This window comes from Lissotriton vulgaris, chromosome 12, assembly GCF_964263255.1.
Source record: "Lissotriton vulgaris chromosome 12, aLisVul1.2, whole genome shotgun sequence".
NCBI lineage: Eukaryota > Metazoa > Chordata > Amphibia > Caudata > Salamandridae > Lissotriton > Lissotriton vulgaris.
This window is the reverse complement of record NC_141700.1, coordinates 251,628,358-251,772,536: the sequence shown is the minus strand read 5'-3', so window position 1 is coordinate 251,772,536 and position 144,179 is coordinate 251,628,358. Positions and strand designations below refer to the sequence as shown.

Here is a 144,179-nt window from a genome sequence, read left to right as displayed (position 1 = left end):
CTAGAGAGAAACGTGGAACTGGGTGTTCCCTAAATACCAAAAGAACAAAGTTCTAATCGCACATTCAGCTAACCCACACAACCACAAGGAAGATTTATTTATTCAAAGAAATTTTTAATTTTAATTTTTTATATATACATTGTTTTCATAGAAAAATAGTTTCATTAAGACAGTGAAATAGTATCTGAAAAACTTTTCATAATCATATACAGAAATACAATATAAAAACTAGGACACGCAAAGATAATTCAAAAAAGGCACAAAGTACATTCACTCATACACTCAAACACACCTTTTGTACAATCAAATTCATACACAAGCATTCACATACATATCACCACACACAAAAGTGCCGACGCGCGTTTCGGACAAGTGCCAATACAGGCTTCCTTCATCAGGGCGCACTTGGAATAGAAAACAGGCAGACACAGTAAATGACGTCTGACACAAGGTCCTGAGGAGCGGTCCTAGTAGCAGCAAAGTCTGAGGGTGGGTATTCTAGGGGCCCTCAATAACGGGACCACTGAGATGTTTCAGAGGAATAGCAGGTAATTGGCAATAACAAGTATAAAAGGAATCCAGTAGGTGCATGCGCTCGCTAGACGGTCGAAATTCGGAGCATCACAGTTTCAGGGGCCTGTAGAGAGTCCAGGCGAGGTTCAGGGAGGGAGCTGAGGTACCAAGCGCACTGCTGCCCTGAGGCGTCGTGGCGCTGTAGACCGCTGGGGAACACGTCCTGGCTATCCCTGTGAGATGGTCCCTACTGGGTATCTCCAGGGTGAAACCAGGCATCCCCGGTGTCTGTGGGGGGCCGTTGTGGAGATGAGGTAAGTTTAATGCCCAGAGTTGCTGAGTGTGTTCCCTGGTTAGAGTAGGCACTGAGGCGAGAATTATCGAGTCCGTTGACAGTGGTCCAAGACCCTGCCGCGTCGGGAATTGAACCCTGGTCCCGGGCCGTTCTCTGCTTACAGGTCTGCCGCCTCTAACCAGTGAGCCACACAGCCATACAGATTTCAAACCCAGCACTGAAAGGGATCGGACCAAGGAAACGTGGTCTTCCTGTCAAGATATCCCCCAGAACAAAGCCCTAGTAGTAAGACAGCAAGGGGAAAGGGATGCGAGAGGGTGAACTCCGGGATATCAATTCCCGCTGCTGTTAACGAATGACAGCGACCAGACTCCTTTACTTATGAGGAATAGACTACTAGGGGCGTAATCAGGAAAGCCGCGGCCAGGAGAAGAGACACACCCACCTTTCGTATTTTTTCACAGTGAGGCCAGGAGGTGGAGAGGGGAGGAGCTGAGCGCCACCACTGAAAGAGAGGCGAGACCAGGAAGAGTCGTCGTTGACCAGTGGAAGAGAAGAGCAGTACGAGGAGCAGAGTGTAGGATGGGAGCGAGACGCCGAGCAGAGTGTGAGACGAGAGGATGGTGACCGGAGTTGCGTTGAAGAGGAGGAGGCAGACGACCACGGGACCGAAGAGTGGTGGCGTCAACCGGAGGAGGCTGAAGATCGACCGCAACTCAGGAAAATTGCGGCGGAACCGGTGAGTGACACTGGTTCTGGGGAAGGCGGGTTGAAATAGATGAGGGAGGTGGGAGGAAGGTTGATAACGGGCACGGGTCGGGAGAATAGCACTCTGGTTAGAGAATCTGGCACGGCAGGGGAGAACAAACCCTGCTCATATTTTGGGCACGATACAAAGCGTCATGATATTCGTTTACCTTCCCTCTTTTTCCCTTCCCCATCATGACTTCTATCAGAGTGTGCATGAACCGTGGACAACTCCTAGGTATCACCGGGTGTAGGTGACGGGTTTTTCCTATTTGCACCCTTCATTGCAACAGTTTCACTGACGGTATCCATTTTCTTTCCTCTTTGCGAGCCTCCGGGTGAAAGCCAGTACAATGAATGAGCCAGGGCACAGCCCACTGAACACCAGCGCTGCAGAGGAAGAAGCAGATCAAGCATTTCCATATCCCCAACCCTGGAGAGAGAAGACTAAACAGGAAGAAGACCACCCCACCCCTGTAGTAAAACCTAAGACTGTGACCCCTGATAATAAAGCACAAACTGTTAGACAGTATATTCAGCCTCCGCATCTGTATATCCAACCCGCCCTCCCACAACCATCCTTTTACTTTCATAGTACTTCTAATCATATATCTCTGCTACTGCCTAATGGTTGTTTCGGCTCATCTATTTTACACTATAATAACAAATGTTCAATACATTCTTATTGACAAACGATCCAGTATGTTTATTCTGTGTATCTCTGAGACCATCTAAGTGAGCACGAGTGACTGAGCGAAAGGTAGTATATTGTTTCCACGATTCTGAGGGATCAGGGTTGTCATGTTCTGAGGTTGCCAGAATCTATTTTCTCCTTGATATTTGGAGATTATAGTCGCACTGTGAGCTAACTGATACAGACAGGCTAACATATGGACGGAATCAGTCTGTCACAAATCCCACAGTTTATGTTATTCAAATGCTCAGATCCTGTATAGGTTATATAGGAACTACACAACATGGCGCCCAACGTTGGTTGGGTACCTATTTAACAGTAGAATCTGAGTAGTTCAGTTGTGCTAGTCTCAGAGTCCCCTACTCACAAAACCCGAGACATCTGGAGTGGGTGGGCACAAACTCCACCAGAGCTGAGTAAGGCAAAAAATCCTATTCATTGGCTGTTGGTTAATCAAGCTTGAAGGACACAGTGTTCCTAAAATTGTGCATAAAAACCTTATCTTAGTTCCCTTGGACAAACATCTTTCTTACAAAAATGACTGAGACCAGAGATGACGCAATAGTAAACTAAACCTCTCAGCCAGAGAAGAAGAATGCAGACGCAATGCAAATTGCAGAAAAATTCAGAAATACAGTCACCCTGAAATTGCTAGACCATGGTTTAGGCTGGCATACAGCTTTCGTGATTGAGGCACACAAATCATACAGAACAGAGGTATTTTATTTGTGGGTTACATTCCCAGCAGCAAATGCAAGAACACAATATTTCACTACAACACAGAAGGAGATGCACCAGCGGAATACTGTCTGTTTGAGGACATTGAGGTTCCACCCACATACCAGTAATACTTATACTGGTTTAAAGGCACCCTACCCATCATAAGAAGAAGAGTAAGACTCAGCCCACTTGGAAAAGGAGGGGCAACATGGCCAATATTAGCAGCCTACACACCACATCCTGACATTGAAACAATGCCAGTAGGAGACTTACACAACACAAAGATGTGATAAAAATATAAAGAAACTTGACACAAAAGTTGCAGCAAATGGAACTCAAGCTCAGGGTACAGCAACTAAAATCACACCACAAAGATTACCCGCAGGTAGCTTAGAAAACAACACAACTAGAGGCAGTATTCCTGAATACTACTCTGTATTAAAAACACAGAATGCTAACAATATGCTTGCCCATGGGGATAACACCACAAGTAGAGGATTGTACCGCTCGGGGTACAGTCTTTGTTGGCATTTATACCAGAGCTTCTGGTATTCCGTAATTAGCAGTGATACCAGATGTATTAAGACGAATACAAAAAGAGTATGGAGCAGAACCTGCTCTGAACTTAGGGATGAAGTTACTATGTAACTATGCCCAGGTATCGGCCATAATTGTAGCTAATATTAAAGGGGAAGCAGCATCTGTGGCTATTCGCCAGTGCCTAAGGGAGTTCAGTCCTATAGAACAGGAACACGGACTACCAAAAATAATTGAAATGGTATATGCAGAATTAGGCAGAGACAGTTTGGGTGGGAAAGCTTTAAAACCACAACTGATTGGCAGTCCTGAAAAAGACACTTCCAAGCAGACACCTGCTTCAACTAAGAAGAAGTGGGACAATAAAAAACACAAAAACATTAAAGGAAACAGATCTCAATCCAGAGGTAGCTCTCCTCCACAGGAGCCCTCCGAAAAAAGGTATAACCTCAGGAATAGGGATAATATTAGGAAACCTGATCGGTATCAGGATACAGATACATGTTCCTCTCGTTCCTTTGAGGGTTGATCGAAAAACTCAGAGAGGGAAGGACGGTCAGAGAGACAAGAAGAGCGTACAAAGTCCAGAGATAAGCAGCACATTCAGGATTACAATTCTAAAAAAGAAGAGAAGCCAAAGCAAAAGCCACAGTTCAAAAAAGAAGAAGGCTGCAGGTCTAAAGATCAGACATGCCCAGAATTCTTAGGACTCGACTACTGAACGGTGAATGAGCTCTGACAATTCTAGACTGTGCAGGAGAGGTAACAATAGCTCACCAGAACCTGATGGAATTTCTGGTGATAGCAGACTTGAATGATTATATCACAGTAGAAACATCCAATACTATGGTAAGTGTCCCACATAAAGTAAGTAAAGTATAAAGTATATGGAATAACGTTCCAGATGGGGGGACACATGTAGAACAGTGAAAGGTCTCTTTTGAGATAACCTGATGTTTGGCTATGAAATTTTGTTAGCTGAACGAGATTCGCCGCCAGCATTAATTTGGCCTAAAGGAGAAACCTTTTCTGAATCGTTTTTGGCCACTATAGGTGTGGCAGGGTATACTCAGACATGAGTCCCTTGCTCACTGCACCATCAGGATTCAAGCAAGCCGGGCCGACGATGGCTGAAATGCCAGAAACCGGTCCCCGGAAGCTTGTCTCCTTTCTGGTGAAGAATTGGCTTGGTAGTTTGGTCTTCCCTGTTCCCATGATGCACTGGGCCAGGGACAGACTAATTTGCATATAGCCAGGTTCTGAGCTGGGATGGTGCAGTGAGCTAAATAACGGTGATGGATCAAGCCCTGATCTTTGGACTGGGTAAGAGTGGTCTGCTTAATTCAGACACTCTGTTCATCACCACCCCCTTTTCTGAATCATTTTTGGCCACTATAGGTGTGGCAGGGTATACTCAGACATGAGTCCCTTGCACACTGTACCATCAGGATTCAAGCAAGCCGGGCCGACGACGGCTGAAATGCCAGAAACCGGTCCCCGGAAGCTTGTCTCCTTTCTGGTGAAGAATTGGCTTGGTAGTTTGGTCTGCCCTGTTCCCATGATGCACTGGGCCAGGGACAGACTAATTTGCATATAGCTAGGTTCTGAGCTGGGATGGTGCAGTGAGCCAAATAACGGTGATGGATCAAGCCCTGATCTTTGGACTGGGTAAGAGTGGTCTGCTTAATTCAGACACTCTGTTCATCACCACCCCCTTTTCTGAATCGTTTTTGGCCACTATAGGTGTGGCAGGGTATACTCAGACATGAGTCCCTTGCTCACTGCACCATCAGGATTCAAGCAAGCCGGGCCGACGATGGCTGAAATGCCAGAAACCGGTCCCCGGAAGCTTGTCTCCTTTCTGGTGAAGAATTGGCTTGGTAGTTTGGTCTTCCCTGTTCCCATGATGCACTGGGCCAGGGACAGACTAATTTGCATATAGCCAGGTTCTGAGCTGGGATGGTGCAGTGAGCTAAATAACGGTGATGGATCAAGCCCTGATCTTTGGACTGGGTAAGAGTGGTCTGCTTAATTCAGACACTCTGTTCATCACCACCCCCTTTTCTGAATCATTTTTGGCCACTATAGGTGTGGCAGGGTATACTCAGACATGAGTCCCTTGCACACTGTACCATCAGGATTCAAGCAAGCCGGGCCGACGACGGCTGAAATGCCAGAAACCGGTCGCCGGAAGCTTGTCTCCTTTCTGGTGAAGAATTGGCTTGGTAGTTTGGTCTGCCCTGTTCCCATGATGCACTGGGCCAGGGACAGACTAATTTGCATATAGCCAGGTTCTGAGCTGGGATGGTGCAGTGAGCTAAATAACGGTGATGGATCAAGCCCTGATCTTTGGACTGGGTAAGAGTGGTCTGCTTAATTCAGACACTCTGTTCATCACCACCCCCTTTTCTGAATCCTAAAGGAGAAACGGTAATTCTACTGACATTCTCAGATCATATTCCCAAGCATTGTATGTATGATATCAGGTGGTGTTTTTCTAACAAATAATTTGTGTTTATTGATTTTGTATATATTTATAGTTTATTTTGTTATAACTGTTTACATGTATTATGAAAAAAATATTTTCTCCCAAAAAAATGCACTTTTAATGAAATACTTTTTCCAAATAAGAAACTATATGAAATGAAAAGAAAATAAAGTCATTTTTGAATAAAGACTGTTTAGAATTTCTTTGTCACCAAGTTTTAAATAGTAGGATTTATACCGATTTTGAAATGTATGGCCATTGAAGGAACAATCCCTTTACAGTGATGTGTTTTCGTTCCCCTCTGTTCCTTGGCCACAACTTATCCTTCTGAGGGGGTCCCATTTTACATGCTGCATATTCCCAAGCAATTGCAACACACATATGCGCAGGAGTGGGCGGTAGCTCAGGCTCCAGCACTATACAAAAACCATTTTGGATGGCATGAGGATTCAACCCACCACATCATTACTTTAAAAAATAATTCAACTGCACAGAGGCTGTATCCAATAAAGTAAGAAGCTAAAAAACAGGTCAGGGAGATCTTAGATCAATTTGAATACCATGGGGTGATCGAAAATTGCACCTCATCAATGAATAATCCTTTGTTTCCGGTCATGAAACCTGACAATTCATATCGTTCAGTTTTAGATTACAGACATTTAACCCTTTCCTTGCGCCCGTCGGCCAACGGCCGTCGCGAGCCCTACCTCCGTAGTGCAGCGCACGTCCGTTGGCCGAGGCGGCCCCGCCCACTCAATGGAACGCCCCCAGTTGGAATTTTCGCCGCGGTTATGGCGTTAAACACTTGCACTAAGACATTTGCAGTCCAAAATGCAGACATTGCCGCATTAATGAATAACATTGTGCGAAAAAAATACGAAACAACACTTGATATCTCAAATGGATTTTCTTGCCAAAATATAGAGCCTCGAAGCGGGTATCTAAGAGCATTCTCAGTGCTAGTGTCCCAGCCGCAATTTTGTCGACTCCCCCAAGGGTATAAGAACATTCCCGGGTTGTGGATGATATTTATCTGATGGACGATGACCTAGAGGAGCACTTGAACAGGGTAAATACCATCATTTTGGGATTTGCATCTGAGGGCTACACATTCAACTTAAAAAAATCTAAAATTGCCCACCTCAGTGTCCTGTTTCTAGGATATGAGCTTTCAAGTGAAGGAAAAAGCCTGGCAGCCAATTTTTTAGAACAATGCGTGCTGCTTCAACCTCCAAAATCATTATAAAATGTACAATCAATCCTGAGATTCCTACATTTTGGTAGAACATGCATTTTAGATTGCGCAGAAAGAGTAAAACCTTTCTACGATTTAATAAGACCTGATTTTCAGTAAAACAATGGACACAGGAACACACAGATACACTTTGTTCCTTACAAGCTGCCATGATAGCTTCCAAACACTTACAGACATGCGTAAACGTATGCAACCTGGTGATCTGTATAATTGCGGGTCAATCTGGGTACACCTATCTGACATATTATGAAGGTGAAACAGTAGCAATTGCATACAAATCACATTGATACACAAATGCTGAAATGCGCTTCGCATCTACAGAAAAGATTCTGACAGCAATACAGACTGCTGTAGTAAGAGAAAGAGCACTGGCTAAGGGCAAACGAATGATAGTAGTGACCAGAGTTCCAGCCTTAGAGGCTGCACCAAAGGCAAGCGTTCCAAACGCTATAGCCTTACATCCTAGATGGATACAATGGGTTAATTCTCTCACTGCAACAGATGTAGAATACAGGTACACCCCAAATTTAAAGACACAAGCATTTCTGCAAAACGAATAAGAATATCCTCTACCGCACAAAATAATGCCTCTAGATCAGTATGAATATATAATTTACACTGACGGATCTGCTCAACCTGCAATAGGAAGTAAGCAACAATATAGCGCAGCATGGGCAATCGCTAAAAGGCGCATGCGGGATGGAAAGTTCCTTCCATGTTGCACAAAAACGCAATCTCTAGGAGACTGCACGGCACAGTTGGCAGAGTTAAAAAGCCTTGATACTGGCACTGGTAAATACAGCTCGAGAATTCCCCACACTAATTGTGTGTGATTCCTTTTACTGTGTGCAGTCATATATTAAATACTTGCAATACTGGGCTCAAAACGGGTTCAAAGATGCAAAAGGTGGCACAATTAAGCATAAAATGCTATGGGAACATATAGTGGAGTTGAAAACTGAACTACAGAGGGCTCATGTGATACATACACTGAGTCATCAGCGTGATGGTGTTCACGCTGAAGGGAATTTATTGTCTGATGAAGCCGCAAAGGGGGCTGTATGCACGGCTTCCGTAGCTGCAATCACTAGTTCTAAAATGAGAATAGACAGTGACATTATGGTGGCTGTCCTTGCTTCACGCAAAAACAGCAGTGCAGTAACAAAAAGATTTTCACTCAAGTACTCCTACAAGTTAGATGCCAATAACATTCCATTTGCTCAGATTCCTGTGGTGGGGGATAGAATAATACCAAATATGGATCGTAGGTTAAGTTTAGTACTAGCAGCACACGAAGGGATAGGTTATGCACATGCACATGCAGGAGTAACGGCAACGGTTTCTTTATTGAAACAACACTATTGGTGGCCTGGGTTAACAAAGCAGACTAAAGATTATGTCTTGATATGCGACATCCGCCAGCAGATGAAAGGTTCCACTGTAACACGTCCAGCGCAGACACCATTATTAATATCTGACAAACTACTTGAGTGTGTTTACTGGGACCACTGCGGCCCCTTAAAAAGAGATGGGGCTTACTGGTATATCATGGTTGCAGTGGATTCCTGCTCGAGATTCCTATGGTCGCTTGAACTGTTATAAAAGATTTGTGAGTCTTCATAGGGACATACGCAATTGGCACATTACATTCTGACCAGGGCCCTGCGTTTAGCTCTCTGGCTTACAAGGAGGCCCTACGAGGATAGGGTGTAGCATTGCGGTACTCCTCTCCATACCATCCCTAGGGAAATCTGGTTGTGGAGATGAAAAACCGAGACTTAAAGCAGTCTTTTACAGCTAGAGTATTAGGCACGGGTGAGAACTGGGTAAAACATCTGTATGGAGTGCAGTGAGCGCTCAACAATATGCCAAGAAGTTCTCTGGGGGGGTCACTCCATATGAGGTCCTATTTGGGACAAGAATGTGGGTACCTGATCTCGATTGTGAAGGCGCAGTGGCGTATGAAAAACCTTTTGACATCCATGATCGTTTGACTGTTTTACAGGATTTCAATTAATCCAGAACATAACAAAGTAATGTCCACCTGAAACAGACCCCCACTGGGGAAGTCAAATCAGTCACAGCAATACCTGTCGGGACCACAAAATTCAGGGATCTGGTCCGAGAAAAAATAGCGGACAAGAAAGAATTTGGGGGTATCCTACAGAAAGCCTGTACAGGTCCTAGCAGTTGAAGAAACAAGAACTGTGCTTCAACCACCTCTTGCCGGAAAAAAGGAGAAAAGATTTGTCTCAATTGACCTAATCAAACCACACTATGGCCGATACTGAGTAGTAGGGCACGTGGACTCCAAAGTAGCAGACGCCCTCCTCTCGCTACAATTCAAGAGGTTCAAACGGAAAGACTCATCACGTCCGAAGAGTCCCCTGCTTGGAATGAAGGACTAGGCAATAATGCTATGGAACTCGTTCCCCTTGAACCTGAAGTTCAAATTCAGAATCAAAATGATAGACAAATTTCTATTCGACCAAATACAGATGTCTACATCAACATGCCTCAACAAGAGCAAACTACGATTTTTACAAATCCTGATGCAATACCAACAATTGATCGAACTGCTTCTGGCTACTTCATAAACTTTGATACGTTTTCTTTGGATCCAAGTGAACCTGAAACTATGCCAGACCAAAGTTCACGCAAGCAGCAAGTTTAAGACTTTCTGAACTTTCTTATAAAGACTTACCTGGTATCACCTTGGGTAGAACTATGGGTAATAACGGGGATACTTTTCTTTCTTTTTTGGGTAGGTTTAGTAATAGTTTTTAGCATGCTTGTTAATGGCAAATTCCTTCGACAAAGCTCTGCAACCTAAAAGGTGAGTTTAATTTTTAAACCACATCAATCATCTCATCGAGAACAAAGAGACTTGTCATCACTGAACATTACAGCAGTTCCTATACCGGATGGTATAGTTTGGGACAAGGTTGATTTCGATATATTTGGCCCGACAGAATTTTTAAAATTCCTAATTTATTTAAAATATCATTGAGTGATATCATTACCTCAAGTACATTTCCCGATGATTGGGACTTTGAAAATGTAAATAACATGTTGTCTGATTTAGAAAAATCTGCGCATTTTCTAATAGTGAAACATTGGAAAGCACATCAGATAGCGAAACAATGTAGGCGTAGTGACATCCTACAGTGTTGGGAAGTTGTGCCTTGAAAGGCTAAAAACCTCAACACTCACACAGGTGAAACCACACTTATCCTTACTGTCAGAGGATGTGGCTCTTAGGGATTTTTTACTAGGTCCCAGTAAGCCACGTCAGAAACGTTTCATATATGCTGGCATTTATGCTGCCTACTATGAAAAATGGAAAATATCCCAACAAGAGGCCGCAGAGAGACTACGGGAGATAGACCGTAAAAAATCTAGAAAAATCTCTAGCAGTGGTAGACAATGGGTTAGCAACATTGACCTCCGGGATATATTCCTTAAGCAACATTGTATCTTCTGTGATAGACATGCTAGAACAAGATTTGGCCATATTACAACACAGGCAGTCTCAGTTACGTTCTATGATGTTATTAAGCTGGACGCTGCAATCTTTGTGTGCAGGCTTTGTGCTTTGGCATTTTATCAACAGCATGTCTCTGTTTTCTGAATACAATCTAACAGATAAACAGATAGAAATGGCACAAAGGGGAGCAAAATATACAATGCGCGTATCGAAAAACTGGATAGATTACCATTCACTTTGGCAGAATCACCATCCACGGAAGGCTAATCCATGGCCACATAACTCTACCAGTCACTACTTTTCAGTTTCAGTATTGCCTTGAGCAAAAGCAGGCAGGCAGATATGAAAAAATGGGTAAGGAATACATTAAGGAATCATGTGAATTACCATACAGATTTCGATGCCAGAGTGGGGATCGAGAAGTGTTTCTAAGCGGTACAAACTGTGAGAACGCTTTAAGTGGATAACTCCTATGTCAGGATATAATGCTGCATGGGGCTTGTAATGGTTCTGTAGCAAACTTGTCCTGTCATCTGAGGGGTGCCCCAGCTGCAGTGATTACTCCAGCATTCAGGCTACTTTTGAAAGGAAGTTACTTGATGCTGAACAATCAAGGCTGCTGCGGAATGGCTCCAGGGCATCGCATATCTGGTAACCATGAGCACTTGGGTTACTTGTTGTATGCAAGTATTGTTTCCACTGACACATACAGTCAGGGAGGTGCCGTTATGGCCTTCACTGTTTCTTTAATATGGTTTGATACTCTAAGCATAATGAAAGCCATGCTTTTACAGTAGTCTGTGCCCTTAACCTCTGCTCAAGAGACTTTTGACCCCAGATCGCAAGGTCTTCAGCAGAGACACAGGTGCTTATCCATACAAACTGCCCTTTCCATTTCATAGAAATGGTAAATCGTATCTTTAACATGTCTGGTACGACAGACAAAGTCCAACTTTTTAAAACATAGGTTCTGGAATTCTAGGCACCTTTCACACTGTACTTGGAGTTATACCAAACTTCATACACTCAGTATTCGGAAGCATCTTTGGAGAACTTCCGCTAATCCTGTTTCTAATAGCAGGTATCCTGATTATCTGCTATCTGCTACGCACTGGATGCCCCAGTCACCAAGGAGATGGAAAAAGCACTCCTGGAGCGTAAATACTGTGACTGCATGATACAACATCTAGGCATGACTCGCCTAAGAGAACTAAGTGCATCTTGGTTCTTGTCATTTCGACCAGTCTGGATGGACTACATCTTACCTGTCCTCCGATGCCTGTTTTGTGGAGAAGAATGCGTGTTAGACCTTTGTTTGACACTCCCATCATGTGTGCAACTGGACGTGAATGCTCTACTGGACCTGATAATGGCCCATGTTCCTAAGTGTCCCCAGCGTATTCCAATGTTGATGGCGACATTTCTTGAGCCACCACAGGTAGTAACTGCACCTGTTGGTATGGACACCGGCTCCTCCACTGACACCCAGGCTATGGATGGCGCACAGGCTGCCCCAGCACCAGCTGCGGACAGCGTGGAACATCATCTGTGCTCAATTGACGTCCTCTGAGTGGTGCTACAAAGGCCAGTCTACTGCAGAAGCAAGCAACAAAAATGTTGCGTCTAACAGCCAGGACACATAAATATTTGACTCATTTGGCTCGTCGTGTGCTGGAAGAAATTCACCCTCTTTTAAACAAGTTCAGATTTGGAACTCAAAAACAAAATTGACATTCCTTTAATTTTTTGGGCATACATGGCTTTCTAATGCTTATAGTGGTTTGTACTATAACTACGGACACTTTTAGAGCTATAGCTTGCAAACATTTTTCTTTTTACATTTTTAAGTTTTAGATTTTAGATTAACTTCTGGAGCTTGTTCGTAAGGGAACAATTTCTACGTAAAGAAGACTACATGAGGGGGCACAATACTGGAAGAGAAACTGTTGGCTAGGGAATATCACAACAAAATAGTGCACAATTCTCTCAAGTGAGCATGTTTTTTCCCCCAGAGAGTAACTACTCATTACTAGAAATAAACCGCCCCTCAAAACAATGAGTTGTGTCACAACTTTTGGGATACATACGAACAAACTCCAGAAGTTAATTTTAAAAAACTGGCACATTATCCAAAATATATATCCCTCTTTTGAATTACCTATGTTCGCATTTAAACGGGGTAAGAATATAAAGGATCACCTGGTTCATTCCTCCACTCAAAAGTACCCTAGGCAACATTCTAGAACATTAGAATCAGTGTGGGAGCTGCCTGAAATCAAAGGACATTGCACATGTGGAAATTGTGTGGCATGTGCCTTGACATTTAATACAGATACCTTTGAACATGGGCAAGTGAAACATTATCTCAACTTTTTTTCAAACTGCAATACAAGGAATGTGGTATATTGTATATGGTGCCCTTGTCAACTATCATACGTTGGACAAACCTCCCAACCTATAAAAGCTTGAATAAGCCAACAACGAAGCAGAATAAAGGTGTTACATTTTAAATGCGCCTTTGGTGGCTCATTTTTTGTCGAAAAGAAACACACAGCAGATGAACTCAAGTGACAAGTGGTTGAAAAAGCCGTCATCCCTGAAAGAGTTGGCGACCTGACACATATATTACAGAGATTAGAGTGCCTGGATAAATCGTATCAACTCCATTGAGCAAGGACTAAACACGGCTGAAGAATGGGATGGTTTTGTCTCCACCCTGATAAATTGAACTCTTAATGAACGTTTGAGACACACTGCAAACTATAAACGCAGGCATGAAGGGTTCTCACCCAGCTATACTGTACTTCTAATGTATTGGTTATGACTTGTACCTAAAATATGTATTTGACTTTCATATGTGACCATTGTTGTTTCCAGGACAGATGGATATATTTTACATACTCACAGCTGATTGCATGATGAATATCTCCATATTGCACAATCGTCATAGAAATAGAAAAATTCTCTTTAGGAACAATGTAGTAAATGTATGCTTAATTTCAGTTTAGCCTGTTTTAATTCCAGTTCCTCTCCTATTGTTTTTAGTGGTAATTCTCTTCCATTCAGGCCTTTTTTCCACCCAATTTATCACGTTTTATCTTAAGGACACGGGGTTGTCCCTTCATTGTTATTAGTTTAGTCTGCTCACATAATCTTGGCCACTAGAGTGCGCCGTATGCACATAAAACAAGACAAATTCCTTGCGTTCGGTCTGGTCATTGTACCAGGAGAGACAGACAGGTGCAGTTCTCTCCTCGAGGCGAGAATGATTCATCTCCTCAGCTGAACCTGGAGGCCCAGCATATTCCATTCTATTGCAGGACAGGAGGCTCCGATTATGTTAGTCTCATTTCTTTATTTAGAAATGCCCAGCAGCCATGTAAAAACTACAATACCCAGAAACACTTGGGTCATAACCATAGAGTCTGTACTATAAATAGCCATGAAGACAATCCCACTTCCTCTTTCTTTGCTGCTCCGCAGCCAGATAAGTGCTTTTCTTCTTATTGTCATTACTATTTGATTGTATTCGAGTTATTTGCTTAACGCTGTGTTCGCGCTTGCTGCCGCGTTCGTTTGCGCTTAGTTTGCGCTTGTGTCTCGCTGCGGCACGTTCAATCTTTCATTGCCGCTTTGTTTCCGATTTGCGATTTAGAAAAGGGGGTGGTGATGAACAGAGTGTCTGAGTTAAACAGACCACTCTTACCCAGTCCAAAGATCAGGGCTTGATCCATCACCGTTATTTATCTCACTGCCCCATCCCAGCTCAGAACCTGGCTATATGCAAATCAGTCTGTCCCTGGCCCAGTGCATCATGGGAACAGGGCAGACTAAACTACCAAGCCAATTCTTCACCAGAAAGGAGACAAGCTACCGGGGACCGGTTTCTGGCATTTCAGCCTTCTTCGGCCCGGCTTGCTTGAATCCTGATGGAGCAGTGAGAAAGGGACTCATGTCTGAGTATACCCTGCCACACCTATAGTGGCTAAAAACGATTTAGAAAAGGGGGTGGTGATGAACAGAGTGTCTGAGTTAAACAGACCACTCTTACCCAGTCCAAAGATCAGGGCTTGATCCATCACCGTTATTTATCTCACTGCCCCATCCCAGCTCAGAACCTGGCTATATGCAAATCAGTCTGTCCCTGGCCCAGTGCATCATGGGAACAGGGCAGACTAAACTACCAAGCCAATTCTTCACCAGAAAGGAGACAAGCTACCGGGGACCGGTTTCTGGCATTTCAGCCTTCTTCGGCCCGGCTTGCTTGAATCCTGATGGAGCAGTGAGAAAGGGACTCATGTCTGAGTATACCCTGCCACACCTATAGTGGCCAAAAACGATTTAGAAAAGGGGGTGGTGATGAACAGAGTGTCTGAGTTAAACAGACCACTCTTACCCAGTCCAAAGATCAGGGCTTGATCCATCACCGTTATTTATCTCACTGCCCCATCCCAGCTCAGAACCTGGCTATATGCAAATCAGTCTGTCCCTGGCCCAGTGCATCATGGGAACAGGGCAGACTAAACTACCAAGCCAATTCTTCACCAGAAAGGAGACAAGCTACCGGGGACCGGTTTCTGGCATTTCAGCCTTCTTCGGCCCGGCTTGCTTGAATCCTGATGGAGCAGTGAGAAAGGGACTCATGTCTGAGTATACCCTGCCACACCTATAGTGGCCAAAAACGATTTAGAAAAGGGGGTGGTGATGAACAGAGTGTCTGAGTTAAACAGGCCACTCTTACCCAGTCCAAAGATCAGGGCTTGATCCATCACCGTTATTTATCTCACTGCCCCATCCCAGCTCAGAACCTGGCTATATGCAAATCAGTCTGTCCCTGGCCCAGTGCATCATGGGAACAGGGCAGACTAAACTACCAAGCCAATTCTTCACCAGAAAGGAGACAAGCTACCGGGGACCGGTTTCTGGCATTTCAGCCTTCTTCGGCCCGGCTTGCTTGAATCCTGATGGAGCAGTGAGAAAGGGACTCATGTCTGAGTATACCCTGCCACACCTATAGTGGCCAAAAACGATTTAGAAAAGGGGGTGGTGATGAACAGAGTGTCTGAGTTAAACAGACCACTCTTACCCAGTCCAAAGATCAGGGCTTGATCCATCACCGTTATTTATCTCACTGCCCCATCCCAGCTCAGAACCTGGCTATATGCAAATCAGTCTGTCCCTGGCCCAGTGCATCATGGGAACAGGGCAGACTAAACTACCAAGCCAATTCTTCACCAGAAAGGAGACAAGCTACCGGGGACCGGTTTCTGGCATTTCAGCCTTCTTCAGCCCGGCTTGCTTGAATCCTGATGGAGCAGTGAGAAAGGGACTCATGTCTGAGTATACCCTGCCACACCTATAGTGGCCAAAAACGATTTAGAAAAGGGGGTGGTCATGAACAGAGTGTCTGAGTTAAACAGACCACTCTTACCCAGTCCAAAGATCAGGGCTTGATCCATCACCGTTATTTATCTCACAGCCCCATCCCAGCTCAGAACCTGGCTATATGCAAATCAGTCTGTCCCTGGCCCAGTGCATCATGGGAACAGGGCAGACTAAACTACCAAGCCAATTCTTCACCAGAAAGGAGACAAGCTACCGGGGACCGGTTTCTGGCATTTCAGCCTTCTTCGGCCCGGCTTGCTTGAATCCTGATGGAGCAGTGAGAAAGGGACTCATGTCTGAGTATACCCTGCCACACCTATAGTGGCCAAAAACGATTTAGAAAAGGGGGTGGTGATGAACAGAGTGTCTGAGTTAAACAGACCACTCTTACCCAGTCCAAAGATCAAGGCTTGATCCATCACCGTTATTTATCTCACTGCCCCATCCCAGCTCAGAACCTGGCTATATGCAAATCAGTCTGTCCCTGGCCCAGTGCATCATGGGAACAGGGCAGACTAAACTACCAAGCCAATTCTTCACCAGAAAGGAGACAAGCTACCGGGGACCGGTTTCTGGCATTTCAGCCTTCTTCGGCCCGGCTTTCTTGAATCCTGATGGAGCAGTGAGAAAGGGACTCATGTCTGAGTATACCCTGCCACACCTATAGTGGCCAAAAACGATTTAGAAAAGGGGGTGGTGATGAACAGAGTGTCTGAGTTAAACAGACCACTCTTACCCAGTCCAAAGATCAGGGCTTGATCCATCACCGTTATTTATCTCACTGCCCCATCCCAGCTCAGAACCTGGCTATATGCAAATCAGTCTGTCCCTGGCCCAGTGCATCATGGGAACAGGGCAGACTAAACTACCAAGCCAATTCTTCACCAGAAAGGAGACACAATACCCAGAAACACTTGGGTCATAACCATAGAGTCTGTACTATAAATAGCCATGAAGACAATCCCACTTCCTCTTTCTTTGCTGCTCCGCAGCCAGATAAGTGCTTTTCTTCTTATTGTCATTACTATTTGATTGTATTCGAGTTATTTGCTTAACGCTGTGTTCGCGCTTGCTGCCGCGTTCGCGCTTGTGTCTTGCTGCGGCACGTTCAATCTTTCATTGCCGCTTTGTTTCCGATTTGCGGCGCTCGCGGCAGGGAGCGTGTGTCACCTTCCGGGTCGGGCGCGTGTCGCCTGGGTCCCCGCTGTTTTTTGTGGAGTGGAGCTTGGGGTGGAGCAGCTTCCCGCGCGTCCAGCGCGAGCTGCTCATTGTCTGTGAGGCACTGGCTGCTGCGCATGCGCGGTGCGCATTTCGTGCATTCCTTTCATTCCTCAGGGAACGAAGCCGGCTGACAGTTCGTCTTCCTGACAACACCGCCCACGGCCCTCACAGCTGTACCCCATTGACGCCGAAGCTTGGGAAAAGGCCCCGGTTGTTATTTGTGCATAGGCTTTGCCTAGAGTGAGGTTTTTTGTTGCCAGCAAGCCCTCCCTCCACCCTCTAATATTATATTTGACGCAGTTTGACTGCATTGTTTTGCTTGCTGTGAGGTTTTTTCACTCCCCCTGACTTTGTCACTGGCATACCAGATTTTCAGTCACCTAGTGGGCATTGTAATCTACACTACCTGTGCACCATGAGTGAATCTTATTACTATGATGAGGAAGGTGACTATGAGGAGGAAGGGTCGGAATTCCTGGAGCAGGACTTTGTGGAAGCCCTAGACAAAGGGGTTCAACATTCAATGAATAAGGCACTTGTTCGCGCCATTACCCCCTTTAAGCGCCATTTAACCAAGTATGCGCAACAGCAGGGTTGGGTGCCTGTGTCTAAGAAATCTAAGAAATCTACGACCTCTCCGGGCAACCCTCATGCCTCTGATTTCCGCAGGTTAGCTCAAACTGTGTCTTCTTCCAAATCCAAACCTTTTGCGGCTGAGGCGGACAGTGATGACCAGCACTCTTCTTCATCATCGGAGGTTCTTCCTCCTCCTCCTCCAAAAAAGAGAAAATGCCAGGAACATTTTGTGGATGCTCCTACGCATCCTCCTGTACTGAACTTTGAGCCAGCTGATATTATACATCAGCATTCCACTGCGTGGCTTCCTTCCCCTGCTGTGGCGGAGTATGTGCAACAGCATATCCGTCAGCCCTTTGACAGGGAGGTTCGTGAACGTCTGCGTTCAGAGTGTCAGAGACCTGACTTGGCGTATAATCTAGCGGACACACCAGAGGTGGATCCCACCATGGTGACGTATTTGAAGAAATTTGCAAAAGACCCTAAGAAGGGTTTGGATCGGTCCTGGCGTGCTTGTCAGGACAAGGTTTTGGATCTCCTTGGGCCTCTCACCAAAATTTTAGACTTAGGCTTTGTGGCCAAGGAATCCTCTGCCATGGTAGACCCCGATGAGTTAATTGAATGGGCACAGTGGGCGATTTGTCAGTTGGGAAACACCAACTGCGCCCTCTCTAGTGAAAGGCGGAGGTCCATCCTCCTCAAACTGGACCCTAAACTTGCAGAACTTTCCGCTTCTGAGTCTGGGGCTGCAGCGCAGGGTTTGCTGTTCGGTCAGCCTTTTTTGAAGGAGCTGACGCAATTTGTGAGTACCTTTAGTGGCATTGATAAAGCTCAGGCCTCACTAAAACGGGCCATGCGCCCGGTTTTCAGCAGGGCCGGACGAAACAGGGGACGCTCGTCCGGCCGTGGTCAACAACCACCCAACCAGAAAGGGTATCAGTCCCACTGAGGGAATCAGCAGGATTCCGGCTACGCCCAACGCTCCAACTTCTATCCTTCCAGAAAGGGCCGTGGCCAATACAAGAAAGGACGTTCCGGAGGCACCTCCGGCGGATATCATGATTCCGCCACTTCAGGTGAGCTTAATTCCTGCATGCAGTGTTGTTCTGGGGGGCTGGATACGTCATTTCCTAGACAATTGGCACTTGATCTCCAGCGATGCATGGGTGCTGGAGACGGTTCAGGGGTACAAAATCGAGTTTTATCAACCCCAAAGTCAGTCCCATCCTCCTTTTTCCCTTTGTTTTTCAAAACGAAATCAATAGTTCATCACAGAGGAACTCAAGTCACTGGTCTCGAAAGGGGCGATTGTGCCGACCGTACGTCATCCGAAGGGGTTTGTCAGCACAGTCTTTCTTGTGGAAAAGAAGGGAGGAGGTGCGAGGTTAGTACTCAATTTGAAGGACTTCAACGGGGGAGTGGTCTATCGCCACTTCAAGATGGAGGAGAATCCATCTGTTGAGGGATGTTCTGCGGGAACGGGATTGGATGGTTCATCTGGATCTCAAGGACGCTTACCTGTCTGTTCCAATTTTCCGTCCTCATCGCCGGTTCCTTCAGTTTCAGTGGCTGGGGACTTGGTACCAGTATCAGGTTCTGCCCTTCGGTTTTTCGTCAGCACCTTGGTGCTTCACGAAACTGTTGAAGCCGGTTGTGGAATTGTTTCGCAGTCGGGGGGTACGCTTGATCATTTATTTGGACGACATCCTCCTTCTGGCGGATTGTCCGGTCAAACTGATGTCTCATCTGGAGTGGACCATCGAGCTTCTCCAATCCCTCGGATTTTTAGTGAATGCTCCCAAATCTGTGCTACTTACCACTCAGGTGATCGATTTCTTGGGGTTCAGGATCAACTCCCTCACATGTCAACTTCTTTTGACCAACCAGAAGATTCGGTACATCAAACTGGAATTGACTTCCGTTATCTCGAGTCAGACTGTGTCATTGAGATCGTTAGCACGAGTTGTCGGTCTCTTAGCTTCTTCTCTGCAGGCGATCTTTCCGGCTCCGCTGCATTACAGAGCGTTGCAGCGTCTGAAGATTCGTCATCTTCAAAAAGGTCTCCGTTATTCGGATCAGGCTCCTCTCTCAGAGGAAGTGAAATCGGAGATGCAGTGGTGGTTGGATCATATGGAGGCTTGGAACGGACGAGCCCTCTTCGGATCCACGTCGGAAGTAGTGATCGAATCGGATGCCAGTCGTTGGGGCTGGGGGGCCCGCTGCGGTCCGATCTCGACGGGAGGCCGCTGGTCTCCCCAGGAACTCTCGCTCCACATCAACTGTTTGGAGCTGCTGGCGGGTTCCTTCGCGATCCGGTGCCTTTCACCTCTCCAGTCCAACTGCTGCATACTTCTCCGGATGGACAATATGTCAGCAGTTCGGTACATAAACAAACTGGGGGGGGACTCGGTCGAAATTGCTGGCCGAGATTGCCAAGGAGTTTTGGCATTATTGTCTGCAACACAGGATCACGGTTATTGCGGAATATCTTCCTGGATGCCTCAATCTAGTTGCGGATTGGAACTCCAGGTATCTGAAGGACTTCAGCGACTGGAGGCTCCATCCTCGTGTGTTCCGCCAACTCATTCGGGCTTGGAGCCCTTGTCAGATCGACCTCTTTGCACCCCGCCTCAACTCTCAACTCCCGCAATTCTTCAGCTGGAGACCGGATCCGGAGGCTCTGGCCACGGATGCTTTTCTTCAGCCGTGGCCGAGGTCCCTGTGTTATGCGTTTCCTCCATTTATGATGATCCCCAGGGTTCTGGCTTACACAAAACGCTACCAGACGGAGTTGATTCTGATTGCTCCTCTGTGGAGGGCTTAGTCGTGGTTCCCAGTTCTCCTGGAAATGGCTTGTGCACTTCCATTCAGTCTTCCTCAGAAGTGGAATCTCCTGCTCGATCCGCTTCAGAATCCGCATCACCTGATTCGGTCAGGCTCTCTCCTTCTTCTGGCGTGGCGGATTTCGGGGAACGTTGGGTGGCCCCAGGCCTTTCTGCAGACGCTGCCAAATTCATCAGCAACGCCTGGGCCCCTGGTACTCACAAACGTTACAGAGGTTCTTGGAAACGTTGGAGTGATTAGTTTGTTCAACGGCAAGTAGATCCAACATCGGCTGATGTCTCTTTAATGGTCAATTTTTTGGCGTCTTTATCTTCTTCTGGTTTGGCGTATCGCACGGTGAACAATTTCCGTTCCGCTATTTCTGCGGGCCACCTTCAGGTGGACGGTAAACCGATCGGGGAGCATCCTTTAGTGGCAAAGGTTCTCAAAGGTATTTGCCTTGCAACCCCGCCCCGTCCCAAATATGTTTCATTGTGGGACGTGTCTATTGTTTTGCGGTTTTTGGAGGCTTGGCCGCTCAATTCTTTATTGTCCCGAAAGCAACTGTCGGCCAAACTTACTATGTTGCTGTGTTTGGTTTCATGCAAACGAGTGTCAGATGTCCTTGCCTTAGATCTAGCTGGGCGTAGCTTTACCCCTGAGGGCGTCACGTTTCGGCTCTCCAGGCGTACCAAGACTAATATCACGTTTATTTCTTACCCGTCTTTTCCTGCGCATCCCAAACTGTGTGTTGTTCAGTGCCTTAAGGATTATGAGGTAAGTACATCTCTTTTTCGATCTGATATGCAAGGTCAATTATTGATTGCGTTGCAAAAGCCCTTTCGCCCCATTACCCCCGCTACGTTGGCTAGATGAGTACGGTGGCTCATGGCGGAAACTGGCATTGATGTGTCTGTGTTTGGGGCTCATTCTGCACGAGGTGCCATGGCCTCTAAAGCTTTCTCCTTAGGAGTTTCATTGTTTGATATTATGAAGGCCGCTGATTGGTCATCTGATTCTGTTTTCAAGTCTTTTTACTTTAAGCCTATTGATAATGTTGCTTCTGTGGTGGTGAATAAGCTTTAAACAAGCATAATCGGAGCCTCCTGTCCTGCAATAGAATTCAAAATTTGCAAACATTCGTGACAAGAATTTTCAATTCTATTAAGGACGAGGAGGCGAGGATTATCGCACCCATTGTATGTACATTATTCTTACTGATAAATGTTCAGGAATTGATTCATGTTCAAATGTTACCATTGATTTGTTTTTCTACCCACCCTTCTTTGACATGTTCTTGTGTATACTGGACGTGTATTACGGCTCTGTGTCTCTTTTCAGGATCTGATCCCAAGTGAAGTCTCTGCAGTACGGCGTGGATGTTCCTGCCTTCTTCTTTGACGATTGTGTTTCCTGTTTTCCTTCGGCCGTTGCAGTGCTGAACTTTCCTTCTTTGCCCTGGACTGGGGTTTGCTGTTTTTTACATTGACTTTTACTGTACTGTTTCCTGGTATCTTGGATTATCTTCTCACCAAAGAAAGAGGAAGTGGGATTGTCATCATGGCTATTTATAGTACAGACTCTATGGTTATGACGCAAGTGTTTCTGGGTATTGTAGTTTTTACATGGCTGCTGGGCATTTCTAAATAAAGAAATGAGACTAGCATAATCCTCGCCTCCTCGTCCTTAATAGAATTGAAAATTCTTGTCACGAATGTTTGCAAATTTAGAATTATCATCTCCACACCAGGTAAGAGCATTTATGTGCCTGAGTGTGTGGTAGTAGACTGGAAATTGGGTGAATGCTTTTTCACTCGTTTCTCATTCTAATATTAGGTAACTATCAGATGGATTGGAGTCATGTTCTTGTGAGGCTTACTTAGAAACCAGCCCCTTTACCACGGGTAAGAGGTCTCCGAATTAGTCACCTCAGAAATTGACTTACTGTGCAATATGTGTATTTACTGGGTTTCTCAACCCTCTTTTTTCAGAAAGTCATGACAGCAACTTATTGCCCTTCTGAGCTTATTAAAGCTTTCTATCTTAAACCATCCTGACAGCCAGTACCCTCCCCACTATAGAGTAAGCTCTATTTTTAAAAGAGCTGGTGACATTGAGTATGTACCCCGAGTACCCGTATTTATTTTAAATATTCCACATTTCTCATCCCCACAGTGCCCAGCTGGGCCCTATGTGAGTACCCTCTTTTCTTTTTCACCTCCACAAGGTGCACACCACGTTATCTGACAGTCATCCCCAGGTATGATTACCGATTGACAATCTACCTTTTTGAGGCAATTCTCTAGTTTTCACCATCATACCCCATTACTGAAGCCTTGGTTATTATTATTTTTTAGGTGCCCCTTCATTGCTAAGTCCTGATGAGACCCCATTTGTCAAGTGGGTGGAAACGTCATCAACTAAGTGAAGCAAACCATTTTGTCACCTACTATTATTGTATTAGTAGGCTGCGAGCACTCATTATGTAGTGATTTAATGGTCGCTTTTTCACATTTTTGATGAAACCTTGTTTTTATGTCACAATAAGTCACAACCTTGAAATATAGGTTTCACAATCACTTGGGACATGATGCACTGGATTTAAAATAATGTGTTTACATTATATAAAGCAACAGATTTTCATACCAAATTCGTGCTATATGCCTTTTCTCTTTCCAAAACCTCCTTGCCTTCAATTATTGTGATTGTGCTAATATGTATTAAGTAACTTTGACTGATTGTCCACAGGAACCGTTGTTTTCTGTTAAACTGTAAAGTACTCTGGTTCCGTGTGAGTAGGGTGTCCCTTGTTTTTTCACAAATGACTTGTAGAGAAAAATCACAGAGCAGACGTGAGGAAGGCTTAAACAGTTTTCTAGTCTTGCTACTGCCCTGTGTGTGATCCTTACTGCAGTGCTGGAATTGGAAAAACTTTACTCCGGGAACCCATAAATTGGGGGTCAAAGTGTGACAACAAAAAGGGGGTAGGGTCATAAGAGGCAGACTCATAGAAAGCAGTCCGACAGTCAACTTGTATTTTTTTTAAATAACTCTGTCACAATGATATTGGCAGCAAAGAGAAACATGACAGTAAATCTGTTGTGGCTTAACTGGTTAAAAAGGCTGCTTTTTAAAATATCTTATGGGTTGAAGGCCCGTGCTGCAGAGATCTTCCCGTGCCCTGTAAATCTCAGGGAATAATAATAATGGTAAAATAACTATTGTGATTAATGCAGGTTAATGGAGAGGTCAGTGTTTTGCCTAGTCATAGTTTTGACTCAAAGTAGCAGATGGTTGAAGTGTCTCCTGCAAAGTGCATTGTGTAACATGCAGGTGACAGATTTTCATTTTAAGTGGATAGGTAAGTGGGTTACGGCTTTTTACACATAAGTCCAACAATTTTGTTACTTGCAGCTCATAAACTGCAATCCTTATAATCTAGCACAGAGACCTATGATGGACGAAGTGTGACACCAAAGCTTGTAACTATCATTCCGGTCCACTGGAATTAAGTGATGTAGCAGTTGCATGGTTTTATGCATAGTTATGGATTCACCGCATTTGCCCCATAATTCATCAACTGTTACCAAATATGCAGATTTCAACAAAAAAAATATTTCAAGCTCAAACAGATGAAAGGTAACTGAAAAGCACAGTGATATGTTGCCACACAAAGGCAGTCCTTTAGTCAACTTTGTGTTGCTTATTTCTTTATTAGGAGGTCAAAGTGATTGGTACTAATGAGGTCAAACATTTGCCTAGATAGTGTTAACATACGTACATATTCCAAGATAATGAGGTAACAATAGCACAAAATGCCACATATTTCGCATTTTCTTGGAGCATAATTTGCCTTTTCTTGCTGCATAATTCAGTCAACTCTGCCGAATATGCTCTGCCCTGCTGCATAAATCCAGTGGCCCCACTATCACTGTATTATGTAACACATCCTGCACATTGATTTATACACTTGTATAATAATGCTCAAAACCTTTTAGAGAACATCAGGCCAACGAATGTTGTTTTATTCGATTTTTTTGTGCTTTGACACTTTTATAACAATTTTAATGAATTGAATCAAATAAAGTAATACTATTGCCACTTATATAATATTATTGGCAATGTATAATGTGTGCATATGACCGAAGGCATTCCGACACACTACACTGGGAGGAGTTAGAAGCACTGTAAAATAAATATATTAAACAAATTGTGGCATTTAAATTGTATAATGTAAATACTTGCACAGATGGATAACGCTGACTTTCGAGTGCATTCCAATCCGAACAGCTTGCTTCCAAATCATAGTTTCTCTTAAGAACTTGTGAGGCATAACAAGCTGGGTCCCTCGTTTCCCATCTATTCATCTGGCAGCTAGGTGATAAACTCGAAAGAGCTCTCATTCAGGATGCGATTCTAAGAAAAAGGCGATAAATAGCCCTTTAAAATAAATTAAACTTTTGGTTGCTGCTTGGAATGGAAAGCAGACAACGTGCAGGCGCTGCTGAATGCGTCCCAGTGTTATATCATTCTTACCATTATGGAGCCTTGCAAACTGCGCGACCGAACTTCAATACCCAGAAGGGAGTGCGGGGTTGCTCCGGTGAATGCGGAAGTAAGAGGCGGTCTAGGAAAATGACCTGTTTACGTAAATAGCTTCCTAATTATAATCCCTAAAAGGAACTAAGGAAGGAGGAACTAAGAAAGGAGGGTTAGAGATAGACAGGGCATTGAGAGGCAGTGACCTAGAGGGGAGAGAGCCGGGGAGAGACTGACAGCGACAGGAAGGGCTGAGAGAAGAGAGGGCAAGGTGGAAGAATTAGATGAAAGACACAGGAGATGGGCGTGGAGTGCTGGGGAGGGAGGGCGAAGAGAAGGCAGACTAGAAAAGAGTGGCAGAGGTTAAAGGAGCAACACGGGCAAGCGTAATAATTGAAAAGTGATTGACAGGATAATGCGAACACTCTGAGGACTAACGGTAGAAACTTAACGGTGGAGCACTGGCGGGGGGAATACGAGCAGGCATGGCAGCGGGCCAGGAAGAGACAGGATCTGTCAAAGAGGAATAGAGACGCACCGACTCCAGTTCCTTGGACTCATCAGTGACAGCAAGAGAAACTGTGAGACTAACAGCAAGAGTGACAGTCGAGGCTCAGCAGTGCAAACATGTCAAGAATTGTAATTCGAAAGTGGCCGAAAGATATAAGGTGCGAATAATAAGAGTGCCTGTGAATTTACATCGAGAAAATAGTGACAGTGACCTAGTGTCAGTGACTAGAGAGCGAGAACGTTCCTGGCTGTGCTGAGAGAGCGAAAAGGGGGAGATACATATAGTTAGGGGTGCGAGTAAATGAAAGGAGTAGATTTGGAAGAGAGGGAGATCTGTATTGGAAGGGACACAACAGCAATAGTCTAAGATGGAGAAATGACAACTTCCCCTCAGACTTGGACAAAGAGATCGTGAGGTATTGAAAGGCAGACTGGGACGGGCAATGATGGTTCACTGGTGACTGCTGCCCCCTGGCAGGGCGCGGGGAGAGACTTGCCACAGAGCCAGAGTGGCGAAACATGGAGGCACCCGAACTACCCCTGGAGGTAAGATTTGCCTATGACCAGAGTGTGGGTAGTAACTGCATGTAAATGTAATTTTCAAAAATGTTATTACATCCTGTTAAATTTTTGTACTTTGTTAATTTCTAAGCACTACCTGATTTGTCAGGTTAGAGAACTTAGGCGTTAAGGTTATTTGGCCTGGATCCCCTTATTTAGGCAAGTGTACAAAAGGGGATTCAGTATCAGACCTGGCAATTTAACCACCAGATCACAGTTCACCTTATACAGCGATTATAACTAGGACAGCTACCTCACTCTGTCACCAAAGGCACTATTTGCACTCTTGGCCTTTCATGTGACAATCTGATGTATTCTGAGTGTTGCCTTGGTTCACATCTTTCAACGGATTAGATAACCACACCTGGTAGAAAGGATTTATAGGTTAAAATCCCTGGACTAGAGAATGTCTGTGATGAGGTGGGCAACCTAATTATAATCTGCTACAAGAGCGATTGAAAATATGGAGTCCGCCCTTTCTCCTCGGAGCCAGTGTAATGATGCCAGTGGTGTTGCGGATCATAGGATATGCGGAGGCTTTTAGGAGGGCTCAGGGCTGAATTTAGCTAGGGTGGCACCTGGTGCAAATGTCTTTGTTTGCGCCTCCCAAGGGCTTCCTTCTCAATGGATTACTTCACTACCATCTTCCACCAGTGCCCCTACTCTCTCCACAACCTTCTCTGACATGTATTTCATTAGTTTTATAGTGCTACTCATTTCAGTGTAGGGTGTCGGAGCACTTAACGTCACACAAATATACAGAGACAATGCAATCAATCATAGATGTGTAAATCAATGTACAGGAAATGTTACATTGTATTGTAATTGCATTTATATAGCGCTTACTACCCCTGACGAGGCGTCAAAGAGCTTTTTCGGCGAGTAGCACGCTACTCCGGGACCCATAGAGGATAATTGTTGAATTAGTATAGTGAAACATGCGAGTACATTTTAAGTGGTGGATAAGTTAGTCAGTTATTTGGATTTGGAATGATAGCAGAAGGATAGAGGAGGACAAAGGTTTGTATTTATATAGCGCTTGTTGACGTATGCTATTCAGGAAGCCTACAAAGGATTAGTGGATAAGACAAGATCACTACAAGGTGTAGGAGTCACATCATCCATACTGGTAGGTAGTATATTTTAAGAGTTCTTGGGTTGCAGAAACGCTAATTCAGGATTTAAAATGTAACGGCTTTACTAATAAGAATTCATTTTTACCCAAAGGAAGTCTTTTCAGCACGAAAGAGATAATGAAAGACAGGGGGAAAAGATAAGGTTCGAAATCTATGCCATGCAGCTCCTTGATGACAGGTCATAGCTTGCTGTGCTATGTTAGGATTGTAACTTAAAGACTTGCAAGTAACAAAAGAATCTCTATGACGAAAGCAGTAACACACTGAGTTATCTACATAAAATACAATTCTATGATATATATGGTAACCGTGCTTTGCAGAAGGCATATTAACCCTCTGCACTCCTTGATGATGTGTCAAAACTGCCACTAGACGAAACTGATCTTTCTCCAGCAGGTACATTAATCACCAGAGTTATCTTGAAATTTTTATTCTTGCCTGAAAATAGCTGGACACATAAGTGACTCTCCAGCAGGTGCTTTTAAACTCCTAAAACATTTCAAAACATAGTATCCCCCGAGCCCATTGCAATGGCACCGTTTGCGCCGCCCTAAAGATGGCCCTGGCTTTCAGCACCTCTTCTTTCTCTCTTCCATGGAGGGAAAGGGAACCTGACGGCACAGTGAGATAAGTATACACAGCGCTGACGGCATGAGACACTTTAGCACTATGTACGATAAGCTACCTGTAACTGTGCAATATCAGATAGTGCCAAGTTGTCAGGGTGTCCCATTTAGTTTTTCTCTCCATTCATATCCCAAGTAAATGATTTGGGGTGCAACATTTTAACCTAAGAATAATGATTGTTTACTTAGTGCCATACACACACGGGAGGATGGTATCTAGGCACTTGAAAAATGGGTTAAGTTACTAGTTAACACAATGGAATTCATTTTTATCAATCATGACAGTTTTAAAGGTTGAGCTTGCCTTGCCCAGCTATGACCTCATGGCGGGCTAATCTCTTGCCCTGCAATCAGTGCACAAACTGTTCGCCAGCACGGAGTGGTCATAAAACAATTCACCATTTAGAGCTACTAAAAGCATTGCTGATGTTACAGAAGTCTAAGTACACAGTGTAAGTTTATGTTATTACCCAAAAAAGACCATACTGTAGACTTACTAATGATATTGTATACTCTAGACCAGGAGTCTCCAACCTTTTCTGTAATAAGAGCTACTTGTGATCAATGAAAATCATCCTGCGTGACTAATATTATAAATATTGTAATAGTAGTAACATTGGACAAGATTACATTAGTGGCCAGCATTTGCAAGATTGCTGGCAGTGGTTCACCCCAGTTTATCATTCCTGGTTGCAAGCAGTAATCTACAGAATACTTTGTTAACGTGGAATGCCTCGTGGTGAGTAATACATAATAGCCATAGCTGCAAGGTCCCCGGCACGAAGAATATTAGGAATAAGTCTCCTTCGCGCCTCATGATTTATCACTGAAAATATCAGCTTGAAATCTAATTTGTCTCCAAACAGCAGCTGATGAGTTTCTGAAAATACACACATTCTCGTCTTGAATTTTGGTTCACATATGTTAATACCATCTAATTTAGTGGAGTGGGTTGCACTCACAGGACAGCTATATACAGATAGTTGGAGCGCTACCAGTAGCGTGTGAGCTACTCGATGGAGAAGCCTGCTCTAGGCACATCTTTAATAATAAATCCAGGTGCGAGCTGTGTGTGATTGTGTGTTTAAGTGAAATTGTATATTTACGATTCACAGAACTGAATAGGGTAAGGATGTCCCCTTATGTATATATATTTTTTTGTTGCAGATTTTATATAGCGCAGACTTGACCCAAAGGTATTGCAGCGCTTTACATGAGCATCAGTTACGTTACACAAGGGCACATTAATTTTTTTGGTAGGCACGGGGAGATTAAGTGATTTGCCCAGAATCACAGGATGTGGAGTCGACCCCGAGGCTTGAACCTTGGTGTCCAAGTTCCAAGGTCAGCAGTCTAACCGCGAGACCAAATCCTCTCCTCTATATAACAGAGCCAGTGACCGCGGCCGCAGTGCATGGCAAAAGGCTGTTCCCACTGGTTTGTGGTGGCGCTGCGAAGGGTGTGCGCTACTGGAATTGGGTGGGTCTGAGATTGGACACTTCCTGTGGTCATAGGCCAGTCCCTGCAACTAATGCCTTCAGCACACAGCTAAAGGGGTTGAACACATCTGAGAAGTATGAAGGGCACCTTCAACACTCCCAAACATCAAAAGAACTGAACCTATGTTTCCAATAAACACAATTACAAGATATTATGATTAAGTAACAAAACCGAAACTCATGATCTTGGACTGTTATGCTTAGCTGAGCCAGCTATACTCTGAAATTTCTGCCTTAAAAACCATGGTGGGCAACCCACCTACAGTCCCCATGAGCTCAAAATGTTTATGCCAATAAATAATAGGACACAAAAGCACATCATCATTAAAAAGAATCATCTCTCCAAATAAACATTATGCTATCCATAGTGATGTTATTAATGTTAAAGTGATATGTAAAGTCACTTGTGATGTCATCTGTCACTTCAAGGGTAAGGTCAGGAGCATGACATTAAGGGTGAGAGTTATGGTTTGCATAGCAGGGACCTTATGTTTGCTAGAAGTTTTAAAGCTCGTACTACACAGAAAAGAGGTCAAACTGAATTATTTCCCTAATTCACAGTACTGAATTCTTTGAAAGCAATTTACCTTCCCGTAAAAAAGAAAAAAACATAAACACAACATCTCATCTTTCTTTCAGTACTTGTAAAAAAAAAAATACGTGTATACTGAAAGTGCAGCTCTTACACCACTAATCAGCACACCTGACAATCTCATCCTTGACTCAAACATCTACCAATGAATCTGCCCCACTGTGTGAAAATAAACATTGTAGAAACCCTGTCAACAAAAAGTTAAACTGCTGTCCCACGTTGCCTTTTATGTTCTCTTTTCATAGATTTCTTTTTAAATCTGTTCTCTAGAGTCAATGGACTACAAAAGAAAACACATTTTTGGATACTTGTTTTTAAGTTTCTTACAATGTGCTTTGCATTTAAAGTCTGGTTTTATGAGAGTACACGTTGTTACATATAAAAACATATTAAATACTAGCACATTGTCCCCAAGAAAAACACACATTTCTTAAAACACTGACGGGCATAGCTGGTGTTTTAGGCAAGTCATAAATCCTGTATGACGTTCAAATGCTCTATATCCATCCATTGCCCTCTCCCAAGAATTATAAAAATTAATTAGTAGGATGGAACAGTTCGGTGAAACAGTCCATTCCACAATCAAAAGATTAGAAGAGCCTGACTCCAGTTGCTTAAATGACCCCGCTAGATGTAGAGAGAAGAGGAAAATTAAACTCCCCTTCGCTCTCCCCGCCGCACTGGGTGTCGCTGGTACAAAAAAGCTAGCAAAACCATCTAGCCAGGTGTTTACTGAGGTTTCCCAGGATTCTTGAATTGCTATCACATCATAGGAGGAAATGAAATTAATCCATAGCGGGTCTTCCCTCTTCGCTCTCGTGCCTGCAACGTTCCAACTAAGGATTTTGCATAATGCTTTGTCCTCCTCCTGAGTCAATGGACTACAAAAGAAAACACATTTTTGGATGCTTGTTTTTAAGTTTCTTACAATGTGCTTTGCATTTAAAGTCTGGTTTTATGAGAGTACACGTTGTTACATATAAAAACATATTAAATACTAGCACATTGTCCCCAAGAAAAACACACATTTCTTAAAACACTGACGGGCATAGCTGGTGTTTTAGGCAAGTCATAAATCCTGTATGACGTTCAAATGCTCTATATCCATCCATTGCCCTCTCCCAAGAATTATAAAAATTAATTAGTAGGATGGAACAGTTCGGTGAAACAGTCCATTCCACAATCAAAAGATTAGAAGAGCCTGACTCCAGTTGCTTAAATGACCCCGCTAGATGTAGAGAGAAGAGGAAAATTAAACTCCCCTTCGCTCTCCCCGCCGCACTGGGTGTCGCTGGTACAAAAAAGCTAGCAAAACCATCTAGCCAGGTGTTTACTGAGGTTTCCCAGGATTCTTGAATTGCTATCACATCATAGGAGGAAATGAAATTAATCCATAGCGGGTCTTCCCTCTTCGCTCTCGTGCCTGCAACGTTCCAACTAAGGATTTTGCATAATGCTTTGTCCTCCTCCTGAGTCAATGGACTACAAAAGAAAACACATTTTTGGATGCTTGTTTTTAAGTTTCTTACAATGTGCTTTGCATTTAAAGTCTGGTTTTATGAGAGTACACGTTGTTACATATAAAAACATATTAAATACTAGCACATTGTCCCCAAGAAAAACACACATTTCTTAAAACACTGACGGGCATAGCTGGTGTTTTAGGCAAGTCATAAATCCTGTATGACGTTCAAATGCTCTATATACATCCATTGCCCTCTCCCGAGAATTATAAAAATTAATTAGTAGGATGGAACAGTTCGGTGAAACAGTCCATTCCACAATCAAAAGATTAGAAGAGCCTGACTCCAGTTGCTTAAATGACCCCGCTAGATGTAGAGAGAAGAGGAAAATTAAACTCCCCTTCGCTCTCCCCGCCGCACTGGGTGTCGCTGGTACAAAAAAGCTAGCAAAACCATCTAGCCAGGTGCTTACTGAGGTTTCCCAGGATTCTTGAATTGCTATCACATCATAGGAGGAAATGAAATTAATCCATAGCGGGTCTTCTCTCTTCGCTCTCGTGCCTGCAACGTTCCAACTAAGGATTTTGCATAATGCTTTGTCCTCCTCCTGAGTCAATGGACTACAAAAGAAAACACATTTTTGGATGCTTGTTTTTAAGTTTCTTACAATGTGCTTTGCATTTAAAGTCTGGTTTTATGAGAGTACACGTTGTTACATATAAAAACATATTAAATACTAGCACATTGTCCCCAAGAAAAACACACATTTCTTAAAACACTGACGGGCATAGCTGGTGTTTTAGGCAAGTCATAAATCCTGTATGACGTTCAAATGCTCTATATATCTTCCGAAAACCCTTGTAGTTTGCAGTAAATGTCACCAGAATTCTGTGATGGAAAATATGGGGCCCACATTACACAAATATATCATCATAGTCTTTATTTCGGCACAATGGCCATAACAGCGCATATGAGAATCCAGTACATAAAAATGTATAAAATAAATCAATCATTTATGCTAATCTTTCAATTCACAATGTCTTTCATACAAATCTAGCACATTGTAAAAATCCAATGTTGGACAATTTAAAACAATAGCATACTAAAGTTGCCATTTAAAATTTTAAAATAAGAGCAGAACAAAATCCAATCCATCAGTTAAGCATCCTTTTCTGTCAAAGCTTCCACATTTGTATCAATAACGAGAGACAGCAAATCCGATACATTGCCTACTATCGCTTGTTAGTATTTTATACACGGTCCTATGATTCCTAAAGCCCAAGATATGGCAGACTGTTAAAATCCACTCCATTTAACACCTTGATATGTTGAATAGAAAAATACAACACGCTCAGCCGTTTCCCCTACTTGGGGGCTAAAAGGGTAGAACATTTCAGAATCATGGGCGCCATGTTTCCATTTAGCTGTGCAGGAGCAGGTAGGCAAAGTCCACAAGTGAAATTTGATATATAAAGACTTCGCAAGGGGGGGGTTCAATCTCATCCAGGAACGCCTCCAGATGATAATCAACTTTGAACTCCAGAAAGAAGGTAATGAGGGATCCAGGCCTAAGAGGATGTAGAGTTAAGCTGTCAATATAGCGCCAATAGGCACCTTTTAAAAAGTGGCTTTGAGACAGAGATGGTGTCTGCAGGGGAAGACCAGAGATTCTCACACCCAATTTTACCTAGTCGATCTTTGATAGTCCAAAACCAGGTGATCTTGCAGGCACCAGGCTGCCCTAGAACATCTTCTGAGACCAGAGGAATAACATGAGCTCTGGGGCTACCCATAGTCTCGGCCAATATCCCAGCTATGTCATTAATGCGTCTAAGTTCATAGTCTAAACGTAGAAGTATAAGCGGGCTACTGGCTGGTAGATTACTAAAGCTCCTCATACATTGGTTTTCTATTAACTCAATAGCTCCAATATCTTGAAATCCCCAGAGTTCTCCACATGCTGATTTGCCCCTAGGGCCTGACCTTTGTAGATTTCGAAAGCTGGAGTTATCAGGCAAAAATAAAGAGCACTCACAATATTTCTCAAATTTGACTATGTGCTTCTGAACATGGGATGACCAAAAGGTTCTGTGAGCATAAGCCCCAGATAATCAAACACCTGGACACTATCCAGAGCTACGCCGTTAAGAATTGGGTTAGAACAGGATGTTGGACAGGGATTAAAAACCATGTATTTGGTCTTGCCAAGGTTCATCTCCAGTCCCTGCTCCCTGCAGAAAGACCCAAAACAGTCCAGAAGTTTTGGGATCCGCATAGGGGATTTAGACAGCAAAAGGGAATCATCTGCAAACAGTAGGGCCAATATCTTAACCCCAGCAAGACACTCGTCTTCCCCATCACATTTCTCGAGCTGAGATACCAGATCATTAATGTAAAGAAAGAAGAGGTTTGGGGCCAACAAACACCCTTGCCTCACTCCCCGATATACTGGAATTGGATTTGCTAACTCGCCCTGGGGCCCACAACTAACCAGGGTATAATGGTTAGAATCTAATCTAATTATAACTTTTAAAAGATAACTGGGGACCCCCATGTCCGCCTGCACCTCCACAAGGATTCTCTGGGAACAAAGTTGAAGGCACACCGAAGGTCCACAAAGATCACATAAAGGGCTTTCCTTATGATGCAGTTCCGGTGTGGACCACAGGCGCACCCAGTATGTCAAAGGGTTCAGAAGTACTACATGATCGATTCTATTTAGATCAATATGTAGGAGTATAAGGGGAGTTCTTGGGGGCAAATCAAACAATGATTTAATACATTTGTTTTCAGTGTGTGTGAGAAGGGACATTTCAACACAGCCCCAGAGCTCTGCTCCATATATGGCCCCTGCCATAGCAGAGGCCCTATGGAGTTCCAGAGCTGGTGATACTGCGCTGCTGGAGGTGACCTTATATTTCCTGCCTATGGCAGACACCCTTTGGTGTAGGATAGTGCTGCTTTTTCCTACTTGAGGGTCCGGGACAGATTGTCAGCCAGTCTAACGCCCAGACAGGCAAAACATTTTACTCGTTACAGAGGCAACCCCTATAGCATCATCCTACTTCTAAAAAAAGTGTTGAGGGTTCAGCGATATGTATTTGTATTTAGAGGAGTTTACTTCTGGGCCCCTTGCTGAGCAAAAAAGTTGAAAAGCTGCCCTGCAAAGATCGACGGCCAGATGGAGTTCTAGATATGAGAAGCTTGTAGTCAGCAAACATGAGTATTGGGGAACTAATATCTAGAGAGAGAGTACCCCACTGTCACCAGGGAACAGGGTACAGTGACAAACAGTCAAAGGGAAATCTCTGGGTGCACACTTACGTATGGGCTTACTGTAGTTCCATACCTATCTATCTAAGCATTCAACAACCAACTTAGGAGACTAAATTAATATATTCTAATAATGAAAATTTAATTTCCACACTAAAACTAGAACGTTCACAGTCTTTTTAATAAAAACATAAGTATAAGAAGTTTTGCGCAATATAACAAATTAAAATTTCAAAGAAAAATCTTTGAAAAGGTACAATAAAAACAATTAATCATTACAATTCATTACATGTACAAAGAAATTTGAAATAAATCTTAAACATTAAAATCATAATGGACAAATATCACAGGCAGATATAACATTGAGTCATAACAGAAAAACATCAACAACCCCCTACACAATGTGGCTTACTGGTATCTTTGCCACTACTATTTCTTGGATCCAAGAGTCCTTAATTAATGTAGAATTGATGTCAATAGTACCACTTTTGTATACGTATCTATTGCTCACTGGACCCTACTTGGATTCTATATAGGAAAAAAAGTGCGTTGACGCGTTTCGGTGCAGAGAACATAGGATAATGTAGCACCTTCCTCAGGACTGCCGTTTCTTTGGGGTCACCGGCTTCAGAGATTATTGTTTAACACCCTTTCATGTGAGTATGTGGCAGGACACCACTGTAGGTGTAGTACTTTAGTTCGGGTCCTGGCTTCTGATATAGGTTATAATTTTTCCTTTTTACTCTTCTTACTCCATCTGAATGTTTATCTTTAAAATTTATAAAACCTTCCTTGAACGGGCATATAACGGCGTGATTTCACAAGGCGAGAGAACGAGGCAGAAACGCGATCTTCGTACACAACCGAACGTATCCTGTTCACGGACGAAATCACGCCGATATATGCCCGTTCAAGGAAGGTTTTTATAAATTTTAAAGATAAACATTCAGATGGAGTAAGAAGAGTGGAAGTACCCTCTAAAAGAAAGTGGAGAGGTCCCTCAGCTCCTTGCCCAATATTGACAAAAAGATATTTATATCTGGCTAAAGAAGAGTGAAAGTGCCACCACATATCCATAGGGAAGAGAAGAGGCCTCCAACCATACAGCCCTTCAAGAGTAAAAAGGAAAAATTATACCCTATATCAGAAGCCAGGACCCGAACTAAAGTACTACACCTACAGTGGTGTCCTGCCACATACCCACATGAAAGGGTGTTAAACAATAATCTCTGAAGCCGGTGACCCCAAAGAAACGGCAGTCCTGAGGAAGGTGCTACATTATCCTATGTTCTCTGCACCGAAACGCGTCAACTCACTTTTTTCCTATATAGAATCCAAGTAGGGTCCAGTGAGCAATAGATACGTATACAAAAGTGGTACTATTGACATCAATTCTACATTAATTAAGGACTCTTGGATCCAAGAAATAGTAGTGGCAAAGATACCAGTAAGCCACATTGTGTAGGGGGTTGTTGATGTTTTTCTGTTATGACTCAATGTTATATCTGCCTGTGATATTTGTCCATTATGATTTTAATGTTTAAGATTTATTTCAAATTTCTTTGTACATGTAATGAATTGTAATGAATTGTTATGATTAATTGTTTTTATTGTACCTTTTCAAAGATTTTTCTTTGAAATTTTAATTTGTTATATTGCGCAAAACTTTTTATACTTATGTTTTTATTAAAAAGACTGTGAATGTTCTAATTTTAGTGTGGAAATTAAATTTTCATTATTAGAATATATTAATTTAGTCTCCTAAGTTGGTTGTTGAATGCTTAGATAGATAGGTATGGAACTACAGTAAGCCCATACGTAAGTGTGCACCCAGGGATTTCCCTTTGACTATTGGGGAACTAATACCTGCAGATTTCGGGAAGTCATGTCTACACTTAGCCAACCCCTCTACCGTTCTATTAATGTACAGGCTGAACAAGGTGGGGACTAGCATGCATCCGTGCTTAACTCCATGGTTTATTGATATCCTCGATGTGAGGTACCCGCACGAGTTCCACCTGACCTGTGGATATGTGTCAGTGTGTAAGATCTTTAGAATCCTTAGGAGATCTACAGGAATACCATACAATTCAATTACCCTCCAGTGCTGCCCTCAGATCTATGAAGGTGACATAGAGATGGTCCCGCCTTATGGCAATATACTTCAGATTGTTCTGAAGCGCAAGACCTGCTCGAGGATGCTAACTTTGCTTATAAACTCAGCTTGATAATCTGAAAGGATACGGTGATTTAACATCCACAATTGGAGTCTTGCTAGGACCTGCCTGCAAAAACAATTCTGACTGTTGTCAATCAGGTTAATTGGCCTATAGTTGGATGGGATGTCCCTCCTCCCCTTCTTGTAAATAGGAACGATAGTAGCGCCTTTCCAGGAGGGAGGAATCTCCTCCCTTCTCACAGTGGCGTTTCCCAGCAAATTTACATAAGGGACTCATATTTTAAGTTGTGATAGATAAAGATCACCAGAGATGCCATCGGGTCAGGCACCTTCTCCCACCCTCATTAACTTTAAAGCCTACACCGTTCCCGCTAGCCCAAAGCCCAAAGGGGCTCCTGCACTATTTCCGGCCTTGTGTACTGTGTGAACTGCCAGAAGATGGCTGTTCACCTTAATTATGTCATTGGAGCCTCCATCGTTAATCCCGCCCTTGAGTGCTGTGTAATCTAATGCGAGGTCAACAACATCTGGGTTGCATCATTGGACCGCTCCCTATATAACTCTCCAAAATAGGCTACCCATGAGTCCTGTAGAAACACAGCTTCAAGATGGTATTCTATGGTGCAGGAGCCAGCAGCTATCCGCTTCATGAATTCCTTAATCTTCCTATCCTGTTCAGAGTCTGCAAGTTCTTCCCATTGATCTTTCTCCCAGTTCCTTTTAGCTTGGTTCAGGGTAGCCCTGTGCTCTCTTCTAGCATTGCCCTATGCTCACCTTTTTTTTTTTTTTACTACTTCTCCTACTGGGGGGAGGCAGGGCAGCGCTCCAGCTCCTGGACGCCTCCCGCCCTCCCTCACTACTTAAGGCTTGCCGCCCAAGCACATAGCAGATTACTTGTTTTCACCCCGGGGGCATCTCCTTTTCTCTTTGAATATTTAGCGGAAAGCAATACTGCGTGAGTGTGAATTTAAACCTGTATGCATGGTGATTGAATACTAGTGTACAGACGTAATTACGATTGACTCATTTAATATTTGTAAATATTTTAACCGATGCACTTTTAAATCGGGAAAAAGACCTCTTTGCCTGTCCTGACGAGATTCCTTCGTCACAGGGGTCCTGACCTTGCTCTCTCTCCCCCGGCGCAGCCGAGCACAGCGCTCTCGCCGGCTGGGAGAACGCGGAACCGCTATCTTGGGGGGAGGCAGGGTAGCGCTCCAGATCCTGGACTCCTCCCACCCTCCTCCCACCCTCAGACGGAAATGGATAAGAGCAAGGGGCCATCCCACCCGCGCAGCGGGCGCGCCGATGGCGCGGCGAAGGCGCGCCTAAGGCAAGCCCGTCTGCGCCCGTCCGCGCCGGACCCGCGCCTAGCGCCAGACCCCCTGCATCTCGACCCCAATAATCACCTGGACCAGTAATCAACTTATTCATTTAAGACAAGGCGCTTGCAGCCCTGCTACCTGCTGTAATCCCCAATGCCTGGAAACTTCTACTTATTCCTGCTCACGGTGTAAAATCTCTATTCCCGCTTTTAAAAAGCGGATTCTTCATACTTTGAATGTCATGAAATTCCAGCCCCCTGTTACCTTAAAAGCAGCCTTAATAAACTGTAGATCTCTACCTGCTCATGCCTCTGATATTTGGCTGTCGCTGGACATTCATAAATGGGACATATTATTTCTTACAGAAACTTGGCTCAAAGACTCGTCCAAACCGGACATACACCTGGCCATTCCCCCTGGCTATCGACTACTAGGCATTAATCGAGACAACTCCAAATCTGGAGGGGGCCTCGCCTTAATCGTGAAATCCCACCTGATACTGAATATTACAAAAATATCCAACCTTGGGCTTATTGAAGCCATGCACCTCACGATTATGGATTCTGCCATCACTATCTTTGCCGGCATCCTGGTCTACAACCCCCCCCACAGCCACTTCCTCTTCTCTCATCTCCTTGTTGCACTCAATCGCGGACATCTCACTCAAACACTCCTACTTTACAGTGCTGGGAGACTTCAATCTTCATATCGATAATCCCTCTTGTGCACAAGCTTCCTCTCTTCTCGAAACCTTACAAGGACTTACCCTGTCCCAATTAGTTAAAGGCCTCACTCACAAAGCAGGCCACACGCTTGATCTTATCTTTACGAATCATCCCGGTATCTCTTCCCTTCCTCCCCCTCCCCTCACCTGGTCAGACCATTTCCTTCTCCCCATTGTTATCACTATTCCTTCCCCGCCCTCTCCTTCCTCCCTCAACAGAGATAGTGGTCGCAAATGGACCAAAGTTACGTGTGAGTCCATCGATTCTTGTTTTCATTATCAATTCAATCTGTCGGAAAATCTTAATAAGGAAACAGTAAGATATAACTCTGCTCTTACTTCTGCTCTGGATACCATTGCCCCTCTAGCTCCTCTGACCTCTTCCAGATCTCGCCCCTCCGCCCCCTGGTTCTCCCCCATGCTACGTGAGTAAAAGAGTAGGTGCAAACAGCTGGAACGCAAATGGCGCCAGGCCTATGACCCCATTACCAAATTGGCCTACAAAACAGCCCTGAACAAGTTCCAAAAACTCAAACGTTCCTCGATTTAGAGCTCACTTCTCAAAACTCATTCAACAGGCGGAGAATTCCTCTAAAACTCTCTTCACAATTGCGAAGGATTTTGTGAATCCTCCTGCCTTGAAAACCCAGTGCGTTCCCACTCAAGATCTTTGCAATGGACTCTCTGATTTTTTTCAGGAAAAAATCATTAAACTATCTTCCTCCTTTGACTCCGTCTTACCTAGCCTTCAGTCAGATGTTTCACATCTCCAACATTGCTCCTTTAATTCTTTCAGTGAGCTAACGCCAGATTCAGCGCTGACACTTTTAATTAAGGTCAAGTCAGGCTCGCCATTAGACCCAGTCCCTGCCAAAGTGATGGGTAATCTTGCCCCTGTTTTAATCAACCCTCTCCTTTCCATCTGGAACTCTTCCTTGACCCGTGGTCAATTTCCTTTAGTCTGGAAACAGGCTAGGTTGCTTCCCATCCTGAAGAAACCAGATGCGGACCCCTCACAATTCAGCAACTATCGACCCATTTCGCTTTTGCCAAAACCTGCCAAAGAGCTGGAGAAAGTAGTTCAGAAACAACTGGCCCAGTATTTAGAAACAAATCAGTTGCTGCACGATTCTCAGTCCGGTTTTAGAACCGGCTACAGCACCGAGACTGTGCTGCTGGAAGTATCCGAGACTATTCGGGAATCAGTGGACAGGGGCGAGGAGGCCATGCTGGTCCTCCTCGACCTGTCCGCTGCATTCGACACTGTGTCACATGACATACTTGTAACTCGTCTACAACAGTTGGGGATTGGTGGCACAGCCCTGGCATGGATTAAATCCTTTCTTTCCGGACGGTCCCAAAGGGTACTGCTGCACCCATTTGAATCAGAGGAAAAACCCCTTATGCGCGGTGTGCCTCAGGGCTCCGCCTTAAGCCCTCTATTGTTTAACGCATATTTGGGCCCGCTTGCCAGGGTAGTTGAGTCTTGGGGGGTCAGGGTGGTCTCATATGCTGATGATACTCCGCTTGTTTTTTCATTCAGTGACCACTCTGACTCCCATTTCTCCAACTTTCGAAACTGCCTTGGCAATATCTGCGCATGAATGGCTGCCAACCATCTGGCCCTAAATACGGATAAAACTGAGGTACTTTTTTTTAGCCAGAAATCTGCTCCCCCTGCCACCTTATGGTGGCCTACCGTCCTGAATCCCCCGCCCAATCCAGTGCAGTCAGCCCGCAACCTTGGCTTCCTATTTGATAACACCTTGTCTTGTAAAGCTCAGGTCAACAAAGTTACTGCGGCCTGTTTCTATAAGCTGCGTATGATCAGGAAGATTTTTCCCTATCTCCCCCAGACATCCCGCAAAAAGGTTGTCCAGGCACTCATTACGGCACATCTTGATTACGCCAACAGCCTATATGCCGGCGCCCCCATGATCTTATAGACCGATTGCAAATCGTTCAGAACGCGGCAGCAAGGCTTATTGGAAACATCCCTACCCGCAACTCGGTCAGAGCTTATCGGGATGTGCTACACTGGCTTCCCATCGCCCGACGTATTGAGTTCAAAATCCTGATCCTTGCCTTCCGGGCTATTCATGGAATTGGCCAGGCCTATCTGAGCAAAAGACTCAAGATATCATCTTCAGTAAGACTTCTGAGATCAAACAGCCTTCGCTTACTGACGGTTCCCAGATTTAGGCTTACCGGAAGTGGCGGCAGAACGTTCACCGTTACAGCAGCCAAGTACTGGAACAGCCTACCTCTGGACCTTAGGTTCATTGAGTCTGAGCAAATCTTCCGACGCAAACGAAAAACCTGGCTGTTCACCAAACGCTGATTAGGTGTGCCTCTGCAGCCCCTGGTTTTTGGATGGTTTTGAACCAGGCAACCCTCTCTAGTGATTAACCTGTAATCTTAGCACCGGGACACCCCCGCCGGGGGTAGCCACGCGCTTTATAAGCTTCTTAAATAAATAAATAAATACTATTGGGCTCCTTTCGCCCTTCCAATTGTTACTAGGAGAGGAGGCTCGTGGTTGTCTCATAAGACAAATGTCCTTTGGCTATTACAAGCGAGTCAGATTTAAGACACTGATGAGCACCTTTAAAGTCTTTTGTAATGTTCATAGGATTTACAGGCTAGGGAGATTGCACTACTTCTCCCCTATCATCAAGAACTCTAATTTGCCTGCTATTTTTGGGAGGTCTTGTCTGCAAGACTGGTATAAAGTCGGTATTCTAAAATTGGGCGACCTAACTACTTCCGAAGGATTTAAATCATTTGCTGATCTTCAAAGCAAATATGGATTGTGAGATCAAAATGCTTTTAAGCATATCGCTATTCGCGACTTCCTGTCTGGAAAAGCTGGTGGGCCTGTCGGGTTTGCGAAAATAGATCTTATCAACAAATTAAGGGCCCCAGTTCCACCTCGGATTGGCTCTATTTATTCTGCACTGAATAGCTAAACTCCTAATGACATGCCTAGAATAGCAGACAAATGGCAATCAAAGTTGGAGGACCCGCACAGTACATTCTATAATGCTTGAAAACTTGCCCAGAGTGATCTGCTGTCGGCCAAATTACAGGCGCAATATTTTAAAAACATTTTCTTTCTATATATTAATCCTAGCAGAGTCGCCAAATGGTGAACAGGAAAGGGGATGCTGTATCCTAGGTGCTCATAGTTTTGTGTAGATGCAGTACACATGTTTGCCACCTGCCCGAAACTTACTCCACTTCTTGTTAAAATACAGGACTTCCTTGGGAGGGTTATGTCCCAGGTCATAGAACTGACCCCTACGTCTGTCTTATTAGGGACCTAAGATGAGGTCAGCAGAAAGAAGGGCGGGGCACTCATGTTTGTGGCAATGACTGTGTGGAGGATCTGCATAGCCTCAGCATGGGTAGATGCAGATCCTCCTCTATTTTCCAAATGGCTAGCTAGATTAGTTGCGACCTATCATCTTGAGAAGGCTATCTACGGCAAAAAAGGCCGTAAGGGGCAAAGGAAGGGGCTAGACATTTGGGAACCCCTAACTATCTGGCTGGATCAAACTGGTCCATAGGGCTAATTAGTCCAATTGGCAACTTAAGGGTCTCTCTCCCTAATTGGTGCATGTTAAATCATGGTAGTTTAGGATTAAGCCACATCTTTTTCCTATCTTATTTGGTTTTATGCAACTCTTTTTTTTGCCTATCCAATATATAACCTGTTTTGTTACTTTTGTATGTCCTTTATTCGTATTGTTGTATAAGGGGGGAGTTCTGGAGGCTTTTTGATATTGCCTTACCGCTGTAGTATTACTTTGGAAAAAACAAAACAAAAACAAAAGTGATTATCATTTGATCTGGGGCCTACCTCTAGGTCGATCATGAAAGACCAAAGTGTACTACCCAAAAAGATATAATCAATGTTACTTTTACACAGGTCTCTCTTGAAGGTTGATCGTGGGGGCGGCAAGTCAGAAGGGGCAGAGCCATTCACAACCTTCAACCCATGTGTTTGTAATAAATCGACAAGTTGAGCAGAAACCTTAGGCTGCCTGATTTTGGCATTAGATGAGACAGAAGACATTGATTGGGGTCGCATATTAGATCTCTCTGGTACAGGGTCGAAGGGCTAGAAGGAATTTGTGTATTAGTCTCCTGCAATTATTTTGAGGTGACTGTGCTGCAACTGCTTAATGGTGTCCAAAAGACAATCTTTGTAAGTTTTTTTTTTTCACAACAATTTTATTGATAAAGATGAGTATATGAAATAGAGTGGCCCCCCACAGTCAGGATTGTACCACCAAACATACCGATACAATCATAAAATAGGACTAAGTGTCCAGTCGAGGAACCAATGCAATCCAAGGATACAAAGAAACATTTTCCCCTTCTTTATCTTTTCAGTTACCTACCAACCCAACTCCCAGAACCCTCCCCTGGATCCCACCCTAATCCCATGCATGTGTGTACGTACAGTGTCGATGTAAATTCCTGATGTGGCAATTGCGTGTGTGGGGAAACGGGGTCGCTGGGCCATATGGGGCTAAAGGTCTTCCTCCTGTTCTGCCGGGGGGTACAGTGTCAAGCCCCTGTAGTCCGCCCACCTCTTCCATACCTTAAAGTGCTTACGGGGGCATCCCCGAGCTTCAAAGATCGGTCTCTCCAGACCCATACAGAAGTCTATGCCAGCCTTCCATGCACTCAGGGGGGGGGGGCCTCACATCCTTCCATGCTCGGGCCAGGTTTCTTTTGGCCACCACTAGCCCCAGGAGGAGCAGGTGCCTCTTGTAGATATTGCCACCAACCCCCTCTAGGATGTGCAGTAGGCCCAAACGGTGAGTATGGGGGAGGGTCCAACCCAGCACCTCCGATAGGCAGCCCCACACACCCCTCCAGAAGCCAACCAGTCTGGGGCACGACCATACTGTGTGGAGCAACGTACCCATCTCCACCCCACACCGCAGACACTCCGGGGACTCAATCAGTCCTGCCTTCCACAGACGCTCACGTGTATAGTAGGCTCTATGAAGAATTTTGAATTGTATGAGTCGAAATCGTATTGCAATAGCCGCTCCCCTCGGGGATTCCAAGGCCTCTCGCCAATCATCTTCATCTAACTGACCGATGTCGACCTCCCAGGCCGCCTTTAGCGGAAGAAGGGTGGAGGAGCAATGGGTGACCATTGTCTGGTAGATGCGTGAAACTTTTTTATCCCCAAGATCGCCCATGAAGACCTTTGCTTCGATCGGGCTAAATTCGGGGAGTGAGTCAAGGTTGGTAAGACTGGGCATCAGTGCATGCCGGAATTGTAGGTATCGAAAAAATTGAGATTGGGGCATATCGAATTCGGTACGAAGGGCCAGGAAAGATTTGAGCGTCGTGCCGGACAGCACATGGCCTAGTTGCGAGATACCGATCGCGTCCCAGCCATCGAAGCCCGATAGCTTAGACAGTTCGGGCAGCATGCCGTTACGCCACAGGGGCATTTCCGCGGTCAGTCTGCCCCACCAGCCCATGCGACGCAAGGCCTGTCGCCACACCGCAAAAACAAGTCGAGTAACCCTCGGCAGCGAGCGACGCAGTCGGGGTGAGTAGAGGATGGTGTGGAGCGAGTTATCGCCCATCAAAGCACGTTCCAGGGCATAGGCTGGATCTCCACCATCGCCATACCACCATTCATAAAGAATGAGAAGATGCGCGGCTTGATAATACGACTGCAAATCCGAAGTGGCCAGGCCCCCACAGTAGGTGGACAAAAAACATGTACGTAGCGCCACTCTGGCGGCACCTCCAGCCCAAAGAAAGCGGCCCAGCACAGAGTTGACCTGCCTAAACCATTGAGGTGGGATAGGATACGGATGGTTCTGCAGCTGGTATAATAGGCGCGGTAGCGCCACCATTTTGAAAATAGCGGATCGGCCAAAGATTGACAGGGGCATCCGAGACCAAGTTTTAACATCTGTCTGTACCCGTTCCCAGACTGGTATTAGATTACGGTCCCAAGCAGTGTCCGCAGAGTCCGAGAGAAACACTCCTAGGTATTTCAGACCGGTCGTAGCCACTCGCAACCCTGAAGCCCAGGGGTCCGTCACCGTGCCTCCTTCCAGTACCCACAGTGTGGATTTATGTAGGTTCAGATATAGGCCTGAAGCCTCCCCAAACTGTTGCATAACCTCTAGGACACGCGGGCCCGAGCGCTGCAAGTCGGTAAGGAAGAAGAGGACATCGTCCGCGTATAACGCAATTTTATCTGACAGGGTGGCAGTCCACTGAAAGCCCCGTATCAGCGCATCCTGGCGCACTCTGGCAGCTAGGGGCTCCATGGCCAGTGCAAATAAATAGGGGGAAAGAGGGCATCCTTGTCTGGTCCCGCGGCCAATGTGGAACATCTCCGACACTGCCCCGGCGACCCGCACCAAGGCCGTGATGTCTGTATAAAGGAGTTTGACGTATGACAGGAAGACCGGGCCCAGGTTGAGACAACGCAGTAATGCAAATAGGTACGACCAGCTTACAGAGTCGAAGGCCTTGTTGATGTCGGCCAGCAACAGCGCCGCCTGGTCCCCCAAGGCCCCAACAGCGTCGATCGCCGCCTGTGCGCGACGGATATTATGCCGCGTTGCTCTGTGAGGCATAAAACCTGCTTGGTCAGGATGGACCAAGTCCGTGATATGTGGAGCTAACCGGTTCGCCAGGGCCTTGGCTAAGATCTTGGCTTCAACATTAATTAATGAGATGGGTCTATACGAGTCATGGCTATCCGGGGGTCTGCCCGGCTTCAAAAAGACCACTATTTCCGCATGGCGCCAGTCTGGGGGCAATACCCCTCGTGTACGTGCCACCTCAAGCACCCGGCGATAATGAGATCCAAGCTGTACATGAAATTTCTTGAAAAATTCACACGGGTATCCATTTGGGCCAGGGGCCTTACCAGTATTTAGTTGCCCCAGTGCGTCTCCCAGCTCCTCAGCTGTGAGGGGTGCATCCAGGGCCGTCTTGGTCTCATCAGATATCGGCACAGGCGGCAACTCTGCGAGAAATCGAGCCAAGTCGCCTTCAGGCAATTGGTCGCGTGGAGCGTATTGGGCTGTATAGTACGTGGCGAAGCTCGCCGCCAATTCGTGTGGGTCGGTCAGGACCTCTCCATCGCCATTCGTGAGACCTGGCAGCAGGAGGGGTTGGAAGTTGTGTTGGCACAGTCTATGTCCCCCCATTGGTATACCCTACTTCTGGTGGCCAGCCATGCCTGTTTGGCTTCATCCATCAAGAGGGACCCGTAAGTTTGCTGTGCCTGCAGAAGCAGACGTATCCCGACTTCATCACCTCCCTCGCGGCTTTCCTGCTCCAGGGTCGCTACTCGCGCAGCTGCCTCCGTAGTCTGCTCTCGACGCTTCCGACGGGCCGCCGAGCACCATGCGATATCTACTCCCCATATGGTAGGCTTCATGGCCTCCCACACCACTCCTACATCAACACCCTCTACCAGGTTTTCTCGCCAGTAATGGTCAATGGTTTCTCGCAAGTGTTTAGTATATGCCGGTTGCAGGAGATGCCACGAGGACATCCTCCATCTAAACGGCTGCCTTCTCCGGAGGAGTTCCACTCTAACTGAGACGGGGGAGTGGTCGGACAGGCCCCTCGGCAAGATGTCAGCGCCCTGCACCCTATACAAACATTCCCTAGGCACAAACACACAATCTAGCCTCGAGAATGAGCCGTGTACAGCTGAAACATAAGTATATTCTCGGGCTGTGGGGTGCATATGTCGCCAGGTATCTACCCAGCCCAATCCCTCACTCATTGCATACAATCTTGTGGGCGAAGGGGAAGGGGGGGGGGGGGATCTCGGTCTCCTCTTGGCGCCTTCGGTGATCCACACATATATCCATCACATCGTTCCAATCTCCCCCAATCACTGCCAGCGATCCGGAGATGTCTTCCAACACTGCAAACAACCTCTCGGCCAGGGCCCATTGTAGGGGGGGGGGGCGTAAACACTGCCAAACACCACAGATTCCGTGCCCACCATGCCCTTAACAAACAGGTAGCGACCCTGGGGATCCACCCACTGCTTCTCATGGACGTACGCCACCCTGCGGTGAATCAATATGGCTACTCCCCTGGATCCCCTGGAAAATCCCTCATGGAAAACCTGCTGATAACCAAATCTCTGTAGGCCCAGAGTCTTTGTGCCCATCATGTGGGTTTCCTGAAGCAAGAGTACATCTGCAACTTCTTTTTTCCCCCAGCGTAACACAGCCCCGCGTTTAATTTTGTCCAATAAACCCCTGACATTCCACGTAATCACCCGCATAGAGTCTTCAGGGAGTCTATGAGTCGATTCAGCCATGATCCACTAGGATCCACCATACGAACCCTCCATTCCCGCGCCACCCACCACACACCACATGGAACATTATTGCGACACACACATGCATACTACTGCCTACCCCATAAAAAACCACCCCAACTCCACAGTCCCACAGCCCCAAACAGTCCCTGTCCCCAACTCAGCGGCCACAATCCCGACCGCCCACGTCACGCCTCCCCCTGCCCTATACCTCAATGAACTATGAAGTACCTGTCGCGGCATGGGTGGTCTCGAGACCAAAACACAAGGCCCGGGCCCACCCATACCAATGGATCCCAACATCCCCAAAAAGGAACAGTAAGCTTACCCCCCCTCCCTCAGTGTCCCTCTCTCTAAAGGGAGAGTGGTAGCCTCTATCACGTAGTCCCCGAACCCCCACCCCACAACCCTATCCACGATCAGGAGACAGAAGCAGTACTGTCCCAGGGCAGCAACATTGCCAGGCAACCAATGAGTCTCAGACGACCTGGTGAGCCCGACCAGAAGTCACAGCATTAACAGCAGAAGAGGGAGTCAAGGCCCCGGAGTCTTCAGTGCTCTGTTCCAGATTGTTCCGAATCCTCGGTTCTACCACTGGTCTGTGTGCCATCGACCGAGGCCGCGCGTCTGCGCGATTTGGAGCGCTTGGTACGACCCTTCTTCGTCGTCTGGTCTCTCTGTGCCCGTGGTGATCCTTCAGGAGAGCCCGGATTGAGCCCTGGTTGAGAATTCGGTCTGAGCCGCACCGTTTCATCTGTCCATTTGAAGAGGTCCTCCGGTGTATCAAAGAACAGTGTCTGTGATTGGAAGATCACCCTTAGGCGCGCCGGGTACAACAGGGAATACTGGAGCTTAAGGCCTCTCAACTTTGCTTTGGCGGCCATGAAAGAATGACGCTGCTGTTGCACAAGTTTAGTATAGTCAGGGAAAATCATGATCTTACTGTTTTCATAAAGGAGGGCTTCCTTGGTTCTAGCCTCCCTCAATATGGCGTCCCTGTCATGATAATTCAGCAGTCTAGCGATCACCGCCCTAGGCCGTTCGCCCTCAGGTGGCCTTTGCGTCAAGGCGCGGTGCGCTCTTTCAATAATGAAGCAAGCAGATAGCGTCCCTGGGGGCATCCATGACTCCAGCCACCGTGTGAGGAATTGTTCCATGTTGCCTTTTTCACAGCGCTCCGGAAAGCCAATAAAGCGGAGGTTGTTGCGGCGTGCCCGCCCTTCGGCATCCTCCACACGGAGCGCCGTGTTCCGCTGCGCAGATTCCATCGCCGCCATTTTCTTTTTAAGGGTATTCACGTCTTCTTCTACCACCGATACCCTGGATTCGGTTTCGGTGATTCGCGCCACGGCATTTCTCAGGTCCTGGCGTAATAGGGTCACATCCGCGCCAACCGCCCCTATCTTGGCGTCTAGCATGTCCCTTGACTGGGTGATGGCCGCCATAAGGGCTGCATTGTCTGGCCCCCATCCAGGTGGAGCACCCCCCGACGGTCCAGGGCCCCCACTGGGCCCCGTGAATTTATCAATAGTCACTTGCTTGGTGGGGCCGCCGCCTCCTCTGGTCATGACTGCCAAGGGTATAAGGGCCCCAAGATGAAATGAAGGTGTGGGACCCCGACCGCCCTCGTTGAAGTCTATCCAATATAATGGGAGGGGGGGAAAAACAATGTTCGGTCTCTGGCCCCCGGGCGGGTCCTGGCGGGTTCGTTCTGGTATGGCCCAATGTCACGGTCAGTGTGGGGCCGTCCTCAGTGACCGCCAACGAGCAGGGTCTCCCACGACCAGCAACCCTCCCCTGGAAAGGTGGATAGTCCAAGTGTACCCTGCGCCACAGCGCCGGCGTCTCCTCCGGTCCGGGGGGGTCAGGGGGAGGGTCACTACTCACTGTTGCCGCCAGTCGTCCCGCAGGTCATCCGTGTCTCGGGCCCTCCACCGCCGGGCGGGGGCATCAGGGCGTCCGACCCCTTCCGAGCCTGCAGGCCCCTGGCAGACGCGGGGCCGCGAAAATCGAGGTCCCGGCTGCGCCTGGGCCACCATGCCGTTCCGGCTGTCCCCGGTCGTCTGCTGCCCCTGTGTCTCCTCTTGATGCAGCTGGGCCCTGGAAGAGGAATCACGCACACTCCTTCGCGTCCTCGGCGCCCCGGATCGCTGAGCGTCGTGGCCGCCACTAGGCCAGGCGACGTACTGCACGGCTCCCCGGCCGGGGAGCACCAAAATCGAGGCCCCGGCTGCTCCTCAGCCCTCCAGGCCGCACCTCGCGCCTCGCAGCTCAGTCCGGTTTTGGAGCGCGGGACCACCGCTGAGCACACCGGAGGGTCCCTGGCACTCCTGGCAACCTTCGCCCCGCTTTGGTTGTGGGTTTTCGGGGTCAGAGACCAGGATAAATAGACGGATTAATGGCGGGCCGGCAGGAGCTCTAGCAAGCTGCGACCGCCATCTCCGCTTGCGTAGCCACGCCCCCCCCAATCTTTGTAAGTTTGGTGGAACAATAGTTAGATGTTTATAATAGCAATATGCCTGCCCCTGGAGCAGTGCCTGTTTTAATAACTGTGCTCAACAGATCTCTGCACTTGGCCGGAATTCTCTTTATTGTGGCAAAGAAGTTCACCCTCAACCAAATCACCAGCCCTCAAGACGCTCTCCCAGCAGGTGATGGTAAAGCATTATAAGTGAATGAAAAGTACCCTGATTTAAAGACCGGCCCTATCACCCACATCTCCTGTTATAGGATGATATTATGTTGGACTATGAATGTTCCCTATTCAGGATGCCAAAGCTTTGATCTGACCCATGCTACTTTCCAGGACAACAATTTTAATCTATAATTTAAACGCAAATTCGCCCCAGGTTTATGCACTAATTGGTTGGTACTCCGTCTCGTTTGTTCCTGGGGGAATTTGGATATGTTTAGGGATGTTCCTAAGTTGTCACAATGACTATGCAAGTTAATTGAGGTCTCAATCATTGGAATGCTTGGTGAAAGTGAATGTTTTGCCATTCAAAGTGTGGCAACCCCACTCTGGCTTACTATCAGTTAGTCAGTATCAGAAAGGTTGACTACGTGGGCCCCTGGAAGAGCAGCCGCTTGTGAATGGGTTGATGGATTCAGAGTCCAAGCAGTTTTTAGGGCTTAGTGAATTTGGGGTGTTTACCATATGCCTTATGTGTGAGCCTCTAGAGGTTCTGAATCTGTGCTCTAGTGCTATCAGACCTTCTACGAGCTCACGCTTTACCAGCATCAAACCAATATAGTTGAATTTTAAATGCTCATTGCTTAATCGAGTGGCCTTTAGTATATCCTCTCTGATAACTGATCTGCAACCTCTCACTTTTCTAAGCCAGTGTATGACTTTGTTTGTTAGTGAGTCATGTTATTCTCTACTGCTGTGGTACTCATAGTACGGCCCGCAGGCCTTCATTGGCGGCCCACAGACCTTGCCTTGCCATTTCTACCTTTCCAGTGAGGCTGGCAGTAAACACAGAAGATGACCGCAGAAGCATACGTAGTGAATGCGTACATATTAGATAGGTATTCACTACCTATGCTCCTGCGGAAATCTTCTGTGTTTACTGCTAGCCTCCTAGCGCTTTCACTGCTGACTTTTAACCAGCATTTTGAGAAGCTTCATGTTTGGACAGAGCCAGATAGAGGCAGAGTCAAATAGAGACAGATGGAGACAGAGACAGAAAGAGACAGACAGAAAAAACAGAGACAGGCACAGACAGGCAGAGTCAGACAGACAGAGCCAGAGAGAGCCAGATAGAGACAGAGGCATATAGAGACAGAGACAAATACAGATAGAGACAAAGACAGACAGAGGCAGATGGAGACAGATGGAGACAGATGGAGACAGACGGAGACAGATGGAGACATATAGAGACATATAGAGACATATAGAGACAGAAAGAGATAGATGGATAGAGAGCGAGAGAGAGAGAGAGAGAGAGCGAGAGAGAGAGAGAGTGAAAGAGAGATAGATATAGAGAGAGATATAGAGAGAGAGATATAGAGAAAGGGATATAGAGAGAGATATAGAGAGAGAGATATATATAGAGAGAGATAGAGAGATAGATAGAGGGATAGATAGATAGAGGGATAGATAGAGGGATAGATAGATAAAGATAGATAGTGGATAGAGCGACAGAGAGAGGTAGAGGGAGAGCTAGAGAGATAGATAGAGAGCGATAGATAGATAGAGAGACATAGATAGATGTGTGTATGCTGGGTCTGGTGGCTCAGTGGACTAATGCGTCTGTTGCAGGGGCCTGTGTTCAACCTCATGGTCACAGGTTTTTTGTTTTTTTTGCTCTAGTATGACCCCGCCCCCACCGGCGTGGCCCTCTGTCCACAAACCACACTGTAAATTTGGCCCCCTCGAGAAAGTTTGTGAGCACCCATGCTCTACTACCTCAAGGGAGTTTTGGGATGTTAATCATAAATATATTGTGTTCCTTTTTAACAGCTACTCCGGGCCGTGTTCGAATACTTATTGGATTTAAAATTTTAGCACCATGTGGCCCCTTATCCTAAAAGAAAAAAGGCACCGGGAGATGATGTTCAAGGGGCCAATATCGGCTTAGTGAGGGGTACATGAACCCCCCTCACCCACAATATATGCAGGGCCCTGGGGTATGGGGTCCCCAGGGCCAAGATCGGCCCATAGAGGCTGGGGCAACCCCTCGGAAATTCAGCAAAATATCAAGGGTTACCGGGACATTATAATTAGGTTTAGATTCTACACTCACAAAACCATAGAAATTACACAGTTATAGGGGCACATGCATCAATCCCGCATTTTGAGAATTCTAAATAGCGAATTTTACAGATTCCGTATTTAGAAATCGCAAAATGCAATGCATGAAGTATTCGCAAAAAATATGCGATTCTTAAAAATTCCTTAATTGCAAGTCGCTAATTGCGAGTCGCTATTAAGGAATGGCTTCCGTTTGATTCCTATGGGCCCTAGGCCCATAGGAATCAATGGGAATTGCATGCGCAATTTGCGAGTACCAAATAGGTACTCACAAATTGCACATGCAATTTCTAGGGTGATGGGGGTCAAAAGGGCACCCTGATGCACCACTGAAAGTGCAATTAAAAAACCTGTAGCACACACACACATGCCCCAAGGGATTGGATCCACCGGGCTTGAATTGGCCTGGGAGTGAGGCCATGTGCTCTCCTCCTGCTTTTTTAATAAGGCTGCGCCCAGTGGAGGTGGGGCCCTGGGGCCGAAGGCTGTCTGGGGGGTGACGACATGGCCCACCTCCCCATTCTCATATTCGCCCAGGGGATGGGATCCCCAAGGCCCGAAGGAGGAGGGGGCCATATATTCCCCTCCCCCCCCCTCCCAAATACCTGGCCCACCGAGGGGCCTTGAAAAAATCAAGCACAGGAGACCGCCATTCGTTTTTTTTATGTTGACACGGATCCTCTGTAAATTTGTGGCAATAATTTAAAAAAAAAACATTTTGGCCACATGCTTTGGACCCTGTGGGACCCCACCTCCAGGCTTAGGAGCTCAGGATATCCCTACCCTGCCCCATGATTTTTTTTGTTTTTTAGGACTCTGGAGCGTGTCTTAAGATGGGAGCCACCATTTCCTGGTTGAGGTCATGGCAGCCAATCCAATATAATTTCTAGATCTGATAGATCCAGGTAGGATTTGCACCCCGAGATATACATAATCTTTTTTCTTTAATGACTCAAAATCTACTGAACAGCTTCACACCAAATTATAAAAGCACTCTTACTGGACCAAGCTCTAGCTTTCTGCCAAATTTGGTGAAATTTCGTTTAGCGGTTCAGGCTACAGTTGTGTCTAAAATCCCTATGGTAAATTGCATGGGAAAAACACGGTTTTGGGATCCACCTTTTTCTCGGTCCCAGCTATATAAATCACCCCAAAACAGCAGCTGAAGTGACTAGCACACTAATGTTGTCAATTTTTTGAAGATTCGTCAAATTGCGCAAAACAAAAAAAGCTTTTCCTATTGAAACTAGGTCCTAGCTTGAAGTATCTACTGGCAACCACGACTATACGCTCAATCAGGTTAGTCCAACCGCACTTTCCCTCAAATCAGAAAAAAAGTCAGTGCGGCACCAGGTCCATGGGCTTAGTGAAATATACATACATACAGGAGGGGTTTCTGTGGGAATTCCCCACCATATCTGGGGGTTCAGGGTATTCCTACCCTTTCCCCTTAATTTCTTACTTTTTTTAGTGGGACTCTGCGGCAAGCCAAGTCCCAGATGGCTCCCAACATTTCCAGGTTGAAGTGTTAGCAGCCATCTTGGCATTCAGGTTGAAGCCAAGTCCTACAAAAAAAGTTACAAATTAAGGAAAGGTCATGAGTGATGTATATGTGAGGTCATAAGCTGTGCAGTGCAGAGAGGAGAGTTATAGTTGGCTCACTAACTATAACGACTGAATTTCACTGGTTTTGTACAAGTGAACCCTAAGCCTAACTATAACATCCCCGTAACCTTTTTTTCCCCAGTGAATATATACATTATACTAGTTTCATTGATAATGCACAGAAGATCTTTGAAAGACCAGTTTTAGAGAAACTGCTGGAATGGGTGGACTTTAACAAAATTATGTCCTCTTTTCAAGCTGGCTTCTGACCTAAAGTCAGTACCCTCAATAACAACAAAAGAGTGACTACTAGAAACGCACTAAAAGAAACACACAGATGTTTTTAGAAGGACCCTCACTTACCAACCTGGTTGGTGACATGCTTCATCATAGGGTCCCCACCGGATCAGCCGAGTGCCGTTCCGGTGTGCTACGACGCCTGCAATTGCAGCGGAGCAGGTTTTGATTATGTGTTAGTGCAAGTGATGTTGTGCAATTTTAAGAAGTAACCAAATACTCCCTGAAAGAAACTTTATTTTAGGTGATCTGGTTACTGATAAAAACAGATGACGGATCAGTGCCAGCTGAACGATGAAGCTGGGAGATCCGATGAAATGTGATAATTGGTCGACATGAACATGTTTTTGCTTGTGTATTTAAAGCACGTTCTGCTAAGCATTCATCAGGACCTTATAAATAGTGAGACCCTGGCGGTATACGCTCACTAAGGACTACCCTAACCTCTGGTCGTGTGTGATCAATAAAACTCACGGTTTTACCATGAACAATGATCTTTAGGTAGTTCTCAGACCGGTGGTAACCTGTAAGATGGGCCCCGGGATGGCCCCCGGGATATAGCTTGAAGTATTAGTTGCGCAGCTAACAAGTACTTGGGAGAGAGGGGTGGGGGAGAGTGAGCAGACCATGAAACCATTAGAGTGTGAAAAAGGCCGCTTTAATGGAACAGGTGCACATTTACAAAAACACAAAACCTCGGCAACAGCCTAACAATCTAAAACCATACCAACTTTGTTTGTATATTTTCAAATCCCCAAACCCCGCCCCCACCCCTCACCCTCCATCACACCCGCCCCCACCCGTACATACCCAAACACATAATAAACCATACCAAAACCCCAACAACATTATAACATCACATTACCCAAATCATAATTACAAACCCCAAATACAAACCAAACTTATCCAGATCCCCCAACCCATATCTCCGAACACCACCTAAACCTGTACAAAATTCCCCCAACAAACTCCAACTTCTCAACTAACGGGTCCAATCCTGGCCCAAAAACTGACAATTCCAGAATAAACCGCCACGCACCTGTCCCAAGCGACAAAATTAACACTGCAAAAAAACCCTATGTCCACCTGTTACAACCAGCCGCCAAATAAATAATAAATGAAAGAAAAAGCAGAAAGAATTAAGAGCCCAGAAAATAAGGGAGGGAGGGAGGGACAAAAACTAGCTGAGGAAACAACCGGCCACCAGGTCACCTAAGCCCAAAATGGTGCCCGGAAAAAGGAGCCCCGCCCATTTATAGGCTGTGCTCCGAATACAACCAAAAATAGCCCAAAAGAAGCCCAAATGGAAGCTGCTAGAAGAAAGACCCCACCCAGATCTCCCAAACCGCCCGGGGGAGGAGACCTCCCAGGGGTCGGCTGCCCTCCCGCAAGCCCCCCTTGGGAGAGAGGGGTGGGGGAGAATGAGCAGACCATGAAACCAATAGAGTGTGAAAAAGGCCGCTTTAATGGAACAGGTGCACATTTACAAAAACACAAAACCTCGGCAACAGCCTAACAATCTAAAACCATATCAACTTTGTTTGTATATTTCAAATCCCCAAACCCCGCCCCCACCCCTCACCCTCCATCACACCCGCCCCCACCCGTACATACCCAAACACATAATAAACCCTACCAAAACCCCAACAACATTATAACATCACATTACCCAAATCATAATTACAAACCCCAAATACAAACCAAACTTATCCAGATCCCCCAACCCATATCTCCGAACACCACCTAAACCTGTACAAAATTCCCCCAACAAACTCCAACTTCACAACTTACGGGTCCAATCCTGGCCCAAAAACTGACAATTCCAGAATAAACCGCCACCCAGAAAGCAGTGGGGAGAAAGACCGAGAGGGGAAAGATCCCCACCTTTCTGCCCCCCAACCAGAAACTGCAAAACGGGGGAAAACACAAGGGGGGGGGGGGAGGAAAACACAGCAGAAACACTAACCAACGCACTATTCACCTAAAAAATGCTGAACCGTCAAACAACGAGACAAAACCTCGCGCAACTCAAGGAGGTACAAATCCATCCCCATCCTGGACAAATGAACTCCATCCCCCTTAAAAAATTCCATCGCATCATACTTAATATTGCTGTGAACAATACGCCCAAAACCCAGGTCCCTACAAAACCTAGAAACTTCCATATTAAGTTTCCTGCGGGATTTATCGATTGCCTTTGGCTTCACAGCGTTCCTCCAGACTCTCCTGGGAACCAACTCAGTCCACAAAACATGACACCCTGACCATTGCTGGTGAAGCAAAGAAAGATCTTTCTTCATCGCCCGAAGGAGAACCACGCCCTTCACCAAACCCAAATCATTCTCACCCAAATGGAGAACAAACACATCTGGACAAACCCCACCTACCATCCAGGAATTGAGGGCAGGGATCAATTCTTTCCATAACATACCCCCTTTACCCTTCCAAACAATGTTAAATAAGCGGTCATTAAATCCTAACATTGCTCCAAAATAACTCTGGCGAGCTTGAACTTGCGCCCGTTTAATGAACGAATGGCCCACGATCCACACGGTTAGAAATTCAGCACGAGGACCAGCTACGGAACCTGAAAAAGAAAACAGTATCAGACAGGCAAAACAGAGGAAGTCGCAAGCGCTCCACTAGATTCACTTCTAACATAGCGCTGAAAGCAGTTTGAAGTCCAGCGCCCCAAACCCATGATATCTTCCCTCGACCAACCCCTGTTAAAAGCCTCAGTGGCTGCCCCAATCCTCAATGAGTGCGTACCATACAGAGTATCATCTAGGCCAAGATGACGCAGCGCTTTTCGCAGAACCATGCGCAATTGATAGTTGGAAACCAAGGAACCATTCATATGACGAAATACCGGATGTTCCAAAACCCCACCCGACAGCTCCTTCCAGCAATGAGCCCATCGCATTGGGCACGTCTCCGGATGGGAAACTGCCTCCAACCAAACCCCTTTGCCGAAGCTCCTCTGATCCGTCTTCGAATGAGAGAGCCAAACATGGACTCCCCGAACCGACAACTGAACCTCCCCCCACAAGAGACCTCGCAAAACTTTATTTCCCAACAGCTCAGACACCCGAAACGCACCAAAAACATCCACACCATCAATGTGGCAAAAAGACAAGCTTCCACTCGATCTGTACATACAACCGGCAACACAGAAATAACATTAAACAGTTTCTGCCAGGATAAAGGGGACCGAAGGGCCCGAACACAGCCCCGCTCCCGGGACCACCCTTCCAACATTCTCCTACCCAACTCCCCAGCCGACGGAGCATATCCCCATAACAACTTTCCCATGAAAGAAACACCTGCCAACTTGCCAGCAATGGTAACTCTGGTCAAACCCTTGTCCATGAGATGCAAAATGAACTGAACCACATCTTCAGACCTCTGCCAAGGAATCTGTCTCTTACAAGCTCCCGATGCCAAAAACTCATTCCAGGCCAACTCATACGCCACTTTAGTGGAAGGGGCCAGGGAACCTAATACCAATTGAACAACCCTGTGTTGCCTACCGTCCACAGATGCTCCGGCATGGGAGTCGGCTCCTCGTCTGCCTCCAAAGCAAGCCCACGGAATCTCTCCCACTGTGAACGAGACAAAGCATCCGCAATGTCATTGTCCACTCCAGGAACATGTAGGGCCCGAAAGCAAATATCAAACTTCAGACATCCCAGCACAAACACTCGAAGGAGTTTAAGGATTTGAGGGTCCCTGGCAGACTGTTTATTGATCACTTGCACCACAGCCATATTGTCAATTCGAAAAAACACCTTTTTGTGGGCCAAATCCCGACCCCACAATGTAACAGCCACCACAACAGGGAACAATTCCAAGAAGGCAATGCTCCTGCCTCCATTCTTCCAAGGCTCCGGCCATTGTTGAGCACACCATTTTCCCTGCCAGTATAAGCCAAAACCCTCACTGCCCACTGCGTCAGAAAAAATTTGCACATCCCACCACCAGTCCACCTCTCGACATAAAGGCACACCATTGAAAGAATGTAAGAAAGTGATCCACATACGCAGATCCTCCCTGACCCCCGCTGACAGGCGCACTCGATGATGTGGCAAGTAATGACCAGACAGAGCTCTACCCAACCTCCTGCAGAAGGTCCTGCCCGCCCTGACCACCCTACATGCAAAGTTAAGGTGACCCAGCAAAACTTGAATCTCCCTCACCAAAACCTTCTCTTTACACAACATTGCACCCACCAAATCCAGCATTTTCTGTTTCTTTTCAATAGGGAGACGAGCCTGCATCAACTGCGAGTCAAGTTCAATTCCTAAAAAAGACATGGTCGCGCAAGGACCCATGGTCTTTTCAGGAGCCAGTGGTACACCCAAATGATTCATCAGTGACTGAAACGTTGTCAGAGCATTTTGGCAGTCCAACGAATCCGCTGCACCCACAAAAAAGAAGTCATCCAAGTAGTGCGTGACCAACTCATGTCCACTTCGTTGAGTAAAGAACCATTGCAGAAACGTACTGAAGGTTTCAAACAATGCACATGACATAGAGTAACCCATTGGCAGTGCTTTGTCCACGTAACATTTACCAAGGAAATGGATACCCAGAAGACTCCAGTCCTCAGGATGGACTGGAAGCAGTCGAAATGCAGATTTAATATCGCATTTTGCCATTAAAGCAGCCGGGCCTGCAGTGACCACCAGTTGCATAGCCACATCAACAGAAGAGTAAGACACAGAGGCAGCGTCATTGTCAATAAAGTCATTCACCGACTCACCCTCTGGCCAGGACAAATGTTGGATGAGCCGAAACTGCCCAGGCTCCTTCTTGGGGACCACTCCAATAGGGGACACAATCAGATTCACCAAAGGCCAATCATCAAAAGGACCTGCCATCCTGCCCTCACACACTTCTTTGTCCAACTTCGCTTGCACTATAGCAGGATGCTCGCTTGCCGACTTCAAGTTCTTAGACCAACGTCTCAAACGAGGACCCTCGTAACCCAAACGAAAACCATATTGAAAACCAGATAACAGAAACGACCGCAGCTCCGCGGGCACGTAGTCCCGTAAAGCGACAGCCAAATTAATGACATTAACCGGTGTACGAGCCTTTGGGCCCAGAACCGGCTGATGATTTCCCTCCCCTGGGAGCTGGGGATGGCTGTGGCGCAACATAAGCTCCTGACCCCTGCTGTGAACCCTGTGGACCTCCGGAAGGCCTAGGACCCCAACATCTTGACAAAGGGTGATTTTTCCTGCCACATTGGGAACAATCGTGCCGGAACCTGCAGTATTCTCTATTACACACCCCTTTGTTGAAATCCCAACATGTGCCTGCACTTGACTGCGCGGTTGAACTGGCTCCTACCCCTCCCCGGGTGGGCCGCGCCTGAAAGGGGCGATAAACTAAAGGAAAACCACTAGCTGTAAAAATAGTTCTACCACTAGCAGACGAACCCATGGTATGCTGCCAAAGGTCAGTGTCCAACTCCCCCCATTTTGCCTCTGGGTCCCAAGCCATGCGCGCCCTAAACTCCTTGTCATATTGTGCCCATGCAAAATCAGTTCTGGTTATTTACGCTTTCCGAATAACATCCATATATTTGAATAAGGAAACACAGCACTCCGGGAACTTCTCACAATAGACGCTGGCATATATTAAAAAGGCCGCCGTCTAGTTTTCAATATTTAACGGAACTTTAGAGCGCTTGGCCAACTCATATTCCTCTTCCTTCGAGCCTTCTTTGGCCCGAACCTCCCTGTGCAACAATTTCAGCAGTTCCACATACTCACCATTCCATATTCGTTCCTTAGTCCTGAGCATTAGATGAGCCCCCAAGGGCTTAGTAACCCCCATATATGGCAACTTTTTAATTTTCAGCTCTTTACTGTGCAAAACATTTTTAGAAGTGCCCAAACCAACTGTGGAAGTACCACTATCCACTTTAGAGCTTGTTCCTGTATCCTCATCGTTTGTACCCACACCTTGGTCTTTTACCATACGACCTTTGTACAATTTACCGTCATTTTCACCAGAGACCAAGTCCACACCAATCCCAATAGACACCATTTTAGGTTGCACAGAATGTACCACATTCTCACCTGGGCGCAATAAAGGAGGCTGACTTGGCTTCATCCTCCATGCCGTACGGGAACCGTCATCTGCCCTCCGAGGAGCCCTCACCGAGGGGCCGAGCACTCGTGGTCTGGACGACTCTGCCTGACTCCGCACCACCGGTGCCTGTAACACACTGTGAGAAACATTAGAATGCCCCCCCCCCCCCAGACACCACTTCCCGCACTTCGCCCTCCTCAGGGCTCTCCTCGTCATAGTCCAGAATTAATGACTCCTCTAACTGGGAAGGAGCAGGTATAACCACCGTACTCTGAACCTTTTCAACCGTTTGAGAACGACCACGGGCCTTACCAGCCCTCAAACTTGACCTTGGCGGGGAGGCCGACTGTACGCGCCGGTACCCTCCTCCGCTATTACCACTTACAACCTCTTGATCACCTGGAAAAAACAATGCAGAATCACGAAGAACATGAGGCACAAGAGAAGTCGTGCATGACCTGCTCTCATGAAAGGCGCTGGAATCCCTCGATGAGGCTGGTAAGGTCGCGCTTGACCTGCTTAATCCGCCTATGTTGAATTCCCTCGTTGGGGCCATCGAGGTCGTGCTGAACCTGCGTGCGATGGCCACTGCGGGATCCCTCGCTGGTATGGGACGTGCCGCGCAAGGCTCCACCCGCACTTCCCCTTGGCGTGACTGGGCTGCCTGCCGCCCTGCCAAGTCAGCTGCTCCCGGGCGAACTCCAACCTGCAAAGAAAAAGGCCGGACTGATGTGCCGGGTCCCTTACTACATACAACACTAGGAACCGAGGACAAATCACCTACCATTCTACCAAAACCCTGACCAGTCTCCCTAAAAACCACGGAACCAACCGCACCTTTCCTTTCTAAAGCAGCGCTTAGCCTAGGGGGAGAAGGTGAAGGACCACATACTTCTTAATCAGAACTAACATCTAACAAGGCCTGAATAAACTCCGAAGAAGGGCCCTGAACCGTGGGACCCTGAACCCCCGACTCCCCCAAGGCACCCAACGCTCTATCCCTCCTACCCACGTGCAAACCTGGAAACTGTAGCTCACCGGACACAGCAGGAAAAGAACCAACATTACCACATCCTTGCCGAAAAGCGGCGTCCCCGCGCCCCTCCCCCCAAGAAGGCAAACCCTCCGAAGCTCCCAAAGAACGAAACCTCGCTACAGTGTGACCCACACCAAAAGAATCCCCCGCAAGAAACGACCCTTCCCCACGCCCGGCACCCTCCAAACCCCCCATCTGGGCCCACTCACCCTCACCCAAAGAACCACTGCAAACCGAAACTACTTCCCCCCCTATTAGAAACAGTAGGGGAAAACAATAAAGGGCTAACTTGACCCCCATCCGCCGCACCACTCACAACAAAACCAGACAAATCAGCAATGGCAGGGGCAGTCAGCAAAGACAAATGCTGTGAGATAGGAGGAGTACACACAATGTCATTTGCAACCGCCACCGGCGCTGAAAATTCAGTCTGCCGGATATCACTCTGAGGAACGACCACTTCAGACACAATATGAACCTGACCGCCCTATAACGGTCGCGGCGCCACTGCCTCGTGATCCAAAATGGCCTCCTCCGCTAGTGACGTCAGTAACCGCCACCGCGGAGGCCGAGGCAGCGCGGCGCGTGCAACCACGCTGTCTAGAAGCACGACGGCCTCGCAAAACAGGAGCAGAGGCCGCCCTGTCGCGCATAGCGACCGTTGATACCTCACCCGACACCGTCTGAAATTCACCCACCAAGCCCGCTCCACCCACAGAAAGACCCAAACCACTCGACGGGTCAGAGGACCCTGAGTCACTCCCACGGCGTGACCTCGCACCCGCTCTCCTAGTTCTAGAGCGGCCCCTTTCACTTACCCCGTCCTGCCGCCGACGTTTAGGGGAAAAACACGCTGCCACCGCAGCCGACACCCTCGCCGATGCCTCCCGCTGGGGACGTGGGGGCTCGGCCTGCTCCCGGTCGCCTATCACCAGGTCCAAACGACCCGCCTCGCTGAGAAGAATGGATAGCTTCCAGCACACGATAATCCTCACCAGCCATAATAACAAATAGAAAATCACTACAAAAAAGTAGAGACTAAGAACTACCAAGAACTCTGACAAAAACTAGCTGAGGAAACAACCGGCCACCAGGTCACCTAAGCCCAAAATGGTGCCCGGAAAAAGGAGCCCCGCCCATTTATAGGCTGGGCTCCGAATACAACCAAAAATAGCCCAAAAGAAGCCCAAATGGAAGCTGCTAGAAGAAAGACCCCACCCAGATCTCCCAAACCGCCCGGGGGAGGAGACCTCCCAGGGGTCGGCTGCCCTCCCCCAAGCCCCCATGCATCATCAGGCAGCGCACTCTGATCTGCCAGCTAAGAATAGTATGAAACAGCTAAATCCGGATAGACTTACCAGTGCCGATTTCGCATTTATGACCTTTTTTTCGCTATTGTGGAACGTTGTTTTCTTTTGAGTATTGGCCGGCGAGATAGTGTCATGCATTGCTGTGGCTATTCTTGCTTGCACTTTCTAATGAAATTGGGTCTATAGTGATTGTCCATCATCCAACGGACATAAATATCACTGTCTGTATTTTTGAGGTGTACTCAATAAAGTTTTTCCAGAATGCTTTATCAGAATAGCATTGGAAACACCATGAGTATAAAGGTTATCATTCTAGTTTTCTAATGGCAGAGTGACGCAATGTTGTGACGTTCTCAAAACGCCGTCACACGTGACTCGGAATTATGCCCTTTTCTTCCGGGTTTCTCCGGAAGAACGACAATATTCGGAGCCAGACGTGCACAGCTAGGCACTCGGTGGGACCCTGAGAATTCGGATATAAGTGCAGTCTATTTATTTTTTGGGGAGAGAGGGGTTCCTTTCTCTTGACAATCCGTAGACTATAAACTTGCAATTGTTTGTTCCACAAAACTTCCAATCGGGTCCCCTGTCTGTGTTCCATGAAGTAACTTGTGCCTTTGATCCAAGTAAGCCTTTTTCTCCAAGCTGGTGATTTTGTAAATACATTGCTCTATTGTAAACACTGGGCAACCATCTGTCTAAAATACGTTTGGTACCTGGGTTGTTTCTTTTTAAGGACTACAGCTATCAATGCTTGAGCCGCCATTGACAACACGAGGCAGTGACCTGCCGGTGTGTCTTTTTGCCTCATCACAAGAGAGGGGGTGTAGTAATAATTACCTAAAAACTAGGGGTGTAGTGATAATTACCTAAAAACTAGTGGTTGTTGGCCTTTTTAGGTCTCGCGCCTGCGATGCGTATGACGAAGCCATATGCCATCGCGCAGGCGCGATACTATAGTCACCGGCTCTGTTTCCCAGGAGACAGGAGATGTCACGCGCACGCTCTGGAAAGCGATCGGCGCCGGCCGCGCGCGCGCGTTCCCAATCTCCTGTCTCTCTGGGAAGCACACAAGCAAGCCCAGCAAGCCCCGCCAAGGCACCACGAGCCGAGAATGTGGAAGAAGGGCCTGTTACGAGGCTCGCGCTATAATCGGCCACTGCTGCCGGCTCCAATTGTCTCATTACACAGGTGATTTACCCGCACTTCCTGCCGGCTCGAGGCGGCATATTGTTTACTCAGCGCTTGTCACCGGCGCGCGTACATTTTGAAGCCTGGGTAAGGCAGCATGTCAGAGTTAATGCATATCAGTGTGGTTAGAAGCGGCCATTAATTCAGATTTGAATACGCTGGTGTGAAATTAGGCCTTCGAGTCCGTTATGTATTTGCGATAGTGACAGAAAATGATTCATACCAGGAGATTCAAATGGGGAGAACTTAACATGCCGGTTCCAAAGTGAAATAAACGGAGCGCATTTACATTTTGTATGCATATCATGTTAGACCTCTCTTACTCATCTATAAAACATAAACTGTAATACACACTGGGCATTGCATAACTCCAATATTCCTGGTCCTAAAGTCTGACATTTAACTATTAAACCATGTTTCCTACAAAATGGCATTCTCAAGCAATGAACAACGCCAGCCTTCAACATCTAGTGCAGGTTTGAAAACTCAAGGAGCGAGTCTGCTTTTTATGAGTCCAGTAGATAGTTGCTCTTATCTGCAAGTTACTTCCTTGAAATCTCTGTTTTACTGGCCAGAATATAATTCGTGTTTCCTGAGCAGTCAGTGCTCAATTTATTAGCTTCAGGGGTGGAAAGAGAGATAGCATTAACATACATAAAGACAGACAGACAGACAGACACATACATACATGCGTGCACACGACTGAGAGAACTCCTCTGCTTTCTATGTGCAGTGCTGCTCTGCTAGGTGTCCTCTGCTGATAGTAGGAAGCATGCCAGTCTTGTCTTGCTCGGAGGTCTATTTAGCGATCTCATATGTACACTCTTTCAGGCCTTTTTCACAGCCCAAGCGCAGACATGAACAACCTCTGTTATCTGTAGAGTACTACTTTTACGTTTTTTCAGAAATATATATTTCAGGAAACACTGCACGAGCTGCACCTATGCAATGAACATTCATAAATTGTACAGAATGAATACCCATCGGTATATTGCATATAAATCCACTTCAAGATCCAGTCCTTTCGATCGGCTTCCTATTTAGCGATGAGCAAGGCAAAGTCAATAGTGGCTTACCCAAGATCACACAGTGGATACGAACTTGAATGTGCCTACAGCTCAGATTAAGCAGCTCTAAATTTCATACAGGGAACGTAAAATAGTTATTTTGCTTAATACGTACCTACCAAGAGATGCAAATGTAACCAGAAAGTTATAAAGTAAGAGAAATACACAATGTAATTCACTATCTCCTGTTTTCCAGAACATTACAAAGCAAAATGCGCTCAAAGTGAAGGTTTACCCTTTCTCTCCTTCTATATGAAATGTGGGCGACCCCCATTTTTTGCCTATCTAGCCTACTGTAGCATATAAGAGGCAAAGCAATTGTAAAAAGAAAAGTTTTCTTCTTTGCATACTAAATACAAACAACGATTTGTCTTTAAAAGGTGTCCGTTTGGGGAATATGTTAAGGCTTTTTTATGTTTTAGTCAGGGCTCAAAATAAAAGCACAATACATTCCCTTTGCCGAAGAATGTTCTATACAGTGCAAAAAGAACAGTTGATGGACAGAATGCAGAGCAATGTCATACATTCAGCCCAGTACAGAGATCTGGGCCTAAATCCATCGTTTTTTTGCTCACCATGCAATTCCGGTTTGAACCCAGCCATATGCAAATCAGTCTTGACCCTGTGCCTCTTGGGAACAGTCCAGACCGAATTGCCAGGCCAGGCCCTCCCTGGACTAGAAACAAGCATCCTAGGACCGGTTTCGGGGTTTCACCCCTCATCATCCAGGACAGCTTGACTCCAGTGGCATGGAGGGCACAGGATCCACGTCTGGGCATACCCGTCCCAGTCGGGGTGACAAATGCAAAAAGTACAGTTGATGGACAGAATGCAGGTAGACAGTACAGAGATTAGCATCCTTGTGTTGCTGTTGTCCCAGTTGTGGTGGCACCTTTGGCTACCATTGTGGTCCTTATAGTTACAGCTGTGGTGCCATGGTGGAAGTTATTGTAAAGGGTGTAGTCCTTTCTGAGCATGCAAATATTGTTGCAGCTGTTGTGTGTATGATGGTATACGGCTGCAGTTACAGTTGTTGTGGCTAGTACTGTGTGTTTTTACTGATTAGCAGCAGTTTGGTGCTGCCTGTGGGACTGGCTGTTGTGGCAGCTCAGCACAGGGGGCAAATGTTGTTTCTGTTGTAGTCATACAGGGCTGGCAGTTTTGTCACTGTTGTGGTTTTTGCTGTTGTGGCAGCTATTGTTGCTCCTGTCCTTGCTTTGGTTACAACTGAGGATACAGATGTTGGTCCTGTTTACTGGAAGCTGTAGTTGCTGCTGTTTTCCATGTCGAGTTGGAACCTGTGGTAGCTTGCTGTGGTCTCTTCTACAGCTGAAGCCGTAGTTGCTGCGGTTGTATATGCCATGGTGGTAGCCATAATAACTGTGGTCAATGTTGTAGCAGCAGCTGTGGTCACTGCTCACTCCAAGGTTGTTGTTTCTGTAGCCCCTACTGTATTGGTAGATGTGGCTGTTGCTTTGGATGCACGCTGAAGTCAAGTGGAGTGTTGGAAGCAGCAATTGAACCAGGTAATTCCCTAGTATGATCACAAAGAGGGGCTACTTTCCTTTAGACCTTCTACTAATTCATAAACACACATTTAATACCAGTTCTATCTCCATTCTGAGCTGGTGTCTGAAATGCTGAGAATAAATAATGTAACAGAATGTTAGGGTGTGCTCTGGTGTGGAAGGAAGGAGACAGCAACAGTTTGAGGGAGGATATTACCCTGACAGGACCTACTTGCTGTTTCTGCAACCTAAAGGCCTACCTTGACAAAGAATTTACCTGCTTCCTGGGCAGCTCTAGACTCTTGTATGAAGACCCTTTCATCTAAAATCAGAATTTTGTCAATTAATTGTTAAGGATCTTGTGAAAATGCATTAAGAATCCGTGGGCAGTTGGAAGCCATTTCTAGCAGACGATGAGGCTTGTTGTGAGACAGAAGATGGCCCTGCGACCATGGAAGACTAGCCTGGCATCCCCACCCTCAAAACCCCCTTTTAAGTGGTGTCAACCCTTGCTGCTGAGCAGAAGGAACACAATGTGGAGGGTGGAAAAGTTTGACAAGGAGCCTGCTAAGAGGAGATACAAACTGAGGTGTGCAGGGCCAAACTGAGGAACTAAAAGCAACCCTGGCACACATGCTCAAACCCGTCCCCCTCGTATTGTCTGCTCATGTGAGCTCTCTCTTTCCATCCATCCATTCTCTTTCTCCCTCCTCTCTCTATGATCCCTTTCTCTTTACATTCGACCTCCCTCCTTCTCTTTTTGTCTCTTGAAGCCTCTCCACGGCTGCTAAAATTAACCTCTGGGAGCTGGAGAAAGTGAAAGGGGCACCAGGAGCTTTAAAACAAGCATTTGCAATGCAATAGGTCTTGCATTTGCAAAAAATTAACCTATTGGCATTGTAAATGACAATGCCTTTTATTGATCTTGTAAAAACTAACACATAAATAAAAGGCCTTGCCATTTACAATACCATTTACAATACCAATAGCTCCAAAACTCACAGTTGCGAGACCTATTGCATTGCAAATGCTTGTTTTACAATGGGCAGGAATTAGCTGACAAGACTCCCACAGTTTTTGAATAGAGCTGCGGTCCCGGATGGGACGTGCACCTTTTCTTTCTTTCTTTTTAAAGAAACACACAATGTAGATATGCCTGTAAACCGCTTTTGTGAGAAAGATGATGACATGATAGAATTATGACGAGCAATTTGTCCCCATGTTTTCTTTCTTACAGGTTACCACCAGTCTGAGAACTACCTAAAGACCATTGCTCATGGTAAAACCGTGAGTTTTATTGATCACACACGACCAGAGGTTAGGGTACGCCTTAGTGAGCGTATACCGCCATGGTCTCACTATTTATAAGGTCCTGATGAATGCTTAGCAGAACGTACTTTAAATACACAAGCAGACACATGTTCATGTCGACCAATTATCACGTTTCATCGGATCTCCCAGCTTCACCGTTCAGCTGGCACTGATCTGTCATCTGTTTTTATCAGTAACCAGATCACCTAAAATAAAGTATCTTTCAGGGAGTATTTGGTTACTTCTTAAATTGCACAACATCACTTGCACTAACTGTGGACGTGGGGGTGTGGCGGACCGGAATACCAAGCGCGGAGGCCGTATATAGTGGGCAATGTTTGATTTATTTCAAGCCACTGGAGAAACAAAGTAGGTAACAGTCTCGAATATGCAACCAAAACAACAGCTCCTCGGTTGGAAGGATGATCCGGGTTCGGGACTCGTGCAAAGATGGTTCTTCCGGAGTTCCGGTCTGAGTTGTCCTCGGAGGTACCGGGAGGGAAACAAAGAAACAAAAGAAAGGAGCCGTTAGTCCTGCCGGACTTCCTTAGTCGGAACCCTGTTACCAACACCCGGGTATCCGTGAGGGGGAAAGAAATCGAGAGTGAGGAGGGTCGGTGGGGTCGGGTAGGAACGGGACACAAGTCGGGTATCGAGATGCAGTAGGGGTGCTGAGTGGAGGGACGTGAGGGGGCGAGGGTTTTATCTACAACGTGATATAGTGCTTTACAATATCTACACAGTGCTACGGGTGACGACGTGATCCTAAGGAGAGGTCTATACAAGGGAGATATTTACACTGCACCTAATGTGCTACAAGGGTGGTTCCGATTCACTCACCCGCTCCGCCGCAACTCTCCAAGTTGAGTTGCGGCCGCTCCCCAGCAACCTCCTGTGGACTCCACCAATCTTCGGACCACTCTTCCTCCTCTTCGGTCGCCTTCTCCTTCGCTGCTCCGGTCGGGGTCTCCTGCCACAAGCTCAATCCGACGACTGACTGCTTCCTGGTTCCGGCTTTTCCAGTGTCCGGGTCTCGCGAGGGGGAGGTACTTCCGGGGTCAGGAGGGTGCGCTTCCGGGCGTCCGCCGTTCCGGATTGGGTCCTGGAACAGAGGACAGAGGGTTGGGCGTTTGGTGTGCCGAGTTGTTGCTATGGACGCTCTGGCTGTGGTTTCCGTATTGCACGAAGGGCTGAAGTGACGCGGACCAAGGACGGCCCGGGAGGGCACCGCATCACATCCCCTTCCCCTAGCTGTCCTTCTTGTACGGGTTTGGGTCATGGGGTATCGGGAGAGGTAATCGGCATTGCCTTGTTCTGTTCCCTTTCGGTGTAGTGTCCGAAACCTATATGGTTGCAGGGCTAGGAACCAGCAGAGGACCCGGTCATTATGTCCTTTATTCCGGGCCATCCACTCCAGAGGGGCATGGTCAGTGTAGATGATAAACTCCCTCCCTTCCAGGTAATACCTTAGGCTCTCAACAGCCCTCTTAATGGCTAATGCTTCCTTCTCCACGACTGCATAGCTGGTTTCTCGGGGATACAGTTTACGGCTCAAGTACAATATAGGGTTCTCGTTCCCGCTTTCGTCTTTCTGCGAAAGAACCGCCCCTAGACCCTGTTCCGAGGCGTCTGTCTGTAGGAGGAAGGGCCGTGAATAATCCGGACTTACCAACACGGGTTTGGAGGTTAAGGCAGTCTTGAGTCGAGAGAAGGCTAGTAGTAAATTGGGAGTGGGATGCCTTAGGATGGTTTCTGTTTTGGCCGATTTTTTTAACAGGTCAGTGAGGGGGGCTGCAGTCTGGGAGAAGTTGGGTATAAACCGACGATAATAGCCTAGCAGGCCTAGGAATGCCCGGAGGTCCTTTCGGGACTGGGGGAATGGGATGGACTGAATGGCCTCTACTTTCTTTTCCTGGGGACGAATCATTCCCTCGCCTAAGAGGTAACCAAGGTACTTCACCGATTGGGCTGCTAGTGTGGTCTTTGCGGGATTGATGGTGAATCCGAAGGTGCCCAATGATGCGACAACTTTGCCTAGATGATCAAGGTGTTCCTCCCAGCTGTTGCTATAGATAACTATGTCATCGAGGTAGGCCCCGGCATATCCGGAATGAGGTCTTAACACATGGTTCATAGCCCTTTGGAAGGTGGCTGGGGCACCGTGTAGCCCAAACGGTAACACCGTGAACTGGAATAAGCCGTCCGGGGTGGAAAAGGCAGTTTTCTTTCGGTCCTGGTCTCTTAATGGGATCTGCCAGTAGCCTTTGCAGAGGTCTAATGTAGATATATATCGGGCTTTCCCTATACTCTCGACCATTTCATCGACACGCGGAAGGGGGTATGTGTCGAAGGTTGATATTTTGTTCACCTCACGGAAATCAATGCAAAACCTGACGGACCCGTCAGGTTTAGGCACTAATACTATGGGGGAGTTCCATTCACTGACGGAAGGCTCAATGATCCCCATACCCAGCATCTGTTCGGTTTCCTGCCTTATCACATTCCTACGGGCTTCGGGGACCCTGTAGGGTCGTAGCCGTACAATCTTTCCGGGTTCTGTTTGTATGATGTGTTCTGTAATGGTCGTGTGACCTGGTGAGGAGGAAAACACCCTCTGTAAGGGCTGTAGCGCCTCCCGTAGGCTCTGTCTCTGCTCTCTGGTCATCTCGGGATCAAAACATGGTTCAAATGAGAGAGAGCGTTGTAGGCTAGTGGTGGCTAAGACAGGTCGAGGTCCCTCCCATTTTTTTAGATGATTGATATGGTACACCTGTGTGGTTCCCCGAGTGGGGTCAAGCTCCAGCTCATATGTGACAGGGGTCACTTGGCGAAGGATCATATAGGGACCTTGCCACTGTCCCAGTAATTTATGGTCAGATGTCGGTCTCATCAGGAGGACTAGGTCTCCGTCGCTAAAAGCACGGGGTTTGGTACCCTTATCATATTGCCGTTTCTTGCTGGCATGGGCGTTCTCCATATTCTGTTGAACTATGTCGCGTGTTTGCGAGAGATGGGTTTTTAGGTTTTCGACGTATTCTGGCAGGGGTCGGGTTCTGTCCGGTTCGGCCTCCCACGCTTCTTGGGCCATGTCAAGGAGGGTGCGGGGTGGTCGACCATAAAGTAATTCGTAGGGGGAATAACCTGTGCTGCTTTGGGTTTTGCAGCGTATGGCAAACAAGGCCAACGGCAGCATCTCCTCCCACCTCTTTGCTTCCAAGGCCAACATTTTCTTTAGTGTCATCTTAAGGGTAGCGTTGTATCGCTCTACCAGCCCATCCGTCTGGGGGTGGTAGGCGGAGGTGCGAATCTGCTTTATCCCCAGGTTTGAGCACACTTGTTTCATTAGGGCAGAAACGAATGGGGTGCCCTGGTCCGTAAGGATCTCCCTGGGGAACCCTACTCTCGAGAATATGGAGATGAGGGCTTTAGTTATGGTCTGTGTCATAGGTTGGCGTAAGGGCACTGCTTCAGGGAAGCGGGTGGCGTAGTCCACAAGAACCAGTGCGTACCGGCAGCCACTGCGGGAGGGGAGTAAGGGGCCTATAATGTCCATCCCTACCCGGGTGAAGGGGATGTCAATGAGTGGCAGGGGTAGTAAGGGAGCTCTGGGAGGACGGTATCTGCTGTTCCTCTGACACACCGGGCACTCTCTACAGTATTGTTTGACCTGTTGATGTATACCTGGCCAGTAAAACTTCTCCAGGATGGATAAGCTGGTTTTTTCATCGCTGAAGTGACCCCCTAGGAGATGGCTGTGTGCAAGGAAGAGTACCTTATCCCTAAAGGGTCCGGGGATCAGTAATTGGTACGGTTGGCTATGGCCCCCTTTTCTATACAGTAGTCCATTCTTTTTGAAAAAATAGGGACCTACTTGAAGGGGATCTTCCTGATCTAAGGCCTTTCCCCAGGCCTCTTGCAGGACAGGATCTTCTTGCTGCGACGCCCGGAATTCCCTGTCCGTTTGCCAAGGATGGTCGTCAGGGACCACAGGGTAGGCGGTGATGTGGTTTCGTTTCTCTTTTCTTTTCTGGTTGCGGGATTTCCGTGTTCTGACCATTTCTTCAGCAACCGGCTGTTCCCTGGAAAAAGGTGCTTCTTCCCACCATTGGTTCAGAGAGTCTGTAGTGTCTTGCAACAGTTTAGGAAGACCTGCATAGTCACTTCCTAAGATCACTTGCTCAGGAAGACCCGGTATCAGTCCCACTGTGAGATCAGTTCCGGGATCAGCCGGGTGTCGTACTCTTATCTGGGTGGTTGGATATTTCTTGGTGTCACCGTGTACACATTGGATGGCGACCATGCCAGTGAGTGGTCTCGGTGGGTTTGGCATGTCCTGGGGACGTAGAACACTCTGGCGACAGCCCGTGTCAGCCAAAGCCAGGACTGGATGTCCGTCCACATATACTGGACAACGGAATGGAGGGGGCGTCTTTCCAGGTGTTGCACAAACATAGTTCTGTACCAAGCCTACCTCCATGGGCTCGTCTTTCTGTGGACAGACACACGCTATATGGCCATAGCCCCCGCAGTTGTAACACTGTGGACCCGGGTTGGGTGGTCTATACAAGAGCGGAGCTGGTAGTAGAGGAGGAGGATCCGCTTTCCGGGGAGGGGGAAGTCGGTGGGGTCGGACTGTGTTTATATGTGATCTGTGGGGATGTTCCTCCCTGCCTCTGGGTGTTTCTTGGGCTCGACTATAGGCACTCGCAATCTCCACCGCGGTGTCCAAGGTGAGATGTGCATGTTGCCGTACCCATCGTTGGGTGGCCGGATATAGGGAGGCCAGGAATTGTTGCAAATAAACTTTAGCAAGGATATCTTCTTTTGTGGAGGTATCCGGACGTAACCAACGATTAGCGAGGTCCTTAATGCGGAAGGACAGGGCCCTGGGGGTTCCTGTGGTCCTTCCTTGGCTTGGCGCAGTTTCACCCTGTAGGTCTCATCGTCTATGCCCAGTCTCTCAAGTATACATTTCTTGATATCAGTGTATGGCGTGTTGCCCTGTATATTGGCTTGCTGATAAGCGGCTTGGAGGTCTCCGGTCAGTAGGGGTCCCAAATATTGACCCCATCGGTCTGCTGGCCATGAGGCGGCCTGAGCTAGCCTTTCGAAGTTTGTAAAAAAATAGTCCGGATCGTCCCCCGGAACATACTTTTGTAGTACCACTGATGGTAAGGAGGTTATGGGTCGTTGTTGCTGTTGTCCAATGACGTCCGTCAGTTTACCCATGGCCTGGTCATGGGCGTCCCCCTGGCCCTTGAGGACGTCGTGTAGTTGTCCCCTATCTTCCTCCGCTGTTTTCAAGAACCGCTCCATCAACTTTCCCAACATCTCCTGGGACTCTGCCATTTTCTGTACGACGGCCTCCATGATTCCGGATCCCACTTCTGACACCAGATGTGGACGTGGGGGTGTGGCGGACCGGAATACCAAGCGCGGAGGCCGTATATAGTGGGCAATGTTTGATTTATTTCAAGCCACTGGAGAAACAAAGTAGGTAACAGTCTCGAATATGCAACCAAAACAACAGCTCCTCGGTTGGAAGGATGATCCGGGTTCGGGACTCGTGCAAAGATGGTTCTTCCGGAGTTCCGGTCTGGGTTGTCCTCGGAGGTACCGGGAGGGAAACAAAGAAACAAAAGAAAGGAGCCGTTAGTCCTGCCGGACTTCCTTAGTCGGAACCCTGTTACCAACACCCGGGTATCCGTGAGGGGGAAAGAAATCGAGAGTGAGGAGGGCCGGTGGGGTCGGGTAGGAACGGGACACAAGTCGGGTATCGAGATGCAGTAGGGGTGCTGAGTGGAGGGACGTGAGGGGACGAGGGTTTTATCTACAACGTGATATGGTGCTTTACAATATCTACACAGTGCTACGGGTGACGACGTGATCCTAAGGAGAGGTCTATACAAGGGAGATATTTACACTGCACCTAATGTGCAACAAGGGTGGTTCCGATTCACTCACCCGCTCCGCCGCAACTCTCCAAGTTGAGTTGCGGCCGCTCCCCAGCAACCTCCTGTGGACTCCACCAATCTTCGGACCACTCTTCCTCCTCTTCGGTCGCCTTCTCCTTCGCCGCTCCGGTCGGGGTCTCCTGCCACAAGCTCAATCCGACGACTGACTGCTTCCTGGTTCCGGCTTTTCCAGTGTCCGGGTCTCGCGAGGGGGAGGTACTTCCGGGGTCAGGAGGGTGCGCTTCCGGGCGTCCGCCGTTCCGGATTGGGTCCTGGAACAGAGGACAGAGGGTTAGGCGTTTGGTGTGCCGAGTTGTTGCTATGGACGCTCTGGCTGTGGTTTCCGTATTGCACGAAGGGCTGAAGTGACGCGGACCAAGGACGGCCCGGGAGGGCACCGCATCACATCCCCTTCCCCTAGCTGTCCTTCTTGTACGGGTTTGGGTCACGGGGTATCGGGAGAGGTAATCGGCATTGCCTTGTTCTGTTCCCTTTCGGTGTAGTGTCCGAAACCTATATGGTTGCAGGGCTAGGAACCAGCAGAGGACCCGGTCATTATGTCCTTTATTCCGGGCCATCCACTCCAGAGGGGCATGGTCAGTGTAGATGATAAACTCCCTCCCTTCCAGGTAATACCTTAGGCTCTCAACAGCCCACTTAATGGCTAATGCTTCCTTCTCCACGACTGCATAGCTGTTTTCTCGGGGATACAGTTTACGGCTCAAGTACAATATAGGGTTCTCGTTCCCGCTTTCGTCTTTCTGCGAAAGAACCGCCCCTAGACCCTGTTCCGAGGCGTCTGTCTGTAGGAGGAAGGGCCGTGAATAATCCGGACTTACCAACACGGGTTTGGAGGTTAAGGCAGTCTTGAGTCGAGAGAAGGCTAGTAGTAAATTGGGAGTGGGATGCCTTAGGATGGTTTCTGTTTTGGCCGATTTTTTTAACAGGTCAGTGAGGGGGGCTGCAGTCTGGGAGAAGTTGGGTATAAACCGACGATAATAGCCTAGCAGGCCTAGGAATGCCCGGAGGTCCTTTCGGGACTGGGGGAATGGGATGGACTGAATGGCCTCTACTTTCTTTTCCTGGGGACGAATCATTCCCTCGCCTAAGAGGTAACCAAGGTACTTCACCGATTGGGCTGCTAGTGTGGTCTTTGCAGGATTGATGGTGAATCCGAAGGTGCCCAATGATGCGACAACTTTGCCTAGATGATCAAGGTGTTCCTCCCAGCTGTTGCTATAGATAACTATGTCATCGAGGTAGGCCCCGGCATACCCGGAATGAGGTCTTAACACATGGTTCATAGCCCTTTGGAAGGTGGCTGGGGCACCGTGTAGCCCAAACGGTAACACCGTGAACTGGAATAAGCCGTCCGGGGTGGAAAAGGCAGTTTTCTTTCGGTCCTGGTCTCTTAATGGGATCTGCCAGTAGCCTTTGCAGAGGTCTAATGTAGATATATATCGGGCTTTCCCTATACTCTCGACCATTTCATCGACACGCGGAAGGGGGTATGTGTCGAAGGTTGATATTTTGTTCACCTCACGGAAATCAATGCAAAACGTGACGGACCCGTCAGGTTTAGGCACTAATACTATGGGGGAGTTCCATTCACTGACGGAAGGCTCAATGATCCCCATACCCAGCATCTGTTCGGTTTCCTGCCTTATCACATTCCTACGGGCTTCGGGGACCCTGTAGGGTCGTAGCCGTACAATCTTTCCGGGTTCTGTTTGTATGATGTGTTCTGTAATGGTCGTGTGACCTGGTGAGGAGGAAAACACCCTCTGTAACGGATGTAGCGCCTCCCGTAGGCTCTGTCTCTGCTCTCTGGTCATCTCGGGATCAAAACATGGTTCAAATGAGAGAGAGCGTTGTAGGCTAGTGGTGGCTAAGACAGGTCTAGGTCCCTCCCATTTTTTTAGATGATTGATATGGTACACCTGTGTGGTTCCCCGAGTGGGGTCAAGCTCCAGCTCATATGTGACAGGGGTCACTTGGCAAAGGATCATATAGGGACCTTGCCACTGTCCCAGTAATTTATGGTCAGATGTCGGTCTCATCAGGAGGACTAGGTCTCCGTCGCTAAAAGCACGGGGTTTGGTACCCTTATCATATTGCCGTTTCTGGCTGGCTTGGGCGTTCTCCATATTCTGTCGGACTATGTCGCGTATTTGCGAGAGATGGGTTTTTAGGTTTTCGACGTATTCTGGCAGGGGTCGGGTTCTGTCCGGTTCGGCCTCCCACGCTTCTTGGGCCATGTCAAGGAGGGTGCGGGGTGGTCGACCATAAAGTAATTCGTAGGGGGAATAACCTGTGCTGCTTTGGGTTTTGCAGCGTATGGCAAACAAGGCCAACTGCAGCATCTCCTCCCACCTCTTTGCTTCCAAGGCCAACATTTTCTTTAGTGTCATCTTAAGGGTAGCGTTGTATCGCTCTACCAGCCCATCCGTCTGGGGGTGGTAGGCGGAGGTGCGAATCTGCTTTATCCCCAGGTTTGAGCACACTTGTTTCATTAGGGCAGAAACGAATGGGGTGCCCTGATCCGTAAGGATCTCCCTGGGGAACCCTACTCTCGAGAATATGGAGATGAGGGCTTTAGTTATGGTCTGTGTCATAGGTTGGCGTAAGGGCACTGCTTCAGGGAAGCGGGTGGCGTAGTCCACAAGAACCAGTGCGTACCGGCAGCCACTGCGGGAGGGGAGTAAGGGGCCTATAATGTCCATCCCTACCCGGGTGAAGGGGATGTCAATGAGTGGCAGGGGTAGTAAGGGAGCTCTGGGAGGACGGTATCTGCTGTTCCTCTGACACACCGGGCACTCTCTACAGTATTGTTTGACCTGTTGATGTATACCTGGCCAGTAAAACTTCTCCAGGATGGATAAGCTGGTTTTTTCATCGCTGAAGTGACCCCCTAGGAGATGGCTGTGTGCAAGGAAGAGTACCTTATCCCTAAAGGGTCCGGGGATCAGTAATTGGTACGGTTGGCTATGGCCCCCTTTTCTATACAGTAGTCCATTCTTTTTGAAAAAATAGGGACCTACTTGAAGGGGATCTTCCTGATCTAAGGCCTTTCCCCAGGCCTCTTGCAGGACAGGATCTTCTTGCTGCGACGCCCGGAATTCCCTGTCCGTTTGCCAAGGATGGTCGTCAGGGACCACAGGGTAGGCGGTGATGTGGTTTCGTTTCTCTTTTCTTTTCTGGTTGCGGGATTTCCGTGTTCTGACCATTTCTTCAGCAACCGGCTGTTCCCTGGAAAAAGGTGCTTCTTCCCACCATTGGTTCAGAGAGTCTGTAGTGTCTTGCAACAGGTTAGGAAGACCTGCATAGTCACTTCCTAAGATCACTTGCTCAGGAAGACCCGGTATCAGTCCCACTGTGAGATCAGTTCCGGGATCAGCCGGGTGTCGTACTCTTATCTGGGTGGTTGGATATTTCTTGGTGTCACCGTGTACACATTGGATGGCGACCATGCCAGTGAGTGGTCTCGGTGGGTTTGGCATGTCCTGGGGACGTAGAACACTCTGGCGACAGCCCGTGTCAGCCAAAGCCAGGACTGGATGTCCGTCCACATATACTGGACAACGGAATGGAGGGGGCGTCTTTCCAGGTGTTGCACAAACATAGTTCTGTACCAAGCCTACCTCCATGGGCTCGTCTTTCTGTGGACAGACACACGCTATATGGCCATAGCCCCCGCAGTTGTAACACTGTGGACCCGGGTTGGGTGGTCTATACAAGAGCGGAGCTGGTAGTAGAGGAGGAGGATCCGCTTTCCGGGGAGGGGGAAGTCGGTGGGGTCGGACTGTGTTTATATGTGATCTGTGGGGATGTTCCTCCCTGCCTCTGGGTGTTTCTTGGGCTCGACTATAGGCACTCGCAATCTCCACCGCGGTGTCCAAGGTGAGATGTGCATGTTGCCGTACCCATCGTTGGGTGGCCGGATATAGGGAGGCCAGGAATTGTTGCAAATAAACTTTAGCAAGGATATCTTCTTTTGTGGAGGTATCCGGACGTAACCAACGATTAGCGAGGTCCTTAATGCGGAAGGACAGGGCCCTGGGGGTTCCTGTGGTCCTTCCTTGGCTTGGCGCAGTTTCACCCTGTAGGTCTCATCGTCTATGCCCAGTCTCTCAAGTATACATTTCTTGATATCAGTGTATGGCGTGTTGCCCTGTATATTGGCTTGCTGATAAGCGGCTTGGAGGTCTCCGGTCAGTAGGGGTCCCAAATATTGACCCCATCGGTCTGCTGGCCATGAGGCGGCCTGAGCTAGCCTTTCGAAGTTTGTAAAAAAATAGTCCGGATCGTCCCCCGGAACATACTTTTGTAGTACCACTGATGGTAAGGAGGTTATGGGTCGTTGTTGCTGTTGTCCAATGACGTCCGTCAGTTTACCCATGGCCTGGTCATGGGCGTCCCCCTGGCCCTTGAGGACGTCGTGTAGTTGTCCCCTATCTTCCTCCGCTGTTTTCAAGAACCGCTCCATCAACTTTCCCAACATCTCCTGGGACTCTGCCATTTTCTGTACGACGGCCTCCATGATTCCGGATCCCACTTCTGACACCAGATGTGGACGTGGGGGTGTGGCGGACCGGAATACCAAGCGCGGAGGCCGTATATAGTGGGCAATGTTTGATTTATTTCAAGCCACTGGAGAAACAAAGTAGGTAACAGTCTCGAATATGCAACCAAAACAACAGCTCCTCGGTTGGAAGGATGATCCGGGTTCGGGACTCGTGCAAAGATGGTTCTTCCGGAGTTCCGGTCTGGGTTGTCCTCGGAGGTACCGGGAGGGAAACAAAGAAACAAAAGAAAGGAGCCGTTAGTCCTGCCGGACTTCCTTAGTCGGAACCCTGTTACCAACACCCGGGTATCCGTGAGGGGGAAAGAAATCGAGAGTGAGGAGGGCCGGTGGGGTCGGGTAGGAACGGGACACAAGTCGGGTATCGAGATGCAGTAGGGGTGCTGAGTGGAGGGACGTGAGGGGACGAGGGTTTTATCTACAACGTGATATGGTGCTTTACAATATCTACACAGTGCTACGGGTGACGACGTGATCCTAAGGAGAGGTCTATACAAGGGAGATATTTACACTGCACCTAATGTGCAACAAGGGTGGTTCCGATTCACTCACCCGCTCCGCCGCAACTCTCCAAGTTGAGTTGCGGCCGCTCCCCAGCAACCTCCTGTGGACTCCACCGATCTTCGGACCACTCTTCCTCCTCTTCGGTCGCCTTCTCCTTCGCCGCTCCGGTCGGGGTCTCCTGCCACAAGCTCAATCCGACGACTGACTGCTTCCTGGTTCCGGCTTTTCCAGTGTCCGGGTCTCGCGAGGGGGAGGTACTTCCGGGGTCAGGAGGGTGCGCTTCCGGGCGTCCGCCGTTCCGGATTGGGTCCTGGAACAGAGGACAGAGGGTTAGGCGTTTGGTGTGCCGAGTTGTTGCTATGGACGCTCTGGCTGTGGTTTCCGTATTGCACGAAGGGCTGAAGTGACGCGGACCAAGGACGGCCCGGGAGGGCACCGCATCACATCCCCTTCCCCTAGCTGTCCTTCTTGTACGGGTTTGGGTCACGGGGTATCGGGAGAGGTAATCGGCATTGCCTTGTTCTGTTCCCTTTCGGTGTAGTGTCCGAAACCTATATGGTTGCAGGGCTAGGAACCAGCAGAGGACCCGGTCATTATGTCCTTTATTCCGGGCCATCCACTCCAGAGGGGCATGGTCAGTGTAGATGATAAACTCCCTCCCTTCCAGGTAATACCTTAGGCTCTCAACAGCCCACTTAATGGCTAATGCTTCCTTCTCCACGACTGCATAGCTGTTTTCTCGGGGATACAGTTTACGGCTCAAGTACAATATAGGGTTCTCGTTCCCGCTTTCGTCTTTCTGCGAAAGAACCGCCCCTAGACCCTGTTCCGAGGCGTCTGTCTGTAGGAGGAAGGGCCGTGAATAATCCGGACTTACCAACACGGGTTTGGAGGTTAAGGCAGTCTTGAGTCGAGAGAAGGCTAGTAGTAAATTGGGAGTGGGATGCCTTAGGATGGTTTCTGTTTTGGCCGATTTTTTTAACAGGTCAGTGAGGGGGGCTGCAGTCTGGGAGAAGTTGGGTATAAACCGACGATAATAGCCTAGCAGGCCTAGGAATGCCCGGAGGTCCTTTCGGGACTGGGGGAATGGGATGGACTGAATGGCCTCTACTTTCTTTTCCTGGGGACGAATCATTCCCTCGCCTAAGAGGTAACCAAGGTACTTCACCGATTGGGCTGCTAGTGTGGTCTTTGCAGGATTGATGGTGAATCCGAAGGTGCCCAATGATGCGACAACTTTGCCTAGATGATCAAGGTGTTCCTCCCAGCTGTTGCTATAGATAACTATGTCATCGAGGTAGGCCCCGGCATACCCGGAATGAGGTCTTAACACATGGTTCATAGCCCTTTGGAAGGTGGCTGGGGCACCGTGGAGCCCAAACGGTAACACCGTGAACTGGAATAAGCCGTCCGGGGTGGAAAAGGCAGTTTTCTTTCGGTCCTGGTCTCTTAATGGGATCTGCCAGTAGCCTTTGCAGAGGTCTAATGTAGATATATATCGGGCTTTCCCTATACTCTCGACCATTTCATCGACACGCGGAAGGGGGTATGTGTCGAAGGTTGATATTTTGTTCACCTCACGGAAATCAATGCAAAACGTGACGGACCCGTCAGGTTTAGGCACTAATACTATGGGGGAGTTCCATTCACTGACGGAAGGCTCAATGATCCCCATACCCAGCATCTGTTCGGTTTCCTGCCTTATCACATTCCTACGGGCTTCGGGGACCCTGTAGGGTCGTAGCCGTACAATCTTTCCGGGTTCTGTTTGTATGATGTGTTCTGTAATGGTCGTGTGACCTGGTGAGGAGGAAAACACCCTCTGTAACGGATGTAGCGCCTCCCGTAGGCTCTGTCTCTGCTCTCTGGTCATCTCGGGATCAAAACATGGTTCAAATGAGAGAGAGCGTTGTAGGCTAGTGGTGGCTAAGACAGGTCTAGGTCCCTCCCATTTTTTTAGATGATTGATATGGTACACCTGTGTGGTTCCCCGAGTGGGGTCAAGCTCCAGCTCATATGTGACAGGGGTCACTTGGCAAAGGATCATATAGGGACCTTGCCACTGTCCCAGTAATTTATGGTCAGATGTCGGTCTCATCAGGAGGACTAGGTCTCCGTCGCTAAAAGCACGGGGTTTGGTACCCTTATCATATTGCCGTTTCTGGCTGGCTTGGGCGTTCTCCATATTCTGTCGGACTATGTCGCGTATTTGCGAGAGATGGGTTTTTAGGTTTTCGACGTATTCTGGCAGGGGTCGGGTTCTGTCCGGTTCGGCCTCCCACGCTTCTTGGGCCATGTCAAGGAGGGTGCGGGGTGGTCGACCATAAAGTAATTCGTGGGGGGAATAACCTGTGCTGCTTTGGGTTTTGCAGCGTATGGCAAACAAGGCCAACGGCAGCATCTCCTCCCACCTCTTTGCTTCCAAGGCCAACATTTTCTTTAGTGTCATCTTAAGGGTAGCGTTGTATCGCTCTACCAGCCCATCCGTCTGGGGGTGGTAGGCGGAGGTGCGAATCTGCTTTATCCCCAGGTTTGAGCACACTTGTTTCATTAGGGCAGAAACGAATGGGGTGCCCTGATCCGTAAGGATCTCCCTGGGGAACCCTACTCTCGAGAATATGGAGATGAGGGCTTTAGTTATGGTCTGTGTCATAGGTTGGCGTAAGGGCACTGCTTCAGGGAAGCGGGTGGCGTAGTCCACAAGAACCAGTGCGTACCGGCAGCCACTGCGGGAGGGGAGTAAGGGGCCTATAATGTCCATCCCTACCCGGGTGAAGGGGATGTCAATGAGTGGCAGGGGTAGTAAGGGAGCTCTGGGAGGACGGTATCTGCTGTTCCTCTGACACACCGGGCACTCTCTACAGTATTGTTTGACCTGTTGATGTATACCTGGCCAGTAAAACTTCTCCAGGATGGATAAGCTGGTTTTTTCATCGCTGAAGTGACCCCCTAGGAGATGGCTGTGTGCAAGGAAGAGTACCTTATCCCTAAAGGGTCCGGGGATCAGTAATTGGTACGGTTGGCTATGGCCCCCTTTTCTATACAGTAGTCCATTCTTTTTGAAAAAATAGGGACCTACTTGAAGGGGATCTTCCTGATCTAAGGCCTTTCCCCAGGCCTCTTGCAGGACAGGATCTTCTTGCTGCGACGCCCGGAATTCCCTGTCCGTTTGCCAAGGATGGTCGTCAGGGACCACAGGGTAGGCGGTGATGTGGTTTCGTTTCTCTTTTCTTTTCTGGTTGCGGGATTTCCGTGTTCTGACCATTTCTTCAGCAACCGGCTGTTCCCTGGAAAAAGGTGCTTCTTCCCACCATTGGTTCAGAGAGTCTGTAGTGTCTTGCAACAGTTTAGGAAGACCTGCATAGTCACTTCCTAAGATCACTTGCTCAGGAAGACCCGGTATCAGTCCCACTGTGAGATCAGTTCCGGGATCAGCCGGGTGTCGTACTCTTATCTGGGTGGTTGGATATTTCTTGGTGTCACCGTGTACACATTGGATGGCGACCATGCCAGTGAGTGGTCTCGGTGGGTTTGGCATGTCCTGGGGACGTAGAACACTCTGGCGACAGCCCGTGTCAGCCAAAGCCAGGACTGGATGTCCGTCCACATATACTGGACAACGGAATGGAGGGGGCGTCTTTCCAGGTGTTGCACAAACATAGTTCTGTACCAAGCCTACCTCCATGGGCTCGTCTTTCTGTGGACAGACACACGCTATATGGCCATAGCCCCCGCAGTTGTAACACTGTGGACCCGGGTTGGGTGGTCTATACAAGAGCGGAGCTGGTAGTAGAGGAGGAGGATCCGCTTTCCGGGGAGGGGGAAGTCGGTGGGGTCGGACTGTGTTTATATGTGATCTGTGGGGATGTTCCTCCCTGCCTCTGGGTGTTTCTTGGGCTCGACTATAGGCACTCGCAATCTCCACCGCGGTGTCCAAGGTGAGATGTGCATGTTGCCGTACCCATCGTTGGGTGGCCGGATGTAGGGAGGCCAGGAATTGTTCCAAATAAACTTTAGCAAGGATATCTTCTTTTGTGGAGGTATCCGGACGTAACCAACGATTAGCGAGGTCCTTAATGCGGAAGGACAGGGCCCTGGGGGTTTCCTGTGGTCCTTCCTTGGCTTGGCGCAGTTTCACCCTGTAGGTCTCATCGTCTATGCCCAGTCTCTCAAGTATACATTTCTTGATATCAGCGTATGGCGTGTTGCCCTGTATATTGGCTTGCTGATAAGCGGCTTGGAGGTCTCCGGTCAGTAGGGGTCCCAAATATTGACCCCATCGGTCTGCTGGCCATGAGGCGGCCTGAGCTAGCCTTTCGAAGTTTGTAAAAAAATAGTCCGGATCGTCCCCCGGAACATACTTTTGTAGTACCACTGATGGTAAGGAGGTTATGGGTCGTTGTTGCTGTTGTCCAATGACGTCCGTCAGTTTACCCATGGCCTGGTCATGGGCGTCCCCCTGGCCCTTGAGGACGTCGTGTAGTTGTCCCCTATCTTCCTCGGCTGTTTTCAAGAACCGCTCCATCAACTTTCCCAACATCTCCTGGGACTCTGCTATTTTCTGTACGACGGCCTCCATGCTTCCGGATCCCACTTCTGACACCAGATGTGGACGTGGGGGTGTGGCGGACCGGAATACCAAGCGCGGAGGCCGTATATAGTGGGCAATGTTTGATTTATTTCAAGCCACTGGAGAAACAAAGTAGGTAACAGTCTCGAATATGCAACCAAAACAACAGCTCCTCGGTTGGAACGATGATCCGGGTTCGGGACTCGTGCAAAGATGGTTCTTCCGGAGTTCTGGTCTGGGTTGTCCTCGGAGGTACCGGGAGGGAAACAAAGAAACAAAAGAAAGGAGCCGTTAGTCCTGACGGACTTCCTTAGTCGGAACCCTGTTACCAACACCCGGGTATCCGTGAGGGGGAAAGAAATCGAGATTGAGGAGGGTCGGTGGGGTCGGGTAGGAACGGGACACAAGTCGGGTATCGAGATGCAGTAGGGGTGCTGAGTGGAGGGACGTGAGGGGGCAAGGGTTTTATCTACAACGTGATATGGTGCTTTACAATATCTACACAGTGCTACGGGTGACGACGTGATCCTAAGGAGAGGTCTATACAAGGGAGATATTTACACTGCACCTAATGTGCTACAAGGGTGGTTCCGATTCACTCACCCGCTCCGCCGCAACTCTCCAAGTTGAGTTGCGGCCGCTCCCCAGCAACCTCCTGTGGACTCCACCAATCTTCGGACCACTCTTCGCCGCTCCGGTCGGGGTCTCCTGCCACAAGCTCAATCCGACGACTGACTGCTTCCTGGTTCCGGCTTTTCCAGTGTCCGGGTCTCGCGAGGGGGAGGTACTTCCGGGGTCAGGAGGGTGCGCTTCCGGGCGTCCGCCGTTCCGGATTGGGTCCTGTAACAGAGGACAGAGGGTTGGGCGTTTGGTGTGCCGAGTTGTTGCTATGGACGCTCTGGCTGTGGTTTCCGTATTGCACGAAGGGCTGAAGTGACGCGGACCAAGGACGGCCCGGGAGGGCACCGCATCACACTAACACATAATCAAAACCTGCTCCGCTGCAATTGCAGGCGTCGTAGCACACGGGAAAGGCACTCGGCTGATCCGGTGGGGACCCTATGATGAAGCATGTCACCAACCAGGTTGGTAAGTGAGGGTCCTTCTAAAAACATCTGTGTGTTTCTTTTAGTGCGTTTCTAGTAGTCACTCTTTTGTTGTTATTGAGTATATTCCCCCGGGGGACTAAGAGTGCCTTTTTCCCTCACTCTCTTTCTGTTTTGAGCAAAAGTCAGTAACTCCAACCAGATTTTTAGACTCTCCTTATTATACTGGAAATATGTCCTATTACGGCACCAGAAGCTCTATGTGGCAGTTGTAGATCTTAGCTGCATTTGACCTTATTCAGAGTACCAACTTGTGGCGTGTTTTGGTAAACATGGGGTTTCCTGGTAATTTGATACAGCTTATAACTAAACCTCATGAAAAAAATTATGGCAAAGTTCATTGTGGTCATAAGGGCGAATTGACAGAATGCATCTCTAATGGGCATGGTATGCGCCCAGGGTGCGTTCTTATGCCAATGCTATTCTTCCTATAAATAAAAGATGTTACGGACATACTGGCGAACTGCAGAAATGATTCCCCTTCTCTGAAGAACAGAAAGGTAAGCATTCTTTTATTCACCAACGATTCTCTACATATCTGCAAGAAATCTATGGGGCTCCAGTTCCTAAACGACAAACTCCTCGTTTTTTTTTTACATCGAGGGGCTTGGAGCTCAATGTCAATAAGACCAAATACATGATGCTTGGAAAGGGAGCGACCAAAAACTCCATTATCCATGTTGGCAGTGAAGCCCTAGAGCGGGTGCATAGTTATGACTATCTAGGGGTTAAAAGTAATGGAGAACTTCAAATGGTCAGGACACCTTAGTAAGAGCACTTTGCTAATCGAACATAGATCAAATATTATCATCAGAATGCAAAAGCAAACAACCTTTCACACTGTGTCACCGGCCCTAGAGGTCTATTGTGCTAAGGCACAAGGTGCTGCGATTTATGGCACTGAGATCTGGGGCTGGTACAACGTTCATTCCTTATCTATAGTTAAAAATAAATTCTTCAGGAAGTAAGTCTCTGCTTCAACTAGTCCCCCCCCCCTTACTGCACTATACTTAGATCTGGGTTTAAAAAGAATTGCAGATTTGGCTGTATTAAAACCACTAATGTATTGGGTCCACACCCAAGCTAAGAGATTATAAGGAATCCCTTACAGACTTATTAAAAACCTCTGGTGTTACAACAATACCGTGAGTTAAATTTGGTTGGTTGAGGAAGTTGGGATTACAAAGGCTTTGGGCAGAGCCAATCACTCTTTTGTAAAGCTGACCGTAATGTTTTGAAAACACGCTATTGAGCTAACATTTATGAAGATTATACAAAAATCAGTTCAAATGGCTCCCTGACCAACATGTTTTTGGATTTTAAGCCTTTTCCATTTTTTTAGCATTTTAGATTTTATTTCATCACCCTTCGCAACAAACTTGTACATTTGTTTTTGTTTTGGTGTCCTTCCACTAAGATCTTTACCTGTAAATGGAACAAGGACCCAGCTTCTAGTATCTGCCCAGCATGTATGTAGTCTGAGTGATGAAAATGAGATCCATTGTTTTTTTGCTCAGAGTATCATGGATCTCGACGCAAATGGGTCCACCCAATATATCGGGACCTGGGAATAACCAGATATCTTGTAGCATATAGAATTTTAAAAAGTGATACTTCCCTCGTAACTGTTTTTGCTTTGAGTAAATTCTCACAGGCTGTCTGGAAAGAGAAGTGAAATCATACCAGCAGTAGTTCAGAGACTATGTTTATCTTTTTTAATACTTCCCAATTTTCTTTAAAAGAGTCACAATTTCCCTTCTAACCTTTTCTAAATTTCTACGAAATCTATGAAGAAATTGCTGTTGTTTTCTTGCTATTTTGCACATAACCTAGAGTTGCGAATTGCACAGTGTACATCAGGATGGAATTGTACTGGCATAGATCTTAGTTTATGTTTGAGCCAATGTTTTAAAATTGATTTGGATATTCGCTGTTCTATGTAACATTTAAATATTTGACATATTGTGATTGTACCATGTCTGTATACGTTGATGGTTCTTGGTAACACACACTCGTGTGTATCTTGAAAGTGCTTAACTATAGAGGTTAAACCTAATCACACCTTGAGTTCACCTGTGGAAAGCACTACATTCTACATGTGTTAATATAAGAAGAACCCGCTTGCTACACACCACACTCATTAGATGTTCAGAGGCAAGGAGCATGCTGCCTGCTAATCTAGGGTGCTACCTTGACACAAACACACACATGCATATCTGATAGTCAGACAATTATCCTCAGAACGTGGTTGTGAAACTAATGAATTGTACTCATCCCGCCCCCGATTACATCCTTAGCATGCAGAGAGTATGCCACAAGGACCACAGAGACAGTTTGGCACTTCAGGGGAGGAGGGTTAGCTAGAGTGAGCAGCTTATTTCATGACCCATTGACCTCCTTTTGCAGTTGAAAGTGATGACATATAAGAGAAATAAGGTTAACTGTGTGAAGGAAACCAGTGTAGGTGGTTCTGAGAATTGTTTTTACTGTACAGGTAAATGCTCATTATGTAGGGATGACATAACCACAAGTTTTCTGTGGGACATGGCGCGGAAGAGACAGTTGACCATGGAATGGAAAGTTCTGTGGCGTAAAATGCTATTAATTACATGGAGGAACTGCTATTCAAGCAACATATTGTGCTTCCATTCCATCCACTGATGAATAACCCGATCAGATCTACCAACTCTGTCAAGTCTAAAGACCCCAGGCCTCATAGTACACAATGAATTATTGAGTGTTTTGTAAAGCACTAGCTTGCTACAGAGTAGCTTTTTAGTGCTGCAATCACTAAATGACCCATACCTCCTTCAGAATAAGATGGGAGACAAGTTGGAGTGTGCCAGGAAAATCCTGGAAGTTAAGTTGCATTTGTTTTTTTTGTCATTAATTATTATGTATTTTACAAGGCCCTGTACTGATTTCTGTTTGGTTAGGGAATAGTGGGTCAGGCTATTCCCACTGAGAGGTGGCCTCCATGAACAAGTTTTCATTATTTTCTTGAACAGTGCCAGACTTATGAGGGTCCTAACTTAAGCTCCATTCCAACCAGTTCCCTAGATGTATCCCAGAGACCTGTATCAATATCACTCCATGGTTCTTGTGATTGAATCTAGGTTGAACAATCAGGTTTGTCTTGCAAGATCTCAAGGTGTGGTTGAGCATGTACTGGGGCATAGGACCTGGAGGTAATTTGACCCTTTGCCCTTCCATGCTTTGAAAGTAGTGCAAACACTTGATTGTATCTTCTGTATTACCAGAAGCCAGTATAATTCTTTAAGAGCTGGGGTGGTGTAACGGGAGAAACCATCTCCTTGATTCTGCAGTCTCTTTAGTTTGAGAGTCTCTTTTAGGGGGCACCCACACATGCAATAGTCTAATTTCAGTAGCACTAATGCTCTGTTTAAATAAACTTACGATGAGCAGAGATGCTGGTCTTTTTAGGAGCATTCAGTAGAATTTTGTGTTCTTGATCACTTCAGCCATTTGCCGCTTGAATGATATGTTTTTATCAAACCATAACACACGTTTCTTAACTGCTTCAGTCAGTGATAGAATGGCTCCTAAGTCTGAACGCCAGGTAAACTGCATGGTCTTTAAAAAGAGTTGAATTCTGAGAATTTTTGGGGGGAGCTGGTGAGACAGAGATGGCTCTCATTCATTCACAGGTGTGTTTAAGGAAATAGGTACTGGTTTTTATTTTAATCTTCTTGGTTCTCCATTTAAGTGTTAAAATGGATATCTTCAACATGCTTTTGGAGTTCAACCTAATGTTGCAAAAGTATTGCAGCCAGTGTTTCCATATAAATGTTGAGCAGAAGAGGGGATAGGGGCGTTCTTAACGTGCAATATGTTCACCATAAAAAGCCAATCTTTATCTGCTGGTTGCGATTGGGTAGGCAAGGGTCATTCTATTCGGCTGCTGTTCATTTAACACTGGCTCTCTTTTCAATTGGTCTGACAAAGTTTTGTGGTCATCTGTGTCATAGGCTCCCCACATGTCAAGTAGATCTGTTTCTGGCCCCAATCAGGAAGATAATTAGGTCTTTATAGATGTCGAGGAATGGGATTCAAGGGTCGGATGTTCATAGACTAGGAAAGCATTTCCAAGTAGCGATTCCATCCGAATCACTATTTGGAAACCGCTATTCCGTATGTATGAAACGTTTTGTTTTGTACTTGTGATTCCTAGTGGGTCGGAAATCGACCTACCTTATGAATATTAATGAGGTAGGTCACAGTTTGTGACCCTTTAGGAATCGTAGCCATCATCGGGATGATGGCCTGCTGTGGTCAGCAGACCACCATGCCTGTGATTGCGTTTTAATAAAGGTTTTTTTGTGTTGAAATGCAATTTGTTTTCCTTAAAGGAAAAGGGAACGCATTTCAACCAGTAGCGGGTACTACCAGGCAGGAGTGGTGCGGCTGGGAGGTTAAAAAAAGGGGGCAAAGAACAAAAAAGGACTTACCTTCCCGCTGGCCGCTTTACTCCATCCTCTTCGATCAACCAACCAGGAAGCACCCAGGTTTCTGACTCCCCTGACCAATTTAAACGCTGCTGTGCAGCATCTTGATTGGTCTGAGTGTCGTGGTTTGATGCTCAGAGAGGGGCTGGCAGGCTTAGCATGTTTTCCTCCAGGTTGTACAACACAGCCCGGTGGAGAACATGCCAAGTGCCCATAACAGTTTGGCCAGCCAAAGAGGGACGGCCAAACTGTCATGCGCACTTACAAGAGTGCCACCACTCAGCCCCTTGCACTGCGGGAAGCGCAGCCCCGCCTCGCCCGCACCAGCTTTATATAGCCAATTATGAAAAATGAAATGATGATAAAATTATTATTATCATTTTATTTTTCTTGTGCGGCAACGCTGCTCTGCCTTAGCGGTGGACCCGCCACTGGTTTAAACACTGAAAAATGAAACAATTTGTTAAATTTTTTAAGAGCAGGTAGTGGTATGAGGGACCACTGACTGCTCTTAAAAATGTTATCGAAACACTCACAAATGGGAAGGGGTCCCATGGGAACCCCTTCCAATTTGCGAAATCATTACCACCCACTTTGAGTTGGTGGTAAAGTGCAAATGTTTTGTGACCACATTTCGGTCACAAAACATTTGTACAATCGCCAATGCGATTCAGTATTTGGAAGTGACACCCTAAACACGCCCCTTCCAAATACAGAAACACAAATTACGGTACGATAAAAAGTTACTGAATCGCAATTTGGGCTCTGTACATTCCTAACAGGATTTTTCTGGTCGCAAACGGGCTGATTCTGCGATTGGATCCATTTTGCAACTGGAAAATTGCTTCATATATGGCCCCAAATCCATTTGCTGGATTGAAATCTGTAGTTTACAGTGCTATTTTCTTCCATTAAGACCTGCTCGGGCACAGCCGTAGGTATGACAATATCAGTTTCTGCTCTCCGTTTCATGGCAGTTTAACCACCATGTAAAGATAGGCAGAAAAGGAGCTGTAGAAGAAGGCTTGGAAATCATAGTGGTGCGGTACCGTAAAATGCAAATAATTTTTCTACCGCCACGAGAGTTTACTCCCATGGCCAGCAGAGCATTACTTAATAAAAACTAAAAAACAGTTTGGTGCAATGCTCTGTCATGTTGATCGAGCCTTGCACCAAAATCTTAAAATGATTGGCAGGAACCGCAGTGATGGTGGTTCCTGGCAATCCTTAATAAATGACTGCCAGCTTGTCAGTCCTTTATAAATCTAGAGGGCTGGTCCCTCCACCGGACAACAGCTGTCTGCCAGATTATACATTGGAGTCGATGTACTTACAACATCGGCAGAGGTGCTAACAGTGCACCCAGGAATTCATTTTACACAATCCTTGCACTGACATTAGGATTCAGAAGTTCTCAATGCGCCCTCTGTTGTAGTGTAGTTCCTATTTTCCCAATAGGCCCTGCGCATTGGAATAACATAAACAGTAGTATCGACGTAGAAGTGCGGATCTTCCAGGCCTCTACTGACTATGCTAAACTTAATTGGGTTTGTTACCAACTAGCTCAGAGGTCACTGGAAACTTTCTTGACTGAAATAGGAAGTGATCAGCTTCCCTGGCACAGACAAGAAGGGATTCAGTTTTCCAACAACCGTGCAACATGACAACTTTGCTCCTCAGATCAAGAGTCAATCTCTAGGGTCGTGTGAAACAATAGACAGTTATTTTACTCAGTCAGGTTGGTGCAGATTACTTTCACAATATGTAGAGAATAGAGAGACGGACGTTTGTCAATAAAGGGTTAACATTTATTGAACAGTCTTTCTTCTCGTACAAGAGAAATGAATTGCCACAATTGCAAGACTTGTTATTATAAAAAGTACGTACAGTAAGATAAGTATTGCGAAATAATACTGTAAAAGCATTGATATGGTTTCTTAGCCATACAATGGTTTAAAAGGAATAAAATATATATACATTCATATATACATTCGGCTAAAATACTCAACTGGTGCTTCTAACTACGCCTACCCCAGTGTACCTGACCTAAGCCTAATACATGGGAGGGGAGTAAGTAAGTAGCTTTAGTTTAAGTTGGTTTTGCCAAGGTTTGCTTCAAGAATTCTCACTAAGGGTTTAGTCAACACCATACCTCTGAATAGAATGATGGAGGTCTGGTATCTCCTTCAGGGAAACTCGGTATCCCAGTCACCCGCAAGGGTAGACCAGAAACGCTGGAGCTGGATTTCTCGGCAGGAGAAAGGCAGCGTCTCTTCTTCAGCGCGTCGAGGAGGAGAAGGAGGGGGGACAGCGTCCGCGGGCAGCTTGCATCTGCTGGGCTCTTGCAGAGGGACGGCTGTTCAGCTCCTAAGTTCACCACACCATCGTTCGCTAGTTAGCAGCGATAGCTGTAGCGATAGCAGCTATGATATCTTCAGCATAACAGCAGCTTCAGGCGACGGGCAACAGGGTGCTAGCTTCAGCGAACCACAGCTAACAACGGCAATTGCTTAAGGCAACGTTGGTAATATTTATACCTGAAAGGTGCCATGTTTGACGTAAGTTTGCTGGACATAAGACGTCAATTAAAGATGTCACTAGGAAGTGATCGCTATCAGTTGCTCATTAGAGTTCTATTACTAATCAAAACACAGCAAGCGTGGATTTCCAGGTTTGCCGAGTTTTTATCTTGTTGAAGAACTCGGAGTGTTAATCTAGGAATCTCAGATAGTGACTTCTGCTCTGTCATTGCACTAATTGGTTGCAAAGGAAGTGGCAGAGAAAGCTATTCTGGAATGTGGCTCTGTTCGTGTGAGTAAAACACAAACAATTGAAGGAGGGTCTGAGGGAAATTTAAAGACCTGCCCAGTTCGTATCCCCCTAACTGTAATCCTAACAACAAAAGAACCGGGGGTCTATAACGGAGCTTCAAGTACTCCGAGCTGCTGCAAAACTCCTACATAAGTGAGTTAGGCGCTAATAGAGCTACAAAAGTCTCTATATCAAAATGTGTGCCAGGACAAACCTGTCGAAGGACCTACTGAGATTGTTGGTAAGACCCGTACAGAGATGTGTTGGATTCCCATCAAATAGGTATGTAGATCAAGTGTTCTCATTTGGTCATCCAAAAATGTTCGTGTGAGGCCAGAGATGAGTTTCTGAATATTGTACTTGAACGGTTTATGCCAATATAGGGAATAAATGGATTTATAGCCGAATAGGGGCATAAGATCACAGTATCGATCAGGATCCTAGATAAGCACGCAACACCCACTCCACGCATTCATGTCCATCAAATTACTAAAACTAGAGCAATAAGATGCATGTGTAACATTGCCCACCCCAAAATACATATATGCATTTGAAATAGGCGTATTTTGTAATACGTGAAAATTTAGGTACTGTACGTTTTTGAAGCATAGAAATCATTCAAAAATTATAGCATATGAAATCAATGAACGATTATGCAAAAAGAATTACACATGAAATACCTCTGAAACAGAAGAAGGGCGAGATAAATCATCACATATAAATGCATTGCAATAAATGTGCTAGAGGCTGATGTAAAGATACTATGTCTCTAGATGTGTTTAGAAATAGAAGTTGAAGCTTCTGTTCTCTATGAATAGTTTTTACCTTAAGCAAAGAATTTTTCGTGTCAAAAAAGGGTGAATATTAAAAAAATGTTCAATTTAAAAGAATTAATGCTTGAACGGGGAAATAGAGTTCCAACGCTTTTAGCAGTTTTTGTTGTTCAAAACTGAAGGCCGAATTTAGAGTTCATGGGAACGCTGTGTGTCGGAATGCTTCTCCAAAGTTATTGTTTCTGTACGGGTGAGAACATCATATCAGACAGGCTCTCAAAGAATTGGTCTACAAAATCAGGTGACAGTTCAACCAAATTCGATAGTGCTGTAATTTGGCAGGTGTGAGAATGATTGCTGTCATCATAGTCGGGATCAGCAATGCTCACAGAAGGTCGTACCTGGGTGATGTTGCTTTTGTCACTTGCTCCACTGTTACCACCTAGTCGTAGCACAGGAGTCTCAACGAATGCCGTCATCAGGATTGGTAGCCGCTGGGGACAGCACAATGCGTGAGCCTTTATCGGACTTAGCAAAGTATCGACGTCCATTGGTACTGCTGATGGAAGTGAAAGACAGATGTCCAACACGCACTCATCTCCGCATAGCATACATCGTAGTACCGGTAAGATACAGTTCTGCCATATAGGTCTGAATGAAAGGCACCAGGTCATGTTTAGATCTCTCAGCCTGGCCAATCCAAGGACTCTAGTTATTCTGTCCCGGTAGCGCATTGCTAGGATTGTCTCTTCCATTCCCATAGGAGCTATGTCTGAGCTTTGGCTTGTCATAACGAAGCAGGAGGGTCAAAAATAAAATCCCTGCTACAAGTGTGGAGAAGTGTGGCTCACTGGTTAGAGCAGGCAGACCCTGAAGCAGAGGTCAGACCCGGGACCAGGGTTCAATTCCCGACGCGGCAGGGTCTTGAACTCAAATGTCCACGGACTCCATAATTCTCGCTTCGGTGCCTGACCTAATCATGGGTTCACACTCTGCAACTCTGGGCATTAAGCTTGCTTAATCTCCACAACGGCCCCCCGCGGCGGGATGCCTGGCTTTCACCTTGGGGATGCCCTGCAGGGGCTATCTCACGGGGAAAAGCCAGGACGGGTTCCCAAGGCAAGCGCTTAGAGACCCCTGGGTGATGAGCGCTATATAAATCCAATATACAATACAATACAATACAAGTCCCAAAAATAGGGGTATGCCGCCAAAAACAGAGTGGACAAAATTTGGAACGATTCCCAGAATTGCTTGAAATGGTGTTAGCAGTCCCGTAAAAATTGTCTTAAATATGCCTGGGATGCCTGTGGCACTAGACATGTTAAGGAGTTGGCTCAACATTTCTACGAAATGCACGGGGCAATTTGTTGATAAAAGGTCATGAACCTCCGTAGCTGTCCTTGCAACTAGGAGATCATACGTCTCTTTTGATGACGTTATGGGCACTGTTGTCTGCAAAAGCACAGACTTCATTTTGCTTAAAGTATCAATTCGTATAGAATAGAGATTCAGACGAGGCCAGATGGGAGTCTCTGTGTCTGCAGGCCCGCTCGGGAACAATGCCTGCATACAACATTTGACCATGGATGTTACGCTTACTAGATAACTTTTCCCAGGAACAAGGCCACAACATCTGTGATCCGTTCTAAGAATGTAACTCCCGTTAGCAAGTTGCATAAAGAAGGGCTCTATCTGAGTTGCAGGTGTGACAAGCTGGTGGCATGAAAGGTTGTTAGAGTTTCCTTCACAGGCTCAGTGTAAATTAATACCCTGGCACAAAAGTATACCGCTTAGTGAATGTTTACAGTTTTCACCACTAAGAAATACATTTTTGTCGCTGTCACTATAGCAAGAATGTGTGTATGGTAATTTCCATTCTGATTTTACATATCCTTTACCCAATCGTTCATACTGGCCAGTAGGTATGTATTCAAGGCACTTTTTAAATCGGAAAGTTGTTATCGGAATTGTGATAATTCTGTGTATTATCCATTCAATGACAGGACTCTCTGACATTGTCAATGGTAATCTCTCAAGTTTTTCGATGCTCAGGATTGTATAGTCTGCTCCTCTCTGTGCCAAACTGATTTGTTTATCAGTAAGGTTAAAAATGGAAAATAATGACATTGTGTTGATTAAACGCCAAGGCACATAGCCTGAACGAAGATTTTGCAGCGTCCAGCCCAATTGTACAATAGAACGTAATTGAGATTGGCCATGTTGTAACATTAGCAAGTCTCTGTCTATTATGTCAAAGGCAGAAGATACAATATTGTCCAACAAATATATTCTGGAGGACAGAGTCATTAACCCATTGTCCACTACAGAAAGTGATTTTTCCAAATTAATACGATCAATTTCTCGTATTTTTTCTGCTGTTTCAATTTGTGTGATTTTCCAAGCCTCGTTGTACGCAGCATAGATACTGGTCGCTATGAAACGCTTTTGACGCTGTTTGCGTGGTCCAAGAATGAAATCGCGCAAATCAGCACCATCTTTTAGTAAAGACAAGTGTTGCTTAATTTCAGCCAGTGTGGATGTTCCTAGCCATTCGAGGCAGAGTTTCCCTACACTGTATGTTGTTACTATCCCTAGATGTTGTCTCTGGGAGTATCTAGGGTCTTGTCTGGTCATTTTCAACCCCTGTGTTTTGTTCAGGAATCTATCTTAACAGTTGTTTGTGTCAGTAGGCCAGATTAACCACTTTTTCCAATCAGGATGTGTTCTGTTAAAATGTAAAATTTGTGAAACGTCTAACTCAATATCTGTTGTCGCATTCTCAGGTATTGGCTTTGGTATAGACGGTGTGTTTAGTTCTTTGATCTTAGCTAGGCCAAGACAGGATGTTTGGTGAATTGTGTCATTTAAAAACATCATTTGTTCTGGTATCATGCAGGTTCTGAATAGTGCTTCAAGGCCTTGTACATGCCAATCTTTTGTACCCCAAATGGTTTTTGTTTCAATGTTATTTTTCCAATAATCAAAACCAAATGTCATCATTTTGTCATAAAATGCTTCTGAATATATCAATTTAGAATTTGTCAGCATTGTTTTCATTCCTGTTTTATCTAACAGTTTGTAATAAAACGTTTCTGCATCACTGGTGTTAAACCCTGAAAAGTATTTGAATTTCTCAAAGAATGTTTTAGAACTGCTTTTAGGTGGTGTAGCACAATGTTCCCATTGATTATACATAAAAACATTTCTAGGCTGTGCAGATTTATGCAAGTAATGATCACCATAATGTGTGTAGCAGAATGTCTGCTCATAACTACATGAACCTTGTAAATAATCATGATCTGTGAATCTAGCTGACATTACTAAATCAGACATCATGTCATTAATACTGGTAAAGTCCCAATCATCAGAAAGTGTACTAGGTTTTACAAGGTCACTTAAGGAAACCTTCAGTTGATGAGGATACTTCAGGATTTCGACCGGACCATAGATCTCATAGTCTGTTTTCTCCCATACTACCCCACCAGGTATTGGAATTGCTGTGACATTTACTGTTGACAGTTCTCTTTTCTTCACGTGGGATGATCTGTGTGGTTTCAGGACTAGGTTGATGTTCTGACTTGCTGTGTCCATTCAATTGTAATAAACTTTCCTAAAATTAAAACTAAAATTAGGCATAGTAGGAGTATGAATACCCCTGAAATAATCCAATGCTCAATCAACGGTGAATCCAGATATAATTCTTTGATTTGTTGAAGGAGTCCTGTTGTATTTTCTTTAGAATACTTTTTTGTTTCTGGCATCACTTCGGGGTCGTTTTGATCTTCAGAGAAGTTGTCGAAGTTGATGAAATAACCAGAGGCAGTTCTGTCAATTGTTGGAATTGGATTTTCAATTTGTCTCTCGGTAGCATTTTCTGATGCCACATTATTGTAGACTGGTGTTTCTTGACGAACTGTTTCAATCTGTGTCTCAAGAGGCACGAGTTCCATGGCATTATTGCATAGTCCTTCTCTGTGCACTGCAGGCTGATCGAATGTGATTAGTCTTTCAGTTTGAACCTCTTGGATTGTTGCAAGTTTGGGTATTCTGTTGTTTCTTGGGAGTCCACTGGGCCTATTGTTGATTATAGGCCACATGGTTGTAGTTTTACCAGGTCGATAGACACAACTCTGTTCTCCTTTTTACCAGCAAGGGGCGGTAGTACTACTGATCTTGTTCCGGTGACTGCCAAGACAGGTACTGCTTTTGTATAAGAAGGCCCAAATTCCTTCTTCACCGCGATTTTTTCTCTGACTAGATCCCCAATCTTTGGAATCCAGACAGGCCTTGCTGGGGCTGTTGCTTGTGGTGCCTCGTCAGTGGTAGATGGCTGTTGCTTTAACTTTATGTTGCTTAAGGATTTTCTTGTTTCATTCAGTTCCTGTAAAACAGCCAAACGATCTTTTACATCAAAGTCTGTTGTTTTTTCTTGTACCACTGACATCTGACTATCGAGGTCCTGAATGTTCATTCTAATTCCGAACAATAGTTCGTATGGGCTGAAACCTTTTAGAGATTTTCTTGGCAAATTGTTAAGACTGGACTGGACACTTATTAGATGTTTGACCCACCCAGCGCCTGAACCTAATACCTTTGCTGTTATAGATCGCTTTATGTCTCGGTTTTTTCTTTCTACCACACTATTCCCTTCGGGGTGCGATGGACAAGAATACCGCAACCCAATTCCCATGCTGGCCATGGCCTCCTTATAAGCTCGAGAGCTGAAAGCAGGACCCTGGTCAGAATGGAACGTGGTAATTGCGTATGTGCCGATAAAGACTCGCAGATCTTTTATAACCGTTCTAGCGTCAGCCGAGCGCTGGGGGCCACATCTTTTAAGTGTGTTTAGCCTTAAGGATGTACAATGGGACGCGCTTCTCTTCTTTGATTGCGCAGATAGACCGCCTTATGCTGTCTATCAGGGTTCCTGAAACTACACTGGCCTGTTCATTACTGCGATCTCTGTTGCAGTCTTCACAATTTTGAGCAAAACATTGAATATCTATGCTCATTCCAGGCCACCAGTACTCTGATTGTAATTCTTTCAGAGAGTCTTTAATTGTTTGGTGTCTCAGACCCAACCCCATGTGTGCTTCCAGTAAGAGGAAGCCCCTCCGGTCCCTGTTTGGAATTACCCTATCCCCCTCTCCAGGGATTCGAGCAAAAGGAACGGAGTTTGCATCGATTATGTATGCATAATTGAGTGGATAGTTCACGGGTAGTGCTGCACAGTCGCCTTTTACGGTCGTTTTTACTGCCAGCATGGTTTCCCCGTCTATGTATTTTTCTGTACGCTTTTTTGTGGCTACGGAAGCCGGTTTAGTTGCTTCCGCTGTGGCTGTATTAGCCAATGAATTCCCTGCAACGTGAACACCATCACGTTGAAGACTCTGTGCGTGTATCACGTGAGTCTTTTGTAGTTCTTTGTGAAAAAGAGCTAGCTGTTTCCAGAGCAATTTATGCTTTATTGTGGCACCTGTGTCATCTTTGTAATCGTTTTCAATCCACCTCTGCAGTTTATTATTGTAAGAGTTGACGCAAAAATGAGAATCGCACACGATAAGTGTCGGGAATTCACGTTCTGCATTTTCAAGCGCCATCTTTAAAGATCTGATTTCAGCTCTCTGAGCTGAACAGTTTCTTACGGATTCAGTTTTTGTTACTTTCGGTCTGAATTTACCGCACAGCCAACGACCTTTAACAATCGCACAGGCTGCATCGTAGGATTTGCTCTCTACGTTGAAATGCTGTATAAATCTATCTGTATAGATTATACAGGCGTATTGTGGGAGAGGCAGAAGTTCGATTGGCAGAGGATATTCTTCTTCATATTCTAAATCATTCAGTTCTTCGAATTGTGGGGCGAAATAGTATTTCACATCTTCCGCTCCTAGAGAATCTACACACTATATCCATTTCGGATCCAGTGACACTGTAGGCAGGTTTACTGGGCTGAATAGCGCCTCGAAGGCGGATTCCGCTGTTAGGATATTAATCCGTTTGCCGTGTGCTAGTTCTCGTTCATTTGCTAATGCAATTTGCACTGCTTTCACAGTTCTTTCTGTGTGACTGAATGTTTTTTCTACTTGTGTGTACAAGTGAGATTTAATTGAAATTGGTACCTTTTCTCCCTCATTAGAGGTCAGGTACGTGAATCCGCATCCTCCTGGGATGACTCGGATTACAAGATCGCGTGTGTTGTCACGTGTATCTAATTTTGTTTTTGCTAACATGTCTGTTTGCAGTGATCTCAAAATTTCTGTGTGTTTTTGAGTCCAATTGATTTGTTTAAAATCAGGTTTAATTAGTTCGTAAAGAGGTTTAACCCTCTCTGCGTAATTTAGAATGTAAGTTCTTCCGAAATTCAGAAAACCTAGAATGGATTGTAAATTCTTCAGCGTTTTTGGTGCTTGGAGTACAGCGCACTTCTCTAAGAAGTTGTCGGCTAGGCTTTTTCCTTCACTTGATAATTCGTACCCTAAGAATAGTACTGTCAGATGGGCAATTCGAGAATTTTTAAATTTGAATTTGTAACCCTCTGCTGCGAACCCAAGTATAATGGTGTTCACTCTTTTCAAGTGAGTATCCAAATCGTCGTCTGTGAGATAGATATCATCTACGTAAGATAATGCCTCATCATCATATGTTTGTAGTAACTCTGTTACTCTAGCTGAGAATAGTCCTGGGCTGTTCTTGAACCCCTGTGGGAGTCGACAGAATTTTTCCTGTGACCCAAATGTTGAGAAAGTGGTCAAGTATCTGCTTTCTGGTGCAATGTTTTGACAAAAGAAACCATTAGATATGTCTAATGTCGTTTTATATTTTTTCCTAACTATGTTATTCATTAGGGCTGCACTATGCGAGTTTTGTACTGCAAATGTTTTACAACATGCATTAAGGTGTCTGTAGTCCAAAACTAGACGATATGAATTGTCTGGCTTGGAGACAGGAAACAAAGGATTGTTCATTTGAGAGGTGCATGTTTCAATCACCCCCTGGTATTCAAGTTGATCTAAGATCTCCCTGACTTGTTTTTTAGCTTCTTGCTTAATGGGATACTGCCTTTGGGCAGTTGGTTCACTTTTTAACTAGATTTTGTGGGGAGGTGAGTCCTCATCCCATCCTACATGATTTTTATATAATGCCGGTGCCTGGGCTACTGCCCATTTCCTTGCATATGTATATTTTTTGTGAATCGGAATGTGATTCGAGAAAGCAGGCATAATCATTTCTTCGCCACGAGGGCACTCCCTGACAAACTCTGGGGGCCAATCTTTTTCAGCTAACAGAATATCATAGCCTTTTGAGAGTTTATCCCAAAATAGACCCCTTATTTTCCTAGTCTTATCACCCTCTATACGCAATGTTATTTCGTATATTTTATGGGGCTCGCTAAGTCTGGTGTCAGCAGTTTCAACCTGAATGTATTCATTCGTGTCCACTGTCTCCAGATGACTCATCAAGATCTTGCGGGCTATACTGATTTCTGCTGCACTGTCCAACATTGTCAATGCCCACTCCCCGTTTTTCAACTGTGTCCTCAGTATTTTCGGCATGGTTGATTACTCTAATACTGGCTACCTTCTTTTTTGGAAAGTGAGATTTTTTACTCTGAGCAGGTTCCTTGTCTTTGGACTTGGTGTGCTCTCCTGGGTCTGACCGTCCTCTTCTTTCCGATTTCTGCGAAAAAGATCGAGAGGGACGTGTATCAATACTTTGATATCTATCAGGCTTCTTCAGATTATCCCTATTTCTAAGGTTATATCTTTTCTCAGAGGGCTCCCTCTGGGGAGACTGGTGTTCTCGAGTTCTTTCCCTCCGTCGAGGAGACCTTCCTCTGGACTGGAAAACTTTTTCTTTGGGAGTGGATTGTTTATTTCCATCCCAGCTCTTTTTAGGAGTGTTTAAATTATTTTTAATAAATAATTTTTCAGGATTTTCGAGCAGTTGGGGCTTTACCGGTTTTCCACCCAAGCTGTCTCTACCTAATTCTACATAGCATTTTTCTATGATTCTGGCAAGCTCAACTGGCTGATCTTTTATATCTGTTTCCTTCAACTTCTGGCGGATCGCCACAGATGCTGCTTCTCCCTTTATGTTGGCTAATAATATAGCCGAGACCTGCTTGAAGTCTTTCAGTAATTTCATACCAAGAGTTAAAGCGGGCTCTGGACCGTATTCATTTTGAATCTGTTTTAGCACTTCTGGTATTACCGCCATAGACGGAACACCGTGTGTTTTTGTGTAAATGGAAGCAAAGACTGTACCCCAAGTGTCACAGTCCTCTATGTGTGGTGCGATTCCCATAGGAAGGCAGATGGTCAAGATTCTGTGTTTCTCTATAGGGGTAGTATCAGGAAATACTGCCTCTATTTGAGTGATTTTCTATGCTAACCAGAAAGGAATTTGTTCCCGTTTTATGGGTGTTTTACCAAGACATGACTGTATGTTCTGTGGTGTAATTTTATTAGTGTTCCCCTGATGAGGGGTCAGCTGTGGTACATTAACAGCTGGTTGGACTGTTGCAGTCCGCATTACATATTGGACTAATTGCCTATGTATTTTTATAAGTATTTTTAGCTGTACTAACAGCTCTTCTTTAGACATTTTTGCAATGTCCGGATGTGGTGTGTAGCTGGCTAGAACCGGCCACGTTGCTCCTGGTCTACCTAGTGGACAGAGCCTGGTAATATGATCATTATGTTTTAGGGCGCCATTAAACCAGAGCAGGTGCTCTTGGAATTTTAGTGGGATTTCAGTCTCCTCGAAAGGAGCGTACTCTTCCGGAGGTTTCTCTATTTTGTAATAGTGAAACTCTTTTGTTCTAGCGTTTGCCGCTGGAAAGTTTATCCATGAATAGAATACCTCTGTCTGCCGATATTCGTGAGCCTCTATCACGAAAATTACTGTACCACCTTGAGGTGTCAGTCCGTTTTCTATAAGTTTTAAAGTTATAGATTTTCTTAAATGTGCCGGGATGATTATTGCACCCGGTACCGTGTCGTCGGGACCCTGCTGAGTCGCATCTGCTGCGGCCCCAGTGGTTCCGTTTTCTCCTGGCATTGTATAAATGCAAGGTTTGCAGAGTAGGTCTCCAAGGAGACAAAGATTAGGTGTACAATATTTTGGAACACTGTATCCTTCAACGTTGAATAAACCAGAGCTTTACATAGGAATCTCTTCCTACTGAGTTCGGGCGGATTTTAACCTTTCACCCACTCCAGACGTCTATTGGAGTATTTACGGGAGAAAGGGGTCTGTGTGAAATATGCACGACTGAGTTACTCTAACGTCTTGCGTTAGTTTATCGCCTTACCAAACGTTTGGGTGCCGTGTAGTGTAGTTCCCATTTTCCCAATAGGCCCTGCGCATTGGAATAACATAAACAGTAGTATCGACGTAGAAGTGCGGATCTTCCAGGCCTCTACTGACTATGCTAAACTTAATTGGGTTTGTTACCAACTAGCTCAGAGGTCACTGGAAACTTTCTTGACTGAAATAGGAAGTGATCAGCTTCCCTGGCACAGACAAGAAGGGATTCAGTTTTCCAACAACCGTGCAACATGACAACTTTGCTCCTCAGATCAAGAGTCGATCTCTAGGGTCGTGTGAAACAATAGACAGTTATTTTACTCGGTCAGGTTGGTGCAGATTACTTTCACAATATGTAGAGAATAGAGAGACGGGCGTTTGTCAATAAAGGGTTAACATTTATTGAACAGTCTTTCTTCTCGTACAAGAGAAATGAATTGCCACAATTGCAAGACTTGTTATTATAAAAAGTACGTACAGTAAGATAAGTATTGCGAAATAATACTGTAAAAGCATTGATATGGTTTCTTAGCCATACAATGGTTTAAAAGGAATAAAACATATATACATTCATATATACATTCGGCTAAAATACTCAGCTGGTGCTTCTAACTACGCCTACCCCAGTGTACCTGACCTAAGCCTAATACATGGGAGGGGAGTAAGTAAGTAGCTTTAGTTTAAGTTGGTTTTGCCAAGGTTTGCTTCAAGAATTCTCACTAAGGGTTTAGTCAACACCATACCTCTGAATAGAATGATGGAGGTCTGGTATCTCCTTCAGGGAGACTCGGTATCCCAGTCACCCGCAAGGGTAGACCAGAAACGCTGGAGCTGGATTTCTCGGCAGGAGAAAGGCAGCGTCTCTTCTTCAGCGCGTCGAGGAGGAGAAGGAGGGGGGACAGCGTCCGCGGGCAGCTTGCATCTGCTGGGCTCTTGCAGAGGGACGGCTGTTCAGCTCCTAAGTTCACCACACCATCGTTCGCTAGTTAGCAGCGATAGCAGTAGCGATAGCAGCTATGATATCTTCAGCATAACAGCAGCTTCAGGCGACGGGCAACAGGGTGCTAGCTTCAGCGAACCACAGCTAACAACGGCAATTGCTTAAGGCAACGTTGGTAATATTTATACCTGAAAGGTGCCATGTTTGACGTAAGTTTGCTGGACATAAGACGTCAATTAAAGATGTCACTAGGAAGTGATCGCTATCAGTTGCTCATTAGAGTTCTATTACTAATCAAAACACAGCAAGCGGGGATTTCCAGGTTTGCTGAGTTTTTATCTTGTTGAAGAACTCGGAGTGTTAATCTAGGAATCTCAGATAGTGACTTCTGCTCTGTCATTGCACTAATTGGTTGCAAAGGAAGTGGCAGAGAAAGCTATTCTGGAATGTGGCTCTGTTCGTGTGAGGCCAGAGATGAGTTTCTGAATATTGTACTTGAACGGTTTATGCCAATATAGGGAATAAATGGATTTATAGCCGAATAGGGGCATAAGGTCACAGTATCGATCAGGATCCTAGATAAGCACGCAACACTGTGTGGGATCCAACATCGGCAGAGATGCTAACAGGGCACCCGGGTCTTTATCTCCCGCAGACCCTGCGCTGCACTTAGGTGGAGGAGGAACGGTCCATGCGATTGTAATGTGCTCAACAAGCCCGCTGTGTGGGATCTGCGTGGAACATGCCCTGACCAAAAGCGGGCTCATCAGAGAACAGAATTGACTGGGATTGGCAGCCCCCTTCAGTTTTCCATCAGAAAAAAAGTACTGTAATCTTACTTCAACACTCACCAATTTCTCAACTTTGTAACACCTTGAAACGCTGTATTCAGTACGTAGGGCTCCACACATCAATGATTCAGCTGAGAGTTAGTGGAGGTATGATCTGAATTGAGATACCTTGGCAAGTTGTTTTTATGTGACAACGCTTGTGGGCCAACTTAAAGGTAATATGGGGAACACAATCATTTTGTAAACCCACAGCCAATAGTAGTACAGACAAAACCAAACTAATTTACTTTATAGGTATTTTGGCTTGAATACTTTCTCCCCTTTTGCAAGCGTACAATTGACAGCTTTGGGCAAGTCCACTTCAGATCCCAAGGGTTCCACCGTAAACTCCTTTCTAGAGCGGATTGTGGGTGTAATAACCAAGGAGCTTGCACTAGCAGAAAGATGTTTATCTTTGGAATCGCCCAACTTCACACCACTTACCACGCACCTGTTGATTTAGCGCACTGCCCTGTGGCGAGAGACAGTACTCCTCCAAACCTGGACATGCAGGGTATAGACTCTGTCTTGTTTTCTTCACTTTTGAATGAACCCAGCCCATCTCCTGTGGACACCTTTTTCGTGTCTTTTCAGAAGGGAGGCAATGTTTGTTGAGACATCCTACTGGTTAAATTAAAGGCATCATTGAGGCCTGCTTTAAATTGCTTATTGAGCACTTGAACAACATAGAGGGTTTTATCACTAAATTGGAGGGTTTTATTACTAAATTGGATGGATCTGTTCAAGCCTCAGCCCCCACTTCCATGATAGATGCTAGCATGTTCCCCCTATTGTAGTGAGCATTACAAACCAAATCTCCCCTGGTTATGCTATCAGCCGGATAATGTGCTTTCTGCTGCTCCAGTCTCCGGGCTTATCTACACACCTGCAAATGTAACAAGGAACCCAGGAGGAAAACAACACAAGATATACCTCTTGTGATGGATGATCCCCCTAGACCAGGTCTACAGTTTTAATGAATGCAGAGCAGCACTTTGTTTCCTTCAAATGTGAAACTGTGTAGAAGTCTGCAATTCTGTGGGATGTTTCTTACAATCTGCAGTCACACTGCGCAAGGAAATGCTTTTTAACATGCTTCGTTTATCTATTTAATTATTTTTGTTGTATCATGCAATGTATGCATTTTCATTGTTCTTGCCTGGTTATTCTTTTAATCAGGAACATCTTAAGGATTTGGGGACCCTGTGCCAAATTTATTTTTGGGGCCCCTGTTCGGAAAAAGCGTTGAATTTACGATCCACTTTCATGTGCCCTTTGGCCAGGTCACTGACAGTGCACAGGCACACTCTTCCAAATTCTCAATATGTTTACATCTAATATTCTAGGATAGTGACGTGTTTTTAATATTGTAATGCAGCAGCAGCTCCCTAATTTTACTGCAAATAATCTCTGTGACACCCTCCCATTTCTCATATGTGAGGTCCTGTTTTGATGTAAAAATACATTTTTAATGGTTGTTGCATGAAACATAAAAACATTTCTCTGCAAAATTCTGTAATGAACTCTCACACATCACCCACATTAAAAATAAATTAAAGAAAACCGGTATTGAAACAATCTGTTTAAGAATTATTGAAGGGCATCAAGGCAAGACTCTCTGCAGAACAGAGCTGGTACAATCAGGTGGGGGGGGGGGCTGAAATGCTGGGGCCCTGGGCCAGAGCCCACTTTGTCCATGCCTTTAAATGTCTCTCCTTTTAATAATGAAATAAGGACTGTTTTGACTTGACTATGTACTTCTGTTTTTTAGATTATAAGCTACATCTTAAGCTTCCTGTCTGTTACGGACCAGAAGGCAGCAGCACTTGTAAATCGGACATGGTACTTTGCAACTCAGGACTCCCAGCTTCAGGTAAAACAGAATGTGCTGCATTGCCCTTGTTCGACTCGAAATGTGAAAAAAGACAAACCACACACACATGGAACTAGACCTTAACGCCACATGCCCCAACACTAGCATGATGGGGACTTATCGGAAATGATGAGTTGGTGCATGGGCAGTGGTAACTGGATGACCGTGTTTGTGGGAAAATGTGGTAGAGGAGAAATTATTGAAAATGTGAAGGAGAAGGTTGTGTGGGCAGCACTGGTGGAAACTGGTTGATGTGGGTTGATGGTGGGAAATGCTAATTGTTCGGAATTGTTAACCTGCTATTTCATTTTTCACCTCTGAAGATCTGTTGGAGTGAGTAGTGGTGGTGAATGTTGGGTATGGAGTGAGCAATGTTGAATAGAAATGTTAATATTAAAATTTAAGTGGGGGGTTGTGGGGGAGGTGCAGATTGACGGTGTGACAGCAGGTATATTTTTTAAGCATTATAAGGGAAGGAGGAGAGAATGGGTGGTCTTTTCACACATGTAAATAGGGAAAGAGTCCAAGGGAGGTGGGAGAGGGGAAGGAAAAGTATGTTGTGCATACCTCCCCATTGCATACCTGGTCCTTGGCAGTAGCCCCTCAGGCTGGTGACCAGGGTGGGGAATATACCACATATAATTGTAGTTAGGGCTGTGTCAGTAATGGAGTGTTTGTCACCTAATGCTTCAACTACCAACAGAGACAACTCGAGCTTTGTCTTTCTTGTTTGTGATTCTACTTGGAACTTACCCATTTAAAATTCTAGTTAAAGCTTTGCACATGGTGCTTCAAGTTAAAAACTGAGTTTGGTCATTGCTTTTCAGAATTATTCCAATATCGCTGTCTGTTCTCTCCTCAGAGAAGGCTTGTTTACTGTCTCCCAGCCACTTCATCTGTTCTCAGCACCATTGAAGGCTTGTCACGACGGTGTTCTCCATGCATCAGTCTGACTGGCCTGGACGCTTCCACAATTTCACGAGACCTTATCCGACATGTGGCATTCTATCTTGGGCCCTATCTCGAGAGTGTAAACCTGCATGGAAGCAGCCTGACAGACTCCTCCTTCACAACTCTCATTCTGAACTGCCCCAACCTCCGCTCCTTGGACCTCAGTGGATGCAACAGCCTGTTCATGTCAGGAACCCTACTGTCAAAACCCGACATTATTCTTAGGGTCCAGGAGTCCCTGGTCAACCTGCAGGTACTAAACCTTGCTGGCATCCGCTACTTGTCTGACCGCATGTTCAATCGTTTCACTAGCTGCACTCCCCGCCTGGAGAAGCTCTCATTGGCCCGCTGCCACATCACATTTGAGTTTGATCCCTACCGAGGTTCTAATGACTATAACTCTTCAGCCATCCTCTCGTTTCGGAATGTGTTAAGGTTCTTAAAAGGGCAAGTGAACTGCATGAGATCACTAGACTTGAGCGGTACAGGAATCACCAAGGAAGCAGTCCGCTCCTTCATGCAGGTGGAAGGGCTATACCTGAAAGAGCTCATCCTGCAGAGTTGTCGGGACCTCTCTTCTGAGGCTGCCATCCTTATAAGCAAACACCAGCCCGGCCTGATTACCCTTGATCTGAGTGGTTGCACGGAGATGTCAGACAGCGCTGTGCTAGCTGTGTCCTCACGCCTTCGAAACATCCAAAATCTGAGCTTGGGTAAAGTCCGGTGGTTGACAGACAAGGGCCTTGCGGGTATTGCCGATCTGGAGAAGCTGCGGTCCCTGGATTTGTCAGAGTGTTCTCTGGTGAATGGGACTGAACTGATGAAGGGTTTCTCTGCTCCACACCTCCATCCCAAACTAGCATCTCTCAACATGGCCTGCTGCTCAATGCTCAAGGTATGTTCTCATCATGCATTGTTCTGTGGAGAGACCAATCTGCAGTAAAAAGTCTATAAACTAACCACTTTGCGTTCCTATTATTATGTTCTTTTCATAGCTTTGGACTGTCATTCTTGAAAGGGTATACCTTCTCATAGTATTAGACATCTATGTCGCTATTTAAGGCGTATTTCTCTCACAGAGACCGACACTCCCCATAGAAGAGACCAACACTCACCCAGAACTTAAAGAAAATAAATTGCATTATTTTAGGGCAGGAAGAAACTTCTCTATGTAGGGTAGAATATGGTTTAGAGTTACTATACAAGTTGCTTATGTATTTTGTGCATGTGTGTACTTATTTTTTAAGTATGTAGTGTCTCCAGTTAGAGCTCATGATGACTTAACATGCAGTGACAAAGCCTTTACTCGGCACTAAACGTCTTCTTCCCACAGGATATGTATGTGGTCTCCTTGGCGCGCTCGCTTCGAGGTTGTCTGCGAGTGCTGGATCTCTCCTCTTGCGTCTCTCTCACTGATGTCAGCCTGCGTGCTATCTGCACATATCTTCTCCACCTGACTGTGCTGCGTCTTGGCTGGTGTAAGGAACTGACAGATTGGGGCTTGCTCGGCCTAGAGGAGCCCAGAGAGGTTGTCCAATTACAAGGAGAGGTAAGGTGGAATCTGTTGCAACAAAATAACACTTCTCACTACAAGGCTTCCAGAGAATTGAAAGAGGGCGTTTATACCAACTAAGCATGGTTCACTTATTTTCCCTTCGTTCATCAACATGAGAACAACCTCTATCACGCGGGGAAAAGTTAATGAGTAGTTTGTGACTAAATGGTGTAAGCATGAAGTATAACATCATGGGACTGTGAGATATCAATGTGCCTAAAGTCTGAGGATTCCTGGCTCTTTTTGATTAGAGGGATTTGAATAATGTCTTGGGTGTTGTAGGGCCAGATGTACGATGGTTTTTAGCATGCGCAAACAGGTTTTAGACCTGTTTGTGCACACTAAAAACCTTGGGCCCATGTACAAAACCTATTTTGCGACCCGCTAATCAATTAGCAACTCGCAAAATAGGTTTTGCGACTCGCTATTAGGAAGGGGCGTTCCCTTCCTAATAGCGACTCATGAGGCATATATGAATGTTTTACGACTTGCAAGCGAGCGCAAATTTCAAGTCGCAATTTACTATGGTCGTACAGCTGACCCTAAGTTCACAAAAGCTTGGATCTGTTATGATAGGCGACACCAAATAAGTATTGTGTCTTTGCAGGATTAGTGAGTTGTCCTTACTAGATAATGCAGCTTGTGTAGCAAGAATGAAAATGTGCAACTTATTTTAATGTTGTCGCAGAAGGCAATAACATTTTGTAGCAGGGATCTTTAAATATATTTAAAGGCTTTCTAGAAAAGGGGTAGATGCTAGGTGTTGTGAAATAGTTTGAGTGTGTCTGAATAGTTCTTCGTTTTTTGATATCTGAAGAGTTGGGACATGCGATAGACTCTCTCAAGAGCAGCATCTTACACATCTCTTGCCCTCTCCAAAATTCTCAATCCTCACTCATACAAAAGAGAGAGCTGCTTGTGGTATGTGTGTAGTTCATTCATAGAATTATTTTCCTCGAAGCAGTCCCAAGGAATGGCTTTCAGAGTAAATCCTGATTTGCAATACTTGTACAGTACTCTCCTTTAACCTTTTGGACTGAGATCTAATTTAGAAATATCAGTTTTTTTGGCTTGACACTGTTAACCTCTGTGATAAGCAGGGGGAGTGGTTTTAGTCTTGGGTGTGGATTTGTAATTTCTTTCCTTGTTTTATAAAGGAGGACGGGGGACCAAAGTTCAGCCGGACTTTTGGAAATATGGGGTTTTTTGTACCTCCGCCTTATGTGGATGACAGGCCGCGACTGCTGACAGAAACCGATCTTAAGACATCTCAGGAGAAACCGGGGCCTTCACTTAGGTCTCTGAAGAATCTACAAGAGCTGGATCTCACTGCATGCAGCAAACTCACAGACACCAGCATCGCTGAGGTAAGAAGCATGCTCTGGGGAAGGAGTTGTGCATTCAGGGGTAAGGGCCAGTTTCTTGTCGAGTAAACAAAAAAAACATTTACAGAGCTCTCAATAGTCCCAGATCCATTCATGAGTGGCTCATCCAGGCCAGGTATATGCATTGCACCCTAGGCAGAATATTGTGGCACATATCCCAATATCACCCATTAAACTAATTAATAGCTTTTAAAACCACCTTGGAGCTGTGTAAAGACAGCTGCAGGATGTGGCTCTGCTAAAGAGTGTTATGGCTTGAGTTCTCTAATGTAAATCTTCAGTAAATTTCACTTTTAACTATTTCCAATTACTTCAGTTAGGATCACAAACATAAACTTTTTATTAGAATATTTGCTGCAATTGATATCCAAATCTTGCCAACCCACAGTTTCCTTTTGCGCACAACCAATGGACATCTGGCCAGTTGACATTGGAGGGGTAATAACTTTTGATTGGAATTTGCTGGCTGTCTCTCCTCCTAGAGTTGACTCCGTCCTCGCTCCCATCTATTTTTTATGATCAATTGTCTGTCTTCTCCCCCATGTATCTTTCCTGCACTTCTTAGCATTCCAAAGTCTTGAGCCAAAGAAATGGAAGACCAGTAGGGTGGCATTCGCAAAAACTGAACTATAGAATCAGAAAAACAGTACAGTCTTTCACAGGTCCACACACCACAAACAATGGCAACCAAGTGCACCTAGAATACCCATTGACATAGAAGGAATACTAGCCTGTCAGTTTACGGAACGAGAAGAGGTGTTCTCTAACACACCAGCCCGTGGTGGACAAATATAAAAAATGCACACTATCATGAGCTACATCTCTAATGAAAGGATATGAAAACCCATATGTATATCTTATCTGGGAGGGTGATCTAATAAGAGGATGCTGGTTTCTGCCTCAGTATCTCATATAATTTCCTCTCCCACTGGTTTTGTACTGTGTGTTGTGGGGGTAGGGGACCCAGAAGACTGGGCAGCTACCTCTATAGTGTAATTCTTGCCGGTTTTCTATTTTCTGTGTTTTTCGCTGCACTTTATGACTGTCTGTGCAGCTTTTTCCTCACTGTTTTCTACCAATTATGTTCGTGAAAATTGGGAGAGTTGATAATGACTGTCCAGTGCACGTCCATAAATGGGAGACTCGCAATTTTTGCTTTTAGTTTTGTTGTTTGCGATCGACTCTACTTATAGGGATTGCATTCAATTATAAATTGTGTACAACACTGGTGCGTGTGCATTACATTCTCACATTTTTGCTCAACACATCAAAATTGGCTGGCAGAAAATTCAACAAATCAAGGCAAGGCACAGACTGACGGAAAGGATGTTGTTGTGCCATTCAAAGTTTGCACACTTTTGTTCAGCAGTGTAGGACTTATTTACGGCCAAAGTTGAATGTGGGGAAACCAATGTTAAAGGGAAAAGTTACAACTTTTTCCACTCCCCCACGCCACTTTTATAACTTTTGAACTGTTTGACTAATTTGTATAACATTCGTCATGATGAAGACCTGGATTGTGAACTCCACTGCCACAAAGGTCTGTGCTGTTTGCATTGCGGTGTCAGCCATAGCTACAGAATTGTGACTGTGTGTGATATGTGCATGCATGCTCTCCACTCCAACCTAATGCAATCCTAATTTATGACTATGCCAGACTACGACAATCTGTTTGTTATGGTTCCAATGATATTGAGGACAAAAACAGGCTAACTTCTCAGGTTTTTAGACTTTATTAAAACTTAAACATAAGGTCTCAACATCTGTATTTTTGTGTGAATGTGATAGTTTTTGAAATCATGTTGTTTTCTATATTTCTGTGAGACCTGTGGATAGTTAGGTGATTCATAGTAATCATGGTCACTTTAATGTTGAAAATATACTGTATATCTCATGCCAGCTCTGGGGGGTGGGTGCTATCCGTGGTACTGAAATGAGATCTATTTTTCCTGTGCGATAGTTAACACCATGTGGAGGGTGGGGACAGTCGATAGCGAAAATAGTATTCTCGGTCTGTGGCACATTAACAGGAGCCTTTTGCACTTCTTTGATGTAGGCCCTCATTTCCCCTTTCTCGGGTATATCCGCGGGGTGACTCCATAGAGCCACTGGAATTTTGTTTTACACCATGGGGATCTTTGGATGTTTTGTGAGATCCATGGTTCCAATGAAGCCAGCAGAGCAAAAATGTCAGATGTTCCCGGCAAATCAGAACAGATCCTGTAGTCACTTTAATGAAGTTAAGATACTGCCTAAAGACAACCAGCAAAGATGCCACGAAACCTGTGGGGCTGAATCTTTGGTTATGTCCAGCACATTATTGTGTGCACAGTTTGTTTTTTGAACAGGTTATGTGCTTAGAACATGTACTCTAAAAGCCCACTGGACACAGGTCTTTTACTATCCGAAGTATGCTATTCGTAGATGCCATTGCCTTTGACTAGGCCCTGAAATCAGCATTGCCTTCCCCTAGATTGTGTAGCTCCTTTAACAAACCCTCAAGTGTTTGTGTGCTGTAGACACTACATTATGACATCTCATGCTTTTAGCTAGTAACATTCTTCACTCTTGCCAGCTCGTATAAAACCAGTAAAATTCGGCAGTTATAGTTACTTGAGCTAACTATAACTTATGCCCCCGCAATTCACTGCTTTTGACCTCACATATTACATCACTCATGACATGATCAATTACATCACTGATGACGCCATCCAGTGAGTGCAAGTATTTTGTAAGAGTTTATGATTGTTAAACATCTATACTAATGCACTACAAAAGTTAAAGTAGTATACTAGGTGTACTTCGAATTAGTGATACCACTTCTAATATATATCATCTGAGTGGCTGTGTGACTGTATGTATCTTTGTGCCTATGGGCGTGTGAGTGGCTGTATGAGTGTATGAGTGGGCGTGTGAGTGGCTGCATGGGTGTATGAGTGGATGTGTGGGTAGCTGATGGGTGAGTGGGATGCTGTGTGAGTGGCTGTATTGGTGAGTTAGAGGGTGTGTCAGTGGCTGTATGGGTGGGAGAGTGGCAGTGTGAGAAACATTATAGGTTGGTACATGGGTGTTTAGTGACTGTATGGGTGAGTGGGTGTCTGAATGGCTGTAAGAGTGAGTAACTGGGTGTGTAATTGGCTGTATGGGTGAGTGAGTTACTGTTTAAGTAAGTATTTCATTAAATGACTGTCTGCGAGTGGCTGTATTGGAGAGTTGGTGTCTATCTGAATGGCTGTATGGGTGAGTATGTGGATGTGAGTGTGCTTGTATGGATGTGTGAATTTGTATGAAAATGGTTTTGTGAGTGAGTGTGTGAGGACTTGTAAGGGTGAGTGAGTGGCTGTGTTGAAAGGCTGATTGGGTGAGTGAGTAGGTGTGTGAGAGACTTTGTAGGTAAATAAGTGGATGTGTGAGGAGCTGAATGGGTGCGTGTGTGGTTATGTGACCAGCTGTATGAGTGAGTAACTGGTTGTATAAGTGGCTGTATGGGTGAGTGAATGGGTGTGTGAGTAGCTGTACAAGTGAGTGGGTGTGTGAGTATCTCTATAGAGGAGTGAATGGATGTGTGAGTACTGGTATAGGTCTGCAAATGGGTATGTCAGTGGTTGTGCTGGTTTGTGAGTGGGCGTGCAAGAGGTTGTATGGGGGTGTGAGTAGGTGTGTGAGTGATTCTGCGGATGATGTCATCAGATATGTAATTTGAGATGCCATAAATGATATCATCAGTGATGTAACTGATCATGTCATTAGTGATGTAATATGTGAGGTCATAAGCAGTGCATTGCGGGGGTGAAAGTTATAGTTAGCTCAGGTAACTATAACTGCCAAATTTCACTGGAAACAGAAATTACAAGATAAGGGGACACAGTCCCCCATATCCTGAAGCTTAGAAAATAACCAAAGGGGCAGGGTAGGGACACATGGGGGTAACACAGGCCCCTGCAGCCCCCACGTTGCACACCCAGTATATTTACTGACAGCAGGGTCCCTCTGGAATTTAATTTTAAAGTTATGCCCACTGCCTTACCTCATAAATTAAATGGTTTGTATGTGCTGCATGGTGCGCGGCATGCAGCTGCGTGGTTTTCAGCCTCAGGGCGGGGCCAGTATTATCATGCGTAATGTAAACTGCACGTGAGGTGGCCAATGGGTCCAAGGCACTTAGACGGTGAGACCATAATTTAATAATTGCTCACTGCAGTCTGCCCGGGCCGGCCACCGAAGCTGCAGGCCTCAGGTGAGTCAGAGACAACTAGCAGTAGAAACCTATGCTTGTTCTACTTTTCTGCATAAAGGGAATCTGATAATAGGCAGTAATGCATTCTAGTGGTCCTGATCACTACTATTTTCTTTCGTTGCCACTTTCTTTTGCGCTACCACCTATTTGTAGAACCGCCCTATTGCTTCCCTATAAAGACGGCTTTCTGAGGTCTAGTTGCGTTGAAGTGAAAAGAAGTGTTTTTTTTTTTTTTTACAAAATTCTGAGCTGTGTGTGAGGTCCTGTGTTTTCCCAAGCAGGATAGCTGTAGTTAGTCACAAGTTATTGTGAATGTGAGTCTTGTTTAGTTTTCTCCTGCTCTCACGTTTGGGCACTTAATATTGGTAACTAAGCATGAATCCAAGTCTTATTCTGCTAATTTGCCATTGGTCAAGCCAGAGACACCATCACCAGGAACTCTGTGAAGTTTGGGACCTGAACGGTGCCAGGCTGCACAAGGTGACTGATTCTCATCCAGCCCCTCTACCCTGCCTGAAGGCATAAGATTGACCGGAGCTGGGAGTTATGCTGTGCTAATGGAGTGGGAAGAAGCCTCCAGGGCCACTTGTGAGCACTGCACAGGCATTAATGGACTTTTCTATGTGGAACGGGAATGGTACTTTGCAATGCTATAACTTTGCAGTGATGGATCAAGTGTTTGTTGTTTTGTTCCTATTTCAATCATAACCTACTTTCTGATGTTATTAAATAGTTCTGGGATCATTTACTGAGCGGTTTCTTGGTTCTGCTGTTGTGCTGATACTACTAGTCGATACCAACCATTTTCCAAAGTAGCCTTCCAACTCAAATCTGCACTATTAAGAGGTAGGCAAAGCTGTCTTAGAGAAACATTATTTTCCTGACTATGCGCTAATTTTGAATTGTGGCTGGGGAATTTGCCCTACCAAACGCCCAGCTTCCTATACATCTTATACAGGGTTAAAGTTCTTGGGTCTGCTCTTTTTTTGTCCTTCATGTCATTATGAGTCCTCAGGCTAATACAGTTAACACAGTTGAAAAATAATAACCAGGGCATGGCCGAGCTGCCGATAGGAGTAGGACGCACCTTGCGGTGTCTCCGACCTCCCACGGCCGGCCCTACAGAATCCATAGGCATCAGGACCTGGGGAGCGGAGGCTGACTCTGGACTTAAACACATTTGCCCTGCCCTGTGGGTGCCCGTAACCCTCGAAGGCGGACTTGAGCCTGAGAGAAGGAGGCCCGGTAACTAGGAGCAGCCGGACCCGCCATCTTTGGGTTGGGCCCGGAGGAGGCAACTCGCTCCCAGGGGGCCATGGACTATTCTGTAACCTACTGGTGACGACCCCAGGGGGATAGAACAAAGGCCTTAACTGAGCGGGGGTGAAAGCAGCTCTAACGCTTGCTACCTGGCCCTGACTAGAGGGGAACCCGCCCATCTAGGGCCGGAGGCGCCATCTTTTAGGCCCTGAGCCTGGAGATGACCCTGCCTGCTGGACGACTTGGTGCCCCTCCTCCCCTATTCATCGGGACCCTATGGACTGTTTCGAAACTGCGGCGGGTTGGGGCCCCGTCAGTCTACTTGCTGGACCCAAGAGGCCTAATCTTGCAACCTCCTCTGCTGACACCCGGACCCGCCAACTTGCCTCGGCCGGGGAGACACGCTACTCTGAGTTCTCCCCGCTACCCACGCGGACTGCAAAGAACTGTAAAGGCCCCGGGATGCTATGATGGGAGGGGCCTGGCGTGGCATGGAACACCACCACTGGCATCAAGGCGAGTTGAGCGACACAGATTCATAAATTAGTGGCAGGCAGTTGTCTGAGCTGGTGGGGTGGGAGGGAGCAATCGGCTGCGCATTCGGGCAGGCGGCGTATCCTTCGCTCCCTCCTAACCTGGTCAAATTCTACGGGCCGGACTTTTGTAGTTATCTGGCAGCGTGAACAATGCCGCCCTCCCTCCTCCTAAGGGGAATAGAGAACTTGTGAACTGGACCGGGCGGTGCCCACTGAGAGGTACAACAGTCTGGATTAACTCTATCTCTCTGAGAGTAGTCACCCCGGGCTGAACTTTCAACCCCTACACTTCTCAGTGGCTTGAGACCTTGCATCCCACTAAGAAGGGGGGCCCTCCATGCCAACGCTGTACACCATGGGCTGGTGGGAAGCGCTCCTGGCCTAGCTGCTGGGAGCTCCTCCCCGGGGCGAGGTGGATCGGCTGCACAGCCTGGGCAGCGAGTATAGACTACCAATCAATCACATGTGGGAGGGGCCAGTGTCCGACCCTTGGAGACCCTGCGAGAATCCTGGTCCTTGCAAATCTTGCATCAATTGGTTTAGGAGGCCATCTGGGGTTACACCCTCCGCCTCCACCTGCCAGGTGGCACTGGGAGACTCCACGGTACAGGTGCTCATCACGACTTGACTGGTCTAGACTGCCATTTCTGGCGCTGGGACACTGCACCAAGGGATAGTTGGCAGTGGAGAGGCTCCGACTGCTATATGCGCTAATCCCTGGAGATCAGTCCCACACTTGACCTAATGCATCATAGTGTCCCCTGCCCAGGACCCAGGCGCCCACATTGAAGAACTGGGGCGGTGAGGTCCAGGAGGAGCATACTTCGTACGAAGACAGGAAAGCAATTCTCTTTGGTCCCCGCCAGGGAAATTACAGTTCAAGCCACGTGGCTAAAGACGAGCCCCGCCACTGTGGCTCCACCGCACCCCCCGATGGTGCAAGCCACTGAGAGGCCAAAGGCAAGCCCCCTCACGCAAGCCTTCCTAACCAAATTAATGCTGAGATAGGCTCCCTCAAATCTGATTTCAAAGCATGTCTCACAATCTGAAACATCATGTAGCCGAGATTGGGGGCAGCGTGGACTACCTTGCGCAGACCCCTGACACGCAAACGGAAGAGCAAGTAGGAGGAACACTCTCCGTATTAGAGGGATCCCTAGTAGCACAGAAGGGCAGAATATAATGACCTATACAATAGATCTCCTTCAGGCTGTCGAGGGAGACGACAATGCCTCTCCATCCACCTTGGAAACCCGTCTCTTGCGACCAGACACGAGTCGCATGGCACATCCCAAATACCCAATCAATACTGGGTGTCTTCACTTTCTAAAATGCTGGGGTGGCTATCTTCAATAAAGCGGGCCTTAACTTGCAGGAGACTCACCTAACACGAGATAGGGAGTGTCGTTACTTAAAACTCAAATTTCAAATTAATGGCAGATACCTAACATTATCAACGTTTACACCCCCAACCAATCCCAGGATACATACCTTAGGACTCTCCTCAGCACCTTGCTTCACAAGAGACTGGTCATATGCTTATTGGGGGAGACTTTAACTTAGTGTGGGATCCCAACTTGTGTGCAGCGCGACTACCTTCCAGGGCCCGGGGGCAATGTCTGCAGCATTAAAGAGGGATATCATAGCCTTGGGCCTGACAGATGCCTGGTGCTACAAGGCTCCAGATGCACAAGACTTCACCTTTTTCTCATGTCCACCGCTCGTACTCCCGCATCGACTTCTTTTTCATTTTGCAATCACTCATTCGGACCTTGAAGTCGGCGTGTATTTCGGACATCTCTTTTTCGGACCAGACGCATATTGAGATCTCCCTGGAAGGCATCGAGGCGACCCCTCACCCCGCTGGCAGGTCCCCCGACACATATCCACATGGCCGAAATATGGCAAGCAATTCAAACCTACTTTGAGACAAATGCCTTGCCTGACACAACCGACACATCTTGTGGGATGCCTTCAAGGCAACCATCCGTGGTACCATCGCCTCCCTTGTAATCGCTCTGACACGCATGGCACGGTTGGTGGAGGCTGGGCTATCCAGGGACATCAAGGCCTTAGAACGACTAGACCATGCAACACCGGCGCACCGATCCCAGAAACGGCTGGCCTCACTTCGCGGCCAGGTGAGGGCACTGCGGGTTAATAAAGCAGAGCATTCACTTCTTGCCTTGAAGCAAAAATATTATGAAGGTGGTAATAAGGTCGGCTCTTTGTTGGCCAGTCGACTCTGTGCAGGTGTTAACGTGCCCACCGCTCCAAGGTTAAAAACAAGGATGTCTCGTGCGCTACCTTTGAATTTGACAAACAGTGGGCATTTCACACATTTTCTCTACCCTATATGGACAAGGTGAAACGTCCCAAGAGGAGATTGGGCCCTTCCTTACCTCTTGCACATGGCAGCCTCTCGTCCCCCCCCCATGCAGACCATCTTGTGGCCCCGGTTACTCTGGATGAGATCCAAAAGGCTTTGAAAAGCCTACCGGTAGGTAAGACTCCGGGTCCCGATGGACTTACGGTCCCCTTCTGACGCCTGTTTGTCCCTCAAATTCAAGACTACCTCCTCAAGCTATTTAATTCTTTCTCTGACCGTACTAACTTGACCCCTACAATGACTGGGGCTGAGATAGTTCTTAAACCCAAGCCAGGAAAGGACCCAACATTATGTGCATCCTATCACCCTCTCTCTCTCCTCAATATAGATGCCAAGATTTATACTAAACTCCTAGCAAACAGATTAGAGCCATATCTTCCTATCTTGATAGACCCCAACCAGGTGGGATTCATATGCCACAACCAAGGGGCGGACAATATCAGACATACAGCCCACCTGGTGGAAAAGGTCCAGCGGCAAAACATGCCAGCATGTCTCCTCTCTCTTGATGCTGAGAAAGCGTTCAATAGGGTAGATTGGGCCTTTCTAAGAACGGTTCTGCAGAAGATTGGGCTTGGGCAGTCATGGTCTCCCGGATTATGGCGTCTTACGTTTCCCCCTCTGCGCAAATTAGAATCAACTGACTCCTTGCCCCCCCAGTGCAGATTCTCAGGGGCACCTGGCAGGCATGCCTGCTATCCCCTCTACTTTTTGTCCTTGCAGTAGAACCCCTTGCAATAGCTATCCGTCAATCCGCCACAATCCAGGGTATTCCTTTCGGTGGCGAGGACCATAAGGTTGCATTAATTGCAGGCAACCTCCCGCTCATCTTGAACTGTCCCAGAGACTCCCTCCCGGCATTAATCCCACTCCTCCCCATATTTGAGTGTGTCTTGGGCCTCAAAATCAATATAGCAAAATCGCAGGTGCTGAACCTAAGACTTCCTCCACAGGAGGTCCTAGAGGTATTCTCCCTTGCTCTGTTTTAATGTGCTGCCCACTCGATTCCGATATCTAGGCCTTAATGTGACTTCCTCGCAGGCCTAGTGGTCTCAAGCTGACTGGAGGAATGCCAATATTCTGTTAGGGAAGACCTAAAGCGATGGAAATCAGTCCCTGGGTCATGGCTAGGTCGACTCAAAGCAGTGAAAATGTCTATGCTGCCGAAGGTGCTCTACCTCTTTCAAACACTCCCCACGCCTATTCCCCAAGCGGATATCGTCAACCTCCAGAGGTAAGTGAATTCCTTCATTAGGGAAAGGGTAGACCACGATTTTCTACTAGAATTTTATTACTGCCAAAAGATCTGGGTGGCTTGACTGTCCTCATTTCCTTGTCTACTATTGGGCGGCGCATTCACTTTACATCTCGGAGTGGGTGGTTCATGAAAGCGAGAAACATTGGTTTCACATGGATAGAGCGGTAGCATGCAGGCCTCTCTGGGACTTGGCCTGGTTGCCAAGGTGCTCACGACCACATAGTGCCTACATTGCAACCCCCACGAGAACGGTCCTTGACATATGGGGTAAATTGGCTGTAAGTAGGGGTCTCACCTCCTTCCCATCCACCAATACTCCACTGGCCCGTAACCCCAGCTTTCCTCCGGCCTTACAACCCATCTCCTTTATAGGTTGGGGGGAAGGGGAGTGATGCACGATCCGCAATCTCTTTGAGGTGGGAACCTATATGTCCTTCGACCAGTTTAGACAAGACTTTCACCTCCCTGCCACAACACAATTGAAGTACTACCAGCTTTGACACTGGCTACGCATACCCACTGGAATACATGGGGCCATGCGCCAGCTTACCTCCTTCGAGACACTGGTACGTGCCTTTGACGGCTCGCGGATGCTGATCTCACTCACATACCGGCTTGCGGATCAGTAGGTCCCTGCAGGGAAGACCTTTGATGAAAGTGTGACACAAGGCCTCCCTCCTGCGCTCCCTCTGGGAATCTGTTGCCCTGAGTTACAGGGTTAATTCCTCCTCTCGCCTGAGACACGCACTCATGTCTTTTGGGGAATTAACTTCTTTAAGTCCCACCCTGACGAAAAGCCCAGGACCTATTCAGGCCAGATAGGAAGGGCTGAAACATGTTGGTGTTAAAGCTAGGGTCATAGAACCATCACATCCTCAACACCCTATTGTATATATTTTAACCTTCCCTCCCACTCCATCATTAAAGAATTCTTTAGGAGTGGGTGTGGAATTTTATCTTTAACAGTAGGCCCCATACACAATAATTTTAAGTGCTCCCTGAAACACGGTCGAGCCCACCCCGACTTTTAGCAGTCAGGGTGAGCCCTATGATGAAGCATGTCACTATTAGAGTGAGTGAGGGCTATTTAAAGAAAGCGGGTTCTTTCCCTTCCCACCCATAACAACGGGTTGGACAAATTTCATGTGTTTCTCTCTTGAACTTTGTTCTGGAGAGGATCACCACTACACACTTAAGAATCCCCATCCAATATGGATCACTCTTTCGTTGCTTGTCCTAACGCAAGAGAAAGCAACATTCAAACTACCGAAGGGACAGTTCACTGGTAATAATGATATAAAATAGGAAGGAAGTGTACTTTCTATTCTCTTGATTGAGGACCTCTCTACCTGCCCGGGACCTGTGGATCCCAGGATTAGTGTACCAGCTACTGGAATGAGGCCATGTTTGGCTCCAAGGGCAGAGACCAAGCAGCAGCGACCATAAAGGAGAAGGCAGCAGGAGCACCAGGCCAGTGGCATAACTTAGGCACCATAGCGCCCGCTGTGCGGGAGGGGGAGGCTAGCTCCAAGGGCCCCTCAGCACAATACCCTGGCTGGAGAGCTCCTAATTGGGTCCAGAGGAGACCCCTCCACGTATCTTGCAGGGGGGGTCAAGTTTCTATACGCCACTGGGCATTACCGGTGTCTCTTCTCAAAGTGTACTTACTCTGGAGTAGCACCAACCTTGCGTGTGGCTTCATCCCTGGTCTTAACCCCTCCCTTCCGACTTGAGGCTACAGCTGATAAGAAATAATTGATGTTCCTGTACCCTACCATCCCGCTCCACAAATTGTTTCTGCTGTTAGTATTAAACAGCGGCACTGCCAATGTTTTTTTTTTTTTTTTAAACCTTTATTTAACATTTGCAATCAAATACAGACAAGGGCCTACAACCCCCAGGGCTGGCCGTTAAGCATTTTAGTACGTTATTACCCGCAACTTCAAACCCGCCTCCCTGGAGAGCATGGGATCTCAATTCACAAAACGGATCGGTTGCAAAGGTAGTCCGATTTGGACACAGGATAGGAGGTTTTCATTTTAAAATAATAAGTAGGAAGAGTCAGGTGTCGCACAGTGTCTCGGATCACAAAAGGAGGGGCGAGCAAAGAAACAACGTGTCCAAAGTAAACTTGCCATAAAATAAGTCAACGGAGTTAAGACCTAAGACATAAGGATAAACTAGCACATTATTATTCGTCTACTCCAGCATTATTGTCCGCCCCAGAGCACCAAAACCTCAGAAAAGTCAAGGTACAGATATAGAAACAAGGATGTAAGAAAGCCGAACCCACTACACTAACCCGGAAAAGGAAAAAGAGAAGAAGACCAGGGAAGAGAAAGAAGAAAAGAGGCCATAGAACAAAAATAAAAACGAACACCCCTCCCCACACCCCCCCACCCTGCACCCCTGCTGATGACTACGGCCACCCCCCTCGCAGCGTGCCTGTCGCCCAGTAATCAAAACCCGAAATATAGAAGAAGAGAAAGAAAGAAAAGGCAAAGAGCCCCACTCGGTGAGGGAAATCGGAGGAGGGCATATTTCTACGGACTCCCTGTCTCCTTCCTCCCGTCGTAGCCAGCCACGCCCCGGACTCCGTTAGGTCAAGGAAGCAATCCCGTTAAACCCAGTGCCACAATGAGAGACCCAGATAACAATCTCAACCCTGGCCCTGTCGATCAAATTCACTAAAGTCGTCAATTAAAGAAAGTTCCTTCCACAAATTACTGCAAAAGTCTACAGAACAGGAGTAAACAGAGGAGAAAAGAACGGCAGATCTCAATGTAGATGGTTGGTGCCAATGTTGCCCCTCCCTGTCTCCGAAGCCAAGCTTTACTCTATCCGCCATCTTGTAAGACCGACAGGGGAGGGGAGTCGACAAGGTCCGAAACAGCAAAAGATGAAAAGTAGAAAGTTCCAGAATGGGGACGGCATGTAAATGTTCCAAGGGATACACAGTCGGGGGTTCCAACAGCTCCATTGGGTGATCGGGCACAGTACAGTCAGGTAGATCCAGTACAATAGGGGCAAACTCTGCTTCCAGCGCCGGGTCAAAACAAGTCTCCGAAACATCTATCGAAATGCAGGCTAGCTGCCGGGGCACTGGTGTCGAGTCAGGATCCGCTCTCAGGCCTGTGAGTCCTTCCGTCGCAGACAACAAATTGCAAGTCTGGACTTCAATGGTCCCCTTAAGTGCAATGAGTGCCTCCAGCACCGTTCGTAATGACGGGCCAGTTCGAGCCCGCTCCGCTAGATGCCTTTCTTCCTCCAACATGATGGTCCCCACGGAGAAGCGCCTTCTCCGGGGCAAAATTAGGCAGAGCAGGAGTAAGCCATGAGGGACTGACGGTTAGCAAGCAGTAATACGCAGCGAGGCACTGACCCAGGGGGATCGACGATGCAAATGCCGAACCCCCCGGTCAGGGACCCCCGCGACACAGCACCGTGTGTCACTCGTCACCTCACCTACTGTAGGGCACCAGGCAGCTGGTGGTAGCAGACCAATCAAAAAGTCCGAGTGTTCCAGAGAGCGGACCCAACCTCATTCAGCAGTCCGTTGTTATTCAATTCGGACCCGGCAGAGCCCGCACTCGAGACCCCGGCGTCCCTGCTGGGTTAGGCCTCAAACGATCATCGACGTAACTCCGCTCCACAACGGCGGAGAAACTCCGGGATTGCACCACCGGAGAGCAGGTCGGATCACACACACGGATCCGGTGCAGGTAACCAGGATAGGCGACAGGATAATAGAGCGAAGGACGGAGGTCAGCGGAGCCGGGAGACTATGCGGCCATCTTGGTTGGTGTCGTAGCTCCTCCTCCTCGGCACTGCCAATGTTAATACAAAATTATTACAGCCTAAAAGGTGTTCCAATCTATTGCTGCGCAGCATGGCCATAGGTGCACAGGGAGGTTGCCATCATTGTTAGAGGCCTATATTCATACCAGGGACCTAGTGAACGGAATGCCGCTTCAGGACAGGTGATGAGGCAGGAGACCCAAATCACTATTGGTCTAAAGACATTGGGCCAGGTTGATTATTATTGGATGCTGTGCAACAAGACCACTTGCTGCACTGCAACAAATGTAAAGGGCAGAAATGTGCCATATTTACTAACAAATGGTGTATCCTGCTGTCTTCCTGCGCTGGGGCACTCAGTGCAGCCTAGCACCAACGCAGTACCCTCGCACCATGGTGAAAGGGTGCTCACGTTACTTGAATGATTGTTTGTATGCAAGAAGGGACACCTTCCTGCACAAAAAAACACCCTTAGAGGCGTCTATTTTCTCTAAGTGTGCTGTAGAATGCTGCACACGTAGAGGAGAAAACGAGGAAAAATGAAAATACTTCTTGCAACGCCTCTACTGGGAAGGCGTAGCATTTTGTTGCATTCCCAGGTTTAGCTGTCTTGGTACATCTAGGAATGCGCCAACATACATGGATGGGTGTGTGGTAACACACACTCTCCACACATGTAATGCCTTCCCGGCGCAGAGTAACGCATGGCAGTGACTTGGGCTGCCTTGTGTTACTCCAAACTTACCATACAGCGCAGGGCCATGCAAGGTGGCCTTGCGTGGCTTAGTAAATCTGACGTAAGGATTGCGTTGCCCTTGCATCCCAGGGCAACGTAATCCTCTGATATATCTGGGCCATTATTTTTACCCCATAAACGCTTTTTCAGGCCTAGAGGAACAGAAATACCTTAAGGGTAAGAGTCAGAGGCACGAACCAACATACCAAAAGCTGTGTTCAGCCTGCTGACCAAGCAAGGTCTCTATTGAGTAAAACTCCTGCATGAATCAGGCCATGGTGCTTGTACTCCATAAACCCAGGCGTGTTCCTCCCAGAGCACAACACGCATTTGGACCTGATTCTCAACTGATCCACATTTGCAGAGTCCGCTTCAGAGGTGACAGCAGAGGACCGCTCATCCAACTAGTGTTTTGTGTTGTCCACGTACGTGCCTGGCCACTTTGAGCTTTGTCAAGAAACCCAATACAATCCTGATGTTTGTAGGACCAGGACCACGAGCAGTAAATGCATGGAACAGCCTTGCAGCAGAGGTGGTGGGACAAATCAGTTAGACAATTAAAAAATACTTGGAAGGGACACAGGAGCGTATGTAGCAACTAACTAGACTTTGCGGTTTCACCGACCATGCCACTTCAGACAAAGACCAGCCATACACAAATCATCCATGGTCCTGCTCCAGTAGGATCAATCCAGCCCAGCATTGCCAGGCCTTGTTCCTTCCAAATGGGATCAAAAGCAACTTTTGACCGATATATCAGGATAGGATATGAGCTACCTAGATTGTCCTGGCGGCCTCATCTGCCATCTGTCCGAAATGTCTGTATATGTGGCATCTGTCACTAGAGCTACCTTGAGCAGAAGAGAGACGTTTGCCAGTTGTTTGTGGTTGGCAGCACGCAGCAGGTTTGCTTTCCGTCTCACTCAGCTGCGTGACCGCGCCACTTCCGCCCTCTCAAGGGCAACCTTGCTTGCTTCTGCTAGACAATCTTTTACGATATACTGTAAACAGAAAACTGCACTGAAGCCAGTTCTCAACCACGGGAGGGCGGGTGCTATTGGAATAAAGAGGGTTTTGTTGTGTGTTGTCGGTCTCTTGTTGGCCCTGCAGTTTAATAGTAAGTTATATAACTATGACAAGGCGGAAGAGAAGTTGTCACGAGGAGACACCTAACAGCACTATAGATTTTGCACACACTTTTGACCTTCACGTGCATAGCTGCCCCCTTTCTCAACTGTCCTCCCTTATTTCCTTCAGTAGAGCAAGTGTATGTAGCCTGCTCCTGCGATTTCTTATGTAGGATCCTATAACTGACTTTATGAGGAAGTCAGTTTCCCATAAGAGCAGAAATAGTTTATATCCTTCCTGATGGGAAGATAAAACAGACTGACGGAGTGAAACACTGACCAATCATTCAGCAATTGTTTATACAGTAGATCCTCTCTGGAGATCATAAAACATATGTACTCTTTACAGGGCTTAAAAGCACTATAAATAGGTTGAGCAAAGGCAACTCAAAGGTAGTTTCCTTTGTACACAACTATTTGATGTATATATCATGTCTTCAAATAGGTCTAAGATTACAGGGGTTATCGTCAATAAGTGTTTATGGAGTCTGGGATCCCTCTCGCTTGACAGGCCCAAAGATTTCAGAATCCAATAGGGGGCCACTTCTGCAGAGCTGGCCAGTTGCAGTGATCTATTTAGGAGTTTCCTAAGTAGTTTACCAATAGGCTGCAGCCTCGCCTGAATGTGGCAGTGCACCTCAGGATTAAGAAGACATAACCATCTTAATCCCAAAAAACACTGCTCCGGCTCCTGGTTGTCCTCAGAATTGAGTTAGGGGCCAAAATAGTCCAGCAGCGGCACACACAGTCAGTAACATAACTGTCCCGTCAGATCTTGCAGCACATGCTTTGTCACAGGCCAGAAGATCCAGAGAGAAAACGCAAGATGTACAATGTTCTCCGTGAACAACCTCAGACTTTGGAACACAATTCCAATCGATTTTAAAACTGTGCTGAAATCTCTTTGATTTCAGCAAGTTACAAAACCCTGCCTTTGACCCCAGTTCTATCCCTCAGCCCCTTATGTAACATTGTGTATTTCCGCTAGTTTCCCATTGACCATTCTTTCGAAATATCAAGACATGCAATGATGGTGCGTTACAACACTATAGATATCATTGTGGAGCGTGTAACTCCTGCAGGTTTCGTCATGCTCCTGGCATGACTGTTTGCACATATCCATTTGGGGGATCTGTGTGCCCTCCAGACAGACTCCCCTTACTATGTATTGGTACGTAACTCCCTCCTATTGTTATTGCAACCTATACCCATATCCCTCCTGTGATCAGTTTGACTTCTTAGAATGGGAACTCCTCACATAGGACCTGATTGTGAGTCGTGTGGAGTGGTATCTCCACAGGAGATACCTCCCTGCACGTTTACAAGTTGACAGAGTGCAGACTTGCTCTGTTTGTGTTTCCACTTACAAATTCCACTGGTAAAGGCACTTGGAATTTGGTCACATGCGAATTTTGGAATTGTATGTGGGAAAGGGCACAGTAATTTCGGGGCTCACATTATTCCCCATTCGAGGCCCAAAAATTGCACTATACACGGGTAGAAATACCGAATGGAAAGTGTATTTTTAGGGCCTGTGTTTGCACGCAACTCCTAGTCAAGCCCACAATGATTTACTGGGATGTATGTGACTGTCTAACAAAGTGTCCTTTTGTGAATAGTGACCTTTCCCTACACAGAAACTAATTGTACCTCTTCGAACCGGAAGGGCCTAGTATATAAGCATGTGAAATTTTGGAGTGCAAATAACAAAATCTCTCTATTGTGGATTAGCAACATCACAAATATTGGAATGTTGTGCTCTTAATTAATGTCCTCATTCAGAAGCTGTGCAGATATGGTGGAATTTAATTTTAAGCACCTTTGCTTAAAGAGATTAGGTTTTAGTGTTCCTGTGTAGGCCAATTGTTAAGTGTTGATGAACATTCACAAAGTTTGAGGGCTTTCGCTAAGCATTTGCATGTAGTTTCACATCCCAAATACACAAGTACATTTACTCCTGTCAAAGGCATCTTTACATGCATTTTTAGGGATTGGAACAAGGAAGGAACACACCAAAAATTGGATGAGGGTATATGAGAAGAGGTTTATCCAGGGAGAAATGGTGTTTGCTTTTGAGAGAAAAAAGATATGTTGTTAAGTGCAATAGATTGTCCACTCTGCAATTCCCCATGTAGAAAGTACTACTTCTATAGTAGCCTACATAGGCTGGTTCGCATTTTGAGCTATCTGTTGTCCCCGCCTCATTAACTGTACACGCCAAAATTCTAATTTCGAGGGTACCCATCACTCGAGGGGTGTGTGGAAGGGTCGAAATAACGGGAATTACAAGTGGGACCTCGAGGTTCCCTTGCGAAATGAGGAATTACTGAGGGATTCGGTATCTCTGGTCCTGCTTCTCCCAGTAATTCTTAATTTTCTCCTGAGTTTGACCCCACGACGTTATCCTCGGGGTGAAACGCTGCATATCTAGGAATCGCAATTTGGCCTGTAACTAAGGATTCCTGGGGACCTCTTAGTGAGGCCCGCGGTACCTAGGAACCCCTGGGAAATCTCCTAAGTAAATCTGGGATCAACTATCACCTCTACGCAGATGACACTCAAATCTACCTCAAAGTTGCCTCCACCCACGATCTCACTTTCCTTAGATCAACTCTCGACTCCATTCAAAACTGGATGTCAACTCACCAACTGATTCTGAATCCCTCCAAAACTGAATTCCTCCTCCTCTCCGCCTCACTTGCCCCTCCCCCGGTTCAATCTTGGATGGATCAGACAAATCTACTCAACAATAAGCACATCATTGTTGAAAGCGCAAAATCCCTTGGTGTCTTACTCGACAAGAATCTCAATCTAATCCCTCACATCAATTCCATTGCAAAGTCTGCACGATACCAACTGCGACTTCTTTGGGGAATTCGTCGCTTTTTTCCTGAGCATGACCTTAAAACACTGGTGCAATCGCTGGTCCTCTCCAGACTGGACTACTGCAATTCTCTTCTTACTGGCCTCCCCAAATCCCACCTATCCCCCCTGAAATCGGTCCTACACTCAGCAGCCCGTTTCATCTATGGGGCTAAAAGAAGCGACCACATCACACCGCTGCTATCCTCCCTGCGTTGGCTTCCCATCGAGGCCAGAGCTATCTACAAGACTGCCTGTATCACCCACAAAGCCTTGCACTCCTCCTCTCCTCGCTACCTGTCGAATAAACTGAAACTCTCTGGAGGCTCTAGACCTTCTCGGAATGCGGAAAATCTTCTGCTTGAACCCCCCACTTTCAAGAAGGAAAGATCGATGGCCCAATCCTTTTCAGGCAACGCAGTGAGAATCTGGAACTCTCTCCCGCCTCAGCTCCGGACCACCTCCTCCTCTCAGGCCTTCAAACGGGATCTTAAAGTTCTCCTCCTCCAAAGACACCTCCAAGTCTAACTCACACCCTTGCCTTCGTTTGAAGGAAGTCCTCCCATTACTGGAACGTCCTTTGGCCAGGAGTATGGTCTTCCTCCCCAGTGTGTTCTGGTAGTTTAAATATTTAGTAATATCCCAATACCTGTGTTGGTACCCTTTTGGAACTTGCACACGTCACTTTTGTTTTATAACACACTGTTCGCTACCTCACACATTTTGTTTGTTTTAGATACTTGCACAAGTGCCTCCATTGCATACGTAAAGTTTGTTCTTGTGATGGAGTGTTTGCCTTTATTGCAGTACTATTCTTCGACTTGTTTTTTGTACATCTTTGTAACCTGCACCCATTCACTTTTTTGTCATGTAATGCACCGTTTGCTACCTCATGTACTTTAGTTGCTCACTAGTGTCACTTTTGATCCATGTAACTTATTGTTTGTATTTGTATTTTGTTCCTGTATATCATTATTGGTCCTTATGTGAAGCGCTCTGAAACCTTCGGGTAAAGTCCGCGCTATATAAAATTGAATAAATAAATAAATAAATAAATAGGCTTACACCACAGACACTATCGCCAGTGCAGGGCGCTAAGTAAAGGCATTACCGGCTCGAGTTGCTCCATTAGCTGTTTGACAGGCCCAAAGGTAAAGCCCAGTTATAGCGGTGGCCATGATTAAGAGTTTTCTTGGGGTAAATCCAGGAAGAATCTTGTAAAGAACCTTCAATTAAAATGGCGGTTTTAATCTTGAATGTTGATGCGAGATAAGATAAAATGGTAACACCTAGATTCTATGCATATGAAACTCGAAGGCTCCTCTCGGTGCACTCTTCCTGTCACGGTGACTGTTCCTTCCGTCTCTGCAGGTGATCCAGTTCACAGACCTCAGGCGGCTGTCTCTGAGCCTGGTGACGGAGGTGACTGACCGCAGCCTGCTGACCTTCGCCGCTGCTTGCCGCTCGCTCGAGCAGCTGTCGCTGAGCCACTGCCTCCGGGTCAGCGACGAAGGGTTTCAGGCAGCTTCCCGCTACCTGAGGAGACTTCAGCACCTCAACCTATCCGGCTGCAACCAGCTGACAGACCTGTGAGTACTGACCTGCGCAGGTTGTTTTTTCCAAGCTGTAAACTTGGGCAGTAGGATGTTTGCGTCATCACCGCTGCCGAGCAGGTTAGGTTGTGGATGTCTTTCTTCTGTGTGGTGCGCGTTTCAATGTGAGAGAGTGTTTTAGAACACGGACTGCCACTGATTCCTTCTCCTCTGCTTGAGGCCGTATTTGCTTCAAATTGTACAAGCTCAACGTCGTGTTGACACCGTGGACATCTTAAGGATTTTAGGGGCCCTGGACCAAACGTATTTTGGGGGGCCCTGTTCGAAAATGCTTTGATACAGTTGTCCAATTCGAGCTCTTTCATGCCCTCTTTGGCCAGACCACTGACGGTGCACAGGCAAATCCGTTCAAATTCAAAATGTGTTACATCGAATATTCAGGGATAGTGACTCGTGTTTTTAATATTGTAACACAGCAGCAGCTCACTAATGTTACTGCAAATGATCTCCGTGAAACCCTTTACTTTCCATTTGTGAGGTTCTCTTATGATCTAAAATACACTTTTATTATGGATGTTGCATGAAACATAAACACATTATTTCTCTCCAAAATGTCTGTAAAAGACTCTCACACACCACCACAAAATAAATTAAAGGAAAACAGTACTTAAAACAATCTGTTTAAACAATAATCACGTTCACCAGGGCAAGCCTCTCTGCAGAACAGAGCAGACTCTATCAGGGCGCCCCCTGAAAGGCTGGGGCACTGGGCCAAAGCCCACTTTGCCCATGCCTTAAAACGTCTCTGGTTGACACTTCTTTTTAAGGAACAGTTTCAGACTGGAGTTCGATCTGCTGGTTTTAGCGCTGGCTTGCCATTTTGGGTTGAGGAGTTACTGTGACTGTTGAGGAGTTGGCTCTTTCCTTTATAAGGGCAGGCTGATCCAGTGCATATCTTGTTAAGATGCGGGCATTTTACTTCTGAGGTTGGCAGTCTGCGAGCATCCTAAAAGATGAATGCTTAAATACAGGTTAGTTTTCTGCTTGCTCATGGTGTTTACAATTTTGGGAGAGAGCATCAGGTTGGTGTCTTTGTTATATCTATTTATGTTAAATTGAACCTTTCTTTTCTGGGGTCCTTTATCTACGTTGTGGTACTGTGGTTTGATGTAAGCCTCCGCAAAGTTGCAGAAACTGATGCGGACTATGTGTGAAACTGTGGGCACCTTCCTCTTTTGGGGCATAAACTGTTATCGTGCTTTGGGGAGTAAACTTGTCTTTGTGCAAGCTCTTGCACATTTATTATCAGGAAGTGGGACATATAATATCACTTGGAGAGGGTTTAATATGAAGTTAATCCAAAAAGTAGCACACCTTGACATTTGCTTCTTATTTGGGAATGCAATGTCTGATTTCTTTTTTGTTTTAGGGTACAGGTTTGGGGTCTGTGTTTCAGGGGGTTGACTCCATATTTTCGATTGGTGCTCCTGTTTCTATGCCAGCGTTTGTTTTCAGGTTCTATGTCAATAGGCAAGTTCTGTTTGCCATCTGAAGTGCTATTTCTTACGTGTGTCAAAAAACAAAGTGATGAATGGAATCTTGAATTAATCTCAGCCTCTGGCGATCGCTCAGGCTGTATCCCAATCCATCGGTTTCCTCCACCATGCCACCTGAGTTTGGACACAGCCATATATATGCAAATCAGTCTTGACCCTGATCCTCATGGGAACAGTCCAGCCTGAACTGCCAGGTCATTACTTCCCTTAACAGGAATACAAGCAACCCACAACTGGTTTTGCCCTTATTATGCGTTCATGAGCCAGGTATAGCTTGAATCCAGTGGCACAGTGAACACGGGACCCATGTCTGGGCATACCCAACACACTTAGGGCATCAAAACACAACGTGATGGATGGAATACTTGAATTAATCTTCACCACTGGCAATCATCCAACACCGCATCCCAATCCATAGTTTTTCTCCCACAAGTCCACCTCATTTTGCATAAACAACAACAGTAAGACCTAATCTGCTCAGGCAATCATCTTATTCACTTCATGACTGGGAGTGGAAGTATATTTTCTTCCTCAACAACAATCCATTACTTTTAAGTGGTATTGTCCCTACTCATAATTGCCTTAAATCTTTTCATTAAAAGAACCAACCTAAGAATCAGCAGTCACTGCGTTCAAGAAAAATACCCTATACTTTCACAGGTATATGTACCACACAAATGTGCACCAATGTGAAAAATGTTAACAAACGAGGTAGCACTTCACGTGCGCACCACTAGAAGGGCTGACTGGTTAATTATCACCAGTTATGCCCACATTTCTCATCATAGGTTGCAACTCGTAAAAACAAAAAATAAAAATAATAATCATTGATGTCCAGAAAAAACAATAAAGAACGGTGAACATATGTGTAATAATAACACAATTCAACCCCGTGTAGTTAAGATTGAGATAAGCCACACAGTCACCCAAAGACCTCTTTTATTCTAGACTTGTGTGCTTATTCAAAATAAAACATACTGCATGTGTGCAAAAAAATTAATGTTGGGCCGACATGTTTCATTGCCTGTCAACTGTAGCAGCAATTTCTCAGGGCTTGAGAACTTTGTCTTTCTTTTCTGGACCCTTATTATGGACACACAGTGACCGGTCATAGCCAAGGTCCCTCATACCAGCTAGCCACCTCGTCACACAGGGACTATGTATTCCTTAATAGCCCTGTACCATTAAACAGACACTTATGTTGTCCATATGCACGTCTGAACATGCCACAAGCCTGGTCTCGTTCCTTGCACCTCATTTTGCAACCAGCCATATGCAAATCAACCTTGACCATGCTCCTCATGGGAAAAGTCTAGCCGGCCGAGTGATTTACCAGTGGCTAAGATTAATTCAAGCATTCCACCTATCACTGTTTTGTATACTTATTGTGTTGCCCTAAGTTGGATGGGTATGCCCAGATGGGGATCCCGTGCACACTGTGTCACTGGAGCCAAGCTATTCCTGGATGATGACCCCATAACAAGGGCAAAATTAATTTCCTGCGAACTAGATTCAGATTGTTTAGTTTTCACTCGGATCTCAAAAAATAAGGCAATTCTGGAGAAATGCATTTTTTGTGCAACTCAAAATCAAATAAATGGTTTGATTAACTCTGTCCTGCGTTGAACAATGAAAGTAGACTACTTTTCACAGCGTCCTTTTGTAGACTTGGTATGAGATTAAGTATTGTATTGCAACATTTACATAGTGCTTACTACCCCTAAGTGGGGCGCTGAAGCGCTTCCTTCATGGCTAGCATGCTAAACCTTGGGTGTGTGGTGGAAAGTGTGTTGTCTTGTTTTGATCCTATCTGGTTAGTATGTCCATGTCACATGTGGTGACCATAGAGGCACATTTATTGTTATAGGATGCAATGCTTAGCAGAGTGATGGATGGAGAAGTGTAAAAGATAGATGCACATTTTATGGTTTTCTGTATGCTGGCAGCTTTGAGAAGCTTTGCGGGTCCTTTTTTTGTGTTTCTTATTTTTATAATCCACTTAGCTGGCTACTGCACTGGGTTGTACATTCTGATCTAGTCTGTTTAAAGTGTATGGTCCTCAGCAAGGTTAGGTTAGGGAAGACATGGCGGAGGGATCTGCTGGGATGGACTTTGCCACTATCATCTCATATCTAATTGTCATTGTGAGATGTCAAGAAGTGGTCATAGTATGTAGCTTGTTGGGACCTGCAGTGATGGACTAAATTAAAGTCCTCCGTTGGCTAGTGGTATGTAGCAGATCCCTTCAGTTGTTCCATGCACGTTCAGCGGGTGATGGGTGATTGATTGCTGTGGATTGGTACAGTATCGAATGATAGGCGTTACTAGTAGCAGTTTTGTCTTTTGTGAGTGTTAAGTAGTGTAATGAAATTATTATACAGTCTGTATGAACTACAGTTGACTGCCTGACGGCTTACTGTATTAGTTAGGAGGGTATATATTCCATTAGAGTGGTAATTGCATCTATATACTGGTTTCTATCACTGATGAAGCATTTAAGCTCTAAATTGGGCAGCAGCCTGCTCTATAACCCAAGGTTAGTGGTTCTTTTATGGTTATTTGGATTAGTCTTGAGCTCTTAAGGGTACCATTTAATCCCTTTTCTCCAGTTTCTAAGTGGTGGATTAAATTAATAGGAGTTAGACGTAATCTTTAGTGGGAGAGGTATGTGTCGTTCTGCAAATAGTTAGCTAGCATTAGTACATGAGCTACAGGAGATGGAGTATTGTTCGGTTGCAGGGGTATGACTTTTAAAGGGGAGGTTATGCCCTTTCAGATGAGTTGTGGGCAGGTTGCAGAAATATAGTATTAGGGATTAAGGCGAATGTGCATGTGACTTAGGGTAGGCTGTACTCCCCCAGAGGATTCATGCAGAGGATGGTAAGTCAGGGGAGGGTCACTTGAGAGAAAAAGAATAAAACACCAATTTGAAGATTTAAAGTCAGGGTCAATTTTCCTAGGAATTCAGAGGAGGCATTTTGAGATTGCAGGTCATATTAGGGTGCAAACCAGTGGAAAACAACATTGTTATTTTCATGTGAGACAACAGTACTATTAGGTACTTTTGTTAAGCACTGGAATCGCATGAACCGTCATTCCCCTGTAAGGCTACCAAAATGACCCCTGCTTTAGCAGGAACTGCTGATAAGCTCAAGGGCGGGAAGCATAAAGGAATACCTGGACACATATCAGGTCATGACTGACAGCCAAAAGCAGCCCTGGCAAATTTTGTCGGACCTGCCCTCTCACTGCATAGTCCGTCTCAGACAGCTCCGCTCAGCTGCGCTGAGGCTTCTATTTTCATTGCACTGCACAGCTGGAATGACTGTCACTACAAGCCTATGGTGAGAGCTGCCAAAAAGGGTAAGATCGACCGCCTTAAGTGAAAATCAGTCTCTGGCCTCCAGCCTACCGGGGAAATGCCTGATGCCTGGTATGGCTAGTTCAGCCCTGACACATATATAGGGTAATATCTAGAGGTTTAATCTATGCTCAAAAGTAGCAGTATCCTTATAAGCATAGCAATGTGTGAGAGCATACTGGATAAATAATGAAAACATTGAAACAGAGATTCTGCAACGCTGGAACGGATGTCTTCTGATGGTCGCCCTTAGTCTGGCTCACAGTATTATTTACAGAAGTGAATTGGGATGACCCTGGTTTAGCATGGCACAATATCGGGCAAGGAAAGCTTCAGCAGACAGTGGAAGTGTATTGCCTGCATTCCTGGGGCTAGAGACCTACACATTAAAGTAAGGAGGATATAATAATGGCTACTTTTAGCTATTTCATGAACCTTGTTAGAAAAGGGGAGCTGGTTAGTGTTACCTGAGCTCTTCTGTTTGGTAGATGGTAGTGTTTAGGGTGGAAGTATAGTTTTGACAGTCCATGGTGACCAAGTTTCAAGGCCATGCTAGGAGGCCATTGAAAATGTGTTAATTGTAACAATGAGCATCTATTGTCAGCATTTGTGAAAGTCACAAAATTCAGATATGTCCCAGCTTTGGAGTAACATCTGAGTGCTTAATTAGATTTTTCAAAATAATAGGTGGTATTTTATTTGACTGTATTAGGAGCAGTAGCTTTAAGCAATTTGATGAGTCTTGGTTATTTACATTTGTGTAGAAGAACTACAAATTGATCTTTTTACTGGATTAGAAGTAGGTTGTTTACAGTATTCTGATGTCTTTTTTATTTGGCCAGTTGCGGTTATTAAACATACCCATTGGGTCACCTAATATTTACCTGCATGGTAAAAGGTCAGTTTCGGTATAAACTCCACTCCCGACTCACAATCGCGACTAATTTCTATTCCTAGGGACCCCGCTTTATGTGTATACTTTTATGTTAATTGATGGTGTGAATACTTTATTACAATGTTTTCTTGTAATTACAGTCTCAGGGTTTTTTTAAAAATTATTTAAATGAACGCACTTTAATTATACTGATTTTAATTAACTGTATGAAGAAGTGCTGTTAATTTGAACTTTAGGTAAAAACTCTTATTCTTAATTGTATTGCGTTTCTATAAGTGATGGTTTTTATTATCTAACAAATAATCTTATCATATTCTGGAGTGCCCATGTGTGATTGAATTCCGTCTCTGTTTCAGGACTTTGAAGGCTCTTGGAAAAGAGTGCAAGGAGCTGCGTTCCTTAGACGTATCCATGTGCAGTGGGTTCACCATGCCTGGCGTCTCCTTTCTTCAGTCACAACTGCCCCTCCTCACCAAACTGCAGACCCGATTTGTGGGCGGTGCAGATCTCTCCCTCACCCTATGAGAAGGCTGCATGCACGGTCTGGCAAAGCTTCTGAATGGACAGGAGAAGCAGTGGCAGCGTATTCCATAAGACCTCAAGAAGCCAGGCAGCACAAGCTGACAAACTAACTGAAAGACCTATTGTTGACTCTAGTCAAGGGCCTATCACCTCTCCATAAAAGCCATCGAACCAACCAGGATGGAGAAGTTAAGACGCCATGTTCTGTCTACAAGTACACAGGAGGCTGCACCACCCAAAGATATTATGCTCTGAGCCCGAAAGGGCACTTTATGTCTGTGGACTCAATTGATTCCTTTACATTTCAGTATCTTAAAACTGACCATAATTTCAATATGATGAATTAAATCTTTTTGCCAATGATTACAGATTGCAAATGCCTTTCTGGAACTTTTTAGCACCTTTTGTGGACCTGCTTTTTTGGGTGGTGGGTGGGAATGCGTTGGACTGTGTAATTAACCCAGGTTTTTGTGCGGAGCGTTACCTAGTTTTTATGTGGAGGTTATTGCGATACACACAAACAGGTTCATTTTCAGTTTAGCAGCTAAAACTTCCCAGGGCAAATTACATATGTGTCAGGTGTTCTCATTCTCTGTTCCTTTGTGCCAGAGTAAAACAATTTCTAGCCTTCAAAATAGGAATTTTCAATTCTATTAAGGACACGGAGGCGGGGATTATGCTTCTCTTTCTATTCTTTATTTTTCAGGAGTTAATCAAAAGAAAAACCTAAAATACTACATTTCCCATGAGTACCCAGAGTCACATGTACCAATCATAGAGTCCACAGCCCTATATAACTCCAGAAACACCATCTTGTGTCCTCTTTCTTGGTGGAGATGCAGCAAATAACTGTCCATCACTCCGGAATCCTAAAACAAAGGACCATTAAGAACTTTAAATAAAAAAAGAGAGCTCAACATAAGACCTACTCAGAGACCCTTGCTCCAGGGCATCAATGACCTCCATCGAAGACGAAACATCCGTCAAGGTCAATAAACCAGAGAGGGAGAACCTCCAACACAGCAAAACATCAAACCCAGAAGTGGTCACTTCACTTTGTTTCCTGAGAGGAAAAGAAAACACCAAAGCCGTAAACACTGGCCATCACTTTAACATAACCATAACATAACATATCATTTTCGTACCCAGATATAAATAACAGGATGTACATCAATTAAGATAATAATCATCAAGTGCAAGCATCATAAGTACATAAAGAAACATAACCTAGGGTGGGATAATCCTCGCCTCTGTGGCTTTAACAGAATTGAGAATTGCTTTCGCAAATGCTAAACATTTTTTTTATTCTGTGTCGGTACCAGAGTCTCCGATAATGCTTGGTCAAATCTGAGCCACCACCACAAAGCAACATTCACAATAGGCTTATAATAAAAGGATTTGGAAGTAGTCTTGGACGACCAGTCCATAGCTTTCATAATATCGTCTAACCTGGACCCTAAAGAAAAAGATTTGGAGGCTATCGCCCCCCTAGCCGAATGTCCTCTAACGTATCAATACCAGCTTCAGCCGACAGCCAACGCATCCACCGGGCTAAGGTGGCTGCTGCTACAGGCCTGATGGGGTTTTGTAATGCAAACAACAATTGGCCCCCGATATCAGAAAGGGATTCACTGGTACTTACATCATAAGCTTTCAAACATTGTTCCCCATAAAGCTTACTATTACCAGGGAACACTGGGTAATAAACAGACTTGCAATTCATCTTCATTCTCCTGTTAATAATGAAGGAAACTCCTTCTGGAGAGAACACTCTACTGGAAAGATCCAGACACGAACATCAGACACTAGTTTGCAGGAAATTAGGCACAAAAGCATCGTCAATTTGACTGACAGCTGCTTGTGCGATAAATACTTATTACCTGGCCAACTTTCTAAAAACGTTGGAACCCTATTGATGTCCCACAGAATGGAATACTTTGCCTGATGGGGTTTGGACATTCAAATACCATGTAAAAGCTTGCAAACATTCAATCAGATGCTAACCGATGGGCTCACCATCCAAAGGAAGATAACTCACAGAAATCGAAGATCTAAAATTATTAACTGACCAGTAGGCCATACCAGCCGATGCTAAAGAAGATAAAAGGCTTGCCACTAAACCACAACCTGCTCTAACGGGATCTGCACCCCGTTCATGGTACCAACCACACCTGTGCCGCCATTCTGAGGCGTAACGTTTGGAGGTACCATCGGACCAAGCCTGTCTAATGAAGGCTGCAGCGTCCTGTGCAATGCCTGAGATGCCATCCCTCCTGGAAGCCTTCCATGCCAATAGTGAGAGGTGTCCCGAAAGGATCAGAGGGTGTGGCTGCCCCACTGGATCCAGCAACAGATTCCAACAGAACAGAAATATGACTTGCAAGCACATGCCAATTCGAGGACTACCGGAAACCACTCCTGTGCTTTCCAGCACGGAGTCACTAGAACCATCTCCTCTCTCTGATGTATTATCTGGGAGAGAATTCTGGGAATCATCATAAACTAGTAAAACCCGCAACCCAGGCTGAGGGACCAGTCCTGAAGGAAGACACCCGTGCCCTGCGCTTCCGGATCCGGGCACCAACTAAAGAAAGTCGGAGTTGCCGTTTGAGGCGAGAGGTGAACAAGTCCACCAAGCAATGGCCCCAATGGCATCGAATCCTGTGAACACTCTTTGGAAGAAGCATCCGGTCTTTGAAATCCATAGATGACCGGAGTTCCTATCCGCAACAGTATTGTGTTGGCCTGGGCGATACTATGCCACCACCGACCAGCAATGTTGATGGCAAAAGTGCCAAAAGTTCTTGGCTATCTCCGCCAGAAGACGAGATTGGTTCCACCCAATTTGTTCCCATGTAGAGTCGTCCATCCAAAAAAGGATAGAGCAACCCGTCTTGTCCAGAGAGGCTCCGACTTGCAAAAGACCTTGCAAGGAGTTCCAAACAATTGATGTGAAGGGAAATCTCTGACTTGGATCAACGAACGGCCTCCGTGGAGATCCTGCCACATCTTGCCCCCCCAGACACACCGGTTGTCGTCCGATTCTATAATCATCTCCGGAGCTAAGCCAAAGATCCCTCTGCTGTTTCAGGCCTCCATGTGATCCAGCCACAAAGACACCTCTGTCCTGGCTTCCTCTGACCAAGACACCTGTTCCGAGTAACTGAGACCATTGCAGAGGTGTTGGCTCTTGAGCCTTTAAGGGTTTTGTAGTGGAGAGGTCCCAGAAAAATGGTTTGAATTGAAGAAGCTAGAAGCCCTTCAAGCCGAACTATTGACTTTAAGAATATTGTCTGTCAATGCAGACCTCAGCTCTTTCTTGATATGCCGTACTTTTTGAGGGGGTTGGACTAGTTGCATCAAGACGGAGTCCACCTGAAAACCCAGGAATTCCAGCCGTTGAGCTGGGACAGGAATCGACTTCTCGACATTGATGATGAAACCCAGATCCTGAAGAAGAAGGATTGTCTATTCTAAATGACACAAGACTGTTTGAGGATTCTGGGTCATGATAATGATGTCATCCAGGTAGAGGCGTAAAGCCCTCGCTCGGAGGGATTCTACTACCAGCCTCATAATCTTTGTGAAGCACCATGGTGTAGAGGAGAGGCCAAAAGGATGGACCTTGAATTTGTTACAGCAGCCTAGGCACAGAAACGGAAGAAAACGATGATGAGGGGCAAAAATCGGGTTGGTGAAGTGTGAGCCCTTTAAATTGAGACCCACCAATCAGTCTCCTTCTTGAAGGATATCTCGTAAAAGAGGGATGCCTTCCATTATTTTTTTTTAAACACATTTCTTTTGGTTATTTTGCAATATAACAGGCGAAGGCCCTACAATGACCTGTGTGAGCATAGGGATAATAATTGCATCAGTAACCATTGTTATGATAATGAACAATGCCTGCCGAACATGCAGGTAAAACAATAATACAACCAGCATGCGGACAGTTGTCAATCTCCGTATTACAGTGCATGATTCATCAGATTCGAAATATACATCATGGCAGAGTAGTAAGATGACCAAATGATATACCATAGGGTGATACACGTCAGGGATCAGAGGGTGCCACTCATGAATCCTCCTCGGGCAGGGGGGGTGGGGGGGGGGGGCGGGGGCAGGACGATTCCACGATATGACTCCCACTGTGTCCAGATCTTGCAATGTTTTCTGGGGCAACCCCGAGCCTCAAAGACGGCAATCTCAGCCCCCATACATTTATCCAATTCATTCTTCCATTTGCCTATGGTCGGGGGAGATGATGCCTTTCATCCCTGTGCAATATACCTTTTGGCAATAGTAAGGGCAAGGAATAGCAGATGTTGTTTATAGCGGTTCCCCCCAATGTCATCTGTGAAGCGTAATAAAAACAGTCAGGGTCTAGTGGGACCCCAGAACCTCATTAAGACATGACCGAATCCTGTTCCAAAAGGGCAGTAAGGCAGTGCAGCTCCAAACCATATGTAGGAAGGACCCATCCTCCCGGCCACACCTCAAACAGACTGGGGACTGAATAACCCCCATGCCCCACAGTCGGACCCTAGTGTAATATACTCTATGTGAGTATTTGAACTGGATGAGCCGATAGCGTGTGGAGACTGCCGCACCCCTCAGGCTGGCAACTGCTTTAGCCCAATCATCGTCCGTTAATTCAGGAATGTCTGCCTGCCAGCCCAGTCAGGTTTTGTCGAGGGTGGTAGAAGTGTGTGTCGTTAATGTTTGATATATTTGTCTGATTTAGTGCAGACTGAGGTCCCCCATAAGTAGACGGGCCTCCAAGGGCTGGAACTCGGGGAGAGCCTCTATATTACGGATCTGAGGGGAGAGTGCGTGGCGGAGCTGTAAATATTTATGAAATTGTGATTTGTGGAGGCCAAAGTCTGTCTGCAGTTGTTGGAATGATTTTAGGGTAGTGCCCCGTCCTATATCCCCAAGGGTCTAGATCCCCACATGGTCCCAACCCCGAAACTCGCATAGTGTGGTTGCTGTTTGGAGGTGTGTGCCGTACCACAGGGGAGTTTGATTAGTACACAGCTTTCCAAACTTTTCCTGTTGGTGACACACCTTTTTGTGAAAAACATTTCAGGGACACGGTAATGCGAGGAAGCGCAGTGAGCGAGCCCGAACCACCTATGATGGGTTCAGACCCCACACACACATACCCCACCCCATACACAACCCCACAGACACCCCACCCCACAGACACCCCACCCTACACACACCCCACCCCACACAAACCCCACACACAACCCCACACACAACCCCACATACACCCCACCCCCACACACACCCCACACACAACCCCACACACACCCCACCCCCACACACACACCCCACCCCCACACCCCACACACCCTACACAACCCCGCACACACCCCCCCACACACACCACCCCACAGACACACCACCCAACACCCCCACACACACAACCCCCCACACACACCCCAACCCCCCCACACACCCCCCACAACCCCCCACACACACCCCAAAAACACCCCCCCCCACACACACACCCCACACACACACACCCCACACACACACACGCACGCACACACACACACACACACGCAACCCCCCCCCCCCCCACACACAACACCACTCAAGGCCTTTTATAGAAAAAGCGAGGTGAATTCTGGGAACAATAGTATTCATAAACCAGTGAAACACCAACAACTATGGAGATTCCACCCTCCAAAATACTCACCCCCGAACAGAATCAACGCAGCCCACCGAAATGACCCAGAAATATTACAGGAATTAAACCAAATAGCTGTAGAGGGCTCAAACTGTAGTGTCAGGGGCAAGGAGGGTACACCGACAATAACGTGTTCAAATAAGTATTCACCACTAGCCTCTGCAACATTGTTAGATGATGGAAGCATTCCATTTTTATCTCAAAATCCTAACCAAATTTTGCGCCCACAACATATTAACCAACAAGCTCAAATAAAAACAAACCCCGGTTCTCTTAGCGAGCACGAACCATTGGCTGAAAGGGCACAAAATATTAACAAAACTCAGCTGATAGCAGTGCTAGTGCAGAGACTAGATGTACTAATGGAAGAAGTTGTCAATATGAAAATACTAATTGGGAACCTTATATCTAAAGATAACACAGGAAGGATGCTATGGAGGAGGAACAAGATTACAATAGAATGCCTCAGGATGACCCCTGGGTCCTCAAAATTACAAAAGCAAAGGATTCAACCCTAAACTACAACAGGAGTTTGGCAGGAAGTGCTAAAGATGATTTAAAGTCCCACTGGCAATAGTTGGGAGGGGAGTAAAATAGGTACCATAGGAGCAAAGTCAGAGAGAGGGGATATTCAAAAGATGCGGTGGAATGTTGGACAAAATCACATTAATAATAACAAATTGTATTACAATTATAATTCAACTTGCCTGTAGGAACCTTAATAAACGGAAACAGAGGTCAGGATCGACAAATAATGCAGATGATGCAATACCCCCCCATCCCCCATTGGCATCACAGGGCTTTAGCCCCCACTCATCCCCCCCGTCGTGTGTGGCATCCCGGGACCGCTCACAGCCGCACACGAGCACTTCACAGGTCTTTAAAGACCTTGTGCATGTTAATAGGGCTTTGTTGTTGTTTCACCCCTTCTAAGAGCCCCTGCAGCTCGACGCTGCCGATTGCCGGCAGAAATCACCTTATCTCATCCCGCGAAACACCTACGGTTGGGGCGCGACACAGTAATGTGTCACGCCACACAGTTTGGAAAGCTGTGGTTTAGTGTGTTTCCCTTTCCACTCCATTTGTATGGTCTTGGCCCTCCATAACTGTATGACTACCCTGCCAGCTGGTTGTAAGTGGTCTAAACGTGTGGAGAAATACAATAAGTGAAGAAGGGGGACTTGTTCCAGTGCCGCGTGCTCAATAGCATATGCCGGATATGTAGGGAAATTATACCACCATTCGTTGATTACGAGGATGTGAGATGCGACATAGTAGGAGTAAATATCAGCTGCTGCTATCCCTCAACAGTATGTGGACTGTGCACAAGTGCGGAGTGCCACACGAACTGCTCCACCTCCCCAGAGAAAATTGTTTTGTATGGCATTTACCTGCGCAAACCAAGCGCGGGGAAGGGGGAAGGAAAATCTTGGAGGCGGTATAGGATCCGAGGCAAAGAAACAATCTTAAAGATGGCTGAGCGCCCGTAAAGGGAGGAGGGGAGAGCGGACCATATCATTGTTTAATTTTTAAGGCTAGTTAACAATGGGGTAATATTATGTGCCCAGGAAATCTTGGGGCATGGGGAAATGTAGATCCCCAAATATTTTAACCCATCTGTAGCCCATCTGTAGCCCTGGAGAGCTGTGCGGCCCATGAGTCACGACCCTGATGTCCACGCTCTGGGAATAAGATGGACTTATCGGGATTGGCATAGAGGCCCGTGGTGCCACTAAATACCTTAAGGATTTCCAGTATACAGGACCAGAGTACCAAGGGTCTGTCATAATATAGAGAACATCATCAGCATATAATGCTATATGATCTGACCGCGATCAGGACCAGTCAAACCCCCTGAGCACTGGGTCGCTTCTAACCCAGGTCGCTAGAGGTTCGACTGTGAGGGCGAACAGCAATAGAGAGAGTGGGCAGCCCTGACGGGTATCCCCCTGGATCGGAAAAGTGTGTGAGCGGTGCCCCACAATCCGTACTGATGCCATTAAATCTGTGTATAACAGGCGTATATATGTCAAGAAGCGAGGTCCAAAATTGATTGCCTCAAGCAGTTGAAAGAGATAGACCCAGCTCAGCGAATCAAAAGCTTTTTCAACGGGTCGGCCCAAGGTGGGGGCAGCAGCGATGGTGTTATGGACTCTCCTGATATTGTGCCTAGTGGCTCTCTAAGTCGACCATCCATCCTAGCAGTTTAGGTTCAAAATTAATAAGGGAGATGGGGCGATAAGAAGAGGGGTCCTCCGGGGGTCGACCAGGTTTGAGAAAGAGCACAACCTCCGTGTGTCGCCAGTCCCTTGGCAAACTTGCCAGGTCTGTGGCTTCCGCAATGGTCGCTAGTAAATGAGGCCCCAGAAGAGACCTGTCTGATCGGAGGAACTACATGGGGAACCCATTTGGACCCGGGGCTCGACCAGGGTGTAGCGCATTAATGGCGCCAGTCAATTCCTCCAGGGTGATTGGGGTCTCTAGTCGTTCCCGGACTGAGTCAGGGAGCTGGGGAGGCAGAATGTCCACTAGAAATTCAGTGATGAGTTTGGCAGAGATCTGCTCCTTCCGGTCGTATAGGGATGTGAAGTGCCTCACGAACTCCCTCGCAACACCTTCTGGTGTCGTGTATACGGACCCATCTGGACCTCAAATAGTGGGCGTAACGGCTGGGGTAACATCTGCTTGGCACAGTCTGTGGAGTATTCTACTGAATTTATCACCACATTGATATATCCGATGTTGTGATGCCTCCCAGATCTCCTTGGCTTCATTCAATAGGTACTGACGGAGCACCTGTTGTGTGAGTATCAAATTACAGCGGAAGATGGGGCTAGGGTTGGAGTTGAGATGGGAAGATAGTCGCCTGGCGTGTTTCTAGGGTTTCAAGCTGTTCACGGCGTGTTTGTTTCTCTTTAGTACGATAACTAATTTGGGAGCAGCGGACGGTCGGTTTAAGGGCTTCCCAGAGAACGCTGCTAGAGAGGGCGGAGGGACCGTTGTCCGCTAAATAAGTAGTGATCGCCGTATCGAGCATATCTTGATAAGCAGGATTACTGAGGTGCCAAGGGGACATTCTCCATC

At 46.4% G+C, this 144,179-nt stretch overlaps 1 protein-coding gene across 4 annotated transcripts; it reads left to right on the top strand.

Moving 5' to 3' along the window:
* Positions 1 to 25,419: 25,419 nt before the first annotated feature.
* On the top strand, positions 25,420 to 135,763 carry LOC147673885 (uncharacterized). Of its 4 annotated transcripts, none has more exons than XM_086947767.1 (7): positions 25,420 to 26,336; positions 105,318 to 105,419; positions 106,282 to 107,265; positions 107,704 to 107,919; positions 109,083 to 109,292; positions 128,885 to 129,102; positions 135,235 to 135,763. In XM_086947767.1, the coding sequence occupies exons 1-7, from the start codon at positions 26,310 to 26,312 to the stop codon at positions 135,401 to 135,403; spliced, it is 1,926 nt and encodes a 641-aa protein (XP_086803893.1). In that variant the 5' UTR covers positions 25,420 to 26,309; the 3' UTR covers positions 135,404 to 135,763. The 4 variants fall into 4 exon arrangements, with proteins under 4 accessions (XP_086803893.1, XP_086803895.1, XP_086803894.1 ...); XM_086947768.1 differs by having other exon boundaries at positions 25,456 to 26,336; positions 106,247 to 107,265; XM_086947769.1 differs by lacking the exon at positions 128,885 to 129,102 and having other exon boundaries at positions 25,451 to 26,336.
* The last annotated feature ends 8,416 nt before the right edge of the window (positions 135,764 to 144,179 follow it).

Bases quoted from the DNA above. Each gene is read 5' to 3' on its own strand.
- LOC147673885 (XM_086947767.1), top strand. From the start codon at position 26,310: ATGGAGGCACCCGAACTACCCCTGGAG. The intron at 107,266-107,703 runs GTATGTTCTCAT...TTCTTCCCACAG, and splicing joins CCTGCTGCTCAATGCTCAAG to GATATGTATGTGGTCTCCTT. The intron at 107,920-109,082 runs GTAAGGTGGAAT...TGTTTTATAAAG, and splicing joins TTGTCCAATTACAAGGAGAG to GAGGACGGGGGACCAAAGTT.